This window comes from Malaya genurostris, chromosome 3, assembly GCF_030247185.1.
Source record: "Malaya genurostris strain Urasoe2022 chromosome 3, Malgen_1.1, whole genome shotgun sequence".
Lineage (NCBI taxonomy): Eukaryota > Metazoa > Arthropoda > Insecta > Diptera > Culicidae > Malaya > Malaya genurostris.
The window spans coordinates 13,774,196-13,891,530 of record NC_080572.1 but is presented as its reverse complement, the minus strand read 5'-3'; the positions used below and the strand labels follow the sequence as shown (position 1 = coordinate 13,891,530).

At 37.2% G+C, this 117,335-nt stretch overlaps 3 protein-coding genes across 7 annotated transcripts; 2 read left to right on the top strand and 1 right to left on the bottom strand.

Annotated features, from left to right (window-relative positions):
- Positions 1-11,555: 11,555 nt before the first annotated feature.
- Positions 11,556-71,886, bottom strand: LOC131434982 (unconventional myosin IC). Of its 4 annotated transcripts, none has more exons than XM_058602372.1 (10): positions 71,748-71,886; positions 62,842-63,166; positions 22,652-22,802; positions 22,217-22,332; positions 14,741-15,203; positions 14,477-14,683; positions 12,677-14,413; positions 12,297-12,607; positions 12,132-12,231; positions 11,556-12,067 (listed from the first exon to the last, which is right to left on the bottom strand). In XM_058602372.1, the coding sequence occupies exons 3-10, from the start codon at positions 22,775-22,777 to the stop codon at positions 12,053-12,055; spliced, it is 3,075 nt and encodes a 1,024-aa protein (XP_058458355.1). In that variant the 5' UTR covers positions 22,778-22,802; positions 62,842-63,166; positions 71,748-71,886; the 3' UTR covers positions 11,556-12,052. The 4 variants fall into 4 exon arrangements, with proteins under 4 accessions (XP_058458355.1, XP_058458356.1, XP_058458354.1 ...); XM_058602373.1 differs by having other exon boundaries at positions 62,842-63,088; positions 71,748-71,844; XM_058602371.1 differs by having other exon boundaries at positions 62,842-63,257; positions 71,748-71,834.
- A 23,178-nt stretch (positions 71,887-95,064) lies between these two features.
- LOC131438157 (syntaxin-12) lies at positions 95,065-97,322 on the top strand. Of its 2 annotated transcripts, XM_058607990.1 has the most exons (6): positions 95,097-95,115; positions 95,183-95,227; positions 95,886-96,203; positions 96,259-96,424; positions 96,482-96,740; positions 96,799-97,322. In XM_058607990.1, the coding sequence occupies exons 3-6, from the start codon at positions 95,938-95,940 to the stop codon at positions 96,975-96,977; spliced, it is 870 nt and encodes a 289-aa protein (XP_058463973.1). In that variant the 5' UTR covers positions 95,097-95,115; positions 95,183-95,227; positions 95,886-95,937; the 3' UTR covers positions 96,978-97,322. The 2 variants fall into 2 exon arrangements, with proteins under 2 accessions (XP_058463972.1, XP_058463973.1); XM_058607989.1 differs by having other exon boundaries at positions 95,065-95,227.
- A 299-nt stretch (positions 97,323-97,621) lies between these two features.
- Positions 97,622-99,684, top strand: LOC131437125 (uncharacterized). The gene is made up of 2 exons (XM_058606290.1): positions 97,622-97,901; positions 97,966-99,684. The coding sequence occupies exons 1-2, from the start codon at positions 97,872-97,874 to the stop codon at positions 99,532-99,534; spliced, it is 1,599 nt and encodes a 532-aa protein (XP_058462273.1). The 5' UTR covers positions 97,622-97,871; the 3' UTR covers positions 99,535-99,684.
- The last annotated feature ends 17,651 nt before the right edge of the window (positions 99,685-117,335 follow it).

Sequence of the window (117,335 nt, the reverse complement as noted above, 5' to 3'; positions counted from 1 at the left end):
AGCCGACAGCAAAGACACCATATTAACAAGATATCCAGCTGTCACATTTCCCGAACAAATCATTGGCAACATCTTTTTTTTGCGAGCATGGCAACATCTTTTTTTTAGGCGAGTCATATAATTGACATGATATGTTAAATGTGATCCCGTGCGATGGCGTTGCTGACCTGAAGATTGAAATCGCTCCAAACTGACAGGGTCTGCCGACAGTGATGTGGTAATATACGAACTGAGATTGTTTCACATTTGACGATTTTTCGAACCAATCACGATGTGTAATTCAACAATATATTCCGATTCATTGGATTCTCGACGCTAACTTTTCTTCATATTAATGATTATATTCATTAAAATGGTGAAAAGCAAGGCATTTTTAACTGACATTTGTTTGGTTTATAACATGATCCTGCATCCTACAGCAGATGTAAAACTGTCGAAAGTTTCACTGACAAATCCGTAAACAATATGTGCTTTAGATAAGAATTAAGTTAGGTTTCAATATTTTGTTGGGTTTTGGAGTATTTTTTATTCGGGTCTTGAACTAAAGATGTTTTAGATGACTTTTGCGCTTTTACTTGCAATACCTTCGGAAGTATAGTTGCTTTGAATTTACTTGCGCTCCACCATTCCTTCAGAACGTCTAAGCTTTGAATCGTGCTTTATCGAAACCAAGTCTTTAGATTTTGTTTTTGAACCATTGCTAATCACGAATTATACCTATCCGTTTTTTTGCATTCTACCGTTCATGAATATTTATAGTAATCGTTCTATAGCTGTTTAATTCAAATCAATATTCTAAAAATTTTAAGGAAATGAATTATTCGTGAGAATTTAATATTTGTTTAAAGACTATTCTCGAAAACATTGGAAACCTTCTTTTGTGTATAACGTTCTAATGCATTTGTGTATAATTTTTTTATAGAATTGGGTGCAGTTTTGGGTAAAACTTGTGCAAAATTTTATCACAATCTGTCAAATAGTTATCGAGATGACCGTCAGGTGCACCGACAAAAACTTATGGGCGTGGTCGTGGAATATCCAGATGGATCGTGAAACATTTGGGGATCGACAATGACCGTGTCCCGTGTGGTAAAATTGTCCAAGGAGACCCAAACGATTCAGTGACAAGCTGTGGAAGAAAAGCGAAGAAATACAACCCCGCGGAGAAATATAAAGGATTACTGAGACGAACTATGAGGATAACAGAAAAAAAATGTTATATCATAAGATATTTCTAGCATATTTTCTAATATTTATTGCTGTTGCAAAAATATTGGGGGGCATGGCTCCTCCAATAGATCTTTTGGGGGGGCAAAAAGCGTCTTGACCCCCCATAGTTGTCGTGCCTGATTGAGAGTATACTGTTCTCCACACCTAGAAAATATCTGAGTATGGAATTCCAAACCTGGAAATGCGGTTTTTACCTGCCTTCAACAGCGTATCCAAATTCACTCCGCCATCTTACCACCAACACATATTCACTACACATCTAGGTGAAGTCTGTTCCACCGCCCCTGGTTCACTTTTAACTGCTAAGGGCATATTAAGTACTGTTCTAGTTCCAGATGCATAATTTATGTCAGATTTAAAATTTAAATCTGTATTTTATAACAAGAAACACTGGCAGCCTTTGCAGCGTTTTATTTGTGTTTCAAATATAATAGAACGGCATCGTATGCCAGTTTTAAATTTGACAGAAGAACTGTTCGAATAAAAAACTAGAACGGCTTGCTGGGGATACGTTTGTTCCAGTTTCGGTTCTAATATGGATCTTCCAGATAAAACTTCTAGCTGCTGAATTTGCTCTAAGCAGTTGCAAAAATCACTCATTTTCATTGCCGACTTGAGGACTAGCGCTAAATAAATAAACAAGAACGCCTCCAGAACTAAACACAATGAACTATCGCTCAGCATAAGCCCCCTCAGACCCTATTTTTTAGCCAAACAATAATCGTGAAACCTAATTGAGTAGTTAGAATTTGATTTAGTCTCATAAAGCATAATATTTTGGTCTAATCTTGCGTCCAAGAATCTCATAGAAGGAATCCAGACTAAGTGTAACAAAAATAATGCAATGCAATGCAGTATCAATTTGAACAAGTTGTTGTCCCACCAATAATAAAACGCTTCAAAAGATTCAGGACTTAGTACAAATGTGTTGCACAGACACACATATATAGAATTATTAGATGTAACATCATATATTATTATAGATAAACTCAAGATAAGCTGATTTGCGATTTTACTTGTATTACATGTTGAACCCCTCACTGAACTCGGTTAACCGCCAGTTCAGTACAATTATTTACATAAAAACAATAAGCGTCTTATCACTACATGCGTTGTAACTATGGTAGTGTTTGTCCATGTCTGATTATTCTCTTTCTTAAAAAAATATCATTATGATATGAAATCGACTCATTTGTCCAGGTTTATATCGTTGTATCCAAATTGAATCTAATTGTCAATTTTATCATTCGAAACAAATCTACACACTTATATTTTATAGCTGAATCTCGGCAAAATAATTGCCGAGATTTGCACAACCGAGGGCTCGGTAACCGTCTCGGCAAAATTGATTATTACTGAGAATTTCGGCAATCCTGAACTGTCAATAATTGCCGAGCAGCAATTTTGCTGTCAGTTCGGCAAAAGCGATCGGGATCGAATCATGTACTCGATGTACCGAGTCATCAGTAATCGAATGTAGAAAGGATTTTGCTTTATTATTGCACGAAAAACTTATCACCTGATTTGAGGAATGAGTGTATTTTTTTAATGCTCACTTTAACAAAAAAAATTAAATCCCAAATCACATATAAAAACATTTATTCCTAGTGCTCGCCCTACCTGGAAATAAACAAAGTATATTAAATGAACATTTTGATTCCACTTAGCTTTCCACGTAATACTGAAATCTCTTTCATTCGCCAAATTCGTATATATTTTTCAGGTCCATGAGAAATAGCGACGTCTGGTGCTGTACACACTTATTTTCGGATTTTCAGTTCGGTAATATTTTTACTGGAAAATTCGTAATTTTTATCAAAATTACCGATTAGTCTGCTGTTCTTATAAAAATTGACGTATTCAGCATATTTTGTTACCGAAATTCAGCTCTTCAAAAACATGTACTGAAAATTTGGCAATTATCTACCGAACTGTCTTCACTTTGAAATTATTTGGTAAATTTAATAGAAATCGTGCTGATCGATCAGTAATTTATCGATTTTTAGCGAATTGTTCGGTAAAGAGTACCGAGTGATCGAAATGAGTAAAATGAAATATATATTGAACAAAATCCAATCTTTGGATGTATCGTTATTCGAACTATTCAATAAGTAATATGATTTACCTTCTAACATTTCAGTTTTACAATAAATGGATGCAATCACTTGTTTTTTCTGTCGAAAGGTAGTTTCCGGTTATGTAGAAGACCTGGACGCCATGTCTCTTTACATATCCGAATTCGCGATTTTCTTCCTGACGCTGTACATGACGACTGTACATTTTCGAAATGTAATATGCGTTATAGTCGGTTTTGGTACCTAAAAAGACATATTTTGGATGAACATCCCCGAGAACCGCAATTTCTCGTGAATTCTCCGTGATTTCAATCTGCATTTGAATATGCGGAACTAGCGGATAATGAGTCAGTAGATTCAATTAATGAAGACACTAAACATACCGAAACGGATGAAATTAAAAATTCTCGTGGCGCTTAAAAAACAAAGGAGGCAGATACAAAAAAAAAATAAACCCGTTAAACGGTATTTTTCAGTGGTTAAAGGGTAATAACTGTATTTTTTGTTTTTTAAATTCCGTCTTGTTAATACCATCACAAAGAACGAATATAATATTAGTAATAATTATTTACGCTGTTATATCTGTGAATTTATATGTGTTATTCCAGGTTGATGGCCCGTTTCCTGAGGTTAATTCCTATATCCCGATACTACAGGGTGATTTTTTAAGAGCTTGAGAACTTTTTTAAACAATAAAACGCATAAAATTTGCAAAATCTCATCGGTTCTTTATTTTAAACGTTAGATTGGTACATGACATTTACTTTTTGAAGATAATTTCATTTAAATGTTGAACGCGGCTGCGTCTTAGGTGGTCCATTCGGAAAATCCGCTTTTTTATCGACAAATTTTGTTCAGCGATGAGGCTCATTTCTGGTTGAATGGCTACGTAAATAAGCAAAATTGCCGCATTTGGAGTGAAGAGCAACCAGAAGCCGTTCAAGAACTGCCCATGCATCCCGAAAAATGCACTGTTTGGTGTGGTTTGTACGCTGGTGGAATCATTGGACCGTATTTTTTCAAAGATGCTGTTGGACGCAACGTTACAGTGAATGGCGATCGCTATCGTTCGATGCTAACAAACTTTTTGTTGCCAAAAATGGAAGAACTGAACTTGGTTGACATGTGGTTTCAACAAGATGGCGCTACATGCCACACAGCTCGCGATTCTATGGCCATTTTGAGGGAAAACTTCGGAGAACAATTCATCTCAAGAAATGGACCGGTAAGTTGGCCACCAAGATCATGCGATTTGACGCCTTTAGACTATTTTTTGTGGGGCTACGTCAAGTCTAAAGTCTACAGAAATAAGCCAGTAACTATTCCAGCTTTGGAAGACAACATTTCCGAAGAAATTCGGGCTATTCCGGCCGAAATGCTCGAAAAAGTTGCCCAAAATTGGACTTTCCGAATGGACCACCTAAGACGCAGCCGCGGTCAACATTTAAATGAAATTATCTTCAAAAAGTAAATGTCATGTACCAATCTAACGTTTAAAATAAAGAACCGATGAGATTTTGCAAATTTTATGCGTTTTATTGTTTAAAAAAGTTCTCAAGCTCTTAAAAAATCACCCTATACTTTACAAAGCTGAAGGAAAAGCTATTATTTGGCGCGATCTTAAAATTCCAGTACAGGGAGATATTCTGTACTGCTTCGGATTGCTGTGCCAGTGTTTTGAAGTATTTAACTGTAAAAGCCATCCTGCAGATAAACTGTTTTATTTGTTCATTATGAACACTTTATATGGTATTGGAACTCTTACTACAACGGGTGAAAACTTTCGCCGAAGCTGAGATAAAAGAAAATAAATTTTTTTTTATTCAATAATGTAATATAATTTAAGGCACACTGCTTAAGCTCTAAGATGCCAAGGGTATTTTCTAATCTTAACTAACGACTAACTTAAAACTATAATAGTATCATTAGACTATGTCATCTCGGGTTTTCGTAAATCGTAATGGCGATCGGCAGTGGTCGATGAATTGAGTGTTACATGAGTCTTCCAAATGGCGTTGGTCCATGTGGGTCCGCGGGAAACACCCCCAGGCTACGAGGGCCCGGCGGGTGGCCCGCATGCTGGTTTTCGACTGAAGCGGTCTTCCATGGGTGGTGATAATGATATTGCCGAAGAAAATAAAAGAGAAGTAAATATTGTGAAAAACGTGGTGAAAAAGGGGATGTGGAAACAAAATGTCTGAAAACGACAGAGATCTAATTAGTTGCCATCGAGATGGTGAAGAGACAGGGAAGGGGGAACGAAAAAGTTAGAGACAAAAAACAGATCTTGTTAGTTCCAATGAAGATGGTGGACAGGGACGGGGATCGAGAGAATCGGGCGGATGTTAGTGTCGAACCTGTAGGTGGAGATTATACTTTCTGAGCGAGGAATAACACATTATACTTGTATGTCAATGTGTTTAAGGTACTGGTATATGAGAAGCATATATAAACTATCCCGACTCGCCAACACATCCCGAACCGGAACCTCAGGCGGTCTACCTCGGGCCCTAAGGGATTCCAGTAGCTTCGCCCTGGCGTCACGATACTCTACGCACGACCACACGACATGCTCGATGTCCTGATAACCGTCGCCACAGGTGCAGAGACCGCTCTCCGTGAGCCCAACACGTCGGAGATGTGCGTTGAAAGTGTAGTGATTTGACATGAGTCGCGACATAATACGAATGAAATCGCGACTCACGTTCATCCCCCTGAACCAAGGTTTCGTCGATACCCTAGGGATAATGGAGTGTAGCCATCGTCCCAGTTCGCCTTTGCTCCATGAAGTTTGCCAACTTTCGAGAGTTTTCTGACGAGAGATACTGAAAAATTCATTGAAGCACATTGGTCTTTCATAAATATCACCTTCCAATGCGCCCACTTTAGCTAATGAGTCTGCCTTTTCATTGCCCGGAATGGAACAATGCGAAGGGACCCAGACTAACGATATTAAATAAGACCGTTCAGATAAAGTTCGCAAGTGTTCCCGTATTTTCCCCAGGAAATATGGGGGATACTTTCCTGGCTTCATTGCCCGGAGAGCTTTTATTGAGCTTAGACTGTCCGTGACAATGAAGTAATGGTCTTTGGGCAAGGTTTCAATGATCTCGAGGGTGTACTGAATAGCAGCTAATTCTGCGACGTAAACTGAAGCCGGATCACTGAGTTTGTAAGAAGCTGTGATGTTTTGATTGAAGATGCCGAAGCCTGTGGACCTGTTGATGTTCGATCCGTCAGTGTAAAACACCTTTTCACAGTTGACTGTTCTGTATTTATTAAAAAAAATATATTTGGGGCCACTTGAGGGCGCACGTGATCCGGAATTCCACGAATCTCTTCTCTCATGGATGTGTCGAAAAACATAGTATAATCAGAAGTATCCTAGAAATCAGCACGGTTGGAAACAAACGAAGAAGGATTAATATTCTGAGCCATGTAATCAAAATACAAAGACCTAAAACGGGTCTGAGAATTGAGCTCGACCAGCCTTTCGAAGTTTTCAATCATCATCGGATTCAAGATATCGCATCGGATTAGCAATCGATATGAGAGATCCCAGAATCGATTTTTCAATGGTAAGACGCCCGCGAGCACTTCGAGACTCATCGTATGAGTCGACTGCATGCAACCTAAGGCAATACGCAAACAACGATACAAAAGAAAATTAATGTTTTTAATCAAAAATAAAACCGACGTAGAGCAATCAGTTCGAGATATTTTTTCCGAAATTTCAAATGAAATAATTTAATCATTCAAAATTAATTTTCTGCTGCGCTGAGCTGTAAAAATTACTGATTCAATCAATTGGTTTAACTGCTGGTTCGGTAACTTTCCAACGTAAAACAAATGCTGACTAAACAGCAATATTTACTGAATCCTCATCAACATTTGCTGACCAGTACAGTTAAAAACGACAATTCGAACAAACTTCAGTTTTACTGAACGTTCGTCAATTAATAAATTATTGAACATATTACCGTACGTTCAGCTGTGTAAAAGTCGGTAAAATATTTCTGAAGTCGGTAAAGAAAACTAAGTGTGTACAAACTATTCGAAAATTCGGCAAACGGATTTGCTGATTTCGGTATATTTGTTTTTTACGGACAAGTTCAGGAACATATTATGCCAAACTTCGGTAATAAAATGCGCTTTACCGATATATCAGAACTTTACAATAACGAATTTCGGCAATGAGCATGTGAATTACTGAACAATCAGTAAAATTTCGTGTTGCCGATCTAATTCGGCATTTCATTATACCGAGCTCGAGAATCGGTTTTAAGTGTGTAAGCGCTTAAAGTAGAATAAATTTGTAATTTGTCACAGATTAGTACATCCATCATCATCTTAATTTTTGTATTTATTTTGGAAACCTTAGAATTATTTCATTTGTAATGTAATCGTGTTCGGTCGTGTCTTGTATACAACCCTTTAATTTTTTTAAATCGGTTTATTGTTGCTTTTTGATAACAAATTCAAGTTTCGTTAATGACGACTTGGCTGCGCTGCGAAAATAAACAACTTCCAGAGTTCGATTCATCGTTATTCAAGGGATTCGAGCAGACCCACTACTATTTCCAGTCCCGCCTTTAGAAAATTATTCAAATATTTAGTGCTCTGTATGGAAACACAAGCCATCATAATTTCGTTTATCTCGTTTACGAATCAACAAAATTCGACAACTGTTACTCTAAGATATTATGAGTTACCACTACAATGCAGAACACATGAATATGTGCGTTCTTTCCTTTTAGCCTTCTTGAGTTTTTAAGAACAGTCCTTTCTTCAAACTCAAAATTCAAGCTTCAGCCAGGGATGAACTTCAAACATTCAAACAGAGAAAACGAAAGATCAATCACGTGAAGCGAGATGGAAGAGGGCACATCGTTCATTCGAAACAGTAGAAATATTGCCTGGAATTAATTATCATCATCACCACCACCACAATCACCAACTTCATCGAACATTCGTCACATTCATTATGCATAAAGTTGAATGGATTTGGGAACGGGATGTGCTGGGCGAACGAGAAACATTTTTTCTTTCGTTTACGTTCTCATAACATGCTGATCCCTTTCAACACCTTAGGAAACCAGGGATGCCAATACATTTCTTCCGCCTTTTGAGTCCTACATAGGAAAGCAAGTTTTTGTATGTTTTAGGAAGAAACAATAAAATGTATAAGAACTGTATGATGTATAATTACTTGTTAAATATCAGCAGAGTAAAAGAAAACCTGCAAAAGTGGTATTTCTGTAAAATCTACGAAAATGGCATCTTTGGAGTGACCCAGACGAGAGTATCCTTTAAATATATTGTTCTAATGAGTAAGGTAAACTTTCTAATTCTGGTCCAAGTATTCCTAAGTTCTGATATTTTTTGCGTCTTGAAGAACCTCACATTGTGTAATATAAAACAATGAATCCCAAAAATACTCACATGAAGGTTGTATGTAAACCATATTACAATAATTCACCATTCGACCCTACAATCGCTCATCAAGAATGATGCTGGCAAGGCACTGCAGATGATACTTGTTCTGCTTGTTCTTTCGTATGGCAGCAGAAGAGCCGAAAGAAGAGACGAAATCGAAAATCTATTGTTCTTGAATCCTACGGCAGCAGGCCGCTTCGAACTCATCAGGGAATTAATTATGATTTTTTTACTCGTTTCCCCTTGTACTCATCCTTCAACTTTTATCAAGTTTATATGTGTAGGTTTCCAATTTCGATGCATTTTCAGGCTAAAACGTTACAGGATGATGTTTTTTATTCGATTTGGTGCGAGGGTTGAACAAAACCGAAAAAAATATTAATGCGTTTTGCTATGTGGGAACGGCGGCGACCCGATGGTGTCACCATAGCGAAATGTGTTTTTTATGCTTGGGAAAGCGACAGTCTGCAGCCGTGTACAGTCGTAAAATTTTAGTTTAATGATCGGAAGGAACAACTGTTCTAATGTAACATATCCCATATATCGTTGGTACGCGTAAATACTGCGTAAATACCCCGATTTAAAAACGCTTCTGGTGTTGATACACCTATACGTATAAAATACGGTTAGAAAGTGTAAATTCACAAACCAAAATTCTATTTTAAAGTTTTTTAAAAGAAAGATTTAAACATCTTTGACTCTGCCGGAATCTGAAAACATTCTTCAGGGAAATTAATTAAAGACCAAAAATTACACACATAAATTTGGTTGCTCAATCTCGGCGAATAAAATATCCGAGATTTGCACAGCCTAGAGCTCGGTAACTGTCTCGTCAAGTTGTATAATTGCTGAAAATCGCGGCAATCCCGAATTTGGTAACTGTCAATTATTGCTGAATTTGGAACATAAAAAAATTTCACGGGTTAAAGGATTTGTTTTTAGTGTTTCTCAACGCCTTTTCCTGGATTTAACTGATGCAAAAATTATGTGTAAAAAGTTGATATATTTTTTTATTTTACTTATCTTTTCACGAAACATCGATAGCATTTTCCATAAGAAAAGGTGTCGCAGTGCTATGTAAAATCCACCGGTAACATGCAATAGCCCTATTTGTTGTTTACTGATAAGTTATACCAAGCTTTAGCGAAAACAAATGCGTTTTATCGAAATCAGAATATTACTACAACGAATTTCGAAAAAAAAACATTACTGAACAACTAGTAAAACTTCGTGTTTCCGACCTAATCCGATATTTAATCATGTCGAGATTGAGAATCGGATTTAAGTGTGTACATTAGGGTGCCATCATTTTAGAGTCATCTTTAATTTCGTTAAACGTTAGTGCTCAAAAGTTTAAGCACCTCAAATAAAGTCACTATGCAAAATTTGAGATAAATCGGACATGGGTAAGGGGTGCCGGCGGTAAAATTTAGAAATTTTTCGATCTTGAAAAATCACCATAGGTGAGGGGCTACAACATCAAGATTTTGTGTTATCTAGACCCTTGGCACCTTAGTGTACATGTTCGTTTGGCAAGTCAGGAAACATATTGCACCTCGGTGCAAATATCAATAGTGGATTGTAAGTCGCAATAACTGGACATGTGCTTAGCGGTTTATGTTGAACTGGTGTAGGTGGCATAACCGTTCAACACAAACTGTTATGCACTGACGAGTGCAAAACAAAATCAGGAACCCCATCAACATGATTATCAATAGTACCCCGTAATTACCAACTTGGCACACAGAAGATCAGTAATGATAATAATTCACGAGTCTCAACCAGTCTAATTGATTACAACCCGTACCCGATCAAAAACGAAAAACCTTCACCCGTACCTGAAAAAATACATCTTACCCGTGTCTATCAAGTTTATTTTCGGGTCTGGTATCGGGTTCGAATACCCGAAACCCGACCAAGTTTTTGAACCCGTCCCCGACCCGTACAAGTTTATAATTAAACAGTCGTCACCCGTACCCCGCCCGAACCCCTACAATCTCTAATAAGATTTTTCTCATCCGTTTACTACAATCGTTATTTTTTTATAATAAGGATGTTTCCGAAATTCACAAAACTGACTATTTTCGTCGACAAGAACTACAAATATATGAAACAAATAAAATTGAGAAAAATAATTGTCATGGAAAATTCGCTTTGTTGACTAAATCATACATGGGTTTATTTTGAACATATTTGCAAAAATATATTTGCATTTATACTCCAATCTCACATTTTTTAGTTATATATTAGATTTAGTACATGGACGAACATATGTATAAAGCTCAGATTTGTTTATTGTTTATTATAATAATTGTTACCAGAATTGAATCCAGAGTCTGTCAACTGTTTTCCGGAATATATCCCAACGTAGTAATAAAACCACAGGATGAAATCGAAGGCAGCGAAAAAAAATTGATGGCTGTTGTTATAGACCGTAAAAGAATACAATTGCTGAATATGCGTGTGTTCGTCCTAAAAGCAACTAATGTCCCCCTCCAATCTCACGTATTTCCGTATCCCTTCGCTCGATAATGTGAAGATTTCTTGTGCGCTCAGTTTTTTAGGGTTATTTCCCGTATTTCGCTTTTGGGTGGAATCTACCGATATTGAATATATCGGCTTACGACAGTACCGTTTGCTGCAACGGGAAATGGTGGTCTGGTTGTTTGCAGTTCATTTGACTCGTGCTATTTGTCCCGAGATTTTAAAGTTTGAACGAATGACAGGCAAATCACGTGTCTTTTATTCTCACAGGGGGGTCACTATCACGTGAGGGGAATTATTTATAAATTACATTGTTCCATACTGACAGTATTAAGGCTTGTGCGATCATTCTCACACTCTTTTTTTATTATAATCGGAAATATTTGTGAAATTTAAAAAATTACTGACCATAGTTAAGTTGAATAGTGCTTTGTGTACTCTTCGTGTACAGTACTAGTAAATGACTTACACCTAAGTTACGCTTGATTGATTAAAATCGATTTTGATATACCTAAAAGTCGCTGTTTTATCGATGACAGAGGTCATCTGCAAGGTACATTTAATTTCTCTTTCTACCAACTAATGGCACTTAGTAGCTACTAGAATGCTACCTATTGTATAAAATTTGTGTTCTTGAACTATTTGTAACGTTCAAAATTTAGTCATCTTCCAGAAAATTTATTTCTGGTGACATATACTCTCTGCATAACAAATTAAAATGTGTTTTAGCAAACAATAGATGTCTAAGTACAACTGTGGTGAATAGAATTTGCTTCCATGAGGTTATTCCATCAGCATACAAAGAGCTTGCGTATCAGATGCTCTGATTATTGTCCCGCAATCTAATGGAGAAATAAAATAATTCAACTTTTTGCGTTCATGTTTGTGTAATTGATTTGTACTTACAACCAACAGATTTCCGCTTTTTGCCCTGGTAATGCTAGGTTGTGGTCCAGTTTGGATCTCGATTACACCGCTTTTGCCTCTGACTAGATTATGCGATAATCTGCAAAATATAATCGTGACATGATGAATTCCAATTTTGTTCTTTGGTAGAAGTACAAAACATACGATCCCGTTTCCACGATGTTTACAATGTTTCGATTTCCAGCTATATCCATGATCCAGATGCAACACTCGATAATGTCGGGCACATCCAGAATCAGGTCACCCTTGTCTTTCTTGAGTTCCAACGGAATGCGTATCAGCATTACTCCATCCCGCTCGCTGGTGATGCAGAAATCGATCTTATCCAGCGGCAGACGGTGTTTCTGTTTGTAGGTTTTGCCGTCCAAAAGATACACGGCTTGGTCACTTAGCAGGAAGAATCGCTCGCGTGGTTTGTAGCCATGCCGGTCGTATTTAATTACTGGGGTGGAGTACTATGAGCGCAGGGAAAACGAAAACGAATTGCTTGAATTATTCATTCTACATATCGCGGTATTACTTACATGCAATCTTTCGTTGTTCATCTGCGTCACCACAAAGTTACTGATAGGTGTCGCATGCATCTTGGATATTCGGTCATCCATGAACCACGGACCCACACTTTCTGGATAGTTCTTCTTTCTGCCTTTGAATGTGGATTGCGCTAATACTTTTAGTTCAAATTGTTTCTTTTTCTCAGGTGCCAAACTCAAGCGGTAAACACGCGCCAGGAGTAGTTTGTGTAGTCGTCGCAGCAATACGGATGCTTCCAGGCAATGTTTTGGTGCCGGTATCCAGGTGTGATTCATGAAAGATTTTGGTAGATGTTTGGATAGCTTTAGCAGCCAGTGTCGTTTGGTGTGTTCGATGAAAGATTTATTGCACTCGTTTGGTTCTTCGTGTCGCGTAATGAAGCCCTTGATGAAGAAACGAATCTTGTCAGCGGCAGCTCGTCGACGTTTGCGTTCTTGAATCGCCAGATACCGCCGAATGTATTTCTGACCGGTTATGATCTTGGCATAAGTCTCCAGGTAAATCTTCCGCTGTCGACGCCCCTTCCAACGAGATTGAATGATAGCCGCCAAATAATGCTTTTTCGTTTGGAATGCATCTTCGGTATCGAAGAGGGTCTTCGGGAAGCGAATGAAAATCTTCGTTTTCCCCATTCGATAGTCATCGTGATTGTAACCCAATTCACAAGCTAGTATCTGCACACCTTCTTTTGCCGGTCCAGGATAGTGAGGCCATGTTTGTTTACTAAGGCATTTGTAGCGTTGCAGGAACCGTTCGTACGTTCGCCGGTAGGCAAACCCAGCTCGTCGCACTCTTAGATTCTCCATAAGACCGAGATACTTAACTTGATGACGCACCAGTTCAAATTCAAAATTGTGGTGAACCTGGTGGTCATTAGGCTTTATACATCGAATGTACGATGGTTCTTTGCACATCAGTATGTCCATTAGGTTGTTCAGTGAATTCTTAAATTGCGTGACAGCCGTGTCCGGTCGTTTCTTGCTTGAAATTTCCGCTGATGGAAAACAGCTCTTGATTATTTCGTTTTTGCAACTGGCCATTGCTTCTTTCAAGTCTCTGAACAACAGGTCATTGTTCTTGTCCAAGAATCCGTGCACATTGTAGGTGACATCACCGGCATAGTGAACCAATCGGAATTCGTCGCGACCTAGGGTTTTCTGAACAGTGGTCGAAGCCCTGCTATGACAGATGTAATGAGCATGGTCACCTAAATTATCATTCATTTTTCGTAAAAAGCTTAAATCTGTTGGATCTCCCGGCCGCAAGCATTCCTCGTCCATCAGTGCAATAATACCCTTGTGCTTCTCTTCGATTAAATTACAAATGACCTTGTTATCGAAGTACTCCACCGGTACCCACTCGATACCCTCTCGCAGATACTCCTCTTGTTCTTGTTTTAGGGTCAACTCAATAAACAGCTGCTGTAGTTTTTCATTACAAAAATTTATACAAAACTGCTCAAAGCTATTTTTCTTGAAAATTTCGAATCCGTAAATATCTAAAATACCCATAACACTGTTCTTCTTGACGATAAACTCTGAGTGCAGTGAGGTGTTGATTCGGCATACCAACCAGGTGAATAGTCGATCATACACGGCCTTGGCAAGTGCATCCCTAGCATAGATGGCCATGTCACGATTCAATGGACTGGTGACCACGTCTCCGCGTGCTTCAATAGTGCGGTTCGTAAAAGCATTTCGCAGCTGTTCAACTTCACAACCAAGTAGCTAGAAGAAAAATGAAATTAATATTATCACTTTTCCAAGCTTGAATGAAATGTATGATCTTACCTTAGAAATCGCTGCCACCGATTCCGGTTTTAGAATCTTCGCTTGGCCTTCTTCTTCTGTAAACCCAACGTTCCCCATGTGGAGTACGCTGGCTACAATTTCCAAGATGAGCTTCTGTTCTGCGTCTGAAATTTCAATCACAGACATTGCCCTTCGCACCTGACGGTAGTTGTCGGAATCCTTAATATTTACGTCGTTTCCGTTTTCCTTAAAAAAAAACATATCATCAAAGCATTATCCACATTATCTATATGATATTTTTACCCCATCGGTCAGATAGTAGTACGTGTCAAGAGTTCTCTTCAAGTGCAGTTCCTGCAACAATTGATCATCCGCTCCGGTCAGTATCTGATAGAAAATATGAAAATTTCGTTCTCCTGAGCTTTGATGTACCACCCGGCTTTTCTCCAACAAGTAATTCAAAATGTTGCCTCCTTCCGGCACACCGGTGAAATCGAACTGCACATCCATGTACTTTCCAAAGCGAGACGAGTTATCATTTCGGTTGGTTTTGGCATTACCAAACGCCTCCAGAACTGGATTGCTCTGCAGCAATTTATCCTTAACGCCTTCCACCCGATTCGTGTGCCCGGTTGCGGCGGCAATGAACTGTAGAACCTTCTTCGAAGCTTCCGTCTTTCCGGAGCCGCTCTCACCCGAGATGAGGATGCACTGGCCTCGATTTTCCTCGGTCAGTGATCGGTACGCGTTGTCACTCAGTGCGAACCTGCACATGTTTGTAGAAGGAATTGAGAAGTAAAAAAACAGAACGAGTTAAACAGTATTAGCGATTGCCTTGCAAGAGTTTCGTGGTTAGCTATAAATAGGACGGACGCTTCTAAAACAGTTTGACTCTCCATCGGGATGATGGACATTTGTCAAGTCGGGTGATGCGGTACCGATCGGAGTCGGTTGTAAATCATTTAAATTTACTCGAAAATCCGGCACGCGCGATAAGTTGACGAAAAAAAAAATCAATTTCAGATATTGAGTTCAAATCGGTTTGACGAATAATCAGTATAATGGTTCTAGATTATAGAATGTGTTTTAAATTCTGAGATTTTTTACCTTTTTGTAAATAAGCGGATACGCAAAATAATATTACATTAAAAATAAGATAATATTACATTAAAATTAATTTACCAATGACATCCTATATTCAAGACAAGTAATAAATTACTTCATCTTTAGTCACCCGAAATAAATTAGGTCAGAATACATTCTTCGATCTTACTGATACTAAGAATGCTTGTAAATTAGGGAATTGAACTCACGAGAACTGCACTGAGACCTACACCGTGTACTCCGAACTACCGACCAATAGTTCCTATAGTTCGGAAATCAGCATTTTGGCGAAAACAAATAGTTGATTTTCTGATTTTAGTTAGTTATTTTTTGAGACAAATAAAAAAAACTTACTTTTGCTAATTTAGATTTTTGATTTCTCATTTCCTTAATAATAATAAAATATTTGTTGAAATGGCTATTTTTTAGTTGAATTCACCAATTAAACGTGCGGCCATTTCTTAGTTAAGGCACACTTCATTTCCATCCAACTAATTTTTTAGCTGAATTAGAGAAATAAAGCGTTGTTTTCGACCAACATAAATGGTTGAATTGGTTTCTGCAATTTTCATTACGTTAACACTGTAATGACTACTAGCCACTATATGGCACACTACTACCGAAAAGAATTTTTCAGTCGTGGTTGTCTTTTTTATATTGGCAGGTATAAATACGATGTTGCGTTGGAGAAAAAGACATAAACGAAACATGAACTACTTTTTTTTAATTTTCTTCTAAATCGCTGTTTTCTTCATTCGACTTTGCGAAATCGACTCTCTCACTGAAAACTTGAGCACTCGGAAAACAAAAACCGCTGCGAATATTCATTTCATTAAACTGGACAGAATTCTATATCGTTGTTTGCGTATAGCCTTGGATGGCTATACGATGAGTCTTGAAGTGCTGGCGGGTGTCTTACCGTTGAAAACCCGATTCTGGGATCTCTCATATCGATTGCTTATCCGATGCGACATCTTGAATCCGATAGTGATTGAAAACTTTGAAAAGCTTGTCGAGCTTAATTCTCAGACCCGTTTTATGTCCTTGTATTTTGACTACATGGCTCAGAATATAAACCCTTCTTCGTTTATTCCCAACCGTGCTCATTTAGTGGATACTTCTAATTCTATTGTGTTTTTCGACACATCCATGAAAGAAGAAATTCGTGGAATCCCGGATCCTGTACGCCCTCAAGAGATCCGAAAAATTTTTGTAAATAAGTTTAAAGAAGTTGACTGTAATAAAATGTTTTACACTGACGGACACTTTTTCTAACCTCGACGGGTCAGCTTGCTTCGGTATATTCAATGAAAATTTCACCGCTCCCTATAAAATCAGTGATCCAGCTTCAGTTTACGTCGCAGAACTAGCTGCAATTCAGTACATCCTAGAGATCATTGACACTCTGCCCACAGATCACTACTTCATTGTATCGGACAGTCTCAGCTCTATTGAGGCTCTCCGTTCAGTGAAGCCTATAAAGCACTCACCGTATTTCCTGGGGAAAATACGGAAACAATTGAGTGCTTTATCTGCAAAATCATACCAGGGGCAATGAGAGGGCGGACTCGTTAGCCAAGGTGGGTGCACTAGAAGGTGATATCTATGAAAGACCAATCTGCTTCAATGAATTTTTCAGTTGCTGTCGTCAGAAAACTCTGTCCTATGGACAAAATACATGGATATCAAGTATCGACGAAAGCTTGGTTCCGGGTGTTAGACGTGAGCCGAGACTTTATTCGTGTAATGTCAAGGAAAGCTAAAGCATTAAACATGAATGGCCTTAATTGCTTTCATAATCCTTTCCTACAAATGATCGAAAGATCATTGGAAAAATCACCATAGAACCAACAAATTGAATAAACCTCAAACTGATGTCATTTCAAGAAACCCATGCTTAAGTACTACGGACAACACTTCTTCACCCCCTGGAGGAGTGAAGGGCTGAAATTCTACAACATAAGCACCTCACACACTTGCCAACAGACGACGTGGCGTGATACAGAAAGCAGCGCAAGCACCTTTCCAGCTAGTAACAAGACTAGCGACAGGAGCACACTCGATCGACCGGCATTCGGCATATTTACACTCATCACCTTTTTTTTTGAAGGTTTAATTCCGAAGTTAAAAATAAAATGTAGTTTTTTAAAACCCGTTCTCGCTTAGTATTAACTTTATTATGTGTCGTTTTCGCCTGACACCGAACCCAATCTATTTTTGATGCTATCTGCTGTCAAACCGATCGTATGAGGGTAGTCTCGAATCTTCGGGTAAGTTTCAAACCTGAGACTTTTCTCAGGAAGGTTTTTGATGAGAATATTAAAAATTCCATCATTACCCAGAGCCTTCATGCTTTCAAGTTTCCAAATGGTTGACATGTTTTCATAAAAAATCGTCTCAGTAATGTCATCTTGTAACGATACTTGAGTATACGATCGTTGTTTACTTAAGAATCTGATCTGGGGTCGTTTCAATATTCTCAAGTTCTCAAGCTAACAGGACATTAGTTCCGTTAATTATGTGTTTCAGGAGAAATTCTATTAGTATTACAGTGTGATGGATTGAAGAAAGTATGCATTACAATTATACTTCTCTTCTCCGTCATAAAAAGTTACGTTTGTTCAGTGGTTCATGTTGAACTGCTTGATGGCATAACACATCTACACTTTTATGCACTGACAAGTCGAGGACGAAACGTTGAGAAATTTAAATCGGTTAAGTGCCCTCAGCACAAAACGATTAATGAGTCTGATTGTTTCATGAATACTTTGAGTTCAATGTTCGACTCAAAGGCATTAGTGGAGCCCGATGGTAAGTTCTTGTAATGGTTTCTCCAAATTCATAAATTCAAAATATGATACCGAATACACCGAATATGGAACATACATCTTAAATAAGAGTTGTTCGGTTTGTTGGTGATGATATGACTTGTTTTATACATCAAAGGAAATGCTTTGAAGCTTAAAAATTTATGATGGCCACTAGCTTGATTAAAATTCCTAGTTCATAAACCAATATAATTAAGATAGGTTAATATAATAGTATTCTTTCTGAAAAAATGGAGAATTGAATTCATCCGTTATTTCAAATAGATCAAAAGTGAAAAAATGTTCAAAGTTTTATCAATTGAAATAATTATAAATTGAATTATGATAGTTGATGATAGTTGTGACCAGTCAAAGGGGGGTGCCTTGGGCCATTTTTCAACAAATTAAATTTTAAATTTTATGTTGAAATAACAAAAGAACTTGTTTGCGAAATATTCAAAATGAAAGTAAGGAGGTACACTATAATGCGGAATCCTTATATAACTTTCATTTACAGTTCTGACAAAATGTCAAGTGAAACCAAGGCTGCCGATTCTTCCCTACCATTTGTCACAACTGATTCAATGAAATTTTAAAGGTTTCTATCGAACTGTGTATATGACGCACAATGTTGCAACCCCCACAATCAACGAGTGTCAAGTATTTTCCCATCACTAATCTAAGAAAATTCTGTTTCCACTTATCATCCATTGCGTATTTTGTTTCTGATAACGCTTCATGTGAGTAACTGGTAAGAGCAAAACACTTCAAACACATTCCAGCAGTTGAAAGATTTTAGCAATAATAGAATCTCTTCTGAACCATGGAAAGATTATTAGGAGACTAATGCTGCTAAGTGCTCTATAATAACTAAAACCAGTGCGATGAAATTTCATTTTCGAATGAAATTATTTTGATGAAAATTAAATTTCTGGCCTTTTACTGTCAGTGTATTCCAAATCATTCAATTTTCTGATTTTCTGTCTTAGCCGCCGACAGTGATCAAGTACGAATGAATAGGCATGAACATCAGCTCGATGACAGAAAATTATTCCGACCGGTACAATAAACATAAGGTGTCCATTTGAGTTCATAGTTATCGCCAGCAAGTGTGAATGCATATTTTTCGAATTGTATTCTAAGATATTAGAAATGAAGATTGGAAGAGAAAGCAATAAATTTAAGTACATTCTGTGAGTGACCGTGTTTACCGATCATTTATTATCTTGAACCAACTGAATATTCACCAGGAGCTCTTTTGATAGACGCTCTCTCAGTCAATTGAAGGGAGAAACTGACGTCGGTTTAACTGAGTTCCAATTGACGGTACAACATATGCAGAACTGAGTGTTGTCCATTCAGTATGCCAGTGAGCGGTGTATGTATTGAGTATGCATTGAGTTAGCATTATGGAATATATTTCAAATGCTAGCTTTTCTTTGGAAAGTACTGAAATTTACTAAATTCAAAATGGCTCTAATTGGATAAGCGTAAATTCTAAAAAGTTCTATTTTGTGCATGTATGACCAATATACATGAAATGTTTTTTCTTCATTTCATTTTTGAGGACAATTTGTAAATTTGATACTGAGCAAATTTAGTCGAGCATTCTAAACAAATGCACTTCTGGTTAAAGCCGGGGATTAATAAATTAATATTAATAGTAATAAATGCACTTTCGGGAAAATTCGCGGATCACTATTTTGTACTCATGTTCTTTTCCGAACAGCAAGCGTACAAATCAATAGCAGCAGAAATGAACAAAAAGCAGTGCAAATTTTACAAAACCGTTTCATTGATCAAATTACAGGCCAAACCACTGCCACTGAGCGAATCGAATCAAGGAAAAAAGACATGAAAATAATGAAAACGAAATAGGCGAAAAATTATCCCCAAGTGATAGAGCCCAAGTTTTCTCTAATTCTTTAAAATTTAGATATTTAAAATTTTCCTGCTGCGGCCTTTTAGTGCAATTCAAATGCATAGTCGTGTACAGGCCCGTATCCAAGATTTCGTTTCGGGAGGGGCCCACAAATAAGAAATAATGCGTCTAAGCGACGATTCTTGTGCCTTTAGTATTTTTTGTTTTATTTTTTTAATGAAGAGTGAGTGCAAGTATGTAGCATTTTAAGTAAATATGTACTCACATACTTCGGATTGGACAATTCGGATTGGACAATGAGAGATTTAAGCAAAAATTTCTATGTGTCAAAGGGAAGGGATCGATTTTTACATTTCTTTTAGTCCTAGTCCCATAGTTCGGATTCGACTTCTAGTTCCGGGAAAGCTGAGTGATGAGTATTGAAACCTTCAATTTCAATGGTGTGTTCTTATAAGCCACGATGTAAGAAGGAACAGATATTTCGAAACTATTCAGTAAGCACTTCTAGTTTTGCAAAATTTGTTGGTTATTTGTCGAACAGATGGTCAAGCCGATTTTAACAAATTTATATTGAAATGAAGTGCCATATAATCTAACGTGATCCTATTAAATTTCATCGAGTCAACTTCCGTGTCTGGATCAGAAATGCCTGCAGATTTGTTTGTAAATCAGCAGATTTATAAAATAAGCTGTAGACATGTTACAGTTGCAGCCTTTTTTGTAAAAATTTACCGATTTTTTAAATTGCGCGATCTTTTTTTTTGTTAGCTATACCAATTCCGTGCTTCATTCTTTGAAGAAAATTTGGAGTTCGCGAACTTTTTTTAGAGTTTAAATTTTTGAATATATTTCAGATTTTTAGAGGAATATATGCATGAATATATACGAAATTTTACAGGGTGATGAGTATAAAATTTAAATTCCTAATTGGGAGTGATGATGTAACAAAATAAAAATTTTCGTAGCAGCATTCAAAAACTCCAAAACGGAACTCACATAAATTTCTCAAAGCTCACACCGATTTTCAATCGCTCCAATAATTCACACTTATACTTATATTACCGAAATCGGTAATGTCCTGTTCTCTGGCGTATAATAATGGAGAAAGTCAACAGTAACCAACCGACGCCATCATCATCAGCAAAGGCGAACATGCTTCTGAAGTGTGCTCACGTTCATCTTTTTTATCCTGAGTATACAAGTGCAACATCCAACGGCAGGACATCTTTTTCATTCGCAGAATCTTGCTAAAACTATGATATGTTTGCTCAGTACTAATCTTCATGGCACTTTCTGATCATCCAGTACCATTTCCTTTAATTTTTACATTGATTGTAATCACTGTGAAACGCGACTTTTGAGCCTCGAAAATAAATTCGATTGCAAAAAGAAGCGGGTTATTTAAAACTGGTTGGTAAAATCTTCTAATTAGCACATCTTGTTAGTTGATAACCAAAAAACTCATTTCTGTTCCTGATTCCGGAAGTAAAAGTTAAAAATCCCAAAATGGAAATTACTTTGCTTCAATTTCGGGAGGGGCCCGGGCCCCTTCGACCCCCCCCCCCCCCCCCCCTCTGGGTACGTGCCTGGTCGTGTATACCTAATCATCGATCATTCTCCGGGTGCAGACATTATTAATATGTTGGCTCCTTCCGGCGCAACAGCCGAGAAGTCCAATTTCGCAATAACAAATATCAACTCTATCGAAAGTAAACATCAATTTCAGTTCCGTATTTCATACTACGCAGGTAGAGAGAATATCATTGTACTAAATTCGTAAGAAGTATTTAGCAAGAGTGCATTCGTTTAGCTGCATTAATTCTTTACCAATCCGGATTTCCAGTTCCGGAGGTATTCAGATTCGATTCAAAAAAAAATCGGCGGTTCAAGAGCCTCGTTCTTTTAATGTTACTGTTCCGTTTTCAGTGACATTGAAATATAAATCAATGTAATGCCGGGTTAAAGGGGTGCTTCGCAAATACTCACACATGCGGTGGAGCCTCGAAAAAGTGTTTTTTCCGGTACTGCTTGATGTCTTCCTCTGTGTAGATCGGCAACTCCTTATATGGATTTACGGATATCAGAACGTGACCAATATATGTCTGTAAATTTCCAGGTAAGCGAAAAACAAAAAAGTAAAAGTAGAATATATTAGGCCTAATAAGTAAATTGTTCTATGCATTCTATATCCGTTCCGTTGGTCAATGATGGTGCCTTTGGCGTTTGTGTAGTGAATGAGAATAGAGGATTATGATATTGAATTACGATGAGCATGTCGCTGACCTACTATTGTTTCAGCCATACATAGGCTGTAGAAAAAGTGAGGCAATAATGAAATAAATGAAGCATATGTGGAGCAGATAGAAGTGAACAAGAAGCATGTGTGTTATATGAAAACAAACAAAACACAAACCAACTTACATAAATTAAATCTTCTTGAAACCGCTTTTTCAAGTTATCGATGAAGGCATCTTCACTCTGGTAGTTCTCAAGTAGAACCTGATCCTGGAGTCCTACTCGATCTCGATCATGTAGTCCTCGTTCCATATTGGTGCGAAATTTTGTTTAATACCTGTAATTAAAAGAAAACACATTGTTGTTATTAACTATTTATTCTTCATATTTTAGATTGGTCTTTAGTTGGGTGTCCATAAGCTGTTTTCTATATCAAAAACTGCCTAATAGCTGTCAGTGTGAATTGTGTACGTAAAACCATACTACAGTGAAAGAACACTACACGGTAGAAGCATACATATTAACCAAACCAATGCCGGGCCTTACAGTGTCTAGCGCTGCATAGTGCAACCACACATACTCTTTCCTAATGGCATACCTTCAATTCGATGCAATGGATGAACACGAAAGCAATAACTGCCCCGGCCTAGTGTCGTATGCCCAAGCAAATCGACTGAAGTGAGCAATATCATTAATCGTTTAATGTTCTCAGTTTTCGCTTGTGAGTTTGTTGTACCTTATATTGCAGCATTAAACTAAATGCGATCAATTATTTCACCAACAGCTCAACTCGAGTTATGAATTGTCGAACAGGATTAATAAGTCCTCTGTAAACCGATTTTCAATTGGATTCAGGTTAAAATAAATGACCCCGGTTTTTTTTGAAGTACATGACGACGAGCTAGATATCAGTTGAACTTTCCTTGATCTTCACAAATGTCTCACTTAAGGCTAGGTTCAAAAAATTTCTGTAAATTACTAGAAAATACACTTAGAAATGATATAGAGTTAGTCTCGAGGGAATACGCGACCTAGGAGTTGGTATAAAAAAAGAGGAAGGGAAGGGGGGGGGGGGGGTTGGTTAGGGGTCACAGAAATCATGTGTACGAACATACGCCATCAGTTTTATGTAATACATTTTAGAATAGTCGAAGCATCATGATGAAGTCGTGTATTTTGCATAAAGCATGATTTTCATGTTACAATGAAGTAGTTCAAAAAGACCTTCGTTGGAATACTCAGTCAAATGCACAAACAACTTGATAAACTATCCTATCTTCACATACAAGATCGGAGGACAATTTTCTATATTGGCATGTCATAGCAATCCGATAAGTACATAAGAGTCATTTTTATTTCAAGTGCTGATAAAAATAATGAATAGGAACACATACTGGCAACGTGTGTGCCATTTCAAGTCAATTGGTTGAATAGCAGTCCTGATTGTTGCATGATAGCGGCAGAAAAAGAATAATGTTGTAACCACTTAAAAATTGAGGTGATTACCCATAACAATTTTGATTAGTAAAAATAAAATAAAATCGAATAAAATATTATTTCTCGGCAGAAAGTGTACTTCTGTTCTTTTCTATTTAGTAGCTGTTGTTGTTTGTTTTAACATGCTTATGTCTTATCATTCAATTTTTAGTTTAATCAGAATAAAATGGCTACAGTCACTGATACTTGTCACTTGTATATAGATTCGAAACAACTTCATCTGTATCACTTCAGCTTTGAATACGAAAATTAGCTACTTTCCATTCGTCAAGCATTTTTTGCAGAAATCACATATATTGATGAATGGTGGCGCTATTAATGTTCTAAATACAGTTTACTGTACACTTACACTTTGCGTATAGTAATGATATTTAACATGTGCTCCGCATCAAAAGCTTAAATAAACATTCCCGACCACTTTACAAGTTTACTGAAACGCGTTCATAGTCGTGCGGCGATATGTAATAGCTGTAATTATCACCTTGAAACACTCATCTGTCAACAAATTAGCACCAAGTAATTACATCATTATGCAGTCCCTCGGAATATGACGAAGGTACCATTTTGGATAGTTTAATTTTTTTTCTTTGCCAGAGGAATTTTAATTGATTTATTTTGCTGTTTTTGTTCATTGTCCTTGCAGAGCAAAATTAAAATTTCTTTGGAATTACATTTCTTTGGTGGAATTTGACCTTCTGTTTCAACCCCAAGTAGCACGTTAAATTGCTGACCTGTATTTTTCTACTGATTGTGTAATTTATCAAATTAGTTTATATTACTATTCTAGTAACTGTTTGGTTATGGAAAAAGCGCAATTTTTCTTTGTTGTGCAACATATCTTCAAGTTCTTCCGTTGTTACGAACATTTATTCACAATTATTGTGTAAATGATACAAAAACTCATGCATCGATCCCATTACAAATGCTGCAATCAAATCAGTGAAAAAACGATTGTGAAACTCATGGAAACTACTACGTAATGTAAACAAGAATTGGATTGATGTTTATAAAAAAAGCAAACATAATCTCTAATGAATAAGTTTCACATTTGATATTCAAAACAACTGCTCGTAATTGGTGACGGTCTCCTACAAATTTGATCAAATCCAATGATTACAGGTTTATTGTGGTATTCTGGTTTAAACATTGATAATGATCGACGACGACGATCGGACCTTGCTGTATATAAAATACTCATGTAGATTGATAGTAGAATCAAACAGATTAATCGCCTCTTAGAGCAGTACAGTTTTTCCAAGAATTGTTCCAGACACCATTCCATTATGACTATTTAATTATATTCGCACGGTCAACGGCAAAGTAAATTGCCCTTATCACACCAATTTATCAATGCGATAATAAGTCACTAACGAGATAATGAATTGATTGCACACAAACGTTTAGGCTGCTTATTGAACGAAAAAAATTGCTACTACCATTCAATGGTGAATAATTATTGGATTAATAAAGTTATATGAAATTATAATAAATAAAAAATATTGTCTAATAACCTAGATATCTATTTTAATAATAATTAGATAAATATGGATAGCTGTAGAAGTTTTTTGAAGGTTCTGCACTTCCAGTATCTTATCAGTATGAGCTTTCCAAGTACAAACCGTTACTTTGAAACCATAAAAGCATCAGAATCGATCTAAATTGAATACCCGTTAATTATGATCGTATTGAATGTTTCAATGTGAAGTTTGGTTTGTAGTGAAAAATGAAGATTAGTTCAGCTGCTTCAGATGAACTGGGTAATTATCGGCACGTGAAGTTGTTTTGTAGCTTGTGAAAATTAGTTCGGCTTCCTGTTACACTGAAAATCAATGAAAATCCTGATATAATCTAATCTGAAGGTCCAACAAACCTCTAACTCATGCCTCTCCATAAATCTATGATGACAGTTAGTCAAAAAACGGCATCGACTGGATGCTGTAATTTTACGCGTAGTGGCAGAATGAGAGGGTGCGAACAGGTTTACATACTAAATCACATCAGAATTCGCTGCCTGATGAAAAGATAATAGGTTCTTTAAATTGACTTCCTGAGAATGTAATTATTCAAAACAACTTCCCACCAGCGGCAATAACAAGGAGGATAAAACGACTGCATGTCCATATCAAATGTTTTTCGGTCACGTTGTTAATTATTGCTTTATTAGCAGTCTTTACCGATAAAGTCATGTTAAGGAAATATTTATTGATCTTCCGCATAATTCCGCCCTATACGTAAAAATCTATATATTCCCGCATTGCCCTTATCATCCCAACCTATGCCTCCTACTTGCCCTGCCCCTACAGTCACCACCAATGAGGAAAAAAACGTCCCGGATAGTCCCGGATCGGCCGTCCCGGAATAGTGCGAATTGAGGTAAGGTGCCAATTAAATAGGGTCATCTCTGATTTCGGAAAGCGGTAGTGCTCAAATGATTAAGTACTCTAAAATCATCTCGAATTATGATGATAGTAATATTTCATTCCAAGCCCTAGATTCATCTCGATTGTAAAATTATGTCCCAGAGAGTAGGATATTTTTCAATTTTTTTAATGGTAACTCTAGATCTCGACGTTTCATGCATCTCTAAGACATCTAACCCAATGTTTTGCCAAATTCAGCCAAATCAGAACGGAACACTTGTGTTGCTTGAGAAATAGCGACAATAAACGCTATTTCTGATACTCATGCACATAAATTCCCTGTTTGATGTTACCGGTCTTGATATAAATGTCACTCAGAAAACTTCAGGAACAGATGGCCTGTTACACGACTGAATTCTTGGCGAAATTCGACAGCTTAATATGTTCGCAACTGCCAACTTTCCTTTTCCAGTTACTTTCCTATGTTTCTATCTATGAAATTAATTAAAGTCTATCTTGGCGTAGGTTTCACCATCCTTCCTACTCGAAGTGTTTCTTGTAACGGTTCTCTATTTCCTGTCGATACAGTCGCTCGAGCTTACAAAAATCGTTTTCCGAATACTTTAATCACTAACTTAACCTTTCGTCTTCGATTCATCAGTATATTAGTCGTTTATTTTTAACTGCTAACGCCGCCTGACAGCTCAACATATTTATTTACGTTTGGTTTGATTACATGCAATAATTTTGCCAAGTAGCTCGGATTTACGCAATGTGCCAGCAAAATTTCGACGCGTTACTCCTGTTCCTTCGATACTATTTTCTCACCTGAGAAGTTAGTGTCAAAATGAAAAAGGTAAGAATTATGTTATACACACATGTTTAAATTGATGAATCGGCAGTCTTTTTTTAAAGCACGATGAAAAAATGCGACAACTTGAAATTGAATCGTAACATCCTTTAATAAGAATGAGAGAAATAATGATTGCATCGTTGTCGCAAGTGTACTAGACCACAGAAGTTTTAGATATTTTACAAAGAGATTAAATCACTTTATCGGTAAATTTGGAAGTGAATTTCGCTAATAAATCAACTAAGCTTCCGAAGTCTATTCTGTGACAAATTTTTGTATTAGAATTTTCGGATTCTCTTTCTGATTACAAGTTTAATCTAAGTGTATGATTCAGTGAAACTTACCGAGTAAATTTTTTTTGTTTCGATTATAGAGGTTAAATCTTAAGGTCATTCGCCTCTTCGGGCCAGAAATACTTTCTGATCCTATGTGCGGGGTTGGGAATCGAACCCAGGCGAAAAATGCGTGAAAAGCGTCGACTTACCTATTCACGCTAACCCGTCCCCCGGTGCTTTCGAACTTCACGTTGTCATAGTCCTGTTATATTACTGTTTAGATTCAACCAAACCTTGCTGGGCTTTTTCAAATAGAATAGAATAAGATTATTCAAATAGAAATCAACTCTTGTGACAGATATGAGTCAAGTTAAAAAAAAGTCTTATAAGTATCAACTAACGATACAGTCTCAATAAAAGTTGTATTCTGTTCATGCTCGCATCTCACTCGACACAGTAGAAAATCGTTTACGGTCGAAACAACAGAAACAAAGACAATACAGTGCGGTGAACAATAGATTGTACGGAATGGTCAAATACGATTTAACAAAGCTTGAAACTTGCCCTACAAGGCCAAATTCAATTTGTATAGATTTCAAGCGTTGCAAAGTTAGACCAGCAGCAAATGAAATTGAAACATTACTTAAAGAACGAATGCATCTAGACTCTAATAATGGAAGTGAGATTCAATTCAACAAGGCGTCTAACTGTGTGTACATTATGTTTAGACGTGAAAGCGATGCAATTACATTCGCTTCGGTTAACAATGAGGTGCACAGCTTTGATCATGGCAATGTTAAATACAAAATCCCTGTGCACATGGTGGACAATGCCATAGAAGTACGCGTGCATGACCTTTCCCCGCAGGCCAGCGATAAGTTCGTTCGGGACAATATGTCGCAGTACGGTGAAATCCTTTCCATCGAGAGAGAAGTATAACGGAATTTTTTCCCCGGCATCCGGAATGGCGTGCGACTGGTACGTATGCAACTACGTAAGGCAATTCCATCTTACATCATTTGTGGTAAAGTTGGGACACATCCGTGTAAAACGCTGATTACCTATGAAAATCAGCTGGTTACATGTCAGTTTTGTGAACAACCCGCACACTACGGCCACGTAAAGCTTGTACGCAAATAGGCCTGAATAAAAAATATCTTTAAAAAAAAGTTGTATTCTGTCTCCATTTACTCAGGGTAAAAAATCATTTTGAGTGCGAATTTACTTACAAAAAAAATGTGGAGTAAAATTTCTTAGAATGTAGTTGAAGATTGTTTTAATCAGCTAGAGGGTTCAACGACATTGATTGAATAATTAACTTTAGTCAGGTTGCCAATGATTAAGTAAATAAAGTTTTCATCCGCAAGAGACATTTAACTTGCGTGATCAAAACATCTGAAATGAAACTCTGAGAATGATATACTGTGCACAGCTGGAAGGTATTACAGTGTAACAGATTCATGTTGAACAAAATTATGAAAAAATTGTAACGAAAGCATGTTTAACTATACAAATTGTGAAGAGTTATTAAATCTAACTACCACGGTTATATCGGAATAAATAAGACTTTTCACGTAGTTTAACCTAAGTTTCATTTTTGATCCTAGGACCTGATAGTTTCGCTGACTCGAGAAGCGAATGACCACGAGGTGAAATCCTCTATGATTGAAATAGATCAATTAACGCTACTAATCTTTAGTAGTCTACTGACAGCTGAAAAAACAACACACACATATAAGTTGTATTTTACAGATGATCTTATTTTTCATACGATGCAATTCATTAAGGCCCAATTTCTCAAATAATGATAAATTCCATTGGTAATGACTTAAAGTTGGATTCGACTGAATTTTACAGCTTTCGACCGTAACATGCATTCAGCTAGAAAGTGTGACTGAATGGACCAACACGGACAGAAGGATGCGGCTTCGATATGTGCCAGCGTCACTTGGATAAGTTCCAACCTACCAACCATTGCCAACCATAACCTGGAGGCAGGATCCTCTAGAGTAGATCATCATTACTCAAATGTGACATCACCACAATTATTGAAATTATCCTAGTTCTAAGTAAATATTTAATTGAAATTAGAAAATGCCCTCGATATCTTTAAAAGAAAAAGGTATTTATATGCACTGTTTACCAATCAAGCAGATGTGGCTATGGCTCAATCGGTTAACGGAAGTACGTTGTGGTCCAATGATTCTCGGTTTAAGTCGTGGTGGTTACCAGTATTTTTCTTATTTCAATGAATTTTATGTTATGTAATTTTCCAATCGAAAAAAAATATCACATGTAAAATTGCGTGAATTGCGACGCTCCATGTATATTTATCCTATAAGATTACAAATGTTTTATCAAAGTGTATTGATTTGAACAGCATGAATTAGAAATCGTCTTATTTATTGAAAATTTGAATATCGAAACTAGAATGGTTGTGTGATGACACAAATAAAGAAACGCGATTTTAGAACTGGAACAACGATTGTGCATTTATTTTTTACTGTGAAGTGATAAAACCGACGAAATTATAAAGCTATTATGCACATTTGGAGAAGAAAATCGTGTAACATTAAGTCTCTATAGATACACATATAATGAGCGTCGCAATCCACAAAAATTTACAATTTAAAGCATGTAAAACTGTATCATATCATTAACCTCGCAGTTAATATAGCTTAAATTAACATCGAAACATACACACAATTTATTTTTGAATGACAGTAGATGTGATATTTTGTAAACACTCGAAAACTTACGGCGTTAAGTCAAGTGTAAGTTTCATTTTTTTAAGAGTGTGAATATCATTATCATAAACATTGAATATGAGCCAGTTACAGTAATGTGCTTTTTCTGATTTAATGATAAGTTCAGTTTTTCTATATAATACAAGTAATATTCAATCTCGTTGAGTCTCTCTGGTCGATGTGAATATGTTAAAACTAATAATCTTTCATTGAATCGAAAAAAAAACATTTGAGTCTAGCGTTCATGCGACTGCACTCCGTACAAACCAAGTTACATGAATCATCGATTCGCAACCATACCTATGTAGAAAGTAAATCTTATTTTTTCAGTGAAACTGCGTCATCATGCCGCAAAATATCGACGTATCTTCAATGTAGATACCATCATCTGGACAGGCGTGAAATTTACATAAATCGCTTATAATAACTGAGTGTAATTGGAACCGTAAGTAATTTGCATTTGCGTATTGTAACCTTAAGTAATTTGCATTTAAATTTTTCTATTTGTTATGGGATCTCCTGGATGATTCACATGAAACATTCAACAGTGTGTCACTTAGGATAAATAATCGCGTATGTCTTACTTTGTTTCTCGAAAAGCCACATCATCAAAACACGTGTCATTTTGGCCTATTCATGCCAAATACCATAAAATTATCGTCACTCACCTTGCAAAATATAGTATATCCTTCTAGCACTTCAAACTGACGATTGTAAATCACACTAAAAATTATTCCTAAATCCGATATCCAACTTGTACTACCGCCCGGTTTGGGATTCTCCAAAATGGGCTCTGCCGTTTTGACCCGTGAACAAATCGCGAGGTGATTCTTGATCAACAGCGATTGTGCGACTGTTTCATGCACTTTTTCCAATAAGTAGATGCCCATCGGTACCCACTTTTTCGGCAGCTGGTATCAACCAGTGCCATAGGTAAATACTTATCAGTATTATAGCATCGTTCGTGAAAGCGGATAGAAGGAAGGCAGCGGTGTTCCACTTATCTGTAGCGTACACAAGGTACCTACTGCCGGGGACTGTTATCACCGCACGGAGAATTGCAATCGTCCAATATTATCGGTTTGTGACAAATAAATATTGATACACTTGTGGTGAGTTCCGATAAGCAACCGGAGTGGAAGGATTGTGTAAACTCACACACACTTATTTATCAATTCGACTATCAGGCCTCGAATTTTTTTGGATTTGTATCTGGTGATCGAGATGACCAATATAAACAATGACCGAGAGAGAGGATAGATGAACGTAAACTTTAAAAAAATGCGATAAAATTTCTCATTTAGAGATTTACTTATTTTGTACTAAGGCAAATAAGACGAAACTATGATCACAGATTGTAATAGTTTTGAACACAATTTTTAAATTAACCTTTTTCTGTCATAATTTTGAACGATAATAACTCAGTCATTTGTTGATGGATTGATATAATTTAACAACCAATTGGTTCGAAAACTTTTAACTTAAACATATATGACAACGTCGTTTCAGTATTTAAATAGCATACTATTGAAAAATTGGTTCGAATCAACTTATGTTTTCATCCACCAATCCCAGTTGACCAAAATGATGTCATTCTATTGGGTTTTCGTGCACAGTCGACGGTATCGATCGTTCTCTTCTGCATCGCCTGAACGTTCGCACAAAAGGGTATCTATGAATATATGCCATCTAAAAATTTTTACTTCAATTCGCAACTAGCTGCTAACGAAACAGGTGCTTGTCGCTCGCTGGATGCTTGCTTTTTGTTTCCATCTGCTGCACAGAGATGTCCATCTCCTTTGTGTGACGAAGAACAAGTACAATTTCTCCCCTCGCACTGACAACATCAACGAGAGCTCTTCTCTTTCACACATATACACCACTGTTATATAAAATGTGCACGCATCATGAGAGCGAGTGTTTATTTTTTCCAACTCTAGCATTCGATCACACTAAATTGCTAGAGCAGAGCTCTGAAATTCTCTGAGGTGGATGAAGATATTTTCTCCCAAGTGCGCAAGCCGGTGAGGACTCTGGTGTACGGTTCGCATAAGAGAAGCGTGGGGCACGCATATTCAGCAAAAGTGCAATTTATCGTTAAAGTATAGTTTTTCCTTGCTGCGAAAAAGATTGCCATAGCAAGGCCATCGTTACCTTCTATAAATTTAAAAATTTAATAAGAAGAGTTCGCTCACTAACACGCACCAGTGGTCACTTGGGTTTATTTAGGTGAGAGCGCGTGAGAGCGCTTCATGCGAAGAGAATGTGTTTCACTCGCGCCAGCTGCTTTAACCACAAGCACACACTCAAATGCTGTCTATTCGACACTGAGAAGAAGTGCGCTTTTCTCTTTGTGTGATGTTTCACTTTTTGCATCCCCTGTGTAGACAAGAATCTGACGCCAGCGTGTATCACTCTGGTGAAATGCCATCACTGCTGCTGCATACCGTGTTCGCTTGAGTACATTGAATCTGTTGGTTCTACGGGAACTAGCAAGCAAATTCACAACTTTCGACGAAAGATTTTTTGAATCTAAATTAATGCACTTGTATCTCGGTAGTTTTTTAATGGAGTTGTCACATTTAACATGTGCGCAGTGCGGCGCTGCATGCCAAATATGTTTTCGTTTATATGAGTGCTCACTACTTTTGATTCAACGGTATACGATGGAGTTTCTAGGGTTACCACACTGTTAACTTCTCTTGCCTAGCAAGCAAACAACCACTTTTTTTCATAAATACGTTTATTTAATAGACAATATACATGAGTTTTTCTTCGCTGTGGCATCCACAATACATAGTACTTTAAACCTAATACATTCATTAGTTAATCTAAAAACTGATTTTATCAAGCGATTTGCTATTATAAATTACATTAAATAAAATACATTCATTTTGTACATGATCTTATAACTATTTCCACCGCATCCACCGACCCAGATCATCTTTATCCCAAGAAGCTTGCTGGCAAGTGTTCTATGGCGAGACGCGCTATAGAATTCGTGCAAAGCAACCGTTCTCTCATAAATTTCACCCTCAATAGCACCATGTTTGGCTAAAATATCGGCTCTTTCATTGCCTGGAATGGAAATATGAGCCGGGACCCAAACTATTGTGATTTGATAATTATTATTCAATATGTCGTTCAGACACTGTTTTATTTTCCCAAGAAAAACGGTTCATTTTTGCCAGCAGCGTTTGAGCGAATGGCTTCAATTGCACTCAGACTATATGTGAAGAGAAAATCATGGTTTGGAGATAATGTGACGATTACACTCAAACTATAATGAACTGCTGCTAACTCTGCTATATAAATAGATGCAGGTTCTTGAAGCCTAAATGAAACCGAAACATTATTGTTGAATATACCAAACCCAGTAGCCTCTTCAATTCGTGATCCGTCCGTGTAAAAAATTTTCTCAGGGTCAATATGCCTGAACTTACTTGTAAATATTTTTGGGATTTCCATCGAGCGTAGGTGTTCCGGAATTGCAGACATTTCGCGCTGCATGGATGTGTCGAAAAATAAAGTTGAGTCAGGGACATTTAGGAGGCTGACACGGATAGGAATATACCTTGAAGAGTTGATTTCCTGTGACATATGGTTAAAATATACTGCCATGAATTTTGTTTGAGATTGAAGCTCAACTAGTCTTTCGAAGTTAATAATAACCAGGGGATTCAGTACCTCACATCTTATTAGCAGTCGCGATGAAACCTTCCAAAAACGATCTTTCAATATAAGAACTCCCGCCAGAACTTCAAGACTCATTGTATGTGTCGAATGCATGCAGCTTGAAGTAATTCGCAAACAACGATACTGGATTTGCTCCATTTTGACGATATAAGAGTTTGCAGCGGAACGAAAGCAAACGCATCCATATTCCATCACTGAAAGTATCGTTGTCTGATACAATTTTATTAGATCTTCCGGATGAGCACCCCACTAAGATCCTGTTATTGTTCGAAGAAAATTTACTCTTTGTTAGCATTTTGTTATCAGATACCTAATGTGTCCTCCCCACGTGCATTTGGAATCAAACCACACCCCGAGGTATTTGAAAGTCAAAACCTGTTGGATCATTCTTCCCATCATATGAAGCTGAAGCTGAGCAGGATCATGCTTTCTTGAAAAGATGACTAGCTCTGTTTTCTCCGTAGAGAATTGGATACATGGGGTTACTAGACAGCTGTCAATGTCATTATCGTAAAAATTATAGAAGAGCGGACTGAGGCATGAGCCTTGCGGGAGACCCATGTAGCTAATTCTGAATGTTGCCAAATTGCCATGTGAAAAATACATTCATTTCTCTGACAAAAGGTTGTGAAAATAATTATTTTTAATCGCTGGAAGTTCATGTAGATGGAGCTTCTCTGAAAGAACATCAATGGAAACTGAATCAAATGCTCCTTTAATGTCTTAAATTACAGATGCCATTTGTTGTTTTTGAGCGAAGGCCATTTGGATGTCAGACGAAAGTAATGCAAGTCAATCATTCGTCCCTTTATTTCTACGGAAACCAAACTGAGTATTTGACAACAAACCATTCGTCTCGACCCAAGTGTCGAGACGTCGTAGAATAATTTTTTCGAACAATTTTCTGATGCAGGACAACATTGCAATGGGTTTATATAAGTTGTGATTGGAAGCTGGTTTCCCCGGCTTTTGAATAGCGATAACTTTCACTTGCCTCCAATCAGGTGGAACAATATTTTGCTCAAGAAACATGTGGAACAATTCCAACAAACGACTTTTTGCAAGGTCGGGCAGATTCTTCACAGTAATCCTGATGGTGGCTGTGAAACAAAGCCCACTGGATTATTGTCTTTTCTTGTGCTAGTTCCTGGATTGGTTTGTGACTTTGACAAACCAGGAGGCACAGTTTTTGGTTTTAAATTTGGCTTTTTAAATTTAACACGGGGATCTTTTTTTGAAGGTGTAATTTTAGGTGTCTTTTTTGGTATTTTGTGATTAGGTAATCTCCTCTTAACAGACCCTTGAAGAGTGACAAACGAAGTATCTTCACTATTTCCGTCAGAGTCAGATTCCTCTGGTTCCGCAAGATTTGAAAACCCGTTTTCGGTTTCCAAAGGTGTGACATCAATGATCGTTTTAAGCATTTCTGCATATGTGCGCTTAGACTGTGCTTTTAAAGAAAGCTTCATTTTGTCTTTACGCAACTCAAATGCAGCGCATACTGAAAGATCATGAGGACTCTCCCCACAATAAACACATTTTTTTAATATCTTTACCGCAAAGAATATCCTTATGAGGCCCTTGACATTTTATACATTTAGATTTGTTACTACAATAAGTAGCTGTATGTCCGAATTTTTTACAGTTCGTGCAATTCATAACATGCTGTATGAAAAGCCGAACAGGAAGACGAATTTTATCGATATAGACATGGCTAGGCAACGCAGATCCGGCAAATGTTACTCGAAACGAATTTGAGGGACGATAAGACTTAATACAATCGACAATATATGCTGAGTACAATTGCTTGCACTCGAGTATCTTAACTTCCTCAAGCGTGGAGTTTTTTAAACGACCAATTCCATTTTTAAGTAAATCATCGGCTGTCAGACTGGCTTCAGTCACAACACTGTCAATTTCCCATTCCTTTGATGGAATGTAAACTTTATGTTCCACAGCAAATAATTTACAGGTTACAATATCGTTTGCCTGTTTCAAGTCGCTATTGGCTATTAGCACCAGCAATTTTAACTACCTGCAGCCGTTAACTCACGAGCAGTGACTAAATAAACCACCACTTGCATGTAAGCTGATTGTTGGATTAGTTGAGTTGAAATTGAAGACCAATGAAACTGTTGACGTTTAGAAACGTCCTAATGCTCAACACGAAAATAAGAATTGTACTTGAATTACATAACATTTTTTGGATTGTTACTACAAACTACTGTTTTAAAAATATACGTGCGGCCCGGCAAGTAGCTGTAGAGACCTGTGCAAGTGGTAACCCTATGGGTTGCAAAAAACGCTTCACTTATAGAGTACGCTCAGAATTACCGTGATTTTAAACGCTTCTAACTAGGTGATTTGAAGATGAAATTATATGATTTCTCGATGAACATTAGATCAGATTGCGATTGCGTTGGTCGTGAAAATCAGATTGCGATTGCGTTGGTCGTGGAAGCAGAGGACCTTTCATTTGAATCTAAGTTTATGAAAATCGGTTCAGGCATCTCCTAGAATAGTTGGTACACTTAAAAAAATCATATGTTTTGCACATTTTACCCTATAATTTCGAAACTTGAAGTCAGATCCAAATAATGTTCAGAAATTGTGTATATGACCGGAGGAATTTTCATTTGAATCTAAAATTGTGAGAATCGATCCATCCATACCCGAGAAATGTTAGCGCACATTTTTTTTTTGCACAATTTACCCAATAATTTCGGAGCCAGAAGTCGAATCCAAATAATATTCAGGAATTTTGTATGAGACCTCAAGACCTTTCATTTGAATCTAAGTTTGTTAAAATCGGTCCTGCCATCTCCGAGAAAAAAGTTCTCCCATCTCCGAGTTTGCGTAAAAAAATTGTTACATAAACACATATGCACACATAGACATTTTGTGTACTCGACGAACTGAGTCTAATGGTATATGACATTCGGCCCTTCGGGCCTCGATTCAAAAGACAAATTTTCACAGTGATTGCATAACCTTTCTATATGAGAAAGACAAAACAAGCGTTCTTCGTGATTCTATCTTCCGTTCAAACTGTCGAAATTAGTTTATTTCGAATTCAAACTAAGCATAATAAATAAAATAAACATATAAACTGCTACAAAACCAGTAGTAAAATAACAATGATAAATTGGTACCCAAAAGTTATCCATCAGTTCAGCTAATCCTCGCGTCATTCCCGTCGATTCAAAAATAACTTTCGAAAAACATGCCATTTAATATCGAGCAAACTTCGTCAACATACGGAAAATCTTTGCAATGTCATATGGTTTCACTTTACCACACCATCCTGACCATTTACTCGCACGGAATAAACAATAACGCAATCTCGTGTACCGAATCATGCTAAAAACTGATGCGATGACGCCTTGTTGCGTTGGCGCGTGGCTAAGCTTGATATCCAGATTCTATATATTTTCCAAATGATTATGAGTGTGTAGATGACGATCGTAGAACATTTTCCAAAGAAAAAAAACTGTTCTAATACACCTAGTGGTGTAATGATGTCTTTCTCATACATAATACTGTGGTATTCTAATCAAAATGTTTCTCCTCGATTTTTGAAAAAAAAAAACCAAGGGATTGTTTGTGCATGATGAATTGTAGAAATGGTTTGCAGGCCTACTGATACTTGTTTAGCTTCGGTCAAGGACAAATTATAAAATGTTAGATATTGGACAGCTATGGTAAATAATTAAAACGAAAACGATGCAAATCGAGTAAATCACGTGGAAAGCCATTGATTTTGTGTTTGAGTTAAAGTTGTTCACATGGATCCAATGGCCTATGAAGCAGCCATATTAATAAATTGCATTAGAGATATTTTGCAAAAAAAGATTTCTAGATTAAAGTATTATTTAGCCAATGGTTTTTGTGCGTTTTATTGCTCAAGGTTGGTGAAAAAATGCAAGTCTAAAACACCGCAATTGTTGAGAATTCTACTTCTTTCGAGATACGAAAAACACATTGCAAACTGTAGTACATTCAAGTCTCTTCTTATTCGGAATATGCGCAGTGCATAAAATACTGCATAGCTTCGACAATTTGCATAGAAAATACGTAACAGATTTAGTGTTATCTAAAATAAATTGAAAAATTCAATTCTGGGACTCAGTCAACTACGTATGTTAGTACACTGTCACTTGTTCAGTTCACTAGATTCAAAAGAAACTTGTCACATTATAAGTATAATAGTGACGTATCTCGACATTCAACACAAAGTGTCAGAGTTGAGTGCCGAAATACTCATCTGTCATATGCATACTATGATAAGTTTATTTGACTTTATAGTGAAGTGACCAATTGACAGTGAACGAGCGAATGTAATGAAATTCAAGGGAAACTGATTCAAACGATCAATTTTGACATTAACACCCTGTTATTCTTCTTGCAGACCCACAGAAAAATATTCCGATAAAAATTAACATCAGACGCATCCAACTGTGTCGAGCAATATCCGTTTTCATGCAGCTCATAAGATTATTGAATTTCGTTTTGTTTCAGGAATACCATAATGATACCCGTCTTGTTTACATAATGCATGATGAATTCGGGGCATTTTTTTCTAGAAGCAAGCGTGAAATGATAGTTTGTTGTTTTTCTTAAAGATTGTTGAATTCTTGCAAACAGATCCTGAATTCTGCAAGTGTCGTATAGATTTAGTAACGTTTAATCGTTTGAAATAGTTAAACTTGATTCATTTATTGGCTGTACAAGAATTTCTTGTTGGTTTAAAGCATCGCATTTAGTAGTATCCAGAAGATAAAACATACTTCTCGAGTTTCCGCTTATTTGAAAAGCAAAAGCAGTCACGTTGAAGGAAGCTTCTCATAAAAACACTTCTGTCTCCTCACTGCACTACATGCCACACTAAAATTTGACACGCGCTCCTCCGGTCTGTAATCTCATTGACATGTGCCACTCTGTTTTTTTTAATACTGTCTTTCTTCGCATAGCGCTAAAAAAGCACCTTGCTAGGGTGAAAACACTAAATAGGCACCGTATTGTTTCATATCAAAATAATCTAATAATCAAAATAGTTCGATTCTTCATTTGACTTTGTTGTAAATCTTGTAGCATTTTTTTCTATAAAATGTAATACGACCACGCTAAAAATGGACTTTTCAACTAGAGCCGGAAGAGTTGAGTACTATATAAAGGGTGATTTTTTAAGAGCTTGAGAACTTTTTTAAACAATAAAACGCATAAAATTTGCAAAATCTCATCGGTTCTTTATTTTAAACGTTAGATTGGTACATGACATTTACTTTTTGAAGATAATTTCATTTAAATGTTGACCGCGGCTGCGTCTTAGGTGGTCCATTCGGAAAGTCCAATTTTGGACAACTTTTTCGAGCATTTCGGCCGGAATAGCCCGAATTTCTTCGGAAATGTTGTCTTCCAAAGCTGGAATAGTTACTGGCTTATTTCTGTAGACTTTAGACTTGACGTAGCCCCACAAAAAATAGTCTAAAGGCGTCAAATCGCATGATCTTGGTGGCCAACTTACCGGTCCATTTCTTGAGATGAATTGTTCTCCGAAGTTTTCCCTCAAAATGGCCATAGAATCGCGAGCTGTGTGGCATGTAGCGCCATCTTGTTGAAACCACATGTCAACCAAGTTCAGTTCTTCCATTTTTGGCAACAAAAAGTTTGTTAGCATCGAACGATAGCGATCGCCATTCACTGTAACGTTGCGTCCAACAGCATCTTTGAAAAAATACGGTCCAATGATTCCACCAGCGTACAAACCACACCAAACAGTGCATTTTTCGGGATGCATGGGCAGTTCTTGAACGGCTTCTGGTTGCTCTTCACTCCAAATGCGGCAATTTTGCTTATTTACGTAGCCATTCAACCAGAAATGAGCCTCATCGCTGAACAAAATTTGTCGATAAAAAAGCGGACTTTCCGAATGGACCTCCTAAGACGCAGCCGCGGTCAACATTTAAATGAAATTATCTTCAAAAAGTAAATGTCATGTACCAATCTAACGTTTAAAATAAAGAACCGATGAGATTTTGCAAATTTTATGCGTTTTATTGTTTAAAAAAGTTCTCAAGCTCTTAAAAAATCACCCTGTACCATTCGACTCAATTCGTCGAGATCGACAACATCTGCTCGCATGGATACATCCTTGCATTTTTATTTATCGAATATTGTAATTGAATTATTTCCGAAGTGTGGACCGATGCTTATCAACATATATTCACCTCAGATCGCTTTCACATCTCATCCAAGTCGATCGATAAAACAGAACCGCTTACGTTCGGGACGGAAGAAACCAAGTACAGTATTGTGTAGTCAACAGTAGAACGACCTCGAAATGAGTGAACCAAACGAACAAAAGCTACCGCCGATACGAAAGAATACAATTAATGTTGAATTCAGGCAGTGCAAAATTCGACCTTCGATACGAGAACTTGAAGGTTTGCTTAAGGAGCAAATGCATCTTGACAATAAATGTGTACGTTTACTTCAATGCAATAAGACAAATACTGTTGTTTACATCCAATTTGATAATGAGTTGGATACAATTCAATTCGCAAAAGACAATAACAATGTGCACTATGTGGAGCACGAGAACATCAAGTACAACATTCCAGTATATATGGAAGACAGTGCTATAGAAGTGCGTGTGCATGATCTTCCCTCAAGCGTCATCGATCCTTATATTCGCAAAACTATGTCCCAATACGGAGAGATTCTCTCTATTGAAAAAGAAAAGTGGAAGAACTTTTTCCCCGGTATTCTAAATGGTGTACGTTTGTTACGCATGCGCTTGAAGAGGCCTATACCTTCTTATGTGACTTTCAGTCAGGATACAAGAATCCCGTGCAAATCACTTGTTACCTATGACAATCAGATGACCACAAAGTTCACTTTGTTAATTTATGGCGTATTATATTCTTCAGATGTGATTTGTATCTATATGTTTCTCATAATGGAATGTTCAGTAACGCTAGACGTCATTTTTGCGTTACTTTTCCGTTAACGAAACGCAAATGGAAAATTGACTAAGACGGCTTTACCAAATTCACTCGTTTGTTGTCCGTCTTCGTCGGCGTTAGTCGAACTGACCAAAAGCATAGAAACCAATCTTTGTATAAACCGGGAAACAATTGCGGGCTCGTATGGTTTGGATGGACGTCGAGCTCAGGCGTCGTCGCCTCGGCAGCTTTGTGCCAACGAACCACCTCGGCTTCGGTTATGTGACTGCATTAGATCAATTTTATATGAGGTATAAAATAAATAACATTAGTCAAGAACCATAATTTGTTAAACAAAGAAGAGATTTTTGCTTAGCATATTTTCAGTAGAATTAAGACTTTAAAAGCTTTGTAAAATAAAACAGCTTTGATTCAATGCCAACTATTCCGAGCGCTGTGACTAAAGCAAGCACGTGGTTTTAGATTTATTTGGCTTGCTGACGCAAAGTTAATTTCACTAATAGCGTTTTCGTTTTTAACTATGGCACTACACCGGTGTAGGCAGAATCTGTTGCCTTGATTACATCCAAATTAAATCGAATATATTCAGTGCTACACTACACTGGTGAAGTGCTTAAAACAAAAACGGCATTACACAACAGAGTTATGTCTATCTCACCTGTTTCTACCTCATTGCTTTTGCATGGTATTGGGGTACAGTTCGTTTTGAGCACGGTTCTATTTTTGCCAATATAAGCGCTCGATTATAACCTAGTATGATAAATATATATTAGAAAAATGTTATCCACTCTCATAATTAGATCGATTTTTTAACCATATAACAGATCGGCTGAAAAGTTCGTATCGTTTCTATGAGAGGGCGCCACTAGAATTAAATCCATACCATTTTCAGTTAGTACCAACCTTCAAAAGATACGTGTATACATTTGACAGCTGTCTGATTATTAGTTTGTGAGATATTGCATTTTGAGTGAAGCTACTTTTGTTATTGTGAAAAAATGGAAAAAAAATGGATTTCGTGTGTTGATAAAACACTACTTTTTGATGAAAAAAAGTGCCGCCGATACCAAAAAAATGGCTTGATGAGTGTTATCCAGACTCTGCACCGGGCGAAGCAACAATTCGTAAGTGGTTTGCAAAATTTCGTACTGGTCATATGAGCACCGAAGACGATGAACGCAGTGGACGTCCAAAAGAGGCTGTTACCGATGAAAACGTGAAAAAAATCCACAAAATGATTTTCATTGACCGTAAAGTGAAGTTGGTCGAGATAGCTGACACCCTAAAGATATCAAAGGAACGTGTTGGACATATTATTCACGAATATTTGGATATGAGAAAGCTTTGTGCAAAATGGGTGCCGCGTGAGCTCACAATCGATCAAAAACAACAACGAATTGATGATTCTGAGCAGTGTTTGGAGCTGTTATATCGAAATAAAACCGATTTTTTCGTCGATATATAACAATGGGCGAAACATGGCTCTATCACTTCACTCCGGAGTCCAATCGACAGTCAGCTGAGTGGACTGCACGCGATGAACCGAACCCAAAGCGTGGAAAGATTCAACAATCGGCCGGTAAGGTTATGGCGTCTGTATTTTGGGATTCGCATGGTATAATTTTCATCGACTACCTTGAAAAGGGAAAAACCATCAACAGTGACTATTATTTAGCGTTATTAGAGCGTTTGAAGGACGAAATTTAAAAAAAAAACGGCCTCATTTGAAGAAGAAAAAAGTTTTGTTTCATCAAGACAATGCACAAGTCGATGAAAACCATGCTGAAATTGAACGAATTGGGCTTCGAATTGCTCCCTCATCCACCATATTCTCCAGATTTGGCCCCCAGTGACATTTTCCTGTTCTCAGACCTCAAGAGAATGCTCGCTGGTAAAAAATTTAGAAGCAATGAAGAGGTAATCGCTGAAACTGAGGCCAATTTTGAGGCAAAGGACAAATCGTACTACAAAAATGGTATCGAAAAGTTGGAAGATCGCTATAATCGCTGTATCTTCTCTGATGGTAATTATGTTGAATAATGAAATTAAAAATGAACTAAAAGAAGTGCTTGGTTTTGCCCCTTCCCAAGTAATACTTATGAAAAAAAGAGCGAATGGTACTTCTAAACCACGAATTTCCCATGAACTTTACCTAACACACTTCAATCGAAGTGATGTAAACAATTTGAAAACTGAGCTGAGCTGAGCTGAAGTAGATCGCCCGTAGTTGCACTTCGTGATTGACCGAATGAGTGGAAATGTACAATGAACCAAGAAAATGAAGCTTGGGAGAAGCAAATCATTTTCACTGCACATACCCACTCACTCCTAACTTTTTTTAAAAGATCAATAACGACGCTGGCTACGACCAAAGGCTGTGCTACTGAGGGAAAGGAAGGAATGTTAGTCCGATACTTGTTGTTTCTAGAGACCGCGGGTACCACTGTATCTCCACGAGCATCACGGGATAGGAGATTTGTTAGTGGGGAGGGAAAGAGATCCGGATATGTTTTGGTAAACAATATGATCTCAACAAAACCTGATTTTCGATATTCAGGAAAAATATAAGAAAAATATAAAATACCTCCAAGGAACGATCTCACCAGTATCCCTTTTCTCCTGCTCACTCTGCTGTCAGCAACTCGAGATGAAACACGACCACTGAAAGAACAAAATAAAAACACTCGCGAATGGGTCCGCTGCAGACCAACCCTAGTCCTTCAGTCTGAATGACACGATCGACTTGTAAACTTTTACATATTCCATAGAAATCCCGTGATGTAAACAATTTGAAAACTTTAGAAAAAGTACGTTTCATTTCCCACATTAAAATTCATTAGGAACATTATAAAATGCATAATCGTATTGCAAACTTAACGCAATGTCGTCGTTGCCAAGGCTTCGGCCATGGTACCAAAAATTGTCATATGGATATACGGTGTTTGAATTGTGGTAAATCGCATTCGAAAGACGTTTGTCCAATGAATGAAACCACTGATAAATTTTCATGTTCAAATTGCAATGGAAATCATAAATCCAATTATTTGAAATGTCCTGTCAGGGAAAAAATTTTAAACGCTCGTTCGCTTAGACAACAAGTCAAATCAACGACCTTAAATTTACAGAACATACCTGAAAATCAAAAAACCGTTACAAATGCCACGCCTAATTCTTCTAAGGCACTTATTTCTTCGAATTTAAAACAAAAAACAGGTACGCCTGCCAATTCGTTTTCTAACGAAAACAATTTATTGACAAATAGATCGACCACGTCATCATCTTCTTCTAATGTTACTTATGCCAGTATAACAGGTAGAAATCTACCACTTAATTCTTCTAATGTAAATAATCAAAACACAGGACCGCCTTGCAGTTCATCTTCTAACGATAACAATTTATTAATAGGTAGATCGGCCATATCATCTTCTTCTAATGGCAGTCTACCTACAAATATTCCTTCAATGCCATTCGCTTCTTTAAATGAAGTTGATTTAGGCGATATAACTGAAAATAAAATGATCTACCTACAGGATCAACTTTTTCAAATGATCATCCGAATGAATTCGATTTCAAATCGGAAGGCAATTCGCAAATAATATTATAATGAATTTAAAATTTCACAGTGATGTTAAATAATTATTTGAATATTTTAAATTGGAATGCTCGATCTTTGAAATCGAGTAAAGATGAATTTTATAATTTTCTCAAAGTTCCCAAATTCATATTGCCATTGTGACAGAAACTTTTCTAAAACCAAATGTCAAATTGAAAAGTAATCCACATTATGTGGTTAATCGGTTTGACAGGTTTACTGGAATGGGTGGTGGAGTTGCCATTTTTGTCCAACGGCAAATTAAACATCGAATTTTACCTTCTTTCAATATCAAAGTTATTGAAAGCTTGTCAATCGAAGTTGAAACCATTCATGGAATTTATTTCATAGCTGGAGCATATTTGCCATTCCAATGCACCGGCGAACAATTAAATTTCTTTTAAGGCGATTTGCAAAAACTCACAAGATATCGACCGAAATTTTTCGTAATAGGTGACTTAATTGCTAAGCATGTCCAGTGGAATTGTAGGCAAAATAACAGAAATGGTAAAATACTTCATAATCAACTCTCAGCTGGTTACTTCACAGTTCTTCATCCCAGTAATCCTACTTGTGTCTCTTCCGTGAAAACCCCGTCTACAATTGATCTGGTTCTAACAGATCAAAGTCACATTTGTAGTGAACCAATTACATATGCTGACTTTGACTCAGATCATCTTCCTGTAACATTCAGACTTTCCAACAAAGCTATAATTAATCCAATTAGTTCTATATTCAACTATCATAGAACTAATTGGTTGGATTACAGATCTCACATTGAAAATCATGTGGATCATGAAACTATTTTAGAAAATTCTGTGGACATAGACACAGCAATTGATAATTTGAATCATTGCATTATCGAAGCTAGAAATCTTTCAGTTCCCAAAGCTCAAACTAAATTAAATTCTCCTATCATCGATGACAATCTTCAACTGCTCATTCGGTTGAAGAATGTTCGTCGACGACAATATCAACGTTCTCGTGATCCTGCTATGAAAAACATAGTTAACGATTTACAAAAAGAAATTAAACATAGATTTACTCTTTTGCGAAATGAAAATTTCGCTAAAGAAGTTGAACAAATTAAACCATATTCTAAACCTTTCTGGAAACTTTCTAAGGTTCTTAAGAAACCTCAGAAACCAAATACTTTTTACAAATGGCGAAAAGCTCAAAAACTTGCTCAGCAGTACGAGAGTGTACACAATTTTAATTTGAACGTTGTGAGTCTCATTGAAAATGAAGTCTCAGTGAAATATGAGCATATTTAAACCCAAGTGTTATCACACGATGACATTATTGAGACGAATTTTGATGAAATTAAATCAATTAAGAGGAAACTCAAAAACATGAAGGCTCCTGGTAATGATGGAATTTTTAATATTCTTATTAAAAATCTTCCCGATGTTGCCTTGAGACTCCTGGTTAAAATTTTCAACAAGTGTTTTTCATTAGCTTACTTTCCAAAAAAATGGAAAAACGCTAAAGTAATTCCTATCCTCAAACCTGATAAAAACCCAGCAGAAACATCAAGTTATCGACCAATTAGCTTACTTTCTTCTATCAGTACACTTTTTGAAAAAATTATCTTGTTGAGAATGATGTCTCATATAAATGAGAATTCAATTTTTTTACCAGAGCAGTTTGGATTTCGTCATGAACATTCAACTACTCATCAACTTGTAAGAGTTACGAACATGATAAAAGCAAATAATCAGAATAAAATTCTGAAAATTATTTTGAAGCGTCCTCCCTGGTTTAGTACAAATGAGTTACACAGACTCACAAATATAGAACCATTAGATGTAATGTCACATAATACTATAAGCAAATTCCGACAAAAACCGATGCAATCTTCAATTGAATCGATTCGCTCCCTGTATTAGTTAGTAAGTTAGTATATAAGTTCCTTTTCCCCATTACACAATACAAGTAGGTTTTGGATTTTTCCCCACACAAAAATCTCAGAATTGCGGAAGCGAATGATGTCCTCATGGTATCAATCAAATCAAATATATAATAGGGCTGAAAAGTCACCACTTGTGGCTGAACAGCCAATTTAAATCTTAATAATTTAATTTTAACTCATATTCCAATAAATAGTTATTTGAAAATTAAAAAAAACATAATTTTACTGCCTCAAAGTTATCATACTGTTTACAAATTACTGCATCTTTAACAACCATATCAGAGATTTCGCATGGCTGTAATATGGATTGTTCGCATTGTTCTTTAATGATGCTGGTACGATGGTGATGGGTACAAACCTACCTAAGCTGATGTGTAGAAACTATGTTATAGCAATAATTTGTTGCTATGAGGATTGAATCCATCTCCAAATGCTTCTGGATGAATGTGCCACATAATGTCGACAAAAGCGTCTTACCGCCAGCAACGATAAATATCGACTTTGCAGAATAATCCATCCAATACTCTAAGATTACAAAATTTATGTGCAAACGTTTACTTGAGCTGATCTATTGGGTGCCAAAATAACCTTCAATCCGCGACGTTCAGCTTTAATGTCTAAAGCAAGATGCAACGTCGGATTTATATCTAGAATCGGTAGACACTTCGTAAGGCGAAATTGACTCTCCAAAGAACCCGTTTCTTTTTGACTCCCGGGTTTTTAAACCGATTTTAAAGTCGGTTAAATTTGACCAAGATTCCATCACTCATTGGTGTTTGACTTTGATGAATCGTTTGATCCCTAATTTGAAGGGAAAATATTACTATTTTATCAGAATTTTAAGTTACAATGATTTTTCAGAATAGGATGATTTTTTTTGATGAACTGTTTATTTGATTGATAAACAAACTTTGTGTTTGAGCAAACGATATCACCCACATTTACGACACGTGATCTCGACAAGATATAATGCAACTCCGCCATCATTCGATACACGTGGCGCGAAAAAAACTTAACACCGACAGATCTAGCGATCTCGTTCACCGGATGTTCGCACAAGATTTTCCGTCTCGTGATCTAAAATAAAAACACTGACACCGAAGTATATTTTTATGCCTGTGAAACCTGGCTATGCCGGGAATGAGTTATTGTGGTGGTTTTACGTAAGCTATGAGGGCAAAAACCTAGATCACAATAATCACTAGTACCAAGTGGAACAACTCGAATTATTTTGCAATTTTACACCATTTCCTAAGCGAATATGTATAGTTTCATCTCATTTCCCATGTATCATCTCAAACAAAATTACACTTGATGCCTAGAACGTGCGCCTCGCTCAACGGTCGACCCGTCATTTCCACTATCGACAAATCCTAATCTATTGCAGTTTGCAAGTACATGTACCGTGACGGCAAATAAACAACTCAATGTGGCGCCTTACGCTGGGAAGTCAACTAGCGCACTCGGTCGACGAAGAATATCTGCCGGTTGTACGCATGTTTGTCATAATTGGCCTTGACTTGACTTCCCTCGATGATGGTTCTGGCGGTTTCGTACTTGGTTGAACACAATAAGTAATGTAATGCCTCGAACTAAGCGTTGAGCCCATATATACTAAATGTGACCAATATGTCTTTACACTATTACCGCTAATGTACGCCCTTTTTAAGCTGAGCCATGGCGTAATTACTTTTGATTATTTGAAAGCCACTCTTTGACACACTTCTTGGCTTATGTAATATACGTTCAAATGTTTTACCCATGTGGTTAAAAAATAGCCCATTGTGTTTGGTTTAAAACTGAATTGCGTCAGTATGCGTCTAAAGATTGCAACATTTATAGTCATCGAAGAAATCTGTCAGATTGCTCTGGATAATGAATTCATATAAGTTCAGAAACGTACACAGAACGACCGAAATTAGCTCTGCGCCTAATTCGTATTACTGTTTTTGAATTAGTTGATTTTAACAACAAAATTTCAAAAATAACTATAAAATTAGTTAAAATTGAGAATTTATTTGCTGAAAGAAACTCTTATTTTTAGAGAATGTGTTTAGTTGGCGAATATTCTGGACACAAACCAGCAATATCTCAATCCAACACGAAATTCTCATTGACAACTAATTTTGTTTTTAAAATCAGAAAATTTGTTTCTATTTATCTATCACCAGTTTATTAGCCACAAAATTCATGAGAAGTGACAAAACAAAACAATCCATTAAAAAGCTAAAAGGGACAGTCTTGTTGAAACTGCTTGCAAATTGTTTAGATGTTTTACGCATGTGTTACGATATATCCATATATAAATTTCTAAACCGGTATGTAAAAATGACGTAAACTGTTAGTGGAAAGTGTATTTATTCAGAATTCTTGCGCATTTGAAGCGATTGTACGTAATAATGTTTTTTCGCGGCACAGTGAAGTGAGTTTCGAATGTTGCACTCTAATTGTACATGTCAAATGATGTTTTTTATATCTTCCAACCTTCCGGGCCACGCCGTTCGATGTACTACTTGTATTCGGTTTTTATTTTCCGAGTGCTCAAAGTTTTCAGTGAGAGAGTCAATTTCGCGAAGTCGAATGAAGAAAACAGCGATTTAGAAGAAAAATGTTCAAAAAGAGGTTTATGTTTCGCTTATGTCTTTTTCTCCAATACAACATCGTATTTATACCTGCCAATATAGAAAAGACAATCGCGACTGAAATTTTTTTCGGTAGTAGTGTGCCATCTAGTGGCTAGTAGTCATTACGTAGCGTTATTTCGGCGACAGAGCGCCATATAGCTGCAAATTGCAGAAACCAATTCAACCATTTATGTTGGTTGAAAACAACGTTTTATTTCTCTAATTCAACTAAAAAATTAGTTGAATGGATATGAAGTGTGCCTTAGCTAAGAAATAACAATTGGTGAATTCAACTAAAAAAATAGCCATTTCAATAAATATTTTATTATTATCAAGAAAATTAGAATTAAAAAATCTATATTAGCAAAAGTAAGATTTTTTTAGTTGTCTCAAAAAATAACTAACTAAAATCAAAAAATCAACTAATTTTTTCGCCAAAATGCTGATATCGGTCTTTCCGTGTATAGAGATTCATATTCTGCCCAGAAGTCAGTTATTGAATGGCGAGAACCGATATAGCTTTAAGTAGTTTCAATGTTTCGATTGTATGCCATGTTTACCAGGAAATCTTGGTTTCATCGTTTAATGTCGCTTCTTGCGTACCTTATGAGTAAATGTCATGGATAACAGATTTGCTGGTGTACGGAATAAAAGCCTATTCGTACTATTCCGGGACGACCGGGACGTTTTGTTTACCTAATCGGCGATGACTGAGCTACCGATGTGTGCATGTATTGGAATCCGGGATCCGGGATAAAATCCATTTGGTTGCCATCGACATTCCTCGCCGAGTTTTTCTCGGCGTCGACGCACAGTGGTCCAAAACTGGAAAAAGATGGTCAAAAGTCTGTACTGACTTTCTCTGATTTTCAAGAACTAACGTGTCTTCGAAGAATTTTTACAAGATTATATTATGCTTCTTTTGAAAGTGGCACCTTAATTTTTGTTAAGAGTGTAGTACCAATTTCGAAAAAAAAATTTTTTTTAAGAAAAAAATTTTTTTTCTCTTATTTTGAAGAAAAAAACATTTGAAACAAGCTCATGCTTGCACGCGCAGCTTAAGCAAATTGCCATGATTATTATTTTGTTTACTTTTTGACCATTAACAATATTAGAAAGAATCTAAGTGGAACTCGATGCAGGCCTTTTCAAAGTTAATTTTAAATATTGAAAATCCGAAAAATTATCAAAAGTTCAACCATATTAAAAAAATGGAAAAATGTTTCCAAACAAAATATTATAAAGTATTATAAAAGTACAAACCTTTCCGAAGAGATATCATTTTTAAACGTGTAAATGAATTGAGTTATAGCGAAGCAACACATATTTTAAGACGATATGTTGATCGTGCAAAGCTCACTTAGAGATGTGCGGAGCAGCTCATACCGGTGAGCAGCTCCGAACCGATCAGCTCACTAAAGGGATTTGATTCAATGTATCAGCTCATCAGCTCATTGAGATTGAACTGAAGGTTTGTTTCGAGCGCCGTTTCTTTGCGCCGTTTTTCTTACTCCGTTTTTCTTTCATATGCATGATCGAAATTATTGATGCACAAAGAACAATGCTATGCGAACTAACTTGCCTGCGAATTATTATGATGTCATATTTGAGAATATCTGCAACAGTGACATCCCTGAATGTACCTTAGCCTACTGAGTAAGAGGTAAGATTTCTTATTGACAATGGCTCATTCAATCTGTTAAAGAATGAAAGATACACATTTGGAAGAACGAACAAAAGCTCATGTACACATTTCTTCTCATTTATAACTCGCTCTTCAAGAATCGAACATCCGTTCAGCTCGTAGCTTGTTTTCACCTTACCAGCAGGAATGCCAGGTCATATTTTCAAAAATCTGTGACCATCCAAAAACTCACTATTTCCTACCGCTCTGTAATTTTTGGTGCTAAACTGTGATCAATTTTTAAAATCTATAATCGATTTCAGAATCTGTGTAAATCTGTGACTATTTTGAGAAATCTGTGCCATTTTTGAAATCCGTGCAAAAGGTTGAAAATTTGTGAAACACAGATTAATCTGTGAACTTGGCATCTCTGCTTACCAGTGCGGTGAACTGGTGAGCTGCGGTTCTTTGAGAAAGAGCTGTGAGCTATCAGCTCACTTTAAAGATTCGATTCACTGGAATAGCTCAGGAGCGAATTGCACATCTCTACGCTCACTGCTAAAGTGAGTTACAGAAATAGCAGACGCGTGGCGCCTTCCGTTTCTTAACCATTCATGGTTTTAGCATGGCCATAGTGAAAATGAGTCACACGAATAGTACTCAGGATATTCTCATTGGGAAATAAATTGGATTAGGAATATATTTTCCTATGAATATTGAAAAAGTTTGCTGCATTAAGTTGCACATTTTGCTTCAGTACAAGGTTTCCTAGGTAAAAATAGGTATAATGATGTATAACTTTTCCAGAAAATATTAAAACTATGCATTACCTTCTACAAAATTATGGGATTTTATATTTTTTACAATTATTCCAAATAAAGTATGTATAGAGAACTGACTTGAAACAAGTTATGATCAGAAAACTAGTTTTTAGGGGGTTGTCATAATTCAAAAACTAAAACTAATATTTTTGTTTTAGTATTGAGCATATCTTTTCCTATAAATTTTGTAAAAATCAACTACATAAAGTTGCATATTTCGCTTCGGTGTAAGGTTTTATCATAGGTAAAAATAGGTAAAATGATGTATAACTTTGCCAGAAAACAACAAACCTATGCACTACCTTCAACAAAAATATGGGATTTTTTATTTTCTTCAATTATTCCAAACAAAGTATGCATAAAAACATAACTCGAAACAAGATATGGGGGGTTGTCATGTATGTATGTCATGTCAAGTGTGTAGAAATCGATTCGGTTATCTTTTAGAAAATTTTATAGATAAAAGAGTGCGGTTTATCGGTTGCGTCACATGTTCTCCGAAATCGGAAGTATTCACCGTGCCCGGGTTGGCGGTTCAATCCATACGGCGCTGGTCTTACAAGCCAGTTGTCATATGTTCGAGCCTCGACCTGGAAGGATTCATAGTGTCAGTAGAATCGTAGTACTAGCCATGCAATGATTCTGTAGGCTAGGAATTGGCTGCGAAGTATGTTGATTAGTTATAAATTCTAAACCTTCACTGTTTCGCTTTTATTTTACATTCCCAATCATTTTATAACTTCGAGTAAGGATAGAAATATTCCAAATAACATTTATCTATCATTAAAATTTGTTTCATAAATTAATCACCTCAAGTAGAACTATATCGAACAAATATTGTAAAAATTACATTCAAACCCTGTTCGTGTAATACCGCATTAAAAATAATTATGCATTACTCATCAAATTAAATTTCGTCTATCGTGTACCACTCATCGTTAAAATATCGTAAGTATTGATTAATCAATGCTATGTCTAAATCAAGAAATTCATTGTGCATGCATTTCCGGAATTGCAATACGGTATTAATCTAACTAAAAGTTGGACTTTGCTATAACCGTGTTCATTCCAATTTGGTCATATTCGATTTAAATGAAATTTTCCCCCTAGGTTTGCTGATTCGATCTTTTTTTTACTGTATGTATATTTATTTAACCCCAGCTTCAACTACAGACAATCATTCGGATTCTATCTTTGAATTCCATTGCTTCAAAGATAGATGGTCTATGTGATGCTTCGTAAAGAATATATGAATCACATTTGGAAACCTGTGGTTGAAAACTATGGTTTTTGTTGAATATTGAACCTAATAACAGATTTCGTATAGTTGTACTCCAATGGAGTAAAAATATTGAAAGAATTTTTTTTCCAGGACAACTTCAATTATTTTGTAGCAACGCATGCATAAAAAAATTTAAAAAAAAACAAAAAGATGCGACTTTAACATTTTAATTACTCGCAACACCAAACACTAAAACTTTCCTATAACTTTTGACCTTCAACAAGGTAAGGTAAAGTTATCTCGGATATGTTAAATGTTCAACGACTCTCAAAAACCAGCAATCACACTTTTTCCTCCATTAAGAATCAAGAGTAAACCAAGTTGACTTGGTAATTTGTGTGTTACGTACATTTTATTTGGTACGTATGTCTTAGATCTATGTATTCATCTATGCAGTCCAACCAGTTTATCAAAGAGGCTTGCACGATTGAGTTTCAAACAATCTTTTTCAACCTTTTTAATTTATTCTCAAATGAATGTTAAGCCTGACTTCTTGGATGAAATATCAGTTTTGATCAATTTTTCACCGACGTTTGATGAAAAATTGCTTATATTTTATGAATGTATACTTTAATTCCCTGATAAAAAAAAATTAGCAACACTGCTTCAATGCGTGTGTATTAGATTGCGCTACACAAAATAAACAAAACTAAATATTTTCTGTAACAAAAGCAGTTTTCTGGAAAAATAAATATTTTTATGACAACATTCCATATTCATTGCCTTTCGCGTGTGGAATTAAAGGTTCCTATTTTGCAGGTTTACTTATAGAAGTTACGTAAATCCTTATATCGCAATAATTTCTGCAAGAGGAAATCCACATAGCAATGTGTTTGTTGCTAATCAAGTGTGTTAGTGGATGTAAGCTGAACTGAAATATTTTTTCTCGAGCAGTTTTAAGGAAAAGAGAAGAGTTTCAGACTAAAATTTTCGCTTTTCTTGAATTCAAATTTCAAGCAGAATGAATTGATTGGTTAATTTTTAACCATATGGAAGATTTATTGATTAAAATCAGGAAGAAAGCGCCGGAATTTGTGTTTACGCACACATTGTTGACATTACTCATACGCTTGTAAAGAGTCTTGCTCCTTAATTAGCCTTTCACATGGCGAGTCACTTAGCTAAAAGGCCACTGCATTTTAATATGCTATAGCCCATAATTCATGCCAAATGGTATGCTTCATACTCAATGTGGTTTGAATCATAGCATTATTCGAATAACTCCACTTTGATATATTCGCAAGGTCGCCCCTAATGGGTGAGAAATAGTGGCATATGAGAGAAGCGAAAAATAAAGCTAACACATCGCCATCGGTTCAGAAAACAGGCTTCATCGAATGATACCCTTAAGACACGAGAAATGCACTCGACGAGAAGAAAAAAAACTGAAACTGACACACGTCACTGAATGCGGTGAAAACACAATGAGGAAGGCGCGAATATACTGATGTATTGCAAATGAAGGAGTTTAAATGGACAATAATATCCAAGAAACACAATTGCAGACCTTAGAGGAGAGCAAAGTACTAATGTTTGGCAAATGAAGGTCGTCGATGGTTGTGCAAATACTTCCGTGAAAAGTCCAGTCAAGCATTTATGGTGTTTTTCTAGTCAACCAAATAAAAACTGTGTATGGAAGCTGCTAGTGGAAGACCAAGAATAAAAAGGAAACTATCGAAACAGCAAACTCGGTGCTATAAGCTTGTTGAGTCAAGTATGTGCTTTAAGGTCTCTGAGTTGGCGGTTCAAGATCTAAAGCACTGACCTTCCAAGCGCAATATATGTGTTTAAAGGAAATATGTGAACCTTCGTCTTTATTCACGACCATTCTGTGTTCCATAGAAATTTTCTTTTTAAATGAAATTTTCATATCTACCATTATTGCCATACTTTCTAGGATGGACACCACTCAAATTCCGCATTACCGTAAACTCCACCGTGCATCTAGATTTCTAAATAGAGCTAATAATGTTAACGCCTCCAAGGACACACACTCGAACGGGATAAAAGTGCTGCAGTAACATCAAGCTTCAAGGTGACGATCGAAGTAAACATGACGCGACAGTATTGGATGTGGAAAGGCAAATGCAGATTGTCCGGATAAATCGACCGGCGTCGCCACGATGGAGCGCCCCTTCTAGGTCAATCGTGACAGAGAGCGCGTATCGTTCGACCAGTGTCAATCGTTTATAGCGATCGTCGTAAAATTGGCGCTGTACAGTAAACGTGGCGGGCACGGGGACGGTGTCCGGATATTGAATGACTCAATGAAAATGTGATACTTTCCTTTCAGTAAGATTGATGGATGACGCTGTTGGAGACTATGTCTGTGGTTTGTCTGTCTGTGCGCATGCTGTCAATGGATCGTTTGTTCACTCGAAATAGACTATGAATGGTCATTTTTAGTTGACCATTTGTTTTCGTTTTCTGCAAGCATTTCAAATCTAAATGTCGTACATAAATTCCAACTACGTCCGTAAAAGCTTGCGGTTTAACTAGCTCAAGTTTAAAAACTGAGAAAAAAATATAGAGCAATGCAATGAATTTAATGTTAATGTTTCATTTTTTCCTTAGAAATGCTCATAACGTTAGAATATAAAACAATTTGAAATTTCACAATGCCGAATATCATAAGCCATTTGTGTGTTTTTAGACGCGTATGTAAACCTTGCAAGTCCAAGATCGAAGTGAAAATTCTGTCTGCGTATTTCGAATTTCATACCCGATCTACATCATCATAACATACATATATATATATATATATATATATATATATATATATATATATATATATATATATATATATATATATATATATATATATATATATATATATATATATATATATATATATATATATATATATATATATATATATATATATATATATATATATATATATATATATATATATATATATATTATTTTTACGTTTCGTCTTTGACTCATCAGTGCAGAGCAGTTCAAATTGAACTGCTTAGTGCTAAACTCGGCAGTTCAATTTGAACCGCTAAGCAGACGTAAAGTTTCTGCTTTTTACAGAACACTTTTTGTTTTGCAACGAAGTGCAATGTCTTTTCTGACGTGCCCAACGAAAACGTGTTTTCGACTATTTCTGGCCGATGCAGGTATGGTCATCGCATCGTCGATGCATCGGCCAGAAATAGTCGAAAACACGTTTTCGTTGGGCACGTCAGAAAAGACATTGCACTTCGTTGCAAAACAAAAAGTGTTCTGTAAAAAGCAGAAACTTTACGTCTGCTTAGCGGTTCAAATTGAACTGCCGAGTTTAGCACTAAGCAGTTCAATTTGAACTGCTCTGCACTGATGAGTCAAAGACGAAACGTAAAAATAATGAAAACGGTTATGTGCCCTAGCACAAAATATGGCTAACCCCTAAATGACCATACCTGCATCGGCCAGAAATAGTCGAAAACACGTTTTCGTTGGGCACGTCAGAAAAGACATTGCACTTCGTTGCAAAACAAAAAGTGTTCTGTAAAAAGCAGAAACTTTACGTCTGCTTAGCGGTTCAAATTGAACTGCCGAGTTTAGCACTAAGCAGTTCAATTTGAACTGCTCTGCACTGATGAGTCAAAGACGAAACGTAAAAATAATGAAAACGGTTATGTGCCCTAGCACAAAATATGGCTAACCCCTAAATGACCATACCTGCATCGGCCAGAAATAGTCGAAAACACGTTTTCGTTGGGCACGTCAGAAAAGACATTGCACTTCGTTGCAAAACAAAAAGTGTTCTGTAAAAAGCAGAAACTTTACGTCTGCTTAGCGGTTCAAATTGAACTGCCGAGTTTAGCACTAAGCAGTTCAATTTGAACTGCTCTGCACTGATGAGTCAAAGACGAAACGTAAAAATAATGAAAACGGTTATGTGCCCTAGCACAAAATATGGCTAACCCCTAAATGACCATACCTGCATCGGCCAGAAATAGTCGAAAACACGTTTTCGTTGGGCACGTCAGAAAAGACATTGCACTTCGTTGCAAAACAAAAAGTGTTCTGTAAAAAGCAGAAACTTTACGTCTGCTTAGCGGTTCAAATTGAACTGCCGAGTTTAGCACTAAGCAGTTCAATTTGAACTGCTCTGCACTGATGAGTCAAAGACGAAACGTAAAAATAATGAAAACGGTTATGTGCCCTAGCACAAAATATGGCTAACCCCTAAATGACCATACCTGCATCGGCCAGAAATAGTCGAAAACACGTTTTCGTTGGGCACGTCAGAAAAGACATTGCACTTCGTTGCAAAACAAAAAGTGTTCTGTAAAAAGCAGAAACTTTACGTCTGCTTAGCGGTTCAAATTGAACTGCCGAGTTTAGCACTAAGCAGTTCAATTTGAACTGCTCTGCACTGATGAGTCAAAGACGAAACGTAAAAATAATGAAAACGGTTATGTGCCCTAGCACAAAATATGGCTAACCCCTAAATGACCATACCTGCATCGGCCAGAAATAGTCGAAAACACGTTTTCGTTGGGCACGTCAGAAAAGACATTGCACTTCGTTGCAAAACAAAAAGTGTTCTGTAAAAAGCAGAAACTTTACGTCTGCTTAGCGGTTCAAATTGAACTGCCGAGTTTAGCACTAAGCAGTTCAATTTGAACTGCTCTGCACTGATGAGTCAAAGACGAAACGTAAAAATAATGAAAACGGTTATGTGCCCTAGCACAAAATATGGCTAACCCCTAAATGACCATACCTGCATCGGCCAGAAATAGTCGAAAACACGTTTTCGTTGGGCACGTCAGAAAAGACATTGCACTTCGTTGCAAAACAAAAAGTGTTCTGTAAAAAGCAGAAACTTTACGTCTGCTTAGCGGTTCAAATTGAACTGCCGAGTTTAGCACTAAGCAGTTCAATTTGAACTGCTCTGCACTGATGAGTCAAAGACGAAACGTAAAAATAATGAAAACGGTTATGTGCCCTAGCACAAAATATGGCTAACCCCTAAATGTATATATATATATATATATATATATATATATATATATATATATATATATATATATATATATATATATATATATATATATATATATATATATATATATATATATATATATATATATATATATATATATATATATATATATATATATATATATATATATATATATATATATATATATATATATATATATATATATATACGAAACTTTGTTTTCCGAGCTTCGGTCGAAAAGTCGGGTTTTTTAGTGGTTCCATAACCTATTTATTTGAGAAAGGCAGAATCTTTACTTTCAAAATTCAAAATAGTGAGAACAATCCCTGATCCTTTCCGAATTTTCATGTTTCCAAGAAAAAGATTATTTCGTACATAGATGATTCACTTTCGCACACCTACGTGTTTCGGTATGGAGCATGAATTTAGATCATTTCCTTTTATAGTGTTACGCAATAGACGAGTTATTTTTTGCTAAAAACAATAATGATCGAATGTCACGTATGAGCCTAGCGCATCTACACTTTACTCATCTTCCGGTTTTATTAAATGGCTCCAGGTTTTTCAAACGTGACATAGGTCTGACCCGAGATTGCTACTGGTTTCGGCGAAAAAGCAAAACAATGCAAAGTTTTGATTAAATAATCGTAGCGGTTTCTCGCTAAAGTTTTTTTACATGTAGAATCAAAAAGGAAAAACTCTGCGTAATTATTTTGAAAGCGTTAAGATTTTCTCTTTTTTTATGTCGTTGTTTCTGTTCAACTCGAACAAAACTCATCATTTCGACTCATTATTACTTTGGTGAATCTCATCGTTTTCGTACCAGCTCTGTTGTAGTTAAACTCGATCTATTGTGTCGTATGACAATTATTTGTAGTTGATTTAACGCATGCATTTTAATATATTTCAAGCCGTTAAAGCATGTAATTTTACGTATCTGCAAAAAATCCAGTAATTTGACGAAGTACGTTTTATAAGTTGCCCCATAGATCACGATTTTTCGAAACCCTTCGCAACATTCACATTTTGGGGGCATATGTTGTTCTAGCATCATTGAACGCGAAGCTTTTCAAATTTACATCAGGGATACACAAAAAAGGAAGTTGCATTTCCTATGTCTTTGCTAAAAAACCTTTAGAAAGAGAGTTAACAGTTAGTAATATATTTGTTACATCCAAAATGATCAACCAAATCAGGTAAAAATTTTAAATCCACGGTATAAAACTATATACTTTCCCATTCAATTGTTTCACAGGTTCCACAGTAATAACCTTCAGCTCATTACAGTTCAAATTTTACACCGGTAACCACATTTACTCCATCGAGTAGAACAACACGTTCAACACTTCATTCAAATGGCACGAACAGACTGTCTTGTATCTACTTTTGGACTCAGTTTGAAGATCGAACCACAAACTATATACCGTTGTTACAATAATACACAGGCTTATGAACAACAATTCAACTTGAAAGGCATTAGTTGAACGAGGTTCCGGGAAGAGAATAAAAGCAGAAAAAATATAGAGACCAGTCTTTCAGTTCGCAAATACTGTCAGACTATGGCACATAAGTGAAGAAACATAGCTGTACATCTTCGCAAAATTGACCGTTCGAGAAGGGTAGGTGTGGTGCGGGAATCGGTTGGAAAACAGGTTCCAAACCAACAATTCTTGTGCCGTTGCTGCTCCAGGTTACAAAACAACACACGGAACATAAAACAGTCGGGCGTCGTTCGAATTACCAGCGCACGTCAAACAGGAGCTATTATAAATCCAAGAATTGAAACACTGTTCTCAAGTTCTCGTAGATTGTATTAGCTCAGCAAGGTATTAACTAACAATCGAAAAAAAAATCATGAGTAAAGATCCATTTCAGTGATATGAAGCAAAAAGTACAAACGAAAACTAGCATTTTAAAAATGTTCCACCCTTTGACCAAACTTAACTTACAGTCAGTAGCTAAACGAATTCGATACCTGCCACTGGTAGGTATCTTGTTTACATGCTCTCAGCATAATATTACCTGAACAAATTACAAGCCAGACATTAACCGTTTACCAACGAATGTTCAAATTGGACTATTGGACTGAGTTGGCGTTGCCCATCGTCCGCCGAGCGTGATTCTTGCGAGATATCCAAGAAGACATGAAAATCAACACTAACTCGACTGTGTTCTAAATCAGTTTCCACAACTTGACTTTTAAATCATACTTTTGCATGTCAGTTGGGGTTGAAGTTGCCAAAGTGATTTATTTCTACGTTTTACTTGTCGTACCGACGGCCGCAGCTCTTCAAAGTAATTGAAAAAAAAGACGGACAACGCGTTTGCTCACCTCTGCTTTAACGCAATACCCGTTAGCCACGGCTTCCCTGCCTTCATCGATTATTTTGATGTGTGAATACAGGAGATGAATAAATGGTTACGCTTATGTCGACTAATTGATACATGTAGTACACTAATTTTACTTACTGCACGAACCATGTGTGGTGGAGAGTTTCTCAAGAACTTTAAATCAATCATTTGAGATTATGGTAATTTCTTCTAGTCGACAGTACATTATTATGATTTTGATAGAACCCCTTTTTATTCTTAATGTTCATAAGATTGCTAATTCTGAAGGCTTAAAAATTTTACGTCGTTTGGAAACCATACATTCATTCTAATATAATCTTGTGGTAGCATCTTTCATAAAAAAATACAAGTGAAAGCAGGTTCGCAATTCTTAGCCAAAACTAACGCGTATCGTGGCGGGTCATTACACCACTACATCTTATTACGTGTTCGTTTATTTCGTTTCCATGCTTTAGTTGCTTGATAAAAGTTTAATTATGAAACGTGAAGCCTCATCAGATTGAATAAAGTTGAGAAAACATAAATAAAAAATCGAGAGCGTATAAAAAGTAAATTAACGAATTCCACTGAACTCGATTATATTTACTTCTATCGTTTTCCCCTGAACTCCTGCTGAGTACATTTTGCATAAATTTAACCCAGAATCAGTCTATGAATTTAATATGAACAATTGTAATTTGGGTAAAAGCGAGGTAATAGAGGAGCATACCCAAGGGAAGAGCTTAATTACATCACTAGTCAAAATTTGCTATTCTCGACTCCTTTTTTGTCTACACTGAGCCTGAAAAATGCAATCTGTTTATGTTGAAAAGGTATCATGGTATCATTATGCTGATCAAATGAATACGCCAATCAAAATTTGCAATTTCACTGGGGTTGCTAACACAGTTGCACCTTTATTTTATTTGGGACACAAAGATTCCGCAATGAAAGAGAGTTGTTTATTTTACTTTTCAGTATATTAAATCTTTGGAATAAGGATGATTATTTGCCCTTTATTTAGAGTAACTAAATAAGGATCTAATAACCACAAGGTCTGTTGACGTACGTGAGTGATGCGCATTGTTTTGTCTGAGAGAGCTTCTAAATATCAATTTTTCGAATCATAAGTTATAATTTGCTGTTGGAACGAAAAAATCACACATTATCTGTGTGCTAACTATTCTATAACTTTTATTTCAACATCTCTTCGAAAATTATGTTTTGATATAAATTGAATCAGCCTTTAGCAGCTGTTTATGGAATCCGTACAAAAATACAGCACTCTTAAAATGCAGTCACTATTTTATCGCAATTTTCCGCCTAATAAAATTTGACAATTAGAATCCCTCTAGAGATGAACGGGTAAACAGTTTTTCAAAACCCAACCCGACTCATACCCGATCGAAAATAAAAAGATTTTACCTGCACACGAACCCGAACCTTTAATCTTTATCCGTACTCGACCCGAACCCGAAAAAAGCCCCGACTAAATGTTTTAACCCAAACCAGACTCGTACCCATTGAAAATGACAAAATTGGCACCCGTATCCGACCCGCATAAACATATTTTTTCTGTACCCGAACACGACTCGACGCGCACAAACATATTTTTTCTGCACCCGAACCCGATCAATTCCCGTCATGTTCGGGTTCCAGTCGGGTTTCGTTTCGACCATCGGAACTTATTCGAACGGAATGTTTCTTCTCCGCAATTTTTAGGCCCAAAATATTGACCTTACTTTTACTATATCACTCTGTGGGAGTTCTACACTGCGGGTGTAATACATTACCTACTTGTAACAGCGTAAGAAGAGCTCCACCATGGCATCACACAACCGTAACCGCATTGACTAACCCGAGTAGGATGTCATACCAAAACATGTTCCCGATTAATTTAAGTCAGCTTCTACAGACCATCACGAAAGGTAATATTCACCACCAAGAAAACTTGATACTCTTTCAAAATATTAGAATTTTCTTCCAATGCTTCTCTAACATTGATTTGACAATTTAATTTCGTTTTCGTTTGAAGCTAAAACTAACCAAGTCCCAACCCTAAGAGCTGTCAAATCCATACAGGTCAAAACGAGGTTGGGTTTTACTTCAAACACAAATACCATAAGATTCGTTGCTGATAACCTGACTGACTAGATTCGTTAGAACATAACCGTAAAAATTAATTTGAATTTATTCATGCTTAGATTTCTGTACCGAATTTCGACGAAACTTTGCCTATATTTGAAATTCCAAGTTTTCTGCAAACTGCGAAACAACTGAAATGCTTGTTTTTTTTTTGTTTTTAATTTTAATCTGACAAATAATTTGTATTTACCGAGATTATTTATAATTTAAGAGTACGAATGTTTACACAGTCAAGGTCCAAGAAAACATTCAACATTTAATGAACTCCGTGCAGTGTTTTAGATTTACTGGGATCTTCGTCCAGTACGCGTTTTTATCGTCCAGTGGGATGATTCTTATCGATTTAGCCATACATCGCGAAAATTAAAGTTTTTAATATTACGATACTATTATACAACGATATATTATAAAACGATTCCATGAAAAAAAAATTTGGTAGAGGTCGCTACATGTTGTTGATTTTGTTGTTAAAAATTAGAGGTTTTTACTTCACATTCATAAAAAAAAATTGGAACTTCAGTTTTCGAGTTATTATTTTCATTTTTTGTGTTGGGCTTAACGGTCTATTACATTTCTGCGAGGAATCCACATTTTGTCAGAAAGATATGTAGATAACAACGGCCAATACTTTGAACAAACAAGTTGTATTCAATATTATTATATAGATGTGCACTGTTAGATAGACTCACCTTCCGTCCTAGTAGTATGGTTGGGGCTTTCTGCAATCAGGAAGCAGACCGATAACCGAATCAAACTCAAATTTTGCTTCTTTGCCGATCGATGCCAGGCTGTCACTCTATTTTGCCAACAAAACACAGGTCGATGACGATATAATCAACACTCACTGCACTGTTTTCTCCTAGATAAATATGTATTGCCACAGCTCACTAGATCACTTGGGTTTGTGGCCTTTATTTCATGATGCAGATTTTCTCTCTTCGATTTGCAATCAATAGGAAAAACAAACACGGATACAGTTTCAGTTTCGATGAACCATCAAACATCGTCGATCGGCTACGAATCATAGGTTCTGTATATTTACTTTTATCACATACTTCACCCCCTAGCAGATAGGGAGCTGTATGTTGCAATGTTGAAAAGATCACTACAATGACGTTTATTTAACTTTAGTTTCAATAACTTCTAGTTTGCAATTTTTGTGTCACAATCAAACAAAATTATAAAACCGTTTCCCCTATACCCAAGTAAACAGCCCGCATAGCGTTTTGGCTACCTGGGCAGCCATGGCCACCAGAAGGCTACCAAAATTGATTCAGTTACGGTTGTCAAATCCAATTTGACAAAACAAAGTCGCCTGTATCCAAGTTAGCCAAGCGTTTTTATCTTCTCACCTTCGCTGAAAATGTCAAAGATTTCAATGTGGAAAAATCCTGGTGGATACGGTTGTATCGTTTGAGTTGTATTCCTGGCAGCGGTGAGGCAGCCGGTCACCAGAATGTCTGCCAGCCATATTTTTCCAGCTGGCAGCGTTTAGTCAGCCATCTGGCAGCCATGCGTATGCGGGAGTGAGTATCGAAACGATATCGTATGTTTACTTTATTCGTAGGAGAGAGTCATTGAAAAATCATATTGTATTTGATTTTGTCAAAATTTGTTTATGAAAAGTCGAGTTATCTGCAAAATGACATAGCGACTGTACATTACGACAGTCCCACGACAAAAGAGCCTAACTGCAAATGACAGCTTCTCTTTGTTTACTTTGTCTCTCACGATTTACCGAATTGATTTCATATTTGATGACTTACTCTTCATAAAACTTTCAGGTCAAAATTATAAACTTTTTATTTATATTGGAAACTGTTGGAATTTGCTGTAATATCTCCGTAATAATCAAATGAGAAAGTAAACAAAGAGAGGCTCTCGTTTGCAGTTAGGCCCTTTTGTCGTGGGACTGTCGATTTGTTCGAATGCAGAGCTTGACTGTTTCATTTCTGCATTGGGAATGATATTAGAAATCATTGTACAAATATCAAAAAAGAAATACCGAAAATCGCCGTGTTAATACTATTACACATATGAGGTTTGCTGTTATTGTATATAAGAACTTTTACCCTTTTCTTTTTTATCAGACATAATTGTTCATATATATTATGATGATAATTACCATTTTAATGTATTTATTGTTTTTATCACTGTTTTCAGCTTAAATTATCGTAAATTTACATTTGAGCATTTCCTACTGGTGTACCTTGCCTCATCGTTATTTGTTTAGGAACCGCTTCTTCTATTTGAAACGTTCTGCATATACATATGAGTTCTATGAAATACTTCAAAATTTTGTTTATGTTTATATTGATTAAAAAACATCAAAAATAAATATAATGCTCAATTCAGAAAAATCATGGGAGTCTCTACTATAATAACATTATGTTTGTTCTGCAATAGTTTGTACATTTTAAAAAGCTACGTAATTGCAGTGCATTTACAAAAAATGATTTTTTCAAGTTATTTCTTTATCTTAGTTCCGTGCAGGGTCTCAGAAGTCGCGAATAACATGGCGTACGGTTTTTCGATTTCATATGATCAGCCGGAATCATGGCTCCATAGATATAAATCTGTTCCTGTTGATCGCTGTACCTCCAAAGATATCCTTTGTAAAGATTTGAACAAATTTCTAAACATTGCTTAAACGTATTCAAAACATATATGATATATAATAATTAATTTATATCATCGTTTAAAAAAATTTCAAAATCGCATTCGCAAACGGCCATTACACTAGAGAATCCCCAAATCTATAAGTATTTGAGAAAGACGGCCGTTTGCCAATGCGATTCTGAGGCTTTATCATATTTATTTTTTTAAACCGTTGATACAAAATAAGTATTACTTTGATATAACTGCTAGAATGTCGACCTCGCAATGCGTTTTTCTTTATTATATATACTAAAATAAGCAAAATAGCAATAAAAAAGAATGTTTGGAACCTTTTTCAAGTGTCTATTTTTTCGAGTACAGTCCTCACACATTTTCAAAAATATTTTTAGTGATATAAAAACTCAAACATTCTAGTAGGGAGAACTGAAATATATAAGTGTGTGAATACTTAAAGTTGGTGAAGAACAGAATTACGTTTTTTCAGTCGGTGTTGAACAGTCGTTCGCACCGCACGCGTATAGCTCTTGGCTCCTGGAATTTTTTTCTGGCTACCTAGAGTTTCATTGATTCAAGGCTTCAGTCTTTTTCAAGGCTACCTGAATCACTAACTAAGTGATACAAAGAGTGATATTAGAGTGACTAAGTGATACAAAGAGTGATATTAGAGTGACTAAGAAATTAATCAGCCTTTTTTAAGGCTAGCTAGGAGTCTAATCGAGGACTAATTTAGCCTAGTTAATTTAATTTAAAATTTCATTAATTTCAAAAATGCCTGCGTCCAACCGGAAAGGCAACAAGCCTAAGGCTAAAAATAATTCAATACGGAATAAATCACAATCCGTTATTCAACATTTTTCTAATAACATTCACGATCTTATAGAATCTGAATGTAAAAATAAAAGACAACGGACGGATTTCCCTTCCGTTGATCCTATGCCGTCTAACAATATTTACGAGATTCTTCCTGAATCCGATTGTAGCGACATAGAAGAAAATTCTTCAAAAATTCCCAAAATGGACGCTTGTCGTTCTGGGAAGAAACATCAATCTATGCCACCAGTGACGGTGATGATTTCCGACTTCAAAGCATTCCGTACTGAGCTTTCTACTTTTCTCCCGGAAGTAAAAGTCTCATTTCAAATCGGACGAAGAGGAGAATGTCGAGTCTTGGTGGATGGATTGGAAGATTACGAACGTCTTATTCGATATTTGTCCGAAAAACTTCATAAATTTTATTCATATGATATAAAATCAGACAGACCCTTCAAGGCTGTCTTGAAAGGATTATCAAATGATCAAAGTATTGATGAAATTAAAAATGAAATAAAAGAATTGCTTGGTTTTGCCCCTTCCCAAGTAATACTTATGAAAAAAAGAGCGAATGGTACTTCTAAGCCACGCTCTGGAATTTCCCATGAACTTTACCTAATACACTTCAATCGAAGTGATGTAAACAATTTGAAAACTTTAGAAAAAGTACGTTTCATTTCCCACATTAAAATTCATTGGGAACATTATAAACGGCATAATCGTATTGCAAACTTAACGCAATGTCGTCGTTGCCAAGGCTTCGGCCATGGAACCAAAAATTGTCATATGGATATACGGTGTTTGAATTGTGGTAAATCGCATTCGAAAGACGTTTGTCCAATGAATGAAACCACTGATAAATTTTCATGTTCAAATTGCAATGGAAATCATAAATCCAATTATTTGAAATGTCCTGTCAGGGAAAAAATTTTAAACGCTCGTTCGCTTAGACAACAAGTCAAATCAACGACCTTAAATTTACAGAACATACCTGAAAATTCTTCTAAGGCACCTGCCAATTCGTCTTCTAACGAAAACAATTTATTGACAGGTAGATCGACCTCGTCATCATCTTCTTCTAATGTCAGTTATGCTGGTATATTAGGTAGAAATCTATCTCCTATTTCTTCTAATGTAAATAATCAAAACACAGGACCGCCTTGCAGTTCTTCTTCTAACGAAAACAATTTATTAATAGGTAGACCGGCCAAATCATCTTCTTCTAATGGCAGTCTACCTACAAATATTCCTTCAATGCCATTCGCTTCTTTAAATGAAGTCGATTTAGGCGATATAACTGAAAATAAAATGATCTACCTACAAGATCAACTTTTTCAAATGATCATCCAAATGAATTCGACTTCATCACTTTTTGAAGCATTTCAAATCGGATGGAAATTTGCAAATAATATTATAATGAATTTAAAATTTAACAGTGATGTTAAATAATTATTTGAATATTTTAAATTGGAATGCTCGATCTTTGAAATCGAGTGAAGATGAATTTTATAATTTTCTCAAAGTTCACAAAATTCATATTGCCATTGTGACAGAAACTTTTCTTAAACCAAATGTAAAATTGAAAAGTAATCCACATTATGTGGTTCATCGATTTGACAGGTTTACTGGAATTGGTGGTGGAGTTGCCATTTTTGTCCAACGGCAAATTAAACATCGAATTTTACCTTCTTTCAATACTAAAGTTATTGAACGCTTGGGAATCGAAGTTGAAACCATTCATGGAATTTATTTCATCGCTGGAGCATATTTGCCATTCCAATGCACCGGCGAACAATTAAATTTCTTTAAAGGCGATTTGCAAAAACTTACAAGATATCGATCGAAATTTTTCGTAATAGGGGACTTAAATGCTAAGCATGTCCAGTGGAATTGTAGCCAAAATAACAGTAATGGTAAAATACTTCATAATCAACTCTCAGCTGGTTATTTTACAGTTCTTCCAGTAATCCTACTTGTTTCTCTTCCGTGAAAACCCCGTCTACAATTGATCTGGTTCTAACAGATCAAAGTCACATTTGTAGTGAACCGATTACTCATGCTGATTTTGACTCAGATCATCTTCCTGTAACATTCAGACTTTCCAACGAAGCTATAATTAATCCAATTAGTTCTATTTTCAACTATCATAGAGCTAATTGGTTGGATTACAGATCTCACATTGAAAATCATGTGGATCATGAAACTATTTTAGAAAATTCTGCGGACATCGACACAGCAATTGATAATTTGAATCATTATATTATCGAAGCTAGAAATCTTTCAGTTCCCAAAGCTCAAACTAAATTAAATTCTCCTATCATCGATGACAATCTTCAACTGCTCATTCGGTTGAAGAATGTTCGTCGACGACAATATCAACGTTCTCGTGATCCGGCTATGAAAAACATAGTTAAGGATTTACAAAAAGAAATTAAACATAGATTTACTCTTTTGCGAAATGAAAATTTCGCTAAAGAAGTTGAACAAATTAAACCATATTCTAAACCTTTCTGGAAACTTTCTAAGGTTCTTAAGAAACCTCAGAAACCAATTCCTGCTCTCAAGGAAGGAAATCAAATACTTCTTACAAATGGCGAAAAAGCTCAAAAACTTGCTCAGCAGTTCGAGAGTGTCCACAATTTTAATTTGAACGTTGTGAGTCCTATTGAAAATGAAGTCTCACTGAAATATGATCATATTTCAACCCAAGTGTTATCACACGATGACATTATTGAGACGAATTTTGATGAAATTAAATCAATTATTAGGAAACTCAAAAACATGAAGGCTCCTGGTAATGATGGAATTTTTAATATTCTTATTAAAAATCTTCCCGATGTTGCCTTGAGACTCCTGGTTAAAATTTTCAACAAGTGTTTTTCATTAGCTTACTTCCCAAAAAGATGGAAAAACGCTAAAGTAATTCCTATCCTAAAACCTGATAAAAACCCAGCAGAAACATCAAGTTATCGCCCAATTAGCTTACTTTCTTCTATCAGTAAACTTTTTGAAAAAATTATCTTGTTAAGAATGATGACTCATATAAATGAGAATTCAATTTTTTTACCAGAGCAGTTTGGATTTCGTCATGAACATTCAACTACTCATCAACTTGTCAGAGTAACGAACATGATAAAATCAAATAAATCTTCTGGGTTATCCACTGGAGTTGCTCTTCTAGACATAGAAAAAGCATTCGACAGTGTTTGGCACAAAGGTTTAATAGCAAAAATGTCTGATTTCCAGTTTCCTATTTATTTGATCAAAATGATTCAAAATTATTTAACTGATCGTACTCTTCAGGTTAGCTATCAGAATTGTAAATCTGAATTGCTACCCGTACGAGCCGGTGTTCCGCAGGGTTCGAGTGTAGCTCCAATCTTGTATAATATTTTCACTTCTGATCTTCCAAATCTACCCGTTGGTTGTCAGAAATCGCTATTCTGTGACGACACAAGTCTGTTAGCCACAGGTAGAAATCTAAGAGTGATCTGCAGTCGCCTACAAAGAAGTTTAAATATTTTCAGTGATTATCTGTCAAAATGGAAAATTAAACCAAATGCAGCAAAAACGCAATTAATTATCTTTCCTCACAAGCCAAGAGCTTCTTTTCTTAAACCAAACAATAATCACATTCTCAAATTGAATGGCTTGGAATTGACATGGTCTGATCAAGCTAAATACTTAGGTTTAACGTATGACAAAAAACTCACTTTCAAGGATCACATTGAAGGAATCCAGGCAAAGTGTAATAAATATATTAAATGTTTATATCCTCTTATAAACAGAAATTCTAAGCTCTGTCTAAAAAACAAATTGTTAATTTATAAACAAATTTTCAGACCAGCCATGCTTTATGCGGTACCAATTTGGTCAAGCTGTTGTTCCACCAGGAAGAAAACGCTTCAAAGGATTCAGAATAAAATTCTGAAAATGATTCTGAAGCGTCCTCCCTGGTTTAGTACAAATGAGTTACACAGACTCACAAATATAGAACCATTAGATGTAATGTCACATAATATTATAAGCAAATTCCGACAAAAATCGATGCAATCTTCAATTGAATCGATTCGCTCTCTGTATTAGTTAGTAAGTTAGTATATAAGTTCCTTTTCCCCATTACACAATACAAGTAGGTTTAGAATTTTCCCTACACAAAAATCTCAGAATTGCGGAAGCAAATGATGTCTTCATGGTAATAACCAAATCATATATATATAACAGGGCTGAAAAGTCACCACTTGTGGCTGAACACCCAATTTAAATCTTAATAATTTAATTTTAACTCATATTCCAATAAATAGTTATTAAAAAAAAAAAAAAAAAAAAAAAAAAAAAAAAGAATTACGTTTTTCTGATAATTTTAATAAGAAATCGATTACTTTATAAAAATGACAATAATTTCGCATCATAAAATTCTACTTAAATTTGCAATTTCAACTGATTTCATTTTATTTATAGAGGCTTTAACAGTTTGGTAATCTGTTAATTTAGTAAGAACTATTGCATGATATCTTCCTGTTTCTAACAGCAAAAGTTTTTAAAGGAATTAATTTTAAACACGTTTAAGGTCAGGTTCCTCCAAATAATTTTCAAAAAATCGAAAAAATTGGTTTTGCATAAATTACTAGAGAAGACTATTCGAAATGATATGGAATTAGTCCCGAAGGTGCGCGCAATCGAGAAGTTGGTGGGGACGACGTTGCGCGCTAAGGCACGATTATTCGCGAAGGCTATCATTGGTTTATTTGATTACAGTCTCATGTTCTGCAAACTTAAGAAATTCACTAGCTTATGAAAACAGTACTCTTGAAATTGACATTTTTACACTAAGCACCCTACCTCCGGAACCAGGGGTTTCATCAAAATGAAAATTGGAATATTCGTATGGCATCTTAAGATCTTGCATTAGAATATAAGATGGTGAAAATAGGTTCACTTTTTTTGGTGCATATCACTCTGTAATTTTGAAACCGGAAGTCGAATCTGGATAATATTCAGTAACTTTAGATAAAACCAGAAGACCTTTCATTCCATAACCGGAAGTCGGATCCGAATGAAATTCTGAAACAATGTATGGGCTTATAAGACCTTTCTTTTAAATCTACGTTTGGGAAAATCGGTTCTGCCATCTCCGAAAAAAGTGTGTGACAATATTTATTACACATACACACATTCACACATAGACATTTCCTCAGTTCGTCGAGCTGAATCAAATGGTATATGACATTCGGCCCTCCGGTTCAAAAGGCGATTTTCACAGTGATTGTACAGTTTTTCTATATGAGAAAAGCGAAACGGCATAAGATCCCAATTACAAAGGTCGAAATGTTTTATAATAGCATACTTCGATGCAGCAGAGCATTTGAATTTGCACTGGTCTTCCAAATGACATTTCTTATTATATCGTTTTTAATTATTGACAATTTTTAAAATTTGTTTTGATGATTAATTGCATTGCAAAAGTCTTCAAAACGGTAATCTTCTATTGTCCATACTATTTCAAAAAGTGCATCAAAGATAACATAAATAATAATACACTAATGCAAACACAAAAACAAAACTCCCAAATTTAGTTATAATACTTTCACTCTCACATGTTTATAAGTCTCCTTCATCGTCGTGATGAATCAAATCGTTCACATTTTCGTAGTGTAAAATATATTTATGGCTTAGCCAACCACTAATCTGATCAATGATAAAACTGTTGTCCGTACAGCTTCGAAGTAATAATTTCAAGGCCGCAATTGCTTCCAGTAAGTGCGTACGAGATAATTTTGGATGGTCTCCTAAGCAAGGATATAACGATATTTAAAGCATTTTCACACTTCACAAACCCAACCAAGAGTGTTGAAGTGATTTACCAAATTGTGAGCAGCTGTCGCCAAAATACACGCAAATGATGATTCAGATCGAGTCAGCCAAGATCAATAACAAAAAAAAAACACTCGCGTTTTCTCGATGATAAACTGCACGCGCAAATAAATGTCCAACGATTGCCATACGTTATGACGCGCACAAAACTTCTATGTGTGATGAACTGCAACTTTTCACGGTAAGAAAGGTGCAAGAAAACACACAGTCTTCAATTGCCAACGAAAAACCCAGGAAGAAAAGAAAATCAACAAAAACAAAAATAATATGATTTGAACCGAAATTACGATACCCAGAATTTTCACCTCGATGACCGAGTTAGCTCTTCGTTCGACGGTGAGACCTCAATGAAATGAACTAACAAGTTTGGAGCCGTGGCCGAGACTGACTCACACTCGGTTTGTTAATATGCTTTGCACCAGCCGACCGACGACGATCAATCGACTAACTGAGACTTTATGCTAAAGGAATGGAATGAACACCCGGCAACATGTTCCGAGCTCCGTCTACTGATGGGGAGAAGGCTCTCACACTTCGATGTTGCGATTCAGTCATTTTCGCTGCCGCAACTCGAATTAATTTATATAGATGCATACCACTGCAATCGACAAAAAACTTGCGTTTGTTGATTGCCTGTTAGAATATGATATGATATTTTGTTCAAATTTCATCATAATTGGTCTCAGCTGAACAAACTAGATTTTGACAAATGAAAACTATCTTCAAATACACTGTGGGTGCTTTCGTCTTCATTTAAATTTAATGCTACCGTAGGTTTGAAATGAATTGTCGTTCCACCTGCTCCATTGATCGACTGGAATGAAGTAGTCGGCTAAATATACAGTGAATTTGAGCAGAGAATAAATTCGTAAAGACTATAACAAGGCGTTTGTTATGTTTATTTTTAAGCTTGTACATTCGATTATTTTCTCAACGTAGCTGTCGTATTTTCTGCGTGCCTCAAAGTGTTAACAAATGCACAATACTCGATCCTACATAAAGGATGAAAAACGTATTTAACCTTCCTAGCAGTTAGGAAAATCACTGAGCGGCGCATGACCAGAAACGGTTAAAGTCGCTAATAAAATAAAACAAACAAACAAACAGTTAACAAATCCAAATTAGCAATATTAAGAATTTTTTAGTTGTCCTAAAAAATAACTAACTAAAATCAGTGAATCACCTAATTTTTTCGTCAAAATGCTGATTTCGGTCTTTGCGTGAGGGATTTTCACTGAAAACTACAAATGACTGAAAAGGAAAATGAAAGAAAGAACACAATTTTGCAACTACTGTTCCGCTCATGTCATTGACTGGACATGGATTTCGTTCTCATACATTGCAAGCGAATCTGAGAGTGACATTAATTTCTCGTCATTTTTGTTTATTTTGAGTCAATGAAAATGACTTTTATTCGCTCTGGGTGCAAAAGAACCACATTCTCTTCACATGAATCGCTCTCACATGCTCTCACCTAAATACACCCAAGTGATCACTAACGCGTGATGGTGAAGGTACACTTCTGTGAACTTCAATTAATAGGGAGTAGATTTTGCCTTGCTATGAAAATCTTGTAAGGAAAAACGAAAATTTAACGATAAATTGTTTTCTGTCTTTCTCATATAGAAAGGCTATGCAATCACTGTGAAAACCGACTTTTTAAACCCGGAGGGCCATATGTCATATACCATTCGACTCAGCTCGACGAGCTGAGCCTGTGTGTGTCGATTTTCACAAACTAAGTTTCAAATGAAACGACTCATGGTCCCATAGCCTGTTATTGAATTTCATCCTGATCAGACTTCCGGTTCCGGAATTTCACGATTTTCACAAACTAAGATGAAATGAAAGGTTTATTAAGTTTAATTGATTTAATCCAAATAGAGCTTGAGATAGTAAGACTAGGTTTAACTAGGTTCAAAACTGTTCCAATTTTTAGGTCATATTTGTTGCTGGCAAACAAACCAACTTCGGCTCTACCGGTCATCTGAATCCGGTTCCAGAAGAATTGGAAATGGTGATTAACAACTGCAATTTATTGTGGATACTACTTCCGGTTCTGGAACTACAGGGTAAACAGGATTTGTGGAGTTTGAGCTTGAGCTTGAGCTTGAGCGACCACCCCTGGTTGCTACTCCGTTACTGATCGGGATTAGCTGAAATTGTACAGGGAGTTTCTAGATGATCCATCCTGGGACTGGTAAATCATCCTTCAATGTACATCTTCTGGTAATCGCAGAATTCATTGATCAGTACCGGCGCCGGCCAGGCCCGAAAGTAGATCGTCTAAGGAATGGGAAGGGATGTTAGTCCAACACTTGTTGTTACTAGAGGCCGTATATACTACTGCGCACTCCACAAGTGTCACGGGAGAAGGATACTTGTTAGTAAAATTTTCAGTATTGGTATTATTCGCAAGCGACTTAGTATGTTCCGGTTTCAAGATGCTCGGATGTAACACCAAACTCATTGACTTCCCGAGTGAACGTTTCAACAATATCCTATATTGAAGTCCCGGCATGTCTTGATTCACAGCTCTTATTCGACAAAACTGAAGAAAAATTTGCAATACTATCGCGTAAAGAATAAAAACTTCCCTATTTGTTTTATGAATGAAATTACGTGATACAAAATAAACGAGTGAATAGGATTTAGACAAAATAGTTGATTCATTGCATTGACATATTCTAAACAGTTGTTATAAAATCATTTTAAACCACCAAATAAATGTCAACAGATTTCACGCGCGTCTTTATTTATTATTTATTATTCTTTATTATTTCCGCTTTCTTATTTTAATTACTTATTAAAACTATTAATTCGTTATATTGGTTGATCTGGGCAGCCGGCTACCAAGAAAAATATTAATTTATTTTTTGAAATATTAATATCAAGTGTTTTTTACTACGTGTTCAATATTATCTCTGTTATTAACTTTGTAATATCAACGGATTTGCGCAATAGTTATAGATTATTTATTTATTTATCATTCAATTTATAATCCTGACAGACAATCAATAACATGGAAGAAGAACACATTCCAAATTCCAAACTTTTTTTCGAAGTTAGACGGAAATTGATAGGTTGAATGAAGAGATAATTTAGTAAAATAGAGTAATCAGAAGTAAAACATTGAAAATATCTGATAACTGAAAGGAAAAAGAAACTCCTGCAATTATCGCCTTTTACGACATGGAAACAGGAACCCAGTGGATCTATTCTTGGTTCAGTTTTTTTCCGCCGGATTCCACACGGCATCTAGGCTGATACTGTCCGGAGAGAGCTAATAGGTACTATCAATCTCCTAGTGGACCCCAGCCCCTAAACAGGATTTGTGGAGTTTGTTAGATTAAGTCCGAACAAACTTTCCTATTTCTATTCAATAAACAGTTGTTTTTGCGAATCCCACAGTAATATTTTTAATGTTATGAGTAATATGAGAAAGGCATAATTACACCACTAGGTGGATTGAAACAGGTTTTTTTGCTGATTTGGCATGTCCCGCGCTTCTTCTGCTCAAACCATACACCAGAGTACTCACCGGCGTGTGTGATTCAGTGCAAGAGGTAAAAGAAAATAAACACGCGCACTCATGATGCGTGCATACTTTATACAACAGTGGTACATATGTAAGATCTCGTTAAAGTTGTCAGTGCGAGGGGAGAAATTTCGCTTGCTCTTTGTCACACAGAGGAGATGGACATCTCTGGCCTACTGATAATGGCTATAGATTTGTATAGTTTTGAGTACAGTTTAGAAAAAATTTTACGGTTTGTTTCGTTTTGTCGGTTTAAGTGACGGTGTATAATATTTACCACACTGTACTCTATAACTGCGTAACCAGTCGGATCCAGATGAAACTCAGGAATTCTGTATGGGACCGTGAGACCTTTCATTTGTGGAAATCGGTCAAACCATAGCTGAGAAAAGTGAGTGAGATCAATTTTGGAACATATGAAGACCGGAAACCAAGATAGCCGTAATCTTTTTATTTAGTTACTTACTGATAATGGCTATCGATTTGTGTAGTTTTGAGTCCAGTTTAGATTTTTATTTGCGTATTTTGTTTCGTCGGTTTAAATGACGATGTACAATATTTAACACGTTTCATTCTATAACTCCGGAACCAGAAGTCTGTTCCAGATGAAATTCAGGTATTTTGTATGTATTAAATTTATTTTATATGGTTTTTATTCAAGTAAAAAACCTTTTATTTGAATCCAAGTTTGTAAAAATCGGTTCAACCATCTCCGAGAAAACCTAGTTAGGTAATTCGACACATACATACATACATACATACATACATACATACATACATACATACATCTAAGAAGACGGACGAAGCGTGTGGAATGCTGCTCGGTTTCGGGAGAGGTTTCTTCGCCGGGAACCTCTCCGTCTGGTAAGCTAGACCCACCGCCGGGGGCTAGTTGAGTAGGCGCGTCGTAAACCGTCTAAACGTCGGTTTAGAGAGAACTTCCAGCGTCGGGGAACTCTCTGTTGCGGTAGGCTAAATCCTTCGGCGGGGACTAGTCGAGTAGCCACCACAACACCGACTTGTGTCGTCGGGACGCCAGCGAACCAGAAGCTATGCTCCAACTGGAATCGCCGGACCGACCTCGGCACTCTCTCGTGTGTCCCGTGTGGTGCAACAGGGGACTCGGTGTTGGGAGAGCCTCTTTCGCCGGGGAACTCTCCGTCGGTGTAGACTAGATCTTTCATCGGGGATTAGACGAGTAGATCGTGACGTAGCACCGTTAAGATAGTCGGGGCACCAGTGAACCGGATGCCATCCTCCAACCGGCATCATTGGATCGACCCAGGCATCCTTACGGTCGGGCCGTGTACTGGTATCGAAAACGTCGGTTTCGGAAGAACTCCCATCGTCTGGGAACTCTCTGTCGGTGTAGGCTAGATCCATCACCGGGGACTAGTCGAGCAGACGCCACAACACCGATTCGAGTCGTCGGGGCATCAGCGAACAGGACGCCATGCTTCAACCGGAATCGCGGAGCCGACCTCGGCACTCCTTCGGGTGTCCCGCGTGGCGTAAAAGAGGAAACTCTCCGTCGGTGTAGGTTAGATCCATCATCGGGGTTCAGTCGAGTAATGTGGCGCGACGTAGCGGCATTGGGTCGTCGAGGCGCCAAAGGTCCCAAGTAGCAATCCGCAACTAGTTCTAATGCGACTAAGTCCAAACTATGTTGCAACAAGAGCACGAATATGTTTTTTATGTTATACTGGTTAAAACAAGGTGACAGCAATGTTTCTTCATACCATAACCAGTTACGAAATAGTTATTTAGGTTTCAAATCACCACATCTTTTTGTCATATTGAATAAATTATAAATTATAAGCTATCGTAACTTAATCCAAACATATCTTTAATCACAACTTTATTTCTAGCTACTAGTTGAAAATAAGTTTATTTGACTCCAATATTGGCAACCCGTAACTAGTTCTGATACCACTTAGCCCAACTATGTTGCAACAAGAACACGAACATGTTTTTTATGTTATGCTGGTTAAAACAAGGTGACGGCAGTGTTTCTTTATAGCATAAACATTGAACTAGCTATCATTTGTAAGTTATCGTTACTTGATTCTAACATATCTTTAATCACAGTTTTGGTTTTAGCTACCAGTTGAAAAAAGATTGCGAAACCATTATAAATACGTAAGCGTATATGTAAATCGTTACTATGTGAATTGATGTAGTAATAACTTAGATATTACGAGATTAAAACATATAATTTCTTCATTGATTCAGATAGTTATCGGTAGGTTTTCCCAACGTTATGATAACGAAAATGCAAACAAAACAACCTTTGTTGGCTTGAATATGGCGAACACAATATGGAGTCTCAAGAAGTGTATGAAACATAAATAAAACCAGGATATTACTTTTTTCAAAACTACTTTTTGCCAAAAATAGTAAAAGGCAGAAAAGTCATTTTTGTTCTATGCACTGTCATAAACACGAAGAAAATAATATAGGGATTCAACATCGATTGTGATAATATTATAGTTCTCATGATATATGAATTTAAAATGATGAGAAATCACTCTACTTGGAATAATTTTGAGCATTCTGAACATAGGGTTATTTTGTTGTTTATTTTTTATATCATTACAAACAGATTTCGATTGAAGGTGCATAAAAAACAGTTAAGTACAATTGAATTCCGCTCGACAGTTTTAAAATCGTTGTGAAATTTGTACCTTGTATTAAGTTTGTGATTTAAAGTACTGTTCTGCTTTTTTATTGTTGATAGAAAAGTATTCTGGATTCATTCAATGTTTATAATGTCGATGGTGACTAAGTTTCAACTAGTTTACTTGGAAACAAGTTATTTTCATGTTATGAAAAGATAAGTTATTTCAGTATGGCATTACAACGTAACGACAACTTATTTTTAGCTGACTTAACAACTAGTAGAAACTGCGCTTTTTGAGTCATGCAAGTGGTTAGATGTTAGTAACAATCACTCGAATATCTGGTTGCAAACTAGTCATAAACAAGCTAGCGTAACAAAAATTGTTACTTGGGGTGGATCGAGATGGATAAAGAGAGAAACATGATGCATGAGCACAGTCGAGATGGATAAAGAGAGAAACGCAGGAGCTCATTTTCTCCCAAACGAAGAAGTGCATGAGCACAGCCTCCCCCGAAGTATTGAGCTTAGCTTAGTTCCGGGGGGATCGAGGCAAGATGTCCAAGGTGTTTTAGTGGGTAAGGTTCAGCCAGTCCCACTAGCTGGTTCACAATAGCGGTAGCTTGACAACTACCGAAAGGTATTTCACCTTGTAAAAAAAAAACACACATATATTGCTCAGCTCGATGAACTGAGTCGAATGGCATATGACACTTAGGACCAATTTTTACTAGTCGACTTTTCATGTTATTTCATAACCTTTCTATACGAGAAAGGCAAAACTCACCCCCCATCAATTGCTTTAAAATCTACAAAGAGATGGTTATGGTATTAATCGACAAAGAGTTCTATTAATGGGTGCAGTCTGCTGAACGGAATCTTGTAGGCAGTATTGAGGAGAGCTACGAGTGTGCCTCAAAAGTTTTTACATTTAGGTCTGTGAACCATTTTGCAAATTGGGCACATGAAGTCATACAGACAATCCGAAGGTATTTCCAAATACAAATAATAATACCCCTAGGTCATAGGTGGTTTTATTAGTTTTGTTATTTTCGTGTTGTTCACTTGTCACTAGTGTTCAAACAATTCAATGTATACACATTCCTCTATAGTTTGTGAGAGCCAGTCAGTTTTCAAAACATTCACAAAAGGCGGAAGTTCACTTTACGCCAGTCATTGAAAGTATTTGACTAGTTATCCGTAGTTCAACCAATCTTTGCTATGTAAGGTACCGTATCTAGGCTTAGTCAGGATTGTACCTATCAAATACTCACTAAAACACCTTACGTTTCCAGCACTCTGACATTCGCATCTATGCGTCTTTTCTCCACCCATTCGGTAGGATGGGCGATTTTAAAGTGAGCATACCTTTTCCCTAGATATCCCTTTGACTTCTTATTACATATTTCACATATATGCAATACTTCCACGGTGACAATCGCTCGATGATTTTCATGCGTTTTCATGCCTAGCAATAAATATAGCCGTCTTGGCACTGAAAGACCGAAATCAGCATTTTGGCAAAAAAAAAATAGTTGATTTTGGTTAGTTATTTTTGAGACAACTAAAAAAATCCTACTTTTTCTAATTTAGATGTTTTAATTCTCATTCCTTTAATAATAATAATAAAATATTAGTTGAAATGCTATTTTTTAGATGAATTCACCAATTAAACGTGCTGTCATTTCCTAGCTAAGGCACACTCCATTTCCATTCAACTATTATTTTAGTTGAATTAGAGAAATGAAATGTTGTTTTTAACCAACATGAATGGTTGAATAGGCTTCTGCAATCTGCAGCTATATGGCGCACTGCACCAAAAAAACGTTAACACCGTAATGACTACTAGCCACTAAATGACGCACTATTACCGAAAAGAATTTTTCAGTCGCGGTTGTCTTTTCTATATTGGCAGGTATAAATACGATGTTGTATTGAAGGAAAAGACATAAACTAAACATAAACTTATTTTTAATTTTTTTTCTAAATCGCTGTTTTCATCATTTGACTTCGCGAAATCGATTCCCTCACTGAAAATTTTGAGCACTCGAAAAACAAAAACCGAATACAAGTTGTACACTAGACTGCGTGGCCCGGAAGGTGGACTTCGTTTGACATATACAAATAAAGTGCAACATTCGAAACTCACGTCATTGTTTCACGTAAAAACATTATTACGCACAATCGCATCAAATGCGCACAAACTCTGAATAAATGCACTTTCCACTAAGAGTTTACGGCATTTTTACATATCGGTTTAGGAATTTAAACATAGATATATCGTAACAAATGCGAAAAACATCAAAACAATTTGCAGTGTTCTTTGGCGAGACGCGCTATAGAATTCGTTGAATGCAATCGGTCTCTCAAAAATTTCTCCCTCAATAGCACCACGTTTGGCTAAAATATCGGCTCTTTCATTGCCTGGAATGGAGCAATGAGCCGAGACCCAAAGTATTGTGATTTGATAATTATTATTCAATATGTCGTTCAAGTATTGTTTCATTTTGCCCAAGAAAAACGGTTCATTTTTTCCAGCAGCGTTTGAGCGAATGGCTTCAATTGCACTCAGACTATCTGTGAAGAGAAAATAATGGTTTGGAGATAATGTGACGATTATACTCAAACTATAATGAACTGCTGCTAACTCTGCTGTATAAACAGATGCAGGTTCTTGAAGCCTAAATGAAGCCGAAACATTATTGTTGAACATACCAAACCCTGTAGCCTCTTCAATTCGTGATCCGTCCGTGTAAAACATTTTCTCAGAGTCAATATGCCTGAACTTACTTGTAAATATTTTAGGGATTTCCATCGAGCGTATGTGTTCCGGGATTCCGCGCACTTCACGCTGCATGGATGTGTCGAAAAAAAGAGTTGAGTCAGGGACATTTAGGTGTCACGGATAGGAATATATCTTGAAGGGTTGATTTCCTGTGACATATGGTTAAAATATACTGTCATGAATCTTGTTTGAGGTTGAAGCTCAACTAGCCTTTCGAAGTTAATAATAACCAGGGGATTCCGTACCTCACATCTTATTAGCAGTCGCGATGAAAGCTTCCAAAAACGATCTTTCAATGGAAGAACTCCCGCCAGAACTTCAAGGCTCATTGTATGTGTCGAATGCATGCAGCTTAAAGCAATTCGCAAACAACGATACTGAATTCGCTCAAATTTGATAATATGAGAGTTTGCAGCGGAACGAAAACAAACGCATCCATATTCCATCACTGAAAGTATCGTTGTCTGATACAATTTTATTAGATCTTCCGGATGAGCACCCCACTAAGATCCTGTTATTGTTCGAAGAAAATTTACTCTTTGTTGGCATTTTGTTATATAAATACGATGTTGTATTGAAGAAAAAGACATAAACGAAACATAAACTTCTTTTTAATTTTTTTTTTCTAAATCGCTGTTTTCTTCATTCGAAATCGACTCACTCACTGAAAACTTTGAGCACTCTGAAAACAAAAACCGAACACAAGTAATACACTGGACGGCGTAGCCCGGAAGGTTGGAAGATAGAAAAAACATCATTTGACACATACAATTAGAGTTCAACATTCGAAACTCACTTCACTCTTCCGCGTAAAAAAATTATTACGCACAATCGCTTCAAATGCGCACAAATTCTGAATAAATACACTTTTCGCTAAGAATTTACGTCATCTTTACATATCGGTTTAGAAAGCAGTTTCAATAAGACTGTCCTTCTTAGCTTTTTTAAGGATTGTTTTGCTTTGACACTTCTCATGAGTTGATGGTGATAGATAAATAGAAACAAATTTGCTGATTTTAATGACAAAATTACACAGTTCGAAAAAATCTTGTGATTTTATATCTTATAAGATGCACATAAATGGAGCGTCGTGTTTCACACAAATTTGTAGTCAAGAACATTTAAAATCGTGTGGTTTGAAAATTACATGGTTTGAATTCGAATAAAATTAAAAAAAACAAAAGATCGATAGCAACAGCGCGACTTGAACCCTAGAAATATCAGATCACAAACACATCGGTTTCTCGACTGAACTACTGAAGCCCTACTCTGTTCGTTGAATAATTGATACATTTAAAACCATACAGCGACACTAGGTAGCCGAGTGTAAATTACACTCGTAGTGTGAAAAATCTGTTCGAGTGGAGTATTGCATCATTGGAAAAATTGAGTAGTTGTGAATGTAATGTTGTGAATTGTATCGTATGTAGAATTATGTGACCTGAAAAAATCATAACTTGTTCTGTGTAGTTGTCAATGAGAATTTCGTGTTGGATTGAAATATTGCTAGTTTGTGTCCAGGATATGCAACCCAATAATCGCACTTGTTCGTATGTATCTCATTTTTTATCATTCAGTGGTACCTTCTCTGTTGCGATGCACAATAAACGCAAACACTACACAACACAATACATCACTTCTCGTGAGTGCGTACTTGCATGCGTACGTGCGTTCGGGTGGTGCGTGTACATTTTGCAACGCATTTTCCGCGTACTTGCACTCTAACAGGACCCCTTTGGCTTGTTGACATTAGCAGACCAAAAGAGGGAAGCATACCAGCTCGGTTCACCTTCTCGCGTTTATTCTGTCTGCGGCATGAGAGTTGTATGACCTGACTTGAAGTTGCATATTAAGTCAACTTATAAATCTAGTATATGGAATTGAAACTTTTTTTTTTTATTCAATATTATAATATAATTTTTAAGGCACACTGCTTAAGCTCTAAGATGCCAAGGGTATTTACTAATCTTAATTACGACTAACTTAAAACTAGAATAGTATCATTATGTAATGTAGCGGTAGCGGATTCTCGAGAAGCGATCGGTAGTGGCCGGTGAATTGAATGTTGCATGAGGGTCTTCCATATGCCGTTGGCGAAGATCCATGTTGGCCGCATCCTTCGGTCCGTGTGGGTCCGCGGGAAACACCCCCAGGCTACGAAGGCCCGGCGGGTGGCCCGCATGCTGGTTTTCGACTGGGGCGGCCTTCCGTGGACGATGATGGTGATGTTACGGAAGAGAATGAAAAAAAAATAAATATTGTGGAAACGGGGTAAAAAGGGGATGTGGGAACAAAATGTTTGAAAACGATAAAGATCTAATTAGTTGCCATCGAGATGGTGAAGAGACAGGGAAGGGGTAACGAAAAAGTTAGTGACAAAAAAAGATCTTGTTAGTTCCAATGAAGATGGTGGACAGGGACGGGGATCGAGAGAATCAGGCGGATGTTAGTGTCGAACCTGTAGGTGGAGTTTATACTTTCTTAACGAGGGATAACACATTACACTTGTATATCAATGTGTTTAAGGTACTGGTATATGAAAAGCATATATAAACTATCCCGACTCGCCAACACATCCCGAACCGGAACCTCAGGCGGTCTACCTCGGGCCTTAAGGGATTCCAGTAACTTCGACCTGGCGTCACGATACTCTACGCACGACCACACGACATGCTCGATGTCCTGATAACCGTCGCCACAGGTGCAGAGACCGCTCTCCGCAAGCCCAACACGCCGGAGATGTGCGTTGAAAGTGTAGTGATTTGACATGAGCCGCGACATAACACGAATGAAATCGCGACTCACGTTCATCCCCCTGAACCAAGGTTTCGTCGATACCCTAGGGATAATGGAATGTAGCCATCGTCCCAGTTCGCCATTGCTCCATGAAGTTTGCCAACTTTCGAGAGTTTTCTGACGAGAGATACTGAAAAATTCATTGAAGCAGATTGGTCTTTCATAAATATCACCTTCTAATGCGCCCACCTTAGCCAATGAGTCTGCCTTTTCATTGCCTGGAATGGAACAATGCGAAGGGACCCAGACTAACGATATTAAATAAGACCGTTCAGATAAAGTTCGCAAGTGTTCCCGTATTTTCCCCAGGAAATATGGGGGATACTTTCCTGGCTTCATTGCCCGGAGAGCTTCTATTGAGCTTAGACTGTCCGTGACAATGTAGTAATGGTCTTTGGGCAAGGTTTCAATGATCTCAAGGGTGTACTGAATAGCAGCTAATTCTGCGACGTAAACTGAAGCCGGATCATTGAGTTTGTGAGAAGCGGTGATGTTTTGATTGAAGATGCCGAAGCCTGTGGACATGTTGATGTTTGAACCGTCAGTGTAAAACACCTTTTCACAGTTGACTGTTCTAAATTTATTATAAAAAATATTTGGGGCCACTTGAGGGCGCACGTGATCCGGGATTCCACGAATTTCTTCTCTCATGGAAGTGTCGAAAAACACAGTAGAATCAGAAGTATCCAAGAAATGAGCACGATTGGAAACAAACGAAGAAGGATTAATATTCTGAGCCATGTAATCAAAATACAAGGACATAAAACGGGTCTGAGAATTGAGCTCGACAAGCCTTTCGAAGTTTTCAATCACCATCGGACTCAAGATGTCGCATCGGATTAGCAATCGATATGAGAGATCCCAGAATCGGTTTTTCAACGGTAAGACGCCCGCGAGCACTTCGAGACTCATCGTATGAGTCGACTGCATGCAACCTAAGGCAATACGCAAACAACGATACTGAATTCTTTCCAGCTTGATGAAATGAGTGTTCGCCGCGGATCGGAAGCAAAAGCATCCGTATTCCATCACGGACAATATCGTTGTTTGGTATAACCTGATCAGGTCTCCTGGGTGGGCACCCCACCATAATCCGGTTATTGTACGAAGAAAATTGATTCTCTGTTGGCATTTTTGTTTCAGATACCTAATGTGACATCCCCAGGTGCCTTTGGAGTCGAACCAGACCCCGAGATATTTAAATGTGAAGACCTGAGCTATGGTTTCACCCCCTAGTTGAAGCTGTAATTGTGCTGGTTCTCGCTTCCTTGAAAATACAACCAGCTCAGTTTTCTCCGTAGAGAACTCGATACCCATTTGAAGAGCCCATGTCGACAAGTTGTCGAGGGTATCTTGCAATGGTCCTTGGAGATCGGCAGCTTTGGGTCCTATAATAGACACAACGCTGTCGTCGGCAAGTTGTCTTAGCGTGCAAGATGTGTTGATACATTCATCAATGTTGTTCACGTAAAAGTTGTATAAAAGGGGGCTTAAGCATGAGACCCATGTAACTGAATCGTATTGTCGACAAATCACCATGCGCGAAATACATGTATTTCTCGGACAACAGATTATACAAAAAGTTATTCAAAATTGGTGAAAGACCATGCTGATGCAACTTCTCAGATAGGATGTTTATGGAAACTGAATCAAAAGCCCCCTTGATGTCTAGGAAAACTGACGCCATTTGTTCTTTACGAGCAAATGCCATTTGAATTTCGGTTGAGAGCAACGCAAGACAATCGTTCGTTCCTTTGCCCCTGCGGAAACCAAATTGTGTATCTGAAAGTAAGCCATTAGTCTCGACCCAATTGTCTAGACGAAACAGAATCATTTTTTCGAACAATTTCCGGATACAGGAAAGCATAGCAATCGGCCGATACGAATTGTGATCGGAGGCTGGTTTCCCTGGTTTTTGAATGGCAATAACTCTTACTTGTCTCCAGTCATGTGGGACAATATTATCCTCAAGAAGCCTATTGAATAAATTCAATAAGCGCCTTTTGGCAGAGTCAGGCAAATTTTTCAACAAGTTGAATTTGATTTTGTCTAACCCCGGAGATTTATTGTTACACGATAAAAGCGCAAGTGAGAACTCGACCATCGAAAAAGGTGTTTCGTTTCTGTTTGATGAAGCGACGCGCATGATTGTCTGTTCCGGAACAGAGTCAGGACATACTTTTTTAGCGAAATCGAATATCCAGCGGTTAGAATATTCCTCGCTTTCGTTTGTGGTGTTTTTGTTGCGCATTCGTCGGGCTGTGTTCCAAAGAGTGCTCATTGATGTTTCTCTCGATAATCCGTCTACGAATCGACGCCAATAACCGCTTTTCTTCGCTTTAATCAAGCTTTTCATTTTAGCGTCTAATGCCGCGTAGTTTCTAAAATTATCAGGTGTTCCGTTTTTCCTAAATTCGACAAATGATGAAGTTCTCTCCGCGTTTAATTCTGAGCACTCTTTGTCCCACCACGGGTTGGGGGGACGGATGTTAGTTTTCGCGCCGGGTACACGTTTCGTCTGAGCTTGAGTCGCGGTGTCGAGAATCAAGCCAGCCAAAAACGTGTACTCTTCCTCCGGAGGAAGTTCTTGTGTTGTTTCTAGATTCTCAGATATCAAATTTGCGTAGCATTTCCAATCAATGTTTCGTGTGAGGTCATACGAAACATTGATTGTTTCCGATGGTCTTAATCCGGTGGCGATTGAAATTACGATAGGCAGATGATCGCTACCGTGGGGATCAGGGATTACCTTCCACGTGCAATCCAACCGTAGCGATGTCGAGCAAAGGGATAAGTCTAGCGCACTTGGTCTTGCTGGTGGTGCAGGAATTCGTGTCATTTCTCCCGTATTCAAGATTGTCATATTGAAGTTGTCGCAGATATCATGGATCATAGTTGATCTGTTATCGTCGTGAAGACAGCCCCATCCCGTACCGTGTGAGTTAAAGTCTCCTAAAACCAACGTCGGTGCGGGAAGAAGCTCTATGATATCATTGAGCCGCCGATGCCCAACCGAGGCTCTTGGGGGAATGTAGATGGAAGCAATGCAAAGGTCCTTGCCTTTGATTGTAACATGACATGCGACAACTTCAATACCTGGTATCGAGGGGAGGTTAATGCGATAGAAAGAATAGCACTTTTTGATCCCCAAAAGTACTCCTCCATAGGAATCATCTCGATCCAGACGAATAATGTTAAAATCGTGGAAGTTTAAGGGTATTTCAGAAGTTAGCCAAGTTTCGCACAATGCAAATGCGTCACATTTCAGATTATTTACTAGAAATTTGAAAGGATCTATTTTTGGGATGATACTTCTACAATTCCACTGTATAACAGTGATTGTATCCGTGACCTCGGTGGGTGTCTTAGCCATCGAAGGATACGATCGCTGAAAGAAGGGGCCATTTTGCAGTCAACTGCTTCAAGAATGTTTTAACTGTAGGAATAAAAGCCATTATCAGGCTTTTAAGAGGTTCAGAAATATTGAAAGTAAACATGATCCAGTCCACAATATCAGAGAATTTAACAAACCCAGTATTTGGTAAATTTTCTGACTGATCTTTAGGGACTTTCGGGGGTTTTGAAGTCCCAGGAAGTGATGGAAATTCTTGCTCGGAATTTAATTTTCCAAGGCCTGGAGCTTTTTTCTCTTGTTTTTTGCCATCACTACCAGTTGTTGTAATTTTTCGAAACCCATCAGAGGACATCTTCAAACCCTTACTAGGGAGCTTTTGAGAAGATTTATTTCTTCTCTTTCTAATTGATGAGCTATGAGGGACAGCCGAAGATGTACCTTCGAGGGGGTCATCATATTCGCTCTCGTCAGTTGACAAGTAAGCGTAAGGATTTTCGGTAGGTGGCGTAGCACATTTCAACATTTCCGCAAAAGAGCGTTTGGAATGTTGCTTGAGTGAACGCTTCATTTTATCTTTACGCAATTTGTACACGGGACAATCAGAGAGGTCATGCGGCCCCTCCTTACAGTAGAGACACTTTTCATTGTCTCCACTGCAGGAGTTATCCGCATGACTCCCTCCACACTTTATACACCGGGATTTATTGCAACAATGGGATGCTGTATGTCCCAATTGTTTGCAATTGGTGCAGTTCATGACCCGCGGCACAAAAAGACGAACAGGTAAACGGACTCGGTCCAGGAGGACGTAATTAGGCAAAGCCGAGCCAGCGAAAGTCACCCGATACGAGTCTGATGGGATATAGGACTTAGTCCCATCCTCAGCGGTCGATACTGAACGCAATTGCTTGCAGTCCAGTATCTTAACGTTCTTGAGTAGGGGGTTTTTAAAACCGCCTGCCCCATGCTTAAGAACGTCCTCGCAAGTCAGACTCGGATCGGTGATCACGCCGTCTATCTCGACTTCGCGAGCTGGTACGTATACGCGATACTCCCGCGTGAAATGCTCACTTTGAACGATCTCATTAGCCTGTTTTGCACTGGCTAACAAGACCCTAAGCTTGTCCGGGCGTACTTTCTCAATTTTTTGTACAGTATTGTATCGCGAGGACAGGTCTTCAGAAAGTCTTAGAAGGTTCAATTTTTTACCGTTGGCTTTGGTCCGGATGTAAACCGCATATGGTCCGGCCGGGAGTGCAAGCCCATCGGGATAGCTTCTAATGCGAGATTTATTGCCATCAGAAGCATCCATTTGATCATCTAGGGGAAGGTCAGGCAATTCTGTGCCTTTTGTCATGGCACGGAAATGTGTCCGTGCGGGTAAATATTAGGGGGCAATAAAAATCTAATGGTACTGAACAACAGGGAAAAAGAAAAAAAATACTTAGCTTTAGCTCTCGAAGGGTGATCGGCCGACAAGGCCCGGTCCTAGGCAACCGGTGAATATTCCAGTTCAATAAAGTGCAAAAAACCTCTTTGAGGAAAAAGCACTTTGTTTTTAGTCTCTCACTACACTGTCCAATGAAACGTTTCTCTTTTTATCACTATAAATATTTATCACTGTTTCTAATGTATATATGTAAACGATATACGCGCAGCGCCCAGCTGGCGCTGGCTAACGGTACCACACGCAGTGCTGCTTTACACAAGCTCACAGTCGGCCTTGAGAACGGATTAATTAGAACTATCACTCGACCGCACTGATGCAGACAATAGAATACGGAATGACCTTGATAACGGAATAAAACAATTCACCACGCGATTGGAGAAAGCAGAATTTACGTCCGATCGATCCGATAGTCACGGCACGAATGGAATTGAAACTTGATTGTGGTTGAAAAACCATTCATATTAAATTTCGTCTTTACATATTTTTGTGAACCACGAAGATATAAAAAATAAATGCTCATTGAAACTCTCATTCTTTAACCATAATCTGTTGAGATAGCGTTCAACATCATTTCATTGTAGAATTTGCCAGCATCCCACCGTAACTTTTTACAGAAAGCATACCCAAGTAACATTTTTAATATTATTAAATACTTGTAGCTGTCTTCAATGCTACATAATAAATCTTGGAATAAAACTTTAAACTCCACGAAAACCTACTGAAAACCTCTATAAGAGCATGTTCCTGCAAAGTGGACCATTCTTCATAAGGTTTATAAATCAAAATGAAGAATCAGCATAAACCTGCTTTAAAACTCCAAATTCAAGAAAATTTTGAAACCAGCTTTACGATCAACATTAAATTTCTTTGGATGGAATGAATTCCGCTATGAATAAACTGTCGTTTTGATGATATTTTTCTTGACTATGTGTGTCATGTCTACTTTGAATGCAATCAGTAAGAATATATTATATTTTAATTACGAGTTTGAGACCTTTTCCGAACGTAAAAACTTTATGCGCTTTTATTTTTATTGTGAATGTAAGGATAAAAATAAGAATTATAACTAATCGCCTTGAAATAAATGCGGTTTTTGCGAAAGTCTCCATGATTTATGAAAATTATTTTTTGTGATTCATCGTCATTTTTGTATAAAACTATTCTGTGGCGACAAAACTTGTGCATACGATCTGAAAATGAATCATGAAAGTCCAACATATTTCCTCGTTTTTGCATTTCGAAGTTTATTTGATGTCAATAAATGCTACGATATAGAACATCATAATGGCGGCCATGAAATTCCTTTTAATGCAAATTGCACTTAACCTAAGAAGCAATAAATCAAATAGCCTACAACTAATGTGTCATAAATGTACTTTAGAGCTCTCAAATTTACTCTGAGTTAAATTGTCATAGAATAAACACGCACACACACAAAACTAGATTTAGGAAAGAATTTAACTGGCAATAATGTTTTAAAGAAAATGTTTGAAAGCAATATTAAGAGTGTTTGCATGGTTTTATTCTAGTGCAAATTGTTTTATTTTTATTTTATTTTTAGTGTAGGTAAAGGGTTTTATAGAAGCTTTGAAAACTATGATATTACTGGTTAAAAGAGACACTTATTATAGTTGTCATAAAACAGGTAGTGATTGAAAAATCAATTGCAAAACTCCCATAAATTATAATCAAAACTATAAGGCATTCGAATTGTTACTTGGGTATAGCGCCATTCTGACAAATGTCAAGTGTGTTTAATAGCAGCACGTTCTTTTTGTGCCGAATACCAAAGCAAACAGGCGCTTTTACTTTTTGATGTGCTCAAAACAAATTCTCGGTTGATTTTCCAGAAGGCCGTAACAGCAAGTGGCGGTTTCTCTTTGTTCACTCTCTGTTTCGATTATTGTGATTTGATCTAAAAAGATTTTCTTGGATTTCACAGTTATGTTTGGAAGTCGAACGTTTCGAGCATCATTCTATGCAAAGAGTTGAGTGATAAACGTGTAAACCGCTTGGTAATTAATAGAAGAGAAAGTAAACAAAGAGAAACTGTCACTTGCTGTTACGGCATTCTGGAAAATCAACCGAGAATTTTAATTGCATGAAAATCAACACAAAAGTTTTCTCTGACTTTTTCATAGTATCATAAATTGAAGAGCATCAATGGAAAAGATGAGTGGATTGAATATTTATTAGGTGAAATCGATCTATTTCGTGATTTAATACCGGATGCTATCAAAATTTTCGCAACCAAAGATTTGTTTTGTCATTTTCAAAATGTCTACCGATTTCGGTTACTGGCACCCCATTTTTTTTCGACAAATCGTGAAAAATTGTCAGTGATATGCAGGCTGCTGTTGAGACAAAGCAAGCCAATATTTTGGTCAAACATCTAGCTGCTCATACAATAGATGCTCCGGCTAAGAAAAAACGTAGAAGACCGGCCAAATCCAAATCATCAACCAAGAGAGCATATGCAAAGTCACTATTAGACAATGAAGACTTTTGTCCAAAACGCCTCCGAAAAGAATAAATTCCGGTTTTTCTTTGAATAATTGCATTCTTTACTTACATTAGATGCTCCGGCTAAGAAAAAAACGTAGAAGACCGGCCAAATTAACACCAAAGGTGCCACAATCCAAATCATCAACCAAGAGAGCCTAGGCAAAGTCACCATTAGACAATGAAGACTTTTGTCCAAAACGCCTCCGAAAAGAATAATTTTCGGTTTTCTTTTGAATAATTGCATTCTTTACTTACATTTTTCCTAAATTTCTTGGGGTGCCGGTAACCGACACCTTTTTTTAAATTTCAAAAATTTATCACTTTTACTAAATCGATAAAAAGTTTTTTCAATCAAATCAATCAATTAGTTTTTTTTTTCAATCAAATCAATCAACTTAGTACCTTATTAGCTAGGGACTTTAGCTTTCCATTGATGTATAAATGTCCGTATAATGTGCACTAAGTCAGACGTTATGAGCTTAAAATAAAAGGGTGTCCTTACAGATTTTTTATACAGAGTAATACAGATTTTCTCTGAAAATATATGGCATCTCTGATACAGAATTAGGCTCTCTGACAGCTCACTTACAACCACAAATGCAAATAAGATTGGTTTGTTTTCATCAGGAAACGCATGCATTAAACACGATTCAGACGATCAATAAACTTCGGTCGACGTCCAGATTAATTTATGAATTATTTTAGCCGAATATTGCTCACGTATCCGACGTTAAAATGATCCGTGAACTTGACGTAGTGTCCTTTCAGATTAATTGCATACTATTAATGTTATTTTTTCGTAATCGTTCCATGCAGGTGATAGTCGCTTGATGCTGCGTGTGAATCGCTTTTACATATTGTTTTGTTTTCATCAGGAAACGTGTTGGCCACCCATTTTTCAGTAGGACCGCCGCTCATTTTTCACCGGGCATAGAAACCTCAATACAGATTTGATACAGATTTTACCGGCCCTCTGTCACGACACCATCTTGATGTGATCAATATCGAAACTTCAAAATCAGCTGATTGCAACGTAAACAAACAAACAGTAATACATTTGTTTTACGCGTTTACCTTGTTTAGTGCACGAAAATTAGTGAATTTTTGGTCGACTCTCTCACAATAACTTGTCGGTTTACCTAAAATACAGCAGACAGTGTTTTGGGACATCAAGTGGAGATAATTTTCACAATTTGAGAGTCGCGATGAGTATCAAAACATCGCAGTGTTTGGGGCTCGAAACGCGAGGGGCTCAACGTAATCGGTATACTTTCAAATGGCTGGTGCTCACATACCGGTGTCAGCTGGGTGGATTTTACAGACAGGGTTGCAAACAGGGATGCCAGGTCATTTTTTTTCCAAAAATCTGTGATCAAGCCAAAAACCTGTGTGAAAATCTGTGCCTGTTTCCCGTACTATAACAGCAGATCGGAATGAATTTGGTGAGCAAAAAAAAAAATAAAAGGTCTCACTACCACAACACGCTCTGTACTTTTTGGCGCTAAACTGTGATTGATTTAAAAAATCTGTGCAAATCTGTGATTAATTTCAGAATCTGTGAAAATCTGTGATCATTTTCAGAAATCTGTCAAAATCTGTGCCATATTTAAAATCTGTGCAGAAAGTTGAAAATCTGTGAAACACAGATTAATCTGTGAACCTGACATCCCTGTTCTGTATGCGTACACTGAGAGAAATACTATAGTAGCCGTAACCTGTTTGTCATGGTTATTTCAACTATATGCTTAAATATTAACAACGACCATGGTATGAGATTATTCACTATCTGTATTGTATGAAGTATTAGATAACAAAGACTATAACTTAAGAAGACTATTTGTATTTATGACTTTTCTGGTATGGTCATTCTAACAATGGTTGTCATCTCAAAACTAAGAACAAATAGATAAAATAACCATCACAAGGAAGGTGAAATCGCTCATGAAATATTTGAGAATCGAAGTAGTTATTGCTACCATGTCAGTATATTCTTCTTTACAATGTACAAATGTTACCATGAGTACATATATAGTTGGCTAGAAGATTGTGAAGTTTGAAAACACTATTCATATTGTTCAAATGAACAGAATCCATGTGATAACTACATGACCGTACACTAAGAAAAGAACCATAGTAACCGTAACCTGTTTTTCATTGTCATTTCAACTATACGCTTAAAAAGTGTCAACAATCATGATATATGACTATTCACCATTTGTATTGTATAAATTACTAGACAACAAAGATTACGACTTGACTAAACTATTTGTATTTATGACTTTTCTGGCATGGTCATCCTGACAATGGTAGTCATCTCAAATATAAGAACAAATAGTTAAAATCACAATTTCTAGTAAGGTGAAATTGCTCTCGAGCCTTGATATATATGAGAAGCGAAATAGTTATTGCTACCATGTAAATATGTTCACAATATAATAATGTTACCATAAATAGATACATGGTTTAAAAGACGATTATGAAGTTTGAAAACACTATTCATGTAGTCCATATCAACAGAATTTATGTAGTAAGCACATTATCGTATAGTGTTTTTCAACCTACTATGTATTACATTTGTGCTGACTATACAAATTGTCAATGAACAGGTGTACTGTTATTGTCACATAAAGTTACAATTTAGTAGAAAATTTCGTACATGGGTAACACATCAGTGATGGATTTGAACAAAATATTCTATATTGTGACTGTGTACTTTGGTAGGTCTTGCAGGTAGGTAAAGTTTGTAGCCTTCATAGTTTCCGTCGTTGAAATTCAATTTTTCAACAATTTTTCCGGCAACGGTTATGTTTTCTAGTGAAATCAACATCTCGTATACGGTTTATTATTCATTATCGGTCGCTGTAGAAACAACATCAAGCGATTGATGAAAAGGAAGATTATCATTTGATTCCCGGATTCAATTCGCTCGATTCCGACGGAAAATCGCAGGTGGGTATCGAGGTTTGCATCTGGACTTGGCTAATAATTTCTTTCCTACTGCCAATTCCTGCTTCAGGAAAAACTCCACCGGACAGAGCCTTGGATCAACTGATGCTATCAAGCAATTCTAAGCAATATTTCACCAGGTATATTATCATTTGATTTGATGCGAAAATAAAATAGAGTTTAATGAAATTATTTTGTTGTTCTTATTTTAGAATTTAAATTCATAAAACTTTTCAACATTAGCTCATGTTTTGCTGATCTTCAGCATTGTTGAATCAACCACTGCTTTTAGTTTCAAAATAACTAGAAGTGAAATGTTGTAAATACCATGACTCTGGTTGTAGCAAAAACTACAATATAAAAAAAATATTCGGTCATGGTTAGGCTAACCATCTCAATCGTATTAGTTATTCATACAATACACTGTTCAATATTACTATTCTAGAGCCGATACCATTCATAGTAAACATGAACTTGACTATTGTTGAAATCATCTGATTTCATAGTCGGCTGAAAACCACTATACGCTCATGGTCAAGTTGGCCCTCTATATAGTAACAGTTACCATACTATTTTTCTGAGTGTAGGTAAAAATCTGTTTAATAAAGATAAATCCCCGCATACGCATGGCTGCCAGATGGCTGACTAAACGCTGCCAGCTGGAAAAATATGGCTGGCAGACATTCTGGTGACCGGCTGCTTCACCGCTGCCAGGAATACAACTCAAACGATACAACCGTATCCACCAGGATTTTTCCACATTGAAATCTTTGACATTTTCAGCGAAGGTGAGAAGATAAAAACGCTCGGCTAACTTGGATACAGGCGACTTTGTTTTGTCAAATTGGATTTGACAACCGTAACTGAATCAATTTTGGTAGCCTTCTGGTGGCCATGGCTGCCCAGGTAGCCAAAACGCTATGCGGGTCTGTATACATGGCATCTCTGGTCTGAAGATATTTCTCGGTTGGTTTTTCAAAAGGGCGTATAAGCAAGTGACAGTTTCTTTTTGTTTACTTTCTCTTCTATTAAATACCAAGCGGTTCCCACGTTTATCACTCAACTCGTTGCATGAAATGATACCCGAAACTTTCGACTTTCGAACAGAATAGTGATATCAAAGATAATCTTATTAATCACATCACAATAATCGAAAGAGAGAGTGATTAAAGAGAAACTGTCAGTCGCTTATACGCCCTATTGAAAAATCAACCGAGATTTAAAATTTTTACCTGGCGAATGACACAGGGATGCCAGGTTCACAGATTAATCTGTGTTTCACAGATTTTCAATTTTCTACACAGATTTTAAAAATGACACAGATTTTCACAGATTTTTAAACGATCACAGATTTTCACAGATTCTGGAATAAATCACAGATTTTCACAGATTTTGGAAATCGAGCACAGTTTAGCACCAAAAAGTACAGAGCGGTTGAGGAAAAAGGTACAGAGCGTGTTGGTAGTGAGACCTTTTTTTTTGCTCACCAAATTCAATTCGATCTGCTATTATGGTACGGGAAACGGCCACATATTTTCACTGACAGGTTTTTGGCTTGATCACAGATTTTTGAAAAAAAAAGCCTGGCATCCCTGGGATGACAGCTGTGTGATGATAATAAGTAGATTATGACAGTGATATATATTATATTCGAGATTATTAAAAAGTGTACAACTAAAATTAACATAATTTTGCGACTTTTTCCGCAATTATAATTATATTTTATTCTCACCAGGAAGTGTCGTTTCACTATTACACCAAGGATATAAATTTGTTACATGTAAGTGAAAAATAATGATTGCTAGTTGAATTGACGAGTATTTGTTCTAGAAGTAGACTCATAAAACTCTGACTCATTCAGTGTGTTCAGCCCAGCCTACTACTTTACAGAGAATATAAAAACATCACTTTGTCTTGTTGATATTAATGTGACTTTACCTCCACAAAGCGACTGTTTCGATGAATGGCCAACTCAAAGGTCCTTTAAAAAAAATAGAAATGAGATGAAATTGGAGCAACATTGACTAAGAAACTGTTAACCCAAAAATTACTGAAGTGCAATATATACTGTAATTTGTATGCGACAGGATAATGTTTGTATCATGGAACAAAATACCAAATAAATAATGAATCCGCTTTATGTAGAACGATGAGTTTTTCTCATAAACAACCTGTAAGGATTTGAGTATTCCCTTAAATATTGATTAGGCATTATCTAAAAAGGCCATATTGACAATAAGTTTAATGAAATGATATATACCCACGTACTAACTTGTACAGATTTTTTTTTATTGCTGGATTATTCAGATTAGTTTTTCTTTACTGGTTAACAGCAGTTATGCTTTAGAATATTAATCGTCTAAATTACATGTTCAACTCACTGCTTTGTAGAAGGTAAGACCTTCACAAGTTTATAATCATGTTTCCGTTTTGCCTAGCACGCGGTAAGTGTTATTCAATTGGAAGATCATTCCTGTTACATTCTATCGGATGTCACGGGAGGGAACTGGATTGTCTCGCAGCGGCAGTGGCAGTGTGCCACGCGATTACGGAGCGACAAGTAGCAGTGCAGTTACCAATATGCCAACCACAGCGGACGCCAGTAACTTCGGGGGGTTTAGCCCTACTGAGTTCATTTCGCTCAGTGAATCCATTGCGGCAAATACGATCTTTGTGAAGCAAAGTTGGCAGTTTCTGGAGAAAGCTAACAGGACCGTTGGTACACAGAAGGATAACCAAACGCTACGGGATAAAGTGTGAGTGAGCTTTGAAATAGTTTAGCATATTTCCCCTATGTTCGGTTTGTTTCAGTCACGATATTCAAACTGGAACGAATCTAAGGATATCAACCACCAGCAAAGATTTACAGCGACTGACACTAGTCGTACGCAGAGGAGACAAGCAACAGAAGCTGCAGGTCGAGAAGTTGACTTCAGATTTCACTCATGTGGTGCAAATGTACTACAAAAGTCAGCAAGTACGATATCGATGCGGATACGGTTACTGTTTAGTCATTCCATCACTTTGTTTTTAGGTCATTGCCGCAAAGATGAAACAAGTTTTGCTGGTTAATGCTTCACAGCAGGATGATATGAATGCATCCGGCTTTGCCGATGGCCAGGATCAACTTCTTCAGCGACAGCAGCAACAAGTACAGCAAAGCCTCCAATTCGAGCAAGACATGATGTTGGAGCGAGAGACGCGATTCCGTCAGATAGAAGCGGATGTGCTCGACGTTAATAAGATCATGAGAGAATTGAGCAGTCTCACTAATATGCAGCGGGAAATTGTCGGTAGGATTATTTAAAAAAAATTAAACCCTAAATATTTATGTAGCGTGTTTGTTTTTAGACACCATCGAGAATACTATTGAACATACGGTAATGAATGTTGATTCTGGCACAACAGAGCTAGCTAAAGCAGCCGAATATCAAAATAAATATCGTCGTAAAGTCATCTATCTCCTAATACTGGCTGTGATACTGGGATTGGTTGTTACGGGCATAATTGTTTCCAGGCTCAAAAGTTAAGCCTCGTACGATTTCTAAAAATAATGATTGGTCTACTGTTTTATATTATGTCAATAACCCCAGTACTTGTTTCTGTTTATATCAACGTGCAGTATGTATAAAAGTTATTTTATAAATTTTGTAAGCCTCGAATTTAACCAACTTAGAATAAGAATTATATCCAACCAGAAATCAAATTTAATTTCCCAAAACGCAAAAAATACAAATAGAATCCAACGTAGACACTAGATCTTGATCATTTTCTTTCTAAAGCCATTAGGTTTGTTGATATGCTCTAAGCAGATGTTTCTGCTACTTAAAAAACACTTATTTTTGGATCGAAGTCTTTTCAGACGTGCCAAAAAAAAACGCTTATTCGCTTGTATTATTTAATAAATGTGTTTTTTCACATACTAGAAGTTTTCGCTTCAAACCAAAACTAACTTCAACGCTAAATGCTCAGAACAACTTCACAGTTGGAACCCATAAGCGATTGCTGGGCCGCTCGAAGTGCATCTGCAAGCGGAATGTTACTTCATGGATTTTTTCAAAACGGTAGTTGAAGTTCTTACACACGATGAAAACCTTACTGGGATGTCGGTTTTCTGTGGTACAACATCTCATTGCTACAAAACAGTACTGTTGCGCATGATCCGAACGGAGTGTCATTACTATGTTCCATTGTTCCTCTGTACTAGACTTTGTCGTTGTTTGTTTATCTCCAAAATGAAATGAAATAAACTTTGGTTGTTATATTTATATGAAAAAACAGTAGTTCCTGAGACATAAACAATTCATCCAGTGCCTAATGTAGACCGGCACTTGATTGCAACGGGAAGTCAGCAACAGTTGAAATCATTCTACTATAAAACAAACAGAATGACGATCTGCTTCACCTATTTTACGTTGTAAGAAATGTCCGACTTCGAACTCTTACCCTTTGAGGTGAGTATTTCCGATTCAACCAACATTGATGAGCATATCAGTATAGTTGATTTATTCCTTTCAGATTTGCTGTTTGATTTTTGACTTTTTAAGTGTCGCAGATTTGAAAAATGTATCTCTTACTTGTCGTCGTTGGTGTCATATCGTATTTTCCGATAGATACATTCGACGGTTCATGCTCAAAATTAATTTGCATCGATCGGATATTTCTAAGGTAGTGAAATCGACAGGATCGTCTGCCGTGACCGATCATTCGCGTGTTTATGAGCCCAGTTCCTTTTCCTGTTCACTCTACCAACGATGTCGAATGAATAAAACGAAATCCAAATGTGAACTGCGCCAGATGTCGCTGGTGCTACGACGCTCTTGTCGTCACTACACTAATATTACTTTCGTGTGCGACAACCGAAGTGAGTTCACGGATAACGTTTTCAATGTAATATTGAATCTCCTGAGACCAAGTGGTTTAGAACGTGTAGAGCTATTGAAAATTATTCTTTCCTCCAATTTAAACGTTCTGGTTACAATACTGAATAGTGCCATAAGGAACATGATAAGGTTGAAGAGTTTTCATTTAATTTACGATCCGCAACGTAGGCTACAATGTGGAGATCAAGTAAGACCATGCGTAGTCATCGAAAGTTCAACAATCACGCACATTGAGCTAAAGTCAGTTATCCCAGAGCAAATAAAAGTACCCAAACTGAACTCATTGGATGTTAGTTTACAACCTGGGATAGCAGCTATAATTGAAAGTGTTGCGAACCATTTAACGACTCTGCAGCTTCAACTAGATTGCACCTCGGTAAACTGCGGTGAGGAAGAGATCTACGCTCTTTCACTTGAACGTTTAAAAGTGTTGAAACTTAGCAGAGGTACCATGAATGAGTTCAGCTTCCCAATCCCTGTTAGCTCCAATAGACCAGGACTTAAACTACGTTTCTTTCGGCATTTGAACAAACTGGAGAAGCTTATTCTAGAGGAAAAGTACACAGCAGAAAATATTTTTCTCGCCATATGTGAAACTTCGCTCAACCTCGTAGAACTCAAAATTGATCACCTCAAGGTTATCAACTGTACTGTTTTGGATAGACTGTCGCTTTTGCAAAATCTCAAGATACTGGCTTTGCCTAACATATATTCATCGCATGAGATCTCTTTTCACTACGTTTATCTGCCGAAACTAGAAAGTCTTCATCTGGAGATATTTAAAGATTCCTCTTATTCGTTCAGCAAATTCGTCAATCTTAAACGTCTGATAATCGGGTCGTATTCGTCGCAGGCTCCGGAAGTGATTGATATTGTTTCGATGTACATTCAACAATTGCGCGAGTTACGGTTATACTTTCTTGATTATGCTGGTGTTCCATCGCGAACATTCCGCAAGTTAGCCTACCTAGGACAACTACGGAGATTGGAACTAATCAAAGGTCATCTGCGACGGGATGTATTTGGTCGATGCCCTCCGGGGTTGAGTGAGCTGGAATCGATCGTGTTCAACTGCTGCCAACTGGATACGGAGCAGTTCGATGGACTCCGTGAGAGATTCCCCAAGTTGAAAGATGTTCGATTTGAGGATTGCCTGGTACGCGGTCAAATGCCGTATTCGGAAGTAAGGCTGAGTTATCGTTAAGCTTGTCAATGTTAAGCGCAAATTTCCTAGATTTTATCGTTAATATAATTTTGTTGAAGCCAAACGTTGAGATTATGTATGTGTATTCATTGATAAGGAAAAGCAGGTAAAAAAATGGCCGGATTCTGGAACATGGGTTTTAGACTTCAAATAGGCGAATCAATTGTGACATGGTGGGTCTCGTAACTCACGCATTTTCAATTCAGCTTAGCATGTTGGTGTCTATTTGAGCATTGTGAAGCCTTATTCAAACGTACCAATAGCGATGCCAACTTGAGGAAGTATTGTCAATTTTCAGTATCGTCACGCCCTCGTCAATGCGTCCATTCGTCCATTCCATTTAACGGCCCTTACACGAGACAATATTATTGACAATACTTTTGATCGTAAAGCAGCCCTTACACGTGACAATATTATTGTCAATCCAAAGTATTGTCAATACCGTCAATCCAATTGGCTTGGTAACTTGAGTCCGCGTTTTTCGAAAAAATCAATCGTTTGGAGCTTTAAATATTGCAACTGAATATTGTAACATTGAGAGAAAAGGTCATTGTACATATTTATGTCCCGTTTACACTTCTGCTGGCTGCCAGCATGCTGGTGTCAGTGTACTGCCTGTTGTGGTATTAGCTTGCCCCTCGTTGGGTGCTTTCTCATTTACGTATCTGAGTGTGCTCTCTCTCGTTTTATACGATCAGTCAGTCAGTAACGCACAGTCAAAGAGGAAAGGCCTGATATTTGAATCGTTTATAAATAAAGTTAAAGACTATTAAACGTGTCTTTTGATTAATAGAACATGGTGTCAGAAGCTATCGCGTGCTTCGTGTTATACTTTCGGCGACAGTAAAGTGAAATCGCATCAGAAAGTTGAATAAGTTTGTGGAGAGAATCAGTCGCATCGGGTTGGCGGCCATTTTTGTTTCTCGTGCAAAAAAAATTCGAAGTGATTTAGAAAGAAAAATCTACGTACCGGGTGTGATTTTTTTTGTGTGATTTAAAAGTAGTGGCAGTCTTCATCGATATGGATGCCAACCAGTTCAAGATGTTCATGGAGCATCAAACCAATGTGATACGTCAGATGATGCAATCAATGCAAGCATCGGTAGGAGCTGCGCAATTGCAGCAACAAGTGCAGCAGCCTAGTGCTGCCAGTGTGCAAGTTCCCCAGCCGTCTCCATTATCGTTAGTGGGGGATATGGAAGAGAACTTCGAGTTCTTCGAAAAGAGTTGGAACGATTACTCTAAAGCCATCGGCATGGATCGTTGGCCCCATGAAGATGATGCACAGAAAGTCAGCTTTCTGTTAACAGTTGTAGGCGAGGCAGCTAAAAAGAAATATTTTAATTTCGATCTTACTGCGGAGGAAAAAGCGAATCCTCAGTCAGCGCTACGTGCCATAAAAGAGAGAGTGGTGACAAAACGAAATATTATTGTAGATCGATTAGATTTTTTCTCAGCAGTGCAGACCAATCAAGAAACAATTGACGATTTTCTCACTCGTTTGAAAATAATGGCTAAATCTGCCAAGCTTGGACAACTGGAAACTGATATGATAGTATACAAGGTGGTAACGTCAAATAAGTGGCAGCATCTAAAAACAAAAATGTTAACTATTGCTGACATAACATTGCCAAAAGCAGTCGATTTGTGTCGCGCAGAAGAGATAACTGCAAAGCGTTCGCAAGAACTAGGTGTTTTGGTACACGGTACTGAAGTGAATAAAATTAAACGGTCGAAATTTCACTCGAAATCATCGAAAGCTTTACGATGCAAGTTTTGCGGTGATAGCCACGAGTTCGTAAAAGGCGTTTGCCCTGCATTTGGGAAAAGATGCTACCGTTGTAAGGGTAAAAACCATTTGGAAAAGGTGTGTCGAGCTGGTGAAAAAGTTAAAAATCGCAAATCAAAACGTCGAATCAAAGAAGTGAAAGAAGAGTGTTCTACAGAGGATGAATCGTCTTCGGAAAGTGAACAAACATCCGACGAAGGTGAAGAAGAGTATGAGATCGGGAAAATTTTTGACAATTCCGACCACGGAGGTAGTGTACTTACAGAGCTGGAATTAAAATTCGGAAAAATATGGAAATCAGTGCTTTGTGATATTGATACCGGAGCAAACACGAGTCTAATAGGCTACACAAGTCTGCAAGAGTTGTCAGGAAATCGGAAACCACCACTATTATCGTCATCATTTCGTCTTCAGAGTTTCGGTGGCAATCCAATTAATGTGCTAGGGCAAGTGAAGATTCCGTGCAAAAGATCGGGGAAAAAATATCGACTGGTACTGCAGGTTGTGGATGTAAATCATCGTCCTCTGTTGTCCGCCAGAGTCTGTCGAGAACTTGGCTTGGTAAAGTTCTGTGAAACAGTAAGCTTTGGTGAAAGAAACGTGTTGTTAGAAAATTGTTTGAACATTTATCGTGTCAAAGCTCAGAGTATCATGGAAAAACATTCGGATCTGTTCATAGGTTACGGTAAATTCCCGGGTACAGTTACGCTGGAAATCGACAGTAGTGTTCGAGGATCAGTTCAGCCTCCGCGGAGAGTGCCTATAGCAGTGCGCGACAAACTAAAGCAAGAACTGGAATCACTGGAAAGTGATGGAATAATTATTAAAGAAGAAATGAATACAGAGTGGGTTAGTAATTTAGTCATAGTGCAAAATTGTAAGTCCGATTCGGGAATTCGTATATGTCTGGATCCGGTGCATCTCAATAAAGCTTTGAAGAGACCGCATCTTCAGTTCACGACATTGGATGAAATTCTTCCGGAGTTGGGAAAGGCTAAGGTGTTTTCCACAATTGATACCAAAAAAGGGTTTTGGCATGTCGTTCTGGACGAAGCAAGCAGTAAGATGACTACCTTCTGGACACCATTTGGCAGGTACCGTTGGACTCGACTGCCATTTGGTATAGCCTCTGCTCCAGAGATATTTCAGCCGAAACTGCAACAGGTCATCCAAGGACTAAAGGGTGTTGAATGCTTAGCTGACGATTTGCTGATCTACGGTTCCGGCGATTCGTTAGAAGAAGCTTTAGTAAATCACAACCAGTGCTTACAGCAGCTGGTGGGTCGTCTTCAAGATAACAACGTAAAGTTAAACAGATCAAAAATGAAACTTTGTCAAACCTCTGTAAGGTTTTATGGTCACATATTGACAAATCAAGGCTTACGACCGGATGAAACGAAAATTGCGGCTATCAAGAACTTTGCTACCCCTTGCAATCGAAAAGAGGTACATCGATTCGTGGGAATGGTGAATTATCTGAGTCGATTCATTCCGAACCTCAGTGCTAATCTGACAAATCTTCGCAAGCTTATCTCCGAGACTACCCCATGGCAGTGGACGGTAATAGAAGAAAAGGAATTTGAAGCAGTAAAATCGTTGGTTTCGGATATCAGAACACTTAAGTACTATGATGTGACACAAGAACTTGTAATGGAATGTGATGCTAGTTGCTATGGTTTAGGTATTGCAGTCTTCCAAGACAACGGAGTTATTGGTTATGCTTCTCGAACGTTGACTAGCACAGAGAAAAACTACGCTCAAATCGAAAAAGAGCTACTTGCTATTGTTTTTGGATGTGTTCGGTTCGACCAACTGCTGGTCGGTAACCCGAGGGTTACTGTGAAAACTGATCACAAACCATTGATCAGTATTTTTAAGAAACCACTCCTATCAGCACCTCGACGTCTCCAGCATATGCTATTGAATCTGCAACGTTACAACTTGATTATCGAATACGTTACGGGGAAGGAGAACGTTGTGGCGGATGCTTTGTCCCGAGCACCATTGGTTAACGGAAATGATTTGGAAAAGTTCGAAAAACATAACATCTTCAGTGTACAGGAAGATATGGAACAGTTGAAACTCAGCAACTTTTTGAATATTTCCGATGCAAGGCTTTGCGAGGTTATGGAGGAAACTGAAAAGGACTGCTCTATGCAGAAGATCATTGATTACATTCAGTATGGTTGGCCTCGTTCAATCGATCGGATACCAGATGACGTAAAAATTTATTTCAATTATCGCAGTGAATTATCTACACAGGATGGACTCGTCTTCAGAAACGATCGCATTCTAGTACCGTTTAGTCTCCGAAGAAAACTTGTTGATTGCTGTCATATAAGCCACAATGGAGTAGAAGCTACATTGAAGCTGGCAAGGGCGAATTTATTCTGGCCAGGAATGACAGTACAAATAAAAGACGTTGTGAAAGAGTGTGCAATCTGTGCTAAATTTGCTGCATCTCAGACGAACCCTCCAATGCAGAGCCATAAAATTCCTGTTTATCCGTTTCAGATGATTTCGATGGATATGTTTTTTGCGGATTACAAGGGTCTTAAGCGAAAATTTCTAATTACGGTAGATCATTATTCAGATTTCTTTGAAATAAACCTACTGAAAGATCTTACGCCCGAATCTGTGATAAGTGTGTGCAAGGAAAATTTCGCCCGATATGGAATTCCGCAACTGGTATTGACCGACAATGGTACAAACTTTGTGAATCAGAAAATGTTACAGTTTGCTGAAGTGTGGAGCTTTAATCATGTCACGTCTGCACCCCATCACCAACAGGCAAATGGAAAATCAGAGGCTGCCGTTAAAATCGCAAAACGTCTTATTAAAAAAGCCGAAGAGAGCGGAACAGAGTTTTGGTACGCTCTGTTACATTGGCGGAACATACCCAACAAAGTTGGATCCAGCCCGGTAGCACGATTATTTTCTAGAGCAACTCGATGTGGAATACCAACCAGTGCAAGTAATTTGCAACTGAAAGTTATGGAAAATGTTCCATCTGCGATCGAACATAACCGGAAGCGGTCAAAATATCACTATGATAAGAAATCAAAACCATTACCTGAACTTCAGCCAGGATCGCCCGTTTATGTTCAACTACATCCGGAGACTTCAAAGCTATGGACTCCTGGAAAAGTTTCAAATCGTTTGTCCGATAGATCTTATTTGATAAACGTAGACGGAACGGAATATCGAAGAAGTCTTGTTCATTTGAAGCAGCGTAAGGAACCCGCAACGCAGCAGCAGTATTCATCGCCATCCAAACACGTCACTCAACCAATATCGCTTGACAAGGAAATTGAAATAGAAGTCCAACGTCCAACGAAGTTACAAACAAAACCTACTATTATACAACCTCAAATCACAAGAGAAGAAAATACGTCTGAATCTGAAAGGAACTGCTCACAGTCGAAGATCATTCGTCCGCAACGTATCAAGCGTCTACCGGAGAAACTCAAAGATTTTTATCTCAAGTAATATTATTTTTTTTTTCTTAGAGTAAGGAGGATGTTGTGGTATTAGCTTGCCCCTCGTTGGGTGCTTTCTCATTTACGTATCTGAGTGTGCTCTCTCTCGTTTTATACGATCAGTCAGTCAGTAACGCACAGTCAAAGAGGAAAGGCCTGATATTTGAATCGTTTATAAATAAAGTTAAAGACTATTAAACGTGTCTTTTGATTAATAGAACACTGCCCTCTAAGGAAAAAAACGTTCAACGGTGATCCTTCGTTGGTCTAATACTTTGGATCATTGGACCACAGTTTTTTCCTAAGAGGGCAGTACACTGACAACAGCATGCTGGCAGCCAGCAGAAGTGTAAACGGGGCATTAACTGTTTCCTCTCTGGAGAGAAAGTATTGTAGGATTGATGAGCAATATTTTAATGTTCAGTTGATTTTTTTGAAAAACTCGGACTCAAGTTATCAAGCCAATTGGATTGATGGTATTGACAATACTTTGGATTTGGAATATTGTTAACATCTCGAGTATTGACAAAAAATATTGACTCGTATACGGAGTACTTCTAGTGGCTCTTAAGCGGCCCTATCACTATTCTGTTTGAAAGTCGAAACTTTTGGGTATCATTTCATGCAAAGAGTTGAGTGATAAACGTGGGAATAACTTGGTAATTAATAGCGGCCCTTACACGATCATTAAAAGTGTCATTACTAAGTAATGACACTTCTGCTCAAACGCTCGTCATTACTGCATTACTGTACATCATTACTTTTTAGCGTTACACGTTCATTATTAATGATGAGTATTTGTAACTACTCCAGCAATAGCAATAGCAATAGGAATATTTTTATTTTCGTTTAGCAGAAAATAAATTTGATTTGCCATTGAAACGTTAAATTTAATGAAATATTAATAATTTAAATCTATACTTTGTCATTTTTTCGCGTATAGTTCTAAAGATATTCAGCATTTCCACAAAAAAATAAGAAGAAGAAATAATGTTGGTAATGATGGAAAATCCGGAATTCTATCATTACTCGTGTCATTACTGAACTCGTAGACCTTACACGATCATTAAAAATGTCATTACTTTTTAGTAACGACATTTGTAATGATCGTGTAAGGGCCGCTAATAGAAGAGAAAGTAAACAAAGAGAAACTGTCACTTGCTTATACGCCCTATTGAAAAATCAACCGAGATTTTTGTTTTCTGTATAGTGGTGCAAATCAGAAACTCAAGAAAAATACACGTAGAAATGTGGTCAGGTTTTGAACAATTACAGCTCAGTCAATTTTGTATCAATTATTAATATTATGTCACCATTTGATTGGAAATATTTCTACGTATTGATTTGATTGTTCATAGACATGTATTTTTAATTGTATATCATTGAAATGTTGATTAATAGCTAGCAGTGTCCTATTTTGAAGGAGTAAGCGATATATCAAAGGGAAAGCATCGCTCTGATTGGTCAATCGATGCAAAAGCGAAACTGTTGGACGCACGCAAAGCTATAAATATAAGCAAAATTATAGATAACATTTCAGTCCTACGCGTAGCATGCTAGAGACAGGTTGTTGCAAGACAGCAAGACAAAAAGTGCTATAAAACGATTTGAAGCTTTAATTGGTATGCTCTGATCTTGTGCCATGCAAGATCGGATGAAATTCCATGTTATGTCGTTTCGCCTGAGAAATTGACAACTACTCCAGGGTAAATTTTGAGTGCATAAGTTTAATTTCTAATTTATATAAGATGAACTCGATTGATAATGAGAAAAAGTTTATGGCTTCAATCGAAATCGCAGAATGGTAGTAATGGTAGAGAAACGCTATAAAAATTACTGCTTGCCTACAAAACTTGAACACAAGCTTGGCGAAGAGAAGCTTAAATATCGATATCCGTATCGCAAGCGTGTACAAACATATAATTGCATACATTTGGGCTATTGATGTAATTTCGTCTGCTACAAAACAAATACAAATCACGACAAATAGAGTCTATGGCTTTTATTACCGGTATCACTACACCGTGAAAACCAAGTGAAGTGATTGTGACCCTTATTATCGGTATCACTTCATGGTGTAAATCGAGTGAAGTGAGTTTAGGTCCTCAGTACGGACGTCGCTTCAAAGGCAAAAGTAATTATTTGGATGAACTTGATGTCATTATAAACATCACGCCACCAACATTTCGTTGAAAAAATGAGTTTTTTCCACTCCAGTGATCCCTTCACTATGCGTGATACTGCTGATAGGGAAAATCAAGTGAAGTGACATGTAAGTGAAGTGAATGTGAAAGTGGAAGTGAGAACGGTAATAAGGGCCTATATTCTGGGTTCGTTTGTTTGATGTTGGTTCCTAAAAAAATTTCAATCTAAGCAGACTCTCGTGCATTTGCGGATTCAAAAGTGTGACGATTAATTGAAAATGATGATCATTAGAAATTTTGGTTGCCTTGTTCCACATCAATGGCTCGAACAACCCCATGGGGCTGATCCTTGTAGCTTTTTTGAAGAATTCGGACTCAAGTTATCAAGCCAATTGGATTGATGGTATTGACAATGCTTTGGATTCACATTAATATTGTCACGTAGAATTACCAATGTCATTTTTAACTCTGCTACATAAGTACAGCGGCCCTTACACGACACAATAGTATTGTCAATACAAGGAGTATTGACAATATTTTAATCGTGACGTGGAAACTTCATTGGATTGACGAAAATATTGTCAAAAAAGGCGGGTGGGTAATGTCAGACATAACTGGATGTCGTGAATACGAAAAAACTGGCACGCTCCTATCACATTTCCGAATATCAGTTGATTGATTGTATGAATTGTGCAAGCTTTTCCCTTTTTCTCTAATAGAGTTTGAAGCGATGCACCTACATTAAAGTACAGATTAGTTACATTAAACAGCTACTATTCTACAGCTATATATTCCAAACTTGAAACAATTCCTTTTTAATTTGCCAATATAGGAGGCTAGGTACGACAAATTTGTAGTTTATTTTTATTGAAGCTATGAAGTTCGAAGATATCTGATTCTTCTCGAAGTTTCAGTACGAAACAATTGCAATGGCCTGGTGTGAAATGTATCGACGATTTTCGGTATGCAAATCATTTTAATAATAATAATGATAGTAATAATAATGATAATAATAATGATGATAATAATAATAATAATACAGATTAATCTGTACATATATGTATGTATAAATAAAATATAGATTAACCTGTATATATGGCAACCCTGTATCGCATGGCATATTTTCACACGACCCCATACTAAAGGGTGATTTTTTAAGAGCTTGAGAACTTTTTTAAACAATAAAACGCATAAAATTTGCAAAATCTCATCGGTTCTTTATTTTAAACGTTAGATTGGTACATGACATTTACTTTTTGAAGATAATTTCATTTAAATGTTGACCGCGGCTGCGTCTTAGGTGGTCCATTCGGAAAGTCCAATTTTGGGCAACTTTTTCGAGCATTTCGGCCGGAATAGCCCGAATTTCTTCGGAAATGTTGTCTTCCAAAGCTGGAATAGTTACTGGCTTATTTCTGTAGACTTTAGACTTGACGTAGCCCCACAAAAAATAGTCTAAAGGCGTCAAATCGCATGATCTTGGTGGCCAACTTACCGGTCCATTTCTTGAGATGAATTGTTCTCCGAAGTTTTCCCTCAAAATGGCCATAAAATCGCGAGCTGTGTGGCATGTAGCGCCATCTTGTTGAAACCACATGTCAACCAAGTTCAGTTCTTCCATTTTTGGCAACAAAAAGTTTGTTAGCATCGAACGATAGCGATCGCCATTCACTGTAACGTTGCGTCCAACAGCATCTTTGAAAAAATACGGTCCAATGATTCCACCAGCGTACAAACCACACCAAACAGTGCATTTTTCGGGATGCATGGGCAGTTCTTGAACGGCTTCTGGTTGCTCTTCACTCCAAATGCGGCAATTTTGCTTATTTACGTAGCCATTCAACCAGAAATGAGCCTCATCGCTGAACAAAATTTGTCGATAAAAAAGCGGATTTTCCGAATGGACCACCTAAGACGCAGCCGCGGTCAACATTTAAATGAAATTATCTTCAAAAAGTAAATGTCATGTACCAATCTAACGTTTAAAATAAAGAACCGATGAGATTTTGCAAATTTTATGCGTTTTATTGTTTAAAAAAGTTCTCAAGCTCTTAAAAAATCACCCTTTAGTATAAAGATGTGTTCAACATCATCACATTCGCTTTCGCATTGCCGTTCGTAATTGAATGTGTTAGTGACGGTACAAATCTGCCTTTTTCCGGTTTTCGGTGCCATCTAGCTGACGGTGTCTCGTACGTTCAGAGTAGCTGCTTTAACTTAAATGACGCTATTTCTCACATCACATTTCATTTTATACCTGCTATTGGTAACGGTGTAGGGACCTCCCCTTCGCAGAACGGGAAACAGTGATGTGGGGCTCGTTCTTTCTTAAAAAATAAAGTTTAACCTTTGAGCTGCTACTACAATTTATTATTAACAATTTTTGCTTTTATATTATAAGTGAGAAAAGACTTACGTCTAATGTTAGTTCTTAATTTATTCCGCGCTTGCGCATAAGCCTGAATTTCGTGTTTCTTACCTTTCTAGGCTTGTGCGCATGCGTGGTTATGCTATAAGGAAGAGAGAGAACACAGGCATTCAACGACCCCTTATTTCCTTCTTTTCCTTACGTTGCCCAGCTTGCGATCCCAACTATGACAAGTTAAATCCAGCTATTTCTCCTCCCTTCAAGGAAGTCATTCACTTGTCTCGAGGCATGTGTTTTATGCTATTCCTTCCTTCTTCGAGGAGGTCATAGCCCTGCCCGAGATAAGTGCTTACATTATTTTATTTTAGCCCTTTAAACGACGACATCGGTCGTTGCTCTTATTTCTAACGGATTTTATGATTCGATGTCGTAACCCGGGAGCTCGACGATGCGGGAGATTTCATTTCTCGCTAGCTTAAATTTAGAATCCTAGTATGGGACTTAAATCTAGGCACGCTGGTGAAACTGTCAGCCACATTTCCAACCCCCGTAAATCCACCACATCGATTTACAAAATACCGTGGCTGATATTAATCGTTTCTCGTTAATGTAGGATGTAATGGTGCAGTTCTTCTTTCCTCTATTTGAACGCTTTCACATTCGCCTGAGTTATTTATTTCGTTCCTATCTGCCTCTTGTTGAGACCTTCGCAACGAGTTTCTATGAGACAAGAAAGTAGTCAGTGAATCCCAAAATGAAGCAATTAACTGCCACCCTAATCCATAAATATCGTACAATATACGCCCATGCATTATTGTGTCTACCACAAACTTCAATATTCTCCCTATCATGTAAATTCCTAAGAATGTAGAAGTTAAATTTCCCAGCCATGTCGTCCAAGATATTAATTTTTCCCAATATCTATTCAGAGCGTTCTCTATCACTCTTTCCGATACTAAGGCGTCAAAATTATACCCTTGTAGGTTTGGTTGTTGACTCGCTAAAATTTTATGAAGTACATTTGAAGCGATTCTTTTTTCTCCTTGATCATAAATCATATTACGCATCTTTTCAATGCTATCGGCATCATAAACTCCGCTTTGCATTAGGCTTGGTAGCGGCGTATACGTCCACGTCGTGACTATGTCCGTAGTTAATTTATTTGGCGACGTCGTTTCTCTCAAACGACCATCTGTAGTATACCATCTTCCGCCAAACATATACTTCGCAGGAAGGATTGGTGTACAATCTATTTCGGTTCCCCTCATTTGAAGGATTCTTGAAACTGGAGCTAAATACATTTCAGTCCCGTTATACTTTACTGGGATTTCCTGATAACATCGCTCCGCTGTTCTATGCGTGACATAGACAGGTTTGCATTCCAGAATGTGTAAAACCTCTCCTGCTACAACAGCTGTGTATCCAGATCGCTTCACTATCCCTGAAACGAACTCCGTTGGATTAAGCCGAGCTAGAGTCAGTTTTGTCTCCATTATCGTCTTGTCAACTTTGCACATTTCGGTCATAATTGTATTATAGATTTCATCAAACTTTTGCCCAATGTAGCTCTCTACTAGCGTAATTTTTGAGTTAAAGTAAGTAAACAAGTCATAATTTTTTCCATTCGGACGTCTTTTGAATGGCGATTTGAATTCTGTTTCTTCTAGGATCAATATTCTCGGATGATCGGTTTTGTAACCATTGTATCCACATATACGAGTTGGATCTCTGGTTCTCACGGAAAATACATGTGAGTCTGAAATAGCGCTATACACGGCTTGCGTATTTCTTTTCTTACCAGCATCCACAGTTTTATTTACTATCCCTTGATAAATTACTTCGAATTCATCGTCTTCGCAACGTTTATCGCCGTTTATATCCCATGTCATATATCCTTGTTCCCCGTCTAAACATTTCCCTTGGGAGTACGTACAAACTATTCCGTTGCGTAGTGTTGTCTGATCATTTTCATAATCCACAGAACTTGTATAGTCGTACAATGAAATTGCATACTCATAGTAAACCAATGCGTCTACCCAGGTGTAAAATGGTGTTCGGTAAATTCCACCCTTACACGAGCTTCCTTGTACATGACCGATTATTAGTACTTCTCCATGAGTTGTTCCGTTTCTCTTGACCTCGTTAATTCTAGTCTCTTGGGTCAAACGTACTGAATTCAATAAGTGAGTTATTCTGCACTCTTCATTCGTGAATTCCTTAACCGAATGAGAATAGCCATATTGATAGTCCGACGTGTGAGAATGCATCCCACAATGTCGTATAGATCTTTTCAAGATGACTTTACATTGATACGCATGAGCAGATCCTTTTGCATTTTTTTGTAAAACTTGTATTGGAACTTCTATTGTCGTTAAATTATTTATCGGTGGAAAACATGGTGCTACGTCCAGCAACGAATATGTAGTTATATTTATCTCCGGATTCGCACAATCGTATGCAATCAATCCAGGAGCAATGGTTCCAAATGCTTGACATATTATCATCATCAAAACCAAGGCTGTCAAACAAATATTTTTCAATTTTCGGGTTGGTCTTTTGTTACTAGACTCGATGGCAATTTTCTGTTGGTTGTGTCCTTCCATTTGTGAGACCTCCACTTCATCTTGAGTGTCGGTACTTAATTTTGGTTCACTAGGCTTTACGTCTAGCACCGATAATTTAACTGTAGGTTTTACTACTGTTCCTTTTTGTGTTTTTATGACGGCGGACCTAATTATACCGTCTTTAGCGCGTCGTACTTCAACCACGAGACCCTTTATCCATTTTCCCTTTCTCTCTTCATCCGGAAAAATTACTATGTCTCCTAGCTTTAGAGAGGTCGATGACTCTTGCCATTTTGGTCTCCTAGCGAGGTTTGGTAAATATTCTCTTACCCATCGGCACCAATATTCTTTCGTAATTTGCTGCACTCTTTTCCATTGCTGTCGAGTAGCTTCTGCCTTTGAGACGTCGTTTAAATTTGGTTCGGCCTCCCCTGAGCATCCCAATAAAAAATGATTTGGCGTCAACGCTTCATCATCCTCTGATTCGATAGGAATATGCGTTAACGGTCGGCTGTTGATGATAAACTCAATTTCTATTAACACACTTCGTAATATATCTTCAGGCATAGTTGTTTGAAATGAAGGCATTATACTTTTAACTTCTTTTATCATTCTTTCCCATACTCCGCCAAAATGCGGAGCGGATGGCGGGTTGAAAAACCATTCTATTCCATCACCTGCCAGCCTTTCTTGAATCTTTTTTAATTCGTTATTTGCACCTATGAAATTGGTACCATTGTCGCTGTAAAGTTGTGAAATTTTTCCTCTTCTGTGTATTACATTTTTCAGACACACAAAAAAGGCGTCAGTGCTTAAGTTATTCGCTACTTCAATATCAACAGCACGTGTTGATAAACAAGTAAACAACGCACCCCATCTTTTTTCCGTTCTTCTTCCAATCGAAACTGTCATTGGACCGAAGTAATCAACTCCGGTGAAGGTAAACGGTTTTACGTTCGCATTCAGCCGACATATTGGTAATGATGCCATTCTGGGTAGATTAGGTCGAGCTCTTTCGTTCCTGCACCTTTGACATGCACCTTTTGTCCTTTTCATCGAGGCTCGAATGTCAACTACCCAGTATCTTTGTCTAACTGCAGCAATTGCTGCGTCCATTTTTTTGTGAAAAAATTTCTCGTGATAAAATTGTAATATCAAATAAGTTGCATGATGCTTCTTCGGTAGTATAATAGGATATCTAGTATCGTACGGAAGCATAGTTGCATTTTCGATCCTGCTTTTCGACTTCATTAATCCATCTGTATCTAAGAATGGCGTTAAGTTTATTATTTTACTTGATTTATCTATCGGAAAGTCCGAGTGTAATTTTCTCATTTCATCCGGATACGCTTCCCACTGTGCCTTTCGTAGTATAATATTTTCTGCTCGATCTAAAACTTCTTTTGTAACGATCCGTTCGTAAGATTCATTTTTAATTTTTGATCTCAATATGTCGACATAAATTAGGATTCTTCCTACGGCTCGTTTAGCACGTTTCCAGTTCGAACACCAATCGATGTTTATAAATCCAAATTTCGTGGAATTAGTTTCCTTGACTAAGTTCACTACTTTTATATCTTCCTTGGTATTCAACTTGATCGGTCTAAGAGGCCACAATTTTTCATCTTTTTTCAAAAACGTTGGACCATTCTTCCATATGGATTCTCTTTCTGTTGATTTTGTAGCTTCATCGGCTGGATTATTCTTCGAGTTCACCCATCTCCATTGCGTTATCGATGTGCATTCTAGAATCTCGCTGATTCTTAGGCTGACAAACTGCTTGTATTCTCTGGGATCAGATTGAATCCAGGACAAGACTACCGTCGAGTCTGTCCAATATATTACCTTTTCTACCTTAAGTCGCAGACTCTTTAAAACGGTTTCAGTTAACCTAGTTCCTAAGACCGCGGCCTGTAGTTCCAGTCTGGGAATTGATAAGAGTTTAGTTGGCGCGACCCTGGCCTTCGCAGCTATTATGGTTACGTCGACTCGGTCATCAAATGTTGTTCGCATGTAAACAACCGCTGCAAATGCTCTATCCGAAGCGTCAACAAACGTATGTATCTCTCTTTTTACTCCTTCTGAGAGATAAGAATAACATCTTGGAAATTTGATTCCTTTTAGACTGTCAATTCGCTTTTCCCATTTGCTCCATTCCATATACATTGGTTCGGGGATTTTATCGTCCCAGCCGATCCCTAATTTCCATAAGTCTTGGATCAATATTCGGCTTTTAATTGTTACATTAGATATCAAACCTAATGGGTCATAAACGCTCATGCTGGCGGATAGTAATTGTCTCTTAGTAGGCCATTCAGGTAAGTCTGACATCTTTACTCGATATCTTATGGTGTCATCGACGACGTTCCAATAGACACCTAAAACCTTTTCATAAGATTGCTCGTCATCGCCTAGCACGATTTCTTCCTTATGCATAATTTTGTCCTCAGACAATGAGTTTTCTAAATCTTTGGAATTTGTTACAAAATTCCTTATATTAAAATGTCCGTGGGCGTGAATCTTTATTACATTTCCCACAGTTTCCTTAGCCTCATCTATTGAATCGAAACTGTCGAGATAATCATCCACATAGTGGTTTTCAATTATCGCAGTTACCGCTTTTGGATAATCGATTTGGAATTTAATGGCATTTTGGTTTTTAACGTATTGTGCACACGACGGTGAGCACGTTGCACCAAAAGTCATTACTTGCATGACGTACACACACATATCCTCTTCTTCAGCAAATCTATACAAAAAACGTTGAGAGTTTTGATCGTCCTTTTTAATTTTAACTTGGTGAAACATTTCCTGAATATCACCAGTAACCGCAAGTTTCCCTTCCCTGAATCTAATTAAAATACTTAATAAAGACGTAGTTGCGTCAGGTCCTGAAAGTAGTTTGGAATTCAAAGATTGTCCTTTTATAATTGCGGCTGCGTCAAACACTAGCCTCGGTTTTCGAGGAATTTTATTTGGATTGGTAACTGAAAAATGCGGTATGTAGAATGTTCGTCTTGAATCTTGCATTAACTCTTCTTGGTTTAATTTTCTTACGTATGCCTTTGATTCATACTCCAATATTTTATCATTATACCACCTTCGCAACTCAGGATTTTCACGCATCCTTTTCTCTTGACCCTTTAGTCTGCTTAAGGCAACTTGATAACTATCTGGGAGCGACACGTTATCTTCTTTCCATAATAGTCCTATTTCATATTGACCATTTGTATAACTAATCGAGTCCTTCATAATTTGTAAAGCTCTTTCGTCTTGTTTAGACATGAGAGGCTTACTCGGTACCATAACGCCAAATTCTTCAGTCGAGAAATAACTACGCATCATTTCCTTCATGGATTTTTCTTCGGAAGTCTCGTCATTATTAATCATCATTAAGAAGTTATTTTGTTTTCGATCGTCCATTTGTGTCCCGTATATTACCCATCCAATTTTAGTTTTCTGAGCTATCGGCTCATTAAATCTTCCTGAACGAGTATCGATAGCACGCATGATATTAGAATGCGGTAATCCTATCAGAAGTTTTGGTTTCTCGTTTCCGTAATCACTAAATTCAACATCTGAGAGGTAAGGATAACTTTTTACCAGTTGCTTCTTCCGAATGGATTGCGTAGGCAGAGACATTTCCTTTAATGTTCGTACCTTTTCTAACAGATACGTCTTCCCCTTGTAGCCCTTAATTCGAACTGATATTTCCTCGCTACCTTTGTCTACTTGCTCTTCGCCATTTGTCCAAGACAACGTTAACGGTTTCTGTTTTCCGCTTATCCCAAGCTGTCTGGCAACTTCCTCTAAAATTAATGTTGTTGACGAACCTGGGTCTAGAAACGCTAGTACGTCAACCTGTTTATCATTATTTTTCAATGTTACTGGTATAATCTGATACAAAACCTTTCCCCTCTCCTCGTGATAATGAACCTTTTCGGCCTCCTTCTCTTTTTTCTCAGAGACCAGGATTGAGTTCTCTGAATTTTTATGTATCAGTGTATGATGTTTACCTGTACATCCCTTTACCTCACAACCTTTTCTTGAAAAGGCACGTTTTCAATCGATGATTGGCATAATTGCAGCAATTGAAGCATGCTTTATGCTTTATGAGTATGGCTTTTCTTTCTTCTACATTTGACTTCAAGAACGTAGGGCATTCTGTTGTTTTGTGTTGTTTATTACAGGCAAAACAAGATACCTTTCTTTTGTTAGTATCGAAACTTTGATGCGTATAAACCTTATCTTTAGGTTTCATTTGTTTATCAGTTCTCAATTTCGACTCTGTTAGTTCCTGTGCAATTCTTTGTTGAGGCCTCAACCATTGGAGAAGATCCTCTAGTGTCGGAATTTCATAAGGATGTGCTTCTGATGCAATATCCTTACGATCAATTTCCCTTCGAGCCCAGTCTTGTCTTAGATTAAATGGCAATTTGTCTAAGATTTCATCTATCAGGGCTTGATCTTGCATATATCCTAAAGAGTTCGTTATCTTTATGTTTGTAACGAGATTATCAATCGTCGTTACAAACTCTATGACACTTTTTGGAACTTCCATTCTAGGATTCTTCAGTTCCTTTACTTCGTTTCTGAAAAGTTTATATATTTTCTGTTGGTTACCAAAGTTTTCCTTTAAGGTAGCCATTATCTTTGGAACATTTTTGCTATCTAGCAATAGAGGTTCCACAATTTTTAATGCATCACCCTTAAGATGCTTCTGGAGACGAGTCAAATTTTCTAAGTTAGAAAACTCGCCTTCTTTTGTTGTCTCCTTAAACGTGTTCTCGAAAACTTTAAATGATCCATCGAAATAGGGCAACTCCATCAGAGATTGCCTTGCAAACATCCTTACCAGTTTTGCGGTCGCGTCTTCGGAACCGCCCTTGGACACACCTGGCTTGGATGATGATGCACCTTTCATGTTATTTGCCAGATCGGCAAAAAACTCTTTTTGACATCGAAACATCTCTTCTGACTGTCTCAGGAGACCCTTGCTCGATTCTTCTGATGATCGTCTTAAATTGGCGACCTCACTTTCAAGCGCTTTTATTTGCGCCTTTATTATCGTACATTTTGGGCAAGCCCAAAACTCAGCCTTAGTTGGAATATGATCCAACCGCACACAGACGATATGAAACCATCTGTCGCAGTCGTCACAACAGACCATATTGTCTGCTGAGTCGGGGTTATCGCACAGCTGGCAATGTCCCTTTTTATTCTGTTTGTATTTAATCCCTCCCGACGCCATGTTCTCTCTCTTACCTTGTTTTCTTTTGACAATTAAGATGATCTAGTAGTCGGAGTTTCCTGTGCGATGGCTTCCGTTTTCCCGCTGCTCGGCGACTGCTTCTGAATCCGGATGTACGATTTTAGTGCGCCTGACTTAGGCCGCACTACACTTTATACGCTAACTTGCGTCAAAGACATCATATTAACAAGATATCCAGCTCTCAC

Coding starts and splice junctions, on each gene's coding strand:
- LOC131434982 (XM_058602372.1), bottom strand. CDS start 22,777: ATGGAACGAGGACTACATGATCGAGATCGAGTAGGACTCCAGGATCAG. Junction 15,204..22,216: donor TTCGAGGCTCCACCGCATGT/GTGAGTATTTGC, acceptor AAACATGTGCAG/GTTCGCACTGAGTGACAACG. Junction 12,608..12,676: donor TGAACAACGAAAGATTGCAT/GTAAGTAATACC, acceptor CTGCGCTCATAG/TACTCCACCCCAGTAATTAA.
- LOC131438157 (XM_058607989.1), top strand. CDS start 95,938: ATGTCACGGGAGGGAACTGGATTGTCTCGCAGCGGCAGTGGCAGTGTG. Junction 96,204..96,258: donor CAAACGCTACGGGATAAAGT/GTGAGTGAGCTT, acceptor GGTTTGTTTCAG/TCACGATATTCAAACTGGAA. Junction 96,741..96,798: donor TATGCAGCGGGAAATTGTCG/GTAGGATTATTT, acceptor GTTTGTTTTTAG/ACACCATCGAGAATACTATT.
- LOC131437125 (XM_058606290.1), top strand. CDS start 97,872: ATGTCCGACTTCGAACTCTTACCCTTTGAG. Junction 97,902..97,965: donor TCGAACTCTTACCCTTTGAG/GTGAGTATTTCC, acceptor TATTCCTTTCAG/ATTTGCTGTTTGATTTTTGA.